Here is a 144179-nt window from a genome sequence, read left to right as displayed (position 1 = left end):
GTGTCATTAGGGAGGCAGTTGAGATTAAATTAGCGAACAACCTCGTTAACAGGGATGGAGGTTTCTGTTTAAACTCTGTTTGGAATCCGGCTCTCTCCCTTGTCAAAAAACAGAGGAACAGAGTCAATGCTGCCTCACCTGCGAATTCATAGTCTCACTATCGATAGCTCTGACTTTGGTCATCTTTGGTGGCACTAGTGTTCAGTGTGTGTGTGTGTGTGTGTGTGTTATCTTTCCTGCTTCTGTCGGAGAACCGAGGTATTAAATTTGCATGTACACCGCCCGTCAGTTGCAGTTTGCCTTGAAAATGGCGGGGTGTTCTCCCGCCGAAATACCGGCGGTCGCTGAAAGTGTTACCTGGCTGAATTCCCGGAAATTATTTGAAAGTTGTATACGCCAGGAGAAACTCAGGTCTCACAGGTCAAGCAGTAGTTTTTGTAAACCCCTTACAACTGGGTAACGTTTAAGAGCAACAGAAAATACTCTATGAAAAGAATTTAGTTCGGCCGCACGTGTCAAAGCGTCTCCCAGACTGACAGCCCTATCAACGAAGACCAAAAAGGATAGGTTAGGGGAAAGAAATCAGGTAGCCGAAAATTTTTGCGTAATGCTAGGAGGGAGTGCCTTGAACAATATACTAAAAATCCTGACGGTGAGTTGTGAGTGTGGGAGTGGGGAAGGGGCATTTAAAGGTCACTTTTTGTGTTTTTCACCAATAACTCGAAATACACGGTTCACAGTGAAAATGTTTCTCAGTAAAAAATCAAACTTGCGCTAAATTACCAACAAAGAAAGGCCTTTTCAATTTTTTCCAGGACGAACAGTCTCTGCGTTTCAGGGAATGAAAAAATAGCATATTATTAACAATATTGTGACAATGGTATACAGTTTACGTTTATATTCAAATGAAGTGAGTAAAAACGAAATATTAAATATGTGTACCACGTCTAAACGCAGTAGAGTCATATTAAGGGGGAAATAGTGTTCCGGGTATGTAACAAGTTGAAGGGGAGGATGTGTAGTGCAGAATCCCGAGGTAAGCTAGGTCTCCGGATTGTGTTCACGCAGTTTCCTCCTTCATAGGTCTGCAAACTGAAGATCGAGTAGATGATTCTCATCTATGCCTACCCGACTGAGTAACAAGAAGCAACTGCGTGGTGTTTCACAAAGTTATACCGACCCTACACAGCGTGCCTTAGTAATCACTGGCAGACATGCCCAGGGGATGTTTATTTTCCACAAAATGCGATAACACTGTACAGAATGCAGAAACGTGTTATTAATAACACTAACACAAGAAACGCACATGTACAAAATCGACGTAAATCGCTTCTCATTGTTCTACACTGCTAGCGGGTAAATTGGATATGTCATCCTGTACGACAGCTGTGGCGCTCTTCCAGGAAAGGCAAAGTCCCCCACCACGAGTGCTGCTCGCTTTTGAGTTTGAGGACGTACCTCCCCAGCATTTCCTTTGAAGTTCTCTTATGCTGGAAGACAAAATAGTTTCAGTGACTTCGTGTTTACGTAATGGATCTATTTTCAGTTGATTAAAAGAGTACCCTGCACAAGGCCGCACGTACGGAGACAGAGCTCTCGTGAAAGATAAGTAATTTAGGTTGTAATTAATTGTAGTTGAACACTTTTAACTAATTAAATAGTTCTTTAGTGTACTCTTCAAGCTCACCACTTAAAGATTTTCTTTTATTTGCGTAGTGTTCCAGTAATCGCGAAAAGTTCGTTTGTTTACTTACTGCTGCTTAGGCCTAATTTTTCGAGTGTGCATATTTAGCGTTATACCGCAATCTTAAGTGCATTTGCTATAGATTAACTGATTACATACGTTCATTAGTGTGCTCTTCAAGCTTGCCATTAAAGGTTTTCCTTTTATTTGCGTATTCTTCCAGTAATCGCAAAAAGTTCGTTTTGGTTACATTCGGCTGTTTAGGCCTAATTTTTGAACGTGCATATTTAGCGTTATACCACAAATTTAAGTGCATTTGCCGATAGTTTACTTACATATTAGTCTCCAAAACGTGTTTAGTGTCCTTTTACATCTGTATTTAATAGATTATCGTTATCATTTAGTAAATCCCTTAACTAATTTCCAAACTACCATGGGTATTAAGTGTGTGAGCTGCAGTAGGAAAGTTAGTTCAGGGGTTTTGTGCAGCTGTTGTGACAGGTGTTTTTTTTATTTTTCTTTATTAACAAAACAATACTAATTATACATATTTAACCCACCTCCTAACGTGATTAGTGGGCCATTAATTGTTACATAGAATTGAGTTATTATGCAGCTTGATATTACAATTATGTTGGTGAACTACAGTTTAAGTTACTACAGTATGGTTAGTTTTCTACAACAATGGGCAGTTTAGTTTAACCTACTTTATTTATTTAATGAATCTAACCTAGAAATGACTGCTAACTGCAGCGTCACAGGTGTGCCAGTAAAATACAAACCTACTTAGGGTGGCCAGGCTCCTCGAGCTAACCTCGAGGAGCATGCCCTGGCACTGGGCCGGCCAAGGTTAGTATTCGCTGCAGTTTCCTATGTTAGTGTTCTAAACTAAGTCCTACTAAATACTAACTTAACCTACGTCATCATCGGTGCTTTTGGTCACAATCGGTGTAATTGACCCCCCCCCCTAATCCCGTACGTGGCAGGTTCCAACTGATGGAAGTCGGCCATTCCACGCACAGGCGGTATGGGAATGGGATCAGGTCTTAATTGACACGTGGTTTCATTAGGGAAATTGTAGCGGCGTGGGCTGATGGTGCTGATGGCTCTGAGCACTATGGGACTTAACATCTGAGGTCATCAGTCCCTGCAGTGTGAGAGTTGGGGAAGCAAACGAGACTCTTCCATTCTTTTGTAGGGTATGCTCAAGAGATGGGATTATAGCTGAACAGGAGGAGAAAATTAGAGCCCTTCAGGCTGATTTGGACAGAGTGAGGGAGAAACTGAAGAGGTTAAGGGGGGAGGAGGGTAAGCAGCGATGGGAAATGGTAGCTGGGAACAGAGACCACAGAAAGAGAACAGTGTCTGACAGTTTCCCAGTTAGCACAACCGATAGATTTGCCTTCCTACCACATTTAAGTAACGAAGAGGCTCCAGCAGAAGTAGATGTAGTTAAGATGCAACAGTATCTCACTAGGAAACTAACTGTTTTAAAAAAAGTTGACAGTAAGAGGAAGTTATGTTGCTAGGTAGCAGCCGTGGAAGGGTGTGGGCCAGATTTTGAGATACCAGGTCACAAACTTTTTCAAGCCAAGTGCATGTCTTAGCCAGGTGGTAGATGATATAGGCTCCTTGTACAAGGGTTTCTCAAAGCAGGATCATGTGATGATAGTGGGTGGAGTGGGAAACAGTACTGATAGCGATCAGGGCTACAGTATTGAGTGTGACTTGGTGAAAATAGCCTCTGAAACGACCGTACCAATATTGGGCTGGTGCCTGCTTTTGTGCAGTATGATCAGCCCCAGCTGAACAGCTCTGTCTGGAGTGAAAATATGGAGTTGGATCAGTTGTGTAGGGCGGCCAGTCTGTCAGAAATTGGATTGGTTCCTTTGAAGGCTACTGATAGGAGGGATTTCACAAGGCATGGCCTACACCTCAATAGGAAAGGGAAGGGTAAACTGACAGGGTTGTTAGCGAAATCCATAAGGGGGGACACTAGTACTCGTGGATGTACCTCTTTTTTTTCACTAATATCAGTGTCCAATGAGAAGTTCAGGCAGGCAGGTGCTAAAGAGGTCCAAAACTCACAAGATTCTCACAACAGTAAAGTAAATTATAATGTTACCATATTTAACCAGAATATTAGTGGATTAAAGAAAAAAGTGGATTCTCACAAAAGTAAAGTAAAAAATAATGTTACCATTTTTCACCAAAATATTCCGGGATTGAAGAATAAAGTAGATGAGCTACTGGTTTGTTTAGATGACATTGGATCTCATAATGTAACAGATATACTATACCTGTCTGTGTATCACATTGTGTCTGATATGGAAAAGGTAAATATCAGTGGTTATAAACTAGCTGTACATATGAGTAGAGAGAATAAGGTGAGAGGAGGAGTTGCCATTTATGTAAAAAGTTATCACTGTGTAAAAAGCTTAGATAGAAAAAAGTTTTGTCTAGAGCAACATACAGAAGAATGTGCCTGTCAACTTAAACTGAAGGAGGGCTCTTTTATAATTATAACAGTATATAGTTCTCCTTCAGGAAACATTCATTTATTCCTGGAAAACTTGGATGCCTTGTTGTGCTGTCGGTCAGATAGGGGAAAGCAAATTATTTTTTGAGGGGACTTCAATGTTGATTCACTGAAAGAGTGTAATAGGAAGAATGACCTGGAAGTCTTGGTCGGTTCTTTCAATTTGACATCTGTTATTAATTTTCCTACTCGGGTAGTAAAGGACAACAGCACATTGATAGATAACACTTTTATAGACCACGACAAGTTTAAAAACATAAATTCTTGTCCTGTTGAGAATGGCCTTTCTGATCATGGTGCTCAGCTAGTTACTGTTTATGACATAGCTCCATTCAGTAATTCAAAACTACCCTCCAAAGTTGTGCATTCAGTTAATGACAACAATTAGAAATTTCAGGCAAAATCTTCAGCAGTTAGACTGGGATGAGGTGTACAAGGAACCTGATGCTAATTTAAAATATAACTTATTTCATGATACACTTGTAAGAGAATTTGAAAACTGTTTCCCCAAGAAAGTAGTTAAATCTAATTATAAGAAACCATGTAAAAAACCTTGGATTACTAAAGGAATAAAAATATCTTGAAACCACAAAAGGGAACTGTATCTAACAACAAGAAAGAGTAATGACCCAGAAACAGCCAAATATTATAAAAAACTACTGTGCTACATTAAGAAACGCTATTAAAAAGTCCAGAAGCATGTGGATCATGTCTGAGATTAAAGCCTCTGATAACAAAATCAAAACAATTTGGAATATTATTACAAGGGATGCAGGCCAAACAAGAGTACAAGATGACGGCATTACCATGAAAGCAAATCGAAACTTGACAAACAACAAGCTGAAAGTCGAAAAAAATTTGAATAATTATTTTTTTAAATGTTGTAGAGAAAATGGGATCTAAATGTTTATTAGAAGAAGTAAGGCAGTTAATGGAAGAGGCCTTACCAACACAATTTGATACAATTGAAATTCCACCCACCTCCCCTTCTGAAATTAGGAAGATAATAAACTCTCTCAAGAATAAAAGTTCACGTGGAATTGATGGCATTTCCAGCAGGATAATAAAAGCTTGTTCCCAAGAGATAAGTGGGATTCTTAGCCACATATTTAATAGCTCTCTGAAGCAGGATATTTTCCCAGATAGACTGAAGTATGCCATTGTTAAACCACTGCATAAAAAAAGGGATACGTCTGATGTCAACAACTATCACCCAAGCTCTCTTCTGACTGCCTTATCCAAAATTCTTGAAAAAAATGTATTGTACAGTAGCTTCTTTGAAAAAGTAAAGTTTTTACAAAATGTCAGTATGGTTTCCAGAAAGGTTTTTCAACGGAAAATGCTATATATACTTTCACTAATAAAATATTAAATGCTCTGAGTAACCGGAAGTCACCTGTTGGGATTTCTTGTGATCTCTGAGAGGCTTTTGATTCTGTAAATCATGGAATACTTCTAGATAAGCTCAAATACTATGGTATGAATGGGAGAGCGCCCAAATGGTTTATATCATACCTAACTGGAAGAGTACAGAAAGTTGAAATAAGCAGTTCACATAGTATGCAAAAAAACTGGTGATTTCTCAAACTGGGGAACAGTCAAGAATGGGGTGCCGCAAGGTTTGGTCTCGGGTCCTCTACTGTTCTTAAAACATATAATGTCTTGCCATACTATATTCACGAAGATGCAAAGCTGGTACTTTTTGCCTATGATACAAGTATAGCTATCACATCCAACAGACAAGAATTAATTAATGAAATTGTAAATGATGTTTTTCAGAAAATCATTAAGTGGTTCTCTGCAAATGGGCTCTCATTAAACTTTGGCAAAACACAGTATATACAGTTCCACACAGTAAATGGAATGACACCATTAATAAATATAGACTTCGATCAGATATCGGAAGCTAAGTCAGAATATTCAAAATTTCTAGGTGTATGCATTGATGAGGGTCTGAACTGGACAAAACACACTGAAGCTCTGCTGAGACGTTTGAGTTCAGCTAATTATGCTATTAGGGTCATTGAAGATTTTGGCGATATACATCTCAGTAAATTAGCTTACCACGCCTATTTTTATTCTCTTCTTTCGTATGTAATCATATCCTGGGGTAACTCATCATTGAGTAAAAGAGTGTTCATTGCACAAAAGCGTGTAATCAGAATAATTGCTGGAGCTCATCCAAGATCACCCTGCAGAAACTTTTTAAGGAGCTAGGGATCTTCACTGTAGCCTCCCAATATATATATTCACTTATGAAATTTGTTATTAACAATCCAAACGAATTCAAAAGTAATAGCAGTGTACATGGCTACAACACTAGGAGAAAGGGTAATCTTCACTACTCAAGGTTAAATCTAACTTTGGCTCAGAAGGGGGTAAATTATGCTGCCACAAATGTCTTTGGTCACTTACCTAACAGCATCAAAAGTCTGACAGATAGCCATATCGCATTTAAAAGGAAATTAAAAGAATTTCTTAATGGGAACTCCTTCTACTCATTAGATGAATTTTTGGATATAGTAAGTGTGTAATTTCCACATCCCCACCACAAAAAAAAAGAAAAAGAAAATATTAAGTGTCATGTAATATTTTGTGCAATGTAATATCTTGCATAGACATTATTAAATGGACAATTACTTAAAAAATGTTCGATAGCTGGAGCTGTCAACTGTCTACCACATTGAAAATCCTGTCCGAAGAGAATCATGCAGTTAATATGTACTCGGCAATGGCGATTTCGTTGCCTGTACCAATGGCTGGAACACTTTTCACACCACGAGGGGTATCAAATGCATTACCAAGTCATAGGTCGTCAAACATCTGAAGATGCTCAGAGGCTTAAATTGGCTCTCTCTGCAACAGAAGTAGATCATCTAGATCTTATGCAATTTCAGAAATTTCAGCACAAGTCAAGCAACGTGCTACAACAGTGTACTCTTCTAGACTTGAACATGATCAGTCCCATTCCATCAGACTTACTCACACCCATGTTGGAAGATACAATGTGACTGTGTGATAAGAGGCTCCACGAAATACAGCCCGCTGTGCAATTGCTAGAAATTCCTGAATGATGGAAAAGATTTTTGCATCCCATCAGTAAAACAATTAATGGCGAGAGAAGGGCCGTAACTTTTTGGTCGTTCATTAATCCACCATCAAGTGACTGCAAGACAGTTACAAGGCTTCAAAATAAGCTGTCAAATATAGACGTCAACAAGGTGTCACTTTTACCAGTCCAATCCCTTTCCCAGCAACACCACATAGGTCCCTGACATAAACTGAATATAACTCCACTGTATAAACACGAGCTCAGTCGAGTCATTTTGGCTACTGACACAAAAGAACTGAACAGGGAATGTTGGGGAGGGGCAGTGTGTGTCTGTAAACTGAAAACCGAGCAGCACTCGTAGTGGGGAAAGTCGCCTTTAGTGGAAGAACGATACAACTGCCGTTGAGGATGACTAAGAACAACTTTCCCTCTAGAGTGTAGAACAGTGTGCAGACATTTAGTTAGATTCTGTTCATATGCGGCACTTGTGTTAGCATTATTAGTATGTATATGTGTTCCACGCAACTTTAACGCATTTTGTGGGAAATAAACAACTCCCCCCCCCCCCCCGCTCAAACATCGCGTCTTCGCGTCTGGGGATGTCATCGTACTGCGTCGCCAATGATTCATAAGGCGCGATGTGGAGGGTCGGTATAACTATGTGAAACACACTGTAGTTGCTTTTTGTGACGTAATGGGATAGTTATAGTAGGGAATCACTTGCTAAATCTTCGGTTTGAAGATCTATGAAGGAGGAAAGTGCAAGAACACGATTCGGCGACCTACCTTCCCTCGCGTTTGTACAACACACATCCTCCACTTTACCTTGTTACATTCCCGGAACACAATTTATCCATTACTAATGATCTACTGCATTTAGACTGGTACAGGTATTTAATATTTGCTTTTATTCACTACATTTAAAGATAAACGTTAATTTTATACCATTAACGCAATATTTTAAATAATATGATAATATGCGATTTTTCCATGCCCCTCAATGCGGGAACTATTAGATCTGTAGAAAAAAGAATAGGACCCTTATTGAAGCAAATTTAGCGTAATTTAATTTTGCATTGTAAACTTTTTCGCAGGGAGCTGAAGTTTTCGATTTATTCGAGAAAAGCATAAAAAAGTGACCTTTAAACGCCACTCCCTACTCCCACGCTCACACCCCACAGATCAGGATTTTTAGAATGTTACTCGGGACGCTCCTCCTAGCTCTGAGCAAAAATTATCGGCTACACGATTTTTTTTTATCTTCTTTTCATCCGTTGATAGGACTATAACGTTGTTGTTCACGCGGCGAATTTTGGAAATAGGTTAAATTCGCTCCTCATGTCGTCGCATTGCATTACATGACGGTTCAAACAAGAGAGGTGAAACGGCCTGCTGGCACATTAAAACGTTTTCAACGTCTGGGACTCGAATGTGAAATTCTGGTTTCCACTGACCACGCCCTCTGCTACTGATTGTCCCAGCAATATTCACGACCCTTCCTCATTTCTGCCAGCACGCTTCTCAAAGCTTCACAGAAGCTTCCTGGATAGCTTAGTAGCCACGAGCGTTGTCTATGAAAGAAATACTACTGGGTTCGGGTCCCGATGCGGCACACAGTTTTAATCTGCCAGGGAGTTTCAGAATAGCACACACTCTGCCGCACTGTGAGAAGTACATGGCGAAGGTTTGTATGAGTCGTTATCTTAGTTAATAATGCCAGCGGAAGTGTAACAACAGAAAAGTTATTTCATCTAATGTCAGAAACTTGTAACTGCTAAGGTTTAACATTACGTTTTCAGAAAAGCATTATCAGTTCGCCATAGAAGGAAGAACAAATTTATTTATTTATTTTTGGATCGTCAGTAGCCGGCCGCTTCAGCCGAGCGGTTCTAGGAGCTTCAGTTTGAAACCGCGCGACCGCTACGATCGCAGGTTCGAATCCTGCCTCGGGCATGAATGTGTGCGATGTCCTTAGGTTAGTTAGGTTTAAGTAGTTCTAAATTCTAGGGGACTGATGACCTCAGATGTTAAGTCCCATAGGGCTCAGAGCCATTTGAACCATTTTGATCGTCACTATTATGACTGGTTTAATGCGGCCCGCCACGAATTTCTCTCCTGTGCTAGCCTCTTCATCTCAGAGTAGCACTTGAAACCTACGTTCTCTATTATTTGCTGGATGTAGTCCAATCTCTTTCTTCCTCTACAGGTTTTGCTTTCTACAGCTCCCTCTAGTACCGTGAAAGTCATTCCCTCATGTCGTAACAAAATGTTCAAAAGGGTATGAATTCCTGCTTAGGTCATCGGTCCCTCGACTTACAAACTCCTTAAACTAACTTATGCTAAGAACAACACACACATCCATATCCATGGAAGGACTCGAACCTCCTGCGGGAGGAGCCGCGCAGTCCGTGACAGAACGCTTCAAACTGCGCAGCTTCACGTCTTAACAGATGTCCTATCGTCCTGTCCCTTCTCGTAATCAGTGTTTTTTATTTCTTTGCTCTCCGATTCTGCACAGGACCTCCTCATTCCTTACCTTATCAGTCCACCTAATTTTCAACATTTGTCTGTAGCACCAAATCTCAAATGCTTCAATTCTCTTCTGTTCCGGTTTTCCCACAGTCCATGTTTCACCACCATTCAATGCTGTACTTCAGACGTACATTCTCAGAAATTTCTTCTTCAAATTAAGGCCGATGTTTGATATTAGTAGACTTCACTTGGTCAGGAATTGCCTTTTTGCCATTGCTAGTCTGCTTTTGGTGTCCTCCTTGCTCCGTCCGTCACTCGTTATTTTACTGCCTAGGTAGCAGAATTCCTTAACTTCTTCTGCTTCGTGACCATCGATCCTGATATTAAGTTTCTCGCTGTTCCCATTTCTACTACTTCTCATTACCTTCGTATTTCTTCGATTTACTCTCAATCCATACTCTATATTAGTAGACTGTTCTTTCCATTCACCATATCATGTAATTCTTCTTCACTCAGGATAGTAATGTCATCAGCGAATCGTATGATTGATATCCTCTCACCTTGAATTTTAATTCCACTCCTGAACAGTGCTTCCTCGATGTACAGATTGAACAGTAGGGACGATAGACTACATCCTTGTATTACACCCTTTTTAATACGAGCACTTCGTTCTTGGTCGTCCACTCTTATTATTTCCTCTTGCCTGTTGTACATATTGTACACACACCAAAAATAGTTTGGCATCTCCTCGATTCCGAGAGTTTCGGAACCTGTATAGAAAATTGGAATAGAGATCAACATAAAGATCATTTCCGCCCTTTTCATTGCTCATGAAAACCACACAACCCATGTTGTACCACCCTACAGCAAGACATTCAGAGGTGGTGGTCCAGACTGCTGTACACCGGTACCTCTAATACCCAGCAGCACGCCCTCTTGCATTGACGCATGCCTGTATTCGTCGTGGCATTTTATCCACAAGTTCATCAAGGCACTGTTGGTCCAGATTGTTCCACTCCTCATCGGCATTTCGGCGTAGATCCATCACAGTGGTTGGTGGGTCACGCCGTCCATAAACAGCCCTTTTCAATCTATCCCCGGCATGTTTTAGAGGGTTCTTGTCAGGAGAACATGGTGGCCACTCCAGTCGAGCGATGTCGTTATTCTGAAGGAAGTCATTCACAAGACGTGCACGATGGGGGCGCGAATTGTCGTCCATTAACACGATGCCTCGTTGTTTTGTTGCCACCTCCACCAACGATTTTAGAAATTCTGATGGAATGTTATCTATCCCTTCTGCCTTATTTGATCTTTAGTCCTCTAAAGCTCTTTTAAATAATGATTTTAATACCGGGTCCCCCATCACCCTCAAAGAGGCTTTCAATGTTTTCTTTCCACCTATACGCTCTCTCGTCTGCATTTGACAGTGGAATTCCCGATGCATTCTTAATGTTATCACTCTTGCTTTTAACGCCACCGTAGGTTGTTTTGAATTTCCTGTTTTCTGAGTCAGTTCTACCGATAATCTTAATCTATTTCTTCACATTTTTGATGCAGCCATTTCGTCTTAGCTTCCCCGCACTTCCTATTTATTTCATTCCCCAGAGACTTGTATTTCTGTATTCCTGAGTATCCCGGAACATTTTGTACTTCCTTCTTTCATCGATCAATTGAAGTATTTCTTCTGTTACCCATGGTTTCTTCGCAGTTACCTTCTTTGTACCTATGTTTCTCTTCCCAACTTCTGTTCTCGCCCTTTTTAGGGATGTCAATTCCTCTTCAACTGTACTGCCTACTGAGCTGTTCCTTAATGCTATGCTACATCTATACTCTGAAAACAACAGTGAGGTTCATGGCAGAGGACATATCCCGTTGTATCAGATATTAGGGCTTCTTCTTGCTCCACCCACGTATGGAGCGCGGAAAGAATGATTGTCTGAATGCCTCTGAGCTTGTAGTAATTATTCTAATCTTATCCCTACGATCCCTGTGTGAGCAATACGCAGAGGATTGTAGTATATTCGTAGAGTCATCATTTAAAGCCGGCTCTTGAAGCTTTGTTAACAGACTTTCTGGGGCAGTTTACGCCTCTCTTCAAGAGTCTTCCAATTAAGTTTCTTCATTAGCTCTGTGACACTCTCCCAATGATTAAACAAACCGTATTAAACAAACCTATCACCATTCGTGCTGCACTTCTCTGTATACGTTGAATATCGCTTGCTAGTCCTATCCGGTATGGGTCCCACACACTTGAACAATATTCTAGAAACGGATGCACGAGTGATTTGTAAGCAATCTCTTTAGTAGACTGATTGCACTTCCCTATTATTCTACCAGTAACTCGAAGTCTGCCACCTGCTTTACCTACGACTGACTCTATGTGATGATTCCATTTAATACCCGTACGAAGTGTTATACCTAGGTATTTGTATATTTGTATGTACAAGAGAGAGGAGAGATGAAGGTGTAGATTCAGTGGTAGAGGAGGGACAGGGAGGGGACTGGGAGTGGGGAGAGCAAGACACCAAAGGAAATAAAATAGAGATCAGAGTTCCCACGAAAAGATTCGAGAGTGGAACGCTAGAGAAACTGATTGATGGTGGTTCGATGAACCCTCTACTGGGCGCTTGACTGCGAATTGCAGGGAAGTTATGTAGATGTAGACGTATAAACATTTTGCCCTGTTTAGTGGAAGGAAGTCTGGATGGAAATCGGAATAATATAAGGGTACTTCTGCAGGCGGAAGATTGATTAATTAGAAACTTCATGATGATGCATCAGAACTGTATGCCGGAAGATGCCTCGATCTGGGACCTTTGCCTTGCGCGAGCAAGTGCTCTGCCGACTGAGCTGCCCAAGCTTGATCCACGGTCCGTGCTCACAGCCTCGCTTCAGCCAGTCCGTCATCTGCTACCCTCATTAATCTGAAATATTGAGAAGAATAAATACCAAAGACATATTGTAGTGTCACAATTTAATTTGTGACACCTTTTTCCTCAACAGCCGACCAAACGTGTGTACTAAGCATTTCAAGTGTAACGACAAAAAATTGTGTTTCGTTTGTCTCTAAAAGAGACTGGCGAACACCGGCAGAATACCTGACGCATCTGAAGACCGACGTGTGAGAAATGCCTGGTCACCAGCAGGACCTGCGCCGAAGGTCATCGCTCATCGGAGAAGCATGGGTATACTGTCCTTGAACGTTGCGTTCGTTCCTAAAATTTTATATAACATCAATTTATAACTTAAGCACATTTGTTTGTATTAACCATAAACATTAAGTGCTTACATTATTCCATAACAAAAAAGAACCCAGCATACTGTAGGTGCAGAACTGTTCTCACGCATTACAGCAACGGCTCGAAGTGGCGACCACCAGCTTGGTTACAGACACACTGTACCTAAGAAAGTCTACCCCATTGCATACCGGGACAAGCAACTCGGCGACTTTTCTCTTTCCCTCAGCAGAAGCGGACGGCTTACATATCTGAATTGAAAACCGTCGTAGAACGGAAACTGTATGTTTCCGGAGATGGGTTTCTATTCCAGATATTATGTACTCTCGCCCCTCTACAAGTCCTAGAAGTTTGTAACGGGTATTTCCGAACACTCTGTATGTTGATGGCACTGTGGTAATAATTATTACTGAGCGGCTAAATATTAGCTCATATCTGCGAACAGAATATTAAAATTTCTACTAATCATTTATTTTGTTTTTGCAAGCTGCGAACAGGAAGTCGCTACATAACATTTTAAATACAAAGTAAAGATTGTATTTTCAAATGAAGAAAAGAATTTAATTACTGCGAATTTTGAAAGTTATTACACACAGAATATATGCGTTCCTGTCCGAGCAGAGGCGGAATTTTTATTTAACTAATGGCAGAAAAAAATGGAAGAATGTAATCACTGCCGTCGTTCCTTCTTTTCTCATAGCAGCTTTTCTCTCTTGTGTCGACAAAAGAACCTGCAACAACACTTTTTTAAAATTTAATTTAGAAAAGAGCCCTCATAGAACCAGAGAACGTATAGAATAATGAAACTGCTGAGCTTCCGTGACGGGCAGAGATGATTTATGTGTTATAAAACACGGTCAACCAGCAATTAAATAATCGCAACACCAGAGTATGAAAACCGAAAATTTTCAGCCAAACACCAAGAAGCGGTCACAAAAAAAACAACACAGTCAGGCTAAAAAGGCCAACAAACATGACGGCTTTAAGTAAACGATTCACAGAACATATAAAACATAAATCGTCACATCTAAGAAAACTTCAAGAACAAAGAGGGAAAAATAAGAGTGGACGACGAAGAACGAAATGTTCGGATTAAAAAGAGTGTAAGACAGGGATGTAGTCTCTCGCCCCTACTGTTGAATCAGTACAGCGAAGAAGTAGTAATGGAAATAATATAAAGAGTCAGGAGTGGAATTAAAATTCAGGGTGAAAGGGAATCAATCATACGATTCGCTGATAACATTGGTATCCTGAGTGAAGCGAAGAAGGATCACATTATCTGCTGAATGGGATGGATAGTCTAATGAATACAGAGTATCCATTGAGAGTAAATCGAAGAAAGACGAAAGTACTGAGAAGTAGCAGAAATGAGAAGAGCGAAAACCTTAACATCAGGACTGATAGTCACGAAGTAGTTGAAGTTAAGGAATTCTGCTACCTAGGCAGCATAATAACCAATGACGGACGGAGCAAGGAGGAAATCAAAAGCAGACTAGCAATGGAAAAAGGGCATTCCTGGTCAAGAGAAGTCTACTAGTACCAAAATTTGAGGAAGAAATTTCTGAGAATATGCGTTTGGAGCACAGCATTGTGTGGTAGTGAAACCTGTATTGTGGCAAAACCGGAACAGAAGAGAATCGAAGTATTTGAGATGTGGTGCTACAGACGAATGTTGAAAATCAGGTGGACTGATAAGTTAAGGAATGAGGAGGTTCTGCGCAGAATCAGAGAGGAAAGGAATATTTGGAAAACACTGACAAGGAGAAGAGAGAGGATGATAAGACATCTGTTAAGCCATCGGAGACTGACTTCTACGGTAGTAGAGGGAGCTTAAAGGGCAAAAACTGTAGGTGAAGACAGAAATTGGAATACATCCAGTAAATAATTGAGGACGTAGGTTGCATGTGCTACTCTGAGACGAAGAGGTTGGCACAGGAGAGAAGATCGTGGCGGGCCGCATCAGACTGATGACTGATGACTCAAGAAAAATAAAAGCAAAGGAAACTTCCGTCAAAAGAGTAGATGTATCGATGTAAGACTGTGGAGAAGATTTCTAAAAGGGAGTGTTCAGAGCACTGATAAGCATCCTCAGAAGTACATCCGAGATTGGGTGCGGGGTGGGGTCTCGTCTCCATCTTTTGTTCAGGGAAATAGAAACAAATGAACAGATGTTAGTTTTAGTTGCAAGAGGGTCGATAGTCACTATAAAGTTCTTGACAGAAATCTGTTCCCTGCACCGGACACTCTTTATATGCTTTTTTTTCTTTTTAAGTTTCTGTACTACGAAGTTTCGGTCAAGCTACACTTTCAACTAAATGTTTCACCCGTTACACAGCTACGTTTTGTCATATAATTTCGGGGATACGAGTAATACGGACAACTACGCATTTGTCCACGAAATTGTATGACTTTAATCCAAAACATCTCTGTTTAACGGGTTGAACATTTTGCTTGAAAATGGAAACACAACCGAAACGTCGTGGCAAACTGTGAAAATGAAATGCATATAAAAACAGCTAGTGTGGGGAGCTAATTTCTTTCAAGAAGATCTTCGCTTATTTCATACAGGACAATGCCACGAGTGCATACCGATAATGTGCCAATATTACTAAGAGTTTCGATGATAGAAGCTATCTTAACACTCCAGTCCGAAGTGCTAAGTGATGCAACGATTTACTCGGACTTCCTGCTGCTTTCTCTGCTGAAACTGATACGGCGTGTGCCAGAGCACAACGAACGGGGACGGCATTACAGATATCAGAGCCAGCTACACCGTATTCTTTTCCATGAAACTGCCTTTATTTGCCTCCGCATATGAAACAACCAAATAATCTTATAAACGTCAGTTCCTTATTATGTGGATCGTGCCAGCATCTTGACAGGAGGTTTCAAAAAGAATGAGCTGTTTTCAGTGCAGGGTTATTTGTGTCTCGAGGTTTTCAGACGACTTCTTGAAAACCGCAGGACTGAAAGAAGAATGATGTGTGTCACTATATAGATTATGTCTCCTAATTTCGAACCTTAATACTCTGACAAAGGGCACACCACTTGGGGGCGGACGGACAAAGCATCCGCTCCATATTGTCTCTTCGAATTAGTTCGCTCCTGCAGATGGGCAGTCCAATGAACAGGTGACCAAAGCAGGCTGCCGTCTCGCGCCTTCCTCGGCTTCAGTGACATTGCGAACATTTGCTCTTCCTCCCGTATTAACGTCTGCTGCGTCACAAGCGGTGTCCGTACTGAGAAACTGTAACGTGAGCAAAAAATTTGGAGATGTGTTCTACCTGCTGAGATGTGTCACGTTTCTGTATGTGGTGTTGTTTTCGCGCTATCATCTTCTAAAAGCCTCGGATGTACATAGGAGTAACCAAGTGACTTACGTCTATTAATGGAAACGCCTGCAAAACAGAGACAAACTGCAAAATACAAAACTATAATGTTTTATTTGTTGCTTCAGTTAGATAGTTAGTTTCATGTTCCGTGGATCATTTGCACCACAAAATGTAATGATGTTGAACGAGTCAAACTAATGTGAAAATAAGGATAGCTGCTGAAGATTTACAAGCCCTTTTTATACACATATGTGAATTAATAATTCCTACCCAACACTTTTTTCTCATTACAATTATAGAAATTCTGTTGAATAGAAGAAGTTGCTAAGGTGAAAATTTTTCAGTTCGTTTACAAATTTTCTTTTCCGTCTGTCAGACATTTTATATCACTGGGTAAGCGACCAAACATTTTGCTTGCAACATTGCGCTCCAATTTTTGTGCTAAAGACAAACTTAATGTGGAACAAATGAGTGCCATATTTTGTTATGGTAATGTGATCATGTACATATTTGTTCCCTTTGAACTGCAGAGTATTGTTAACAACAAACTTCATGAGGGAATAAATATACTGTGCAGCAGTAGGCAGAATTCCCAACTCCCTAAACAAATGTCTACAAAATGATCGTGTGTGAGCCTATTTATTATTCTTGCAACATGAATCTGACCAATGGAGACTTTCTTTCTTAAAGATGACCTACCGCAGAACATTATCACGTCTGACATTACTGAAAGCAAATATGAAATATGTAAACTTATTTATTTACCCCTGGCCAAAATTTGCAATGATTCTAAATGCAAATGTGGCTGAACTAAATTGGTTTAGGGCTTCCAAAATGTATTTTAGCCAGTTTAAATTCTCGTCGATATCGACACCTAAAAAGTCTGAAGTTCCTACGCTATTTATTATTTTCTCACCATGTGTTACTGTTACCATTGGCGTAGTACCTCTATAAGTGCAGAAGTGAATATGTTGTGTCTTTTTAAAACTGAGAGTGAAACCATTCACAGAAAAGCGCTCACTGGCAGTCTAAGAATTTTATTTACCATTTCTTCTGATGCTGTACGTAAGCTCGGATTGGTTTCAATACTAGTGTCATCCACAGAAAGAACTATTTCCGTTTGTTGTTCATTAGATGGAAGGTCATTTATATTATGAGGAGCAATAGCGCATCTTTGATTGTGTCTTAGGCAACCCCTTACGTGATTTCTCCCCAGTCAGAAGAATCTCCCGTAATTACATTAGTTGAATTACTAACTTATCACATTCTTTTGGTCAGATAAGTTATTATCCATCGTTTAACTCTACTGGCTGTCCATAAAACGTCAATGTATCGATTAGAATATCTTGATTCAAACAGTCAAATGCCTTATATAAGTTGCAGAAACACAAAATACCAGCTCTGCTATTTTGTCATTTAGTGCTCGAAAAAGTGAAAGTCTGAGTGATACTTTCAACACAGTAACTCTTCCGAAATCCAAACGATGTTGTACTGAGAATATCATTTCTGCTCAGATGATATACTATTTTAGAATACATCACCTTTCCGAAAATTTTGGAAAATGATATCAGCAGTGAACAGGTCGGTAGTCACTGAAATCTCTCCATCACATTTCTTGAAGAGGGTTTTGAAAACGTCACATTTCACTCTCTCTGGAAAACGCCTCGAGTTAGTGATGCATTACATATTTCAGGTGAGACAGAATTATGAAATGGGGAAAAATTGTTAGTGCTCTGTTGGAAGCACCATCAAATCCAGATGAGCTTTTATTTTTTAGAGAGTATATCATTTTTTTTTAATTCAGAAGGAGAAGTTGGTAATGCATTCCTAAGTTCGAATTTTATGATAATTGCTTTTTCAGCACGCTGCTGTAACTTTTGTTCTTGAACTGTATGTCGCTATATTTTGTACTGTATTTAAGAAAAGATTTGGTACCTGTGACTCATCACTTACGGCGTTCCCAGGTAACTGAGTATTCATTTTAGCCTATTCAGTGGCCTGTTGTCCTGTCTCTTGCTGCACTACATTTCATATAGCCTTAAGTCTGTTGACCGAAATTATGGTTTCAGACTAATCTGCATGTTCGTTGATTTTTTAATAACTTTTCTTAGTAATGTTGGGTAGATTTTGCAGTATACAACTTCTGCAGCTTGGTTTTACAGGTACTCTATATTTCAGCGTAAATAACTTCGAGGCCATTATTTTTTACTTTTTTTCTTATTGACATATAAGGGTTTACCAGTTTCGTTTTTGGACTGCAGTGTACGACAAGCTACAAAATTCGTAGACAAACAAATTTTCTGTGATATCCTTTCCATTTACAACGCGTGTCTAAAAAAATTATGACGTTCATGAACGAAAAATATGCAGCTTTCTAGTCATTTGCATCGTGTCTCAAGCCTTTTGGGTCAAATTGAAGCAGGTGATAGGGGTCCGCAACCGATTGTATTGAGACTGGGAATCAATGGTTGGAAATACATTTTTACTGTGTTATGGATGTACCCAGCTTACACCGCATAACAATAACGTAGCTCGAAGTAATTGTTCAGAGTGGCGACCTCCAGTCCCAGTTCATGGATGGCAACAGGGCATGAAGTTCTAACCACTCCCTCAAAGATCCCGGGCCGGCCAGAGTGGCCGAGCGGTTAAAGGCGCTACAGTCTGGAACCGCACGACCGCTACGGTCGCAGGTTCGAATCCTGCCTCGGGCATGGATGTGTGTGATGTCCTTAGGTTAGTTAGGTTTAAGTAGTTCTAAGTTCTAGGGGACTTATGACCACAGCAGTTGAGTCCCATAGTGCTCAGAGCCATTTTTTTTTATCCCGGTGTTTGTTGTACCAGGACACAGAGAGCTTGGATCCTAGCAAGCAGATCTTCAACCGTTTCTGCGTGGTTTCATGCACCAACTTCTTGATATAACCCCCGGATTAAAAATGACCAGACTCTGGTGATCGCGCTGGCCGTGTGACAGGACCTCCTGTTCCAATACAGTGACGAGGGAAGTGTTGTTCACGAGGTTGCGGACATTTACATCGAAGTGGACTGGCGCACCGTCGTGTTGTAGCCACATCCTTCCGCAGACAACAAGGTAAACAGTCTCCAAAAAATGTGTCAGCACATCTCGCGGGAATACCATGTAAGGTGGACCAGTCAAATTGGGAGGCAGTAAGATCCTGTTAGGTTATCTTGGACGATGTCCACCCTACGCTGACAGAGAATCATTTCGGTGGCCACCGATGAGGGTGGCGTGGGAATTGACCTCACTCCATTATTAACTGTTGCTCCTGTTGAAAACAGCAAGTTAGCCACTGATGAAGCTTGTATATGGATCGTGATAACCCCTTCAGCATCAATTATGACCTGAACATAGCACACTGAAGCGCCAAAATTGGAAGCTACACAATAAATATGATCATAAGAATGGCTGTAGGAGTTTCATTACAATAGTGGACGGCCGTGGTCCCCAAGCCCTCCAGTCAAACGGATGGGCGTACAAAAAATTACTATGAGCTACTTTGTTGTTATGCAGTGTACCCTGTGTATGTCCACAATACAATAAATATGTATTTCCGACCTTTTGTTCCCTCTCTCAATACAGTCGGTCGTGGACCTACTATCACCTCTTTCAATCTCACCCAAAATGTTTGAGACATCCTGTGTATCTTATTGATTGATGTTTTGGATATGCAGCCGATCGACTATTCATTGACGTGCTGTATACATTTCCCGTGGGCGTGCCACAGTCGTAGTCACAAATACAAACTTGAGCCTGTATCGGTGGATTGCGCCGACGGTGGTGAATGCGCGAAACGCATCTGAGTTCCGGGTTGCCACTCGCCTCGCTTCAGTCGTACGCTGTCGTCTACATCGGGCTCGCGGAGTGCCGGCTAGGTGAGCACAAGTGTTCACTGTCGGTGGCCGCTTGCGTAGAGAGCGCTGAAATGTAAACGAGGCTGTCAGATGTCATTATGTAGCGGAGGGGAGGTGCAGGCTGTGGGATGTCTTCAGAGGAAAGACAATACGTTAAGCTCGCCACAGTTTTAAATGCAACGGTATATACACTGTGTGATCCAAAGTATCCGGACACCCTCAAAAACAACGTTTTTCATATTAGGTGCATTGTGCTACCACTTACTGCCAAGTACTCCATATCAGCGATCAGTAGTCATTAGACATCGTGAGAGAGCAAAACGGGGGCGCTCCGCGGAATTCACGGACATCGAACGTTGTCAGGTGATTGGGTGTTACTCATGTCATACATCTGTATCTGAGATTTCCACACTCCTAAACATCCCTAGGTTCACTGTGTCCGATGCGATAGTGAAGTGAAAACGTAAAGGGACAGATACAGCACAAAAGCGTACAGGCCGACCTCGTCTGTTAACTGACAGAGACCGCCGACAGTTGAAGAGGGTCGTAATGTGTAATAGGCAGACATCTATCAAGACCATAACACAGGAATTCCAAACTGCGTCAGGATCCACTGCAAGTGCTATGACAGTTAGGCGGGAGGTGAGAAAACTTGGATATCACGGTCGAGCGGCTGCTCATAAGCCACACATCACACCGGTAAATGCCAAACGACGCCTCTCTTGGTGTAAGGAGCGTAAAAATTGAACGATTGAACAGTGGAAAAACGTTGTGTGAAGTGACGAATCACGGAACACAGTGCGGTGATTCGACGTGTGTGGGTATGGCACATGTCCGGTGAACGGCATCTGCCTGCGTGTTTAGTGCAAAAAGTAAAATTCGGAGGCGGTGGTGTTATGGTGTGGTAGTGTTTTTAATGGAGGGGGCTTGCACCCCTTGTTGTTTTGCGTGGCACTATCACAGCACAGGCCTACATTGATGTTTTAAGAACCTTTTTGCTTCCCACTGTTGAAGAGCAATTCGGGGATGGCGTCTTTCAACACGATCGAGCACCTGTTCATAATGCAAGGCCTGTAGCGGAGTTGTTACACGGCAATAACATCCCTGTAATGGACTGACCTGCACAGACTCCTGACCTGAATCCTATAGAACACCTTTGGGATGTTTTGGAACGCCGACTTCGTGGCAGGCCTCACCGACGGATATCGATACCCCTCGTCAGAGCAGCAGCACCCCGTGAAGAATGGGCTGCCATTCCCCAAGAAACTTTCCAGCACCTGATTGAACGTATGCCTGCGAGAGTGGAAGCTGTCATCAAGGCTAAGGGGGGCCAACACCGTATTGAAATCCAGCATTACCGATGGAGGGCGCCACGAACTTGTAAGTCATATTCAGCCAGGTGTCCGGATACTTTTGATTACATAGTGTGCTTAATGGGCGTAGTGCTTGAAGTGGAGAATAGCTCTTTTAAAATCGATGAAAAGCGGCATTATGGCCGTGTTAGGAACTTCAGGGTGAAGGTCAGACACACGATTATCAATTTATAACAGGATGCCTAGCTACAGTTACCAGTATGGGAGGCAGTTGAGTGATAAAGCATAATAAGAAAATAAGTTTTGTAGTCTCGTATAAATGTTGTTCAGAATAAATATTCACAGCTTTAGAAGTTTGCTGCCACGAGTATATCGATGTTTGGACCTACATATTTATACGAACAACTTTCTTCTACAATGAAGAGAACGAAGTACACCCGCAGAATCTTAGTGACACGCTTCAGTGTAAATCCTGTGAAAGTCGTACAAGACAGTGATGCTTTATAGAAAAGCAAAAAAAGTGGTATTAATGGAAGTGTCCCTAGGTTTAACATACGAATAAAGTAGCTACGAAATGCATGTTGATATCAATTTAAACTTCGGCCGAAAACGACGTTTCTCATAGGGCTGTTTCGAACTTTTTTGTCCCATGTTCTTCACATCTTCATCTAAAATAAATGTAAGTTTTATTTCATTGTCTTTTCTTATCAGTGCAACAATCTTAAGAAATGAATTTGTGACGAAAGGCATTAATTAGGCATCGTGAAGTGATACATCTCCGTAGAACTGTTAGCGGCCGCCGAATAGACTCGTTGAGAATAGTTTTTCGTGGCGAGCTGCGTTATTCGATCTGCTTTTCCGCTTCCCTCTTGTTGCCCTTCTATCAGTCGCTGTGTGCCGCCGGTTGGTTGCTCAATGCTGAAGTGTGAGAGCGCGCCAGCTCGCACCAGTAGGTTGATCAGCAGGCTTAATTTACACTGACAAGGGGAAAGCTCCATGGGTCACTCCTGATGCAGTGGAAACCCAGCGGGATGATGGGTGAAAATAAAGGGGCATCAGTTTCGCCTTAGGTGCCAACACGCAGTAGCATTCCAGGCATTATCGAGTTAATAGCCCTTTTGACGATTAGTGAGGGTTACCGACGCTCTCACCCTTGCGGAATCTTTAGTGGAAAGTCCCAAAATAAAAGTGTCGTAGCCAAAATCATTTTCATATTTTACTGGTTGTCCAGTGTAAAATAAGACACTGTATGACACTCCTTCCCTTCGAAATAAGTTTGCCACGTCCAGAGGGTGCTGATTTGTAGAATCTACAACTTGGCTTTTGAGGACACATCGGTTGATTAAAAACAGATGGAATGTAATACAACTTGACTTGCAATTTTTATGAACACTTTTCGTCGTACATGTGCCACATGCTGCGGTTTAAGAACAAAACAACTTTTCTAGGAATATTTAGGCTATGCTACAGAGAACGATTCAAACATTAAATAGAGAGAGTGTCAGGCCAAGACATAGATCTGCGAAAAATTCCGAATAATGGTCCAGAACTCTGAACAGAACTTACACTAATACGCAGTGCCTGTCACACGTATATAGCTGCTTTCTCGACACAGCCAGTTACTTCCTACATCCTTGATATAAATAAACGTGCTGTCCTGTGATATGTACAATATTACAGAGCGTACACTACATGTCTTACAGCAGGACAAATGAACTAGCTACCCAGTACATCACACACAGCATCAAAACTCTGTTCGGCGAGGACGATGGTATATCCAGTTGAAACCAGTCGTTGAAGATCAGATCCTGTAGAGGTACCAAAATGCAGGGATGTTGACTGCTATGTGTTACCAGCTGTTCCAAATGGTCCCAGACATTTTTTATGCGATTACCATATCGTATCACTTAGTGCGTCATTCAAAGTGTGATAGGGTTCTTGAGTGTTACTTAAACCAGGAAAGTAAAGTACGTGTGCAGCCCTTTGAAGATGGTCCTGACAGCAGCATACTCCACAGCATGTCAGTCATGAAGAAGTAACGGGAACGGCAACGCTTGGCCTCATACAATGTTCAAATAAACACCCTAGCTCATGTTTACCGTAACCTGAAGGTGTAGGACGAAGTCATGGTGCGAGAAACGCCACAAAAACATCACAGAACCACTGGCCTGAATTACACCCTCCAAACAAGGCGGATTAAAATCATCATTATGTCGTCAGTGCGCTGGCCGTCTTGTATCATCTGAAGAAAGAGAAAACGCAGTTCGTCAGACCACGCTGTACACAGCTAGTTAGCTTCTGTCTACTTTGTGCGTTGTTTGACCCATTCAGGGCATGAACATTTTTCTACCACTCCGTGCAATGGTCTTGTTTGAGGTGATCAACTCCTCATGTCCACTAAACGCAGATCCGTTCGCGACGTTGGGTCAGAAACTGATTGAGATAGAGTTACATTTACTGACAGTAACAACGGTTGTCAGATTTGAAACCAGCTGTAACTGAGAAGGTTTGACATTCGTTCTCGCTGCCTGATGGGTAGCATATGTTCTCAGACAGTGTTACGTGGCTTCGAATGGTACATCATTCCCTGTTGAGACAGTAGAAATTCCGCAGCGAACTGGTAACTTCATTCACAAGTGTGGTCACGGGCTCCTTCCTACCATCCTTAACGGATCCTCGTCAACTCCATATACCCGACTGGCACGCAAAAATAGCATGCCTATAAACATTGCAAAACATTATTACGTGTTACTGTTTGGTTTCAAATATTATATACTGTACATAGTTTCATGATACCTAGTTTACTTTACTTCGCAGCATGGGTTTTACGTTTGTTGCCGCTGTTTCCAGCATTTCTTTTGCCTTTTATTCGGCATACGGCTAATCATCTGCAGCTGTATGAGTGGCTGTTAGTAAACAAATATGAAAAAGTGAACTTATGTATGTCAGCGTTTTATACTGTTGGGGCTAGGGTTGAGGTAGTGTTGTGGATACAGTTTCGGTGTGTACTAGGTTGTTACATACACAGGTGCCCAAAATTAAAGCAACAAACGGAAATTTTGGAAGGTTCTGTTTATTTTGCCTCAAAGCGGTGTAAAAAAGTGATAGTAAAGTAGAAACAATGTAAGGAATACAGAACGTAAAGAACTGCAATATGCATATCGGTAGACAAAAAATGTTCTTCGTTTTTTCCAACTCAACGGATTTTCCCACACATTTCTACAGCTGGTTAATGTGTTCAGGATGGAGTGTGAGCACCTCTGGCGCCTATACAGGCCTGACAACGACGAGGCATGCTGTAAATGATGTCATCAGTCTGAAGCTTCCTCCTGCAGAGCTACTCACAAGTGTTGGAGAGTGGTTGCTGGATGCTGACATGATGCAACCCGTCTCCCTAGTGCACGCAAGACACGCTCTGTGGGATTAAATTCGGGACAGTGAGGAAGTCCAAGAAAACATCAAACGCTCTTGCATTATGAGATCGATCATTGTCGTCCATCAGTACGAAGTCTGGGTCCGCACCACCTCGCAGCTATCGCACATGAAGTCTCAAGATCCCATCACGATAGCTGACAGCAATTAAACCTTGCCGATTTCCCCCTACAATTTCATGAGGAGGTGTTCATGTGGTCAACATAATCCTTGCCCTCAATATTAGGGATCCTCCTGGATATCGGTCTTTTTCCGTAATGTTTGGGTTCCGAATTCTTGTTCCACGTTCCCTCCAGATGCAAATGAGTGGAGAATCACTCTACAGACCAAATCGGGACTGACTTGTCAGAAAATCCTAAGAAATTTTGGTCTTATGTCAAAGCGGTAGGTGGGTCAAAACAAAATGTCCACATATTCTGTGACCAAAATGATACTGAAACAGAGGATGACAGACTAAAGGCCGAAATACTAAGTGTCCTTTTCCAAAGCTGTCTCAAAGAGGAAGACTGCACTGTAGTTCATTCTCTAGATTGTCGCACAGATGACAAAATGGTAGATATCGAAATAGATGACAGAGGAATAGAAAAACAATTAAAATCGCTCAAAAGAGGAAAGGCCGCTGGACCTGATGGGATACCAGTTCGATTTTACACACAGTACGCGAAGCAACTTGCCCCCCTTTTTGCAGCGGTGAACCGTAGGTCTCTAGAAGAGCGTAGCGTTCCAAAGGATTGGAAAACGGGACAGGTCATCCCCGTTTTCAAGATGGGACGTCGAACAGATGTGCAGAACTATATACCTATATCTCTAACGTCGATCAGCTGTAGAATTTTGGAACACGTATTATGTTCGAGTATAATGACTTTTCTGGAGACTGGAAATCTACTCTGTAGGAATCAGCATAGGTTTCGAAAAAGACGATCGTGTGAAACCCAGCTCGCGCTATTCGTTCACGAGACTCAGAGGGCCATGGACACGGTTTCCCAGGTAGACGTCGTGTTTCTTGACTTCCGCAAGGCGTTCGATACAGTTCCCCACAGTCGTTTAATGAACAAAGTAACAGCATATGGACTATCAGACCAATTGTGTGAATGGATTGAAGAGTTCCTAGATAACAGAACGCAGCATGTCATTCTCAATGGAGAGAAGTCTTCCGAAGTAAGAGTGATTTCAGGTGTGCCGAAGGGGAGTGTCTTAGGACCGTTGCTATTCACAATATACATAAATGACCTTGTCGATAACATCGGAAGCTCACTGAGGCTTTTTGCAGATGATGCTGTAGTGTATCGAGAGGTTGTAACAATGGAAAATTGTACTGAAATGCAGGAGGATCTGCAACTAATTGACGCATGGTGCAGGGAATGGCAATTGAATCTCAATTTAGACATGTGTAAAAATGGTTCAAACGGCTCTGAGCACTATGGGACTTAACATCTATGGTCATCAGTCCCATAGAACTTAGAACTACTTAAACCTAACTAACTTAAGGACAGCACACAACACCCAGTCATCACGAGGCAGAGAAAATCCCTGACCCCGCCGGGAATCTAACCCGGGAACCCGGGCGTGGGAAGCGAGAACGCTACCGCACGACTAGACAAGTGTAATGTGCTGCAAATACATAGAAAGAAAGATCTTTTATCATTTAGCTACAATACAGCAGGTCAGCAACTGGAAGCAGTTAATTTCATAAATTATCTGGGAGTAGGCATTAGGAGTGATTTAAAATGGAATGATCATATAAAGTTGATCATCGGTAAAGCAGATGCCAGACTGAGATTCATTGGAAGAATCCTAAGGAAATGCAATCCGAAAACAAAGGAAGTAGGTTACAGTACGCTTGTTCGCCCACTGCTTGAATATTGCTCACCAGTGTGGGATCCGTACCAGATAGGGTTGATGGAAGAGATAGAGAAGATCCAACGGAGAGCAGCGCGTTTCGTTACAGGATCATTTAGTAATCGCGAAAGCGTTACGGAGGTGACAGATAAACTCCGGTGGAAGACTCTGCAGGAGAGACGGTTAGTAACTCGGTACGGGCTTTTGCTGAAGCTTCGAGAATATACCTTCACCGAGGAGTCAGGCAGTATATTGCTCTACCCTACGTATATCTCGCGAAGAGACCATGAGGATGAAATCAGAGAGATTAGAGCCCACACAGAGGCATACCGACAATCTTTCTTTCGACGAACAATACGAGACTGGAATAGAAGGGAGAACCGATAGAGGTACTCGAAGTACCCTCCGCCACACACCGTCCAGTGGCTTGCGGAGTATGGATGTAGATGTAGATGTAGATCTGAGAAAAGAACATTGGTCTACTCTTCGACAGTCTAGGTCGCATGTCGACGACTCGACTTTAGTCATCCCCTTCTGTAATGACGCATCACAGGTACACATACAGCTGATCTCTGATAATAAACGCCACTCTGACGATGCCTTCTGTACACCGTTTGACACGATACAACCCTTCGGTCTCAGATACCAATTGCAGTGCACTACTAAGGCGATACAGTTGTGCCCTTGCAACCGAATAATGGTCCTCTCTCTCTGATATCACACGTGGTCGGCCCTGTCCTGGTCTTTGGGGTACTGTTTCGGTATCTATAAACTGTCGCCACATCCGATAAACACTAGAAAGATTCACATTAAGCCATCGGGCCTCATCAGTTTGCGACTCTTCTGCTGGCATTTTTCTTACGGTCCTCCACCGGGGGAGAGTCTGGTTGGCGTCTTCTTTGTGCCACTGGACCGTCGGTGACTGTATTCACAAGTCTACCCGGCAAACAATACCCCGTTCGATCAATGTCCTGACGTCATCGTTATTGTGGTTGTCCGTCAACGGGAATCACATTTTCCGTGAAGAACACGATTGTACGAAACTTTTGCACCTTTTCCGTAATCCAAAACATTACGCCATCTTGCTGTTCGCGTGTGTCGCGAGAATGCATAGCATACTGCGAGAAGATTTCGAAAACTGTTGCGGGAGTTCTGCGATTTCTGATCCTTATTTATGTCTCTATGTGTGATGAGGGAGTTGTTTGTTTGTGTGTGTGTGTGTGTGATTTCCTGTTCTGTGTTAGTTTCTTACGGCGGTTGCAATGCGTTACGTTCACTAGCATGAGGTCAGTATAAAGTCTATAAAAGTTCGCTTGGCGAGACAGCGAAATGATTGGAAAGTATTAGTACGACATAATTTGGCACCAAAGGTGAGAAAGCAAAATAGCCACTAAAATACACGATGACCCAATACACGGTTTTATTTTTTACTTTTTTTTTTTTTTTTTTGAGTCATCAGTCTTCTGATTGGTTTGATGCGGCCTGCCACGAATTTCTCATGTGCCAATCTCTTCACTTCAGAGTAGCACTTGCAACTTAAGTCCTCAATTATTTGCTGGATGTATTCCAACCTCATTCTACCTCTACCGTCTTTGCCCTCTACAGCTCCCTCTAGGACCATGGAAGCCAGTTATGTGTTAACAAATGTCCTATCATCCTGTGCCTTCTCCTTGTTCCTTCTGTTTTGTTCCGGATTTCCCACAGTCCATGTTTCCCTACCGTACAGTGATGTTTTCCGAACGTATATTCTCAGAAATTTCTTCCTCAATTTAAGGCCTATCTTTGATAGTAATAGACTTCTCTTGGACAGCAATGGCTCTTTTTGCCAGTGGTAGTCTGCTGTTGATGTCCTCCTCGCTCCGTCCGCCATTGGTTATTTTACTGCCTAGGTTGCAGAACTCATAACTTCGTCCACTTCTCGCTCTTTTCATTACTTTCGCCTTTCTTCGATTTACTCTCAATCCATATTCTGTACTCATTAGACTGTCCATTCCATTCAACATATCATGTAATTCTTCTTCACTTTCACTCAGAATAGCTATGTCATCAGAAAAATCGTATAATTAATACCCCTCCACCTTGAATTTTAATTCCACTCCTGAACCTTTATTTTATTTCCATCATTGTTTCTTCGATGTACAGATTGAACAGCAGGGCGAAAGAATACATCCCTGTCTCATAGCCTTTATAATCCCAGCATTTCGATCTTCGTCATCCACTCTTATTATTCCTTCTTGCTTCTTGTACATTGTGGATATTACCCATCAGTCTCTACAGCTTATCCCTACTTTTCTCAGAATTTCTAACATCTTGCGCCATTTACACTGTCGAACGCTTGTTCTAGGTCGACAAAACCTGCGAACTTGTCTTGATTTTTCTTTAGCGTTGCTTACATTATCATCCGCAACATCAGAATTGCCTCTCCGGTACCTTTACCTTTCCTAAAGCCAAACAAATCGTCAGTTTTCGTTTCCATTCTTCTGTATATTATTCTTGTCGCAACTTGGATGCATGAACTGTTAAGCTGATTGTGCGATAAATCACGCTTTTTTCAGCTCTTGCAATCTTCGGAATTGTATGGATGATATTTTTCTGAAGGTCAGACGGTATATCGCCAGACACATACATTCTACTCACCAACGTGAATAGTCATTTTATTGCCACTTCTCCTAGTGATTTTTGAAATTCTGATTTAATTCTATCGATCGCTTCTGCGGTATTTGATCTTAAGTCCTCCAAAGCTCTCTTAAATTCTGATTCTAGTACTGGATCCCCCATCTCCTGTAAATAGACTCCAGTTCCTTCTTCTGTCGCATCAGACAAATCTTTCTCTCACAGAGGCCTTCAGTGTACTCTTTCCACCTATCCGCTATCTCTTCTCCATTTAACAACGGAATTCCGGTTGCACTCTTAATGTTACACCCTTGCTTTTACTTTCACCGGAGGTTCTTTTGATTTTCCTATATGCTGAGTCAGTCCTTCCGACTATCATTTCTTTTTCCATTTCTTAACATTTTTCACGTCTTAGCTTCCCTGCACTTGCTATTTATTTCATTCCTCAGCGACTTGTATTTCTGTGTTCCTGAATTTTCCTAAAATTTTTGTACTTCTTCTTTTCGCCGATCAGCTAAAGTATTTCTTCTGTTACCCATGGTTTCTTTGCAGTTACCTTCTTCGTACCTACGTTTTTCTTTCCATCTTCTGTGACCGTCCTTTTTAGAGATGTCCATTCCTCTTCAAATGTACTGCCTACTGGACTATTCTTTATTGCTGTATCTACAGCGTAAGAGAACGTCAAGCGTATCGCGTCATTTCTCAGCACTTCCGTATCCCACTTTTTTGTATATTTATTCTTCCAAAATAATCTACTCTTCATCACAACTATATTGTAATCTGAGTCTATATCTGCTCCTTGGTACGCCTTACAATCCACAATCTGATTTCGGATCCTCTGTCTGACCGTGATGTAATGTAACATATCTTCCCGTATCACCCGACCTTTTCCAATTACACCTCTTCCTTTTGTGATCCTTGAACAGAGTATTCGCTATTACTAGCTGAAATTTATTACAGGACTCAATTAGTCTTCCTCCTCTATCATTCCTTGTCCAAAGCCCATATTCTCCTGAAACATTTTCTTCTACTCCTTCCCCCATGACTATTAGACTTTCATCTTCCTTTTCGTATTTTATTACCCTTTGAATATCCTCATGTAATTTATCTCTTCAGCTTGCGACATCGGCATGTATACCTGAATTATCGTTGTCGGTGTTGGTTTGCTGTCGATTCTAATAAGAATAACCCTATCACTGAACTGTTCACATTAACACACTCTTTGCCCTACCTTCCTATTCATAGCGAATTCTAGTCCTGTTATACCATTTTCTGTTGCTGTTCATATTACCCTGTAATCATCTGACCTGGTCGTTGTCTTCTTTCAGTTTCATTCCACGGACCCTACTGTATCTCGATTGAGCCTTTGCATTTCCATTTTCCGATTTACTAGCTTCCCTGCCACATTCAAGCTTCTGACATTCCACACCCCAACTCGTAGAACGTTATCCTTCTGTTGATTATTCAAACTATTTCTCATGGTAACTTGCCCCTTGGTAGTCCCTTCATGGAGATCCGAATGGGTTACTATTCTGGAATCTTTTGCCAGTGGACACTTTTTCAATTACAGGCCACATGTCCTGTGAATACACGTTATGTGTCTTTGATGCAGTGGTTGCCATTGCCTTCTGCCTCTTCATGCTATTGATCATTGCTGATTCTTCCGCCTTTGGGGGCAGTTTTCCACCCCAAGGACCGGAGAGTGCCCTGAACCTCTGTACGCTCTTCTCCCTCTTTTGACAGGGCCGTTGGCAGAATGAGTGTGACTTCTCATACCGGAAGTCTTCGGCCGCCAATGCTGATTATTATTCAAAATGTAAGTGGTGGCGGATTTCGACCCCGGGACCACGGACATTTTGATTACAAATCAAAGACGCTACCCCTAGAACCCACAGAAATACCATTAATATTCAGAAATGCACTAATTCACGGTATAATGTAACTAGAGCGGTAAAATTTGACAATCATGCTTGAAATTCGATAGGGGTTTATTGAAACAGAAAGCCAAGTGAAAACAACGGCCAACAGATGACGCTGGACAACAATACGCCAGTGATGCCGTAAGAGAATTTGGGCTACGGAAGATCCGGGAACTGTCTTAGAAATCCCATTACATGACGGGAAAATCACGGTATGGTGCGGATTTACTACATAAATCGTGATCGGACCATTTTTCTTCGAGGAAATGCTAGGACTCCTTTTCAAACAGTCAGCGTGACGGATGCGAGGTATACCGATGTGTTACAGAATCGCATCATCCCTAACCAAATTGATAAACACCTGCTGGAAGGTAGGACTTTTATGCGGGATGACGCTCCAACTCCCAGTGCTACGCGTTCGAAAACTCTCGCACACATCGTTTGGTGAGGATCGCCTGCTGAGTAGACACTTTCGGCATGTTTTGCCTCCTATATCCACAGACCTCAATGCCTGTGACTACTGATTGTAGGGTTACCTGAAAACACAAGTCTACCACGCCTGTCCGATACTAAAAGACAAATGCAGACGGCAATTCTCAAGCCTATTAATATTCTGTACAGTGCTGTTCGCAATATTGTCCCTCGGCTACAGTTATTGCTGATGAATGACGGCTGACATGTTGAGTGCTTGCTATGAAGAACATCATCTTTGTTAAAAATCAGCTGTTACGCTAATTATTGCTTTTGTGTCATGTGAAGCACCGTGAGTTGGTCCTTTTGTGCATCTATTTGGTTTCAATAAAACAGCATGACATTTCAAGAATGTGTGTCAATTTTTACGTCTCTATCTACATTACTCCATTAAATATTGAATTTTGAAATGTTCACGCGCTTTTGGTCACCCCGTATAAAGACAACGATGTAATAGTGCCTTTGTCGTCTTTATCAGTAGGCCATGACCCTTTACGAGATTTGTTAGTGCTGCTCTTTTTTGCGGAGCTAACGTTGCTTCATACTGAAGAATAGCTTTCCAGGCGCACTGCGTAACCCATGTAATCTCTATTGTGGCATCCAAAAAGGGGCACTGCAAGGCTTTCTCAACCGGACTGGCGAAACATTACACAGATGGTGCTTCTCGCGTCGACGCGAAGTTAATTGAAACACGCAAAATAGTATTAAATTTGAGACGGTTTACTGTGGTTATTGACCCATACACGAGGGAATTAATAAAGCTGTTTAGTTAGCGCCTCGTGAAAGCTTCAGACTTAAACCAATTTATATGCAAATATTTTCCTGTTATAAATTAATTTTTGTCGCTAGATGAGCCGCCTTAGAACCCTCGCAGATTTTGTCTTTGTTACACTCAACACTTACAACAACAAGTCGAGAAAAATCATTCACTTTTGAACATGGTTCCGAAGCAAACCTAACCCTTTTTATAGTTTCATACTTGATACCTGGTGAACAAACATTCGTTCTCTCTAGTTTACATCATTGCTTCGTCATGTTTCTGCTGACGAAACAATGCAGCCTATCGACAAGTAAGAGTGTCTGCGTTCACTCTGAATTACTTCAACTTTGAAGAAAAATCTTTGTCAAACAAGAATGAACGTATACACTTTTTTAATTTATATCTTCGACAACGTTCTCCTAGAAACAATTCGAATGGGGTTCATACTTACCGGTTCCCTCCAAAGATCCAGTGAGTGTCCGTTGGCTGTCAAGCAGTTCCGCGAACAGATAACCGCTCCAAAATATTCCCAGTTCGGAACACATTCAACCCTCTCAGATCGTTGGATTTTGGCTCAAAAGAACCAAAAGCCAGTTCTTTGACGCACAAAACTACGAGGGTTGCCCAGAAAGTATTTCACCGCATCTTTTTTCTCAGCCGGAAGCAATGCTACAAATGCGAGACGTCGCGTATGTGTAATTGGAAGTCTCCTGAGTGAGTGAGCCAAGTTTCCGTCACTTCCGACAGATAGCGTAGCTGAAGGACACTTTCAAAATGATGTCTTAGGTGATGTACGTTACAAGCAATGGGCCGTCATTGAATTTCTCACTGCGGAGAAAGAAACTGTTGGGAATATTCACAAAGTCAGTGCAGCATCTGCTGTCGACAGGAGTACAGTTAATAGCTGCACAAGGAGCGCTAGGTCATCAGAAGGCGGTTCGGCGGAACTCCACGATTATCAGCGGTCCGGGAGACCATCCACGGTTGTCACACCTGACAGCCCAGACCTAGCGCCCTCGGACTTCCACTTTTTTGGGACATTACAGGATGCCATTCGTGGAAGACATTTTGAGGACGATGAGGAGGGGATTCACACAGTGAAACTCTGGCTCCACCACTAGGAGAAGCAGTGGTACCGACAGGGCATACACGCCCTTATTTCGCGCTGGAGGCACACCGTAGAACGGGATTGACATTACGTGGAAAAATAGGGTGTGTAGATGAAACACCATTCTTTCGTGTGTGTAATTCTATTATGTTCAATAAATAATTGTTGAAGAAAAAATGGGATGAATTAGTTTCTGGGCAACTCTCATATAACTCTATGCCTCTGACGCCGGTCTGTTGTTGAATTCTGGAACATGTATTATGCTCGCGTTATAAAACATTTCCCAAGACCGAAAATCTCCTGTAGGAATCAACATGGGTTTCGAAAAACAACTATCGTGTGAAACCCAGCTTGCTTCGTCCATGAGACCCAGAAAGCAGCAGATACAGGGGTCCAGGAAGCTGCCGTGTTTCGGTGTAGTTCCGCACTGTTGCCTAATGAACAAAATAAGTGCGTACGGAATACAAGACGAATATGTAACTGGACTAAAGAGTTTGTAGCGAACAGAACACAGCATGTCTTCCTGAACAGAGAGAAGTCTGGTTCGGGCTTGCTCCATGAGAGTGTTAGATGGACCATTACTTTTCACAATGAATATAAATCAGAGAGCAGGCAAAGTCAGAAGTTCCAGGAGGTTTTTCCCGGATGAAGCTGTTGTTTAAAGAGAAATCGCAAACCTAGAAAATTGTAGTGAAATGCCGGAAGACCTACAGGGGTCGACGCTTGGTGTAGGGAGTGGGAATTGACCCTCAGCACAAACAAATGTAATTGATTGCGTGTACATAGGCAGGATGACCCTTTGATTTATGACTTTACCATAGCTTAAAAATTACTGGAAGCTGTTACTTCCGTCAACGATCTAGGAGTATAATAATTGAGAGCCGGTTTCTCAGGATGGGGCAGGATAAGGTTACGATTGTGGATGGGGCAGTAATCAGTTACTCTCTGTTGCACAACAAATATGTGAACTTTGTTTAAAGAAATTAAAATTTGAAAACAATCTCTTAAAAAACACAATTGACTGTATGACGGCTGGAGGTCTTATCACAAAAAAAAAATTCACAATTTTAGGGTCGAAGGCCATCAACAATAACCTGAAACAACAAACGGCTGAAGGCCTGAATTAGAAGTCAGAAGAACAATTCCAGGTAGCACATATTAAGACAAATACTTCGTTTTAAAACACACTGTAACACGGCTGAAGGCCTTATTATAAAAGAAGTAAAATTATCACTCGGCTGAAGGCCACACACAACTTCAAAACACAAACGGCTGAAGGCCTGAATTAGAAGCCAGAAGAACAATCCCAAATAGCACCTCTAAAATAGATACCTTGCTTTTAAAACAAGTCTGCTTTAAAAAAAAAAACTTATTGTAACACAGCTGAAGGCCTTATTATGAAAGAGGTGAAATTATTCCTCAGCTGAAGGCCACACACAGTAATTAGAAAATTACAAATATACTTAAAACAAACATCACAATCTAAGGAATCAGGACAAGCGGTTCTCAGCAAGTGTTCCAAAGGTCGGCCTGGGAAGGTTACTCAAATATAAGGTAAGGTGAGACAGGCAGCCAAGAGTTGTACTCACGTAACAGGATGGCAACTCAAAACCAGGGGCAGCTTCAGCGCCGAGCGACCGACTAACCAATCCGCCTGACGTCCGATTACCGGTGCAACGATGGAATGGTTTTAGGCAAGGGTGAAGAGACAGAGAGCACTACGTCTTCAGAAAACACCCAAGGCCTAAGGAAACACTAGAACCAAGGTAGACCCCCCAAAAAATATGCACAGTAGAATACAAGAGGCTGTCGAACTACACACTGTGTCGGACAGCATCAATGACGAGGAAAGTACGCCAACCTCCAGCGCAGGTAACTGGCGCGTTAGCGGCCACAAGGCAGAAAATACCGCTGGTTACACTTCATTAATAAGAATAATGCTAAATTCAATGACGAATAACAAACAGAGAAAGACGGCTGCAGTATTTCACCGCCTCGAAACACTTCACTCGTTGCCACCAGGCTCAGCAGCCCTGGGAGCAACAACCCGCAGACCAAAGGAGAGATCTCAGAATAGTCGAGGTAGCATTCAAATGGTTCAAATGGCTCTGAGCTCTATGGGACTTAACATCTATGGTCATCAGTCACTTAGAACTACTTAAACCTAACTAACCTAAGGACATCACACAACACCCAGCCATCACGAGGCAGAGAAAATCCATGACCCCGCCGGGAATCGAACCCGGGAACCCGGGCGTGGGAAGCGAGAACGCTACCGCACGACCACGAGATGCGGGCGATGTAGCATTAGCAGTTAACTCTTCACTCAACTTAGACGTCCAGAGTTCAATGTGCAACGAAGTCGTCGCTCTCGCAGCTCCCCTCCTCGATCCGGCAGTGGCAGCACGCCACCAGCAGCCCCGGCTTGCCGCTCGATCTGCACAGACCTGCTCGCTGTTGCGCCCCCAACCGACCTGTGTCCTTTCGCAACTGCCCACACAACACAACGCGACCCGGACGCTAGCGTCGCTCCAAAGATAGTACCACAGTACTCATATCGATAAGCGCTGTTGCTGCCACTCAGGGGCAGGCAAGCCAGCAACTTAGTGACGCCAGTAAGTCGAATAAGAAACGAGATGACATAACCGCAAAGACAAGATGCCAAGCAATAAACGGCATGAACAATAGCCACGCACGGCTCAAATATAGCCTAGAGTGATTAAAAAGTGTAACGACAAAATAAAAATAATAGATGGTAAGGCAAATGCCAGACTTGGGTTAATTGGAAGAAGTCTCAGCAAATGAAGTCCCTCAACAAAGAAATTAGTCTACGAAACACTCATTCGACCAGTACTACAATATTGCTGGCATCCTTACCAGACAGAAAGTAATAGAGAAAGTAGAGAAGATCCATAAAACGGGGCTGCACGTTTAGTTACAGGTTTTTTAAGTAAGCGCTGAAGCGTCAAGGAGATGTCCCTACTGAATTGGCAGACGCTCCAAGAGAGGCTATATTGTTGAAATTTCGAAAGCAAGTGTTCCAAGAAGAGTCGGCCAACACATTGCTTTCTAAGATACATCTCTCACCACGACAACAGTTTCAAAGATATTAGAGTTAATACCGAACTTTACCGACAATCATTCTTCCCGCGCGGATCCGTGAATGGTACAGAAAAGAGGGGAGAGCTACTCTTCTCCACATTCCGTGTCTTGCTTGGTGCAGAAGTGTACTCACTGATAAACCAGAAGATTATGACCACCGATCTACTATCGACATAAACCCGACGAGGTGATAGCATTGTCACCTGGCGAGGAAGTCAGACACAATCATGGTGCATGTAGTAATGTAGTATCAGTGAGCCTGCTGTCCCTGTGTAGAACGGGGAAGATGCGCGATCTATCTGAGTTTGACCGAGGGTAGATTGTAATGGCCCAAGGATCGGCACGAGCATTTCCGAAACCTCACACGAGTTGTCGGGTGTTCGAGGAGTCTGTGGTGAGCGTCTTCAACACGTGGCGAAATCGAGGTGAAACCACGTTCAGACGTCGTGGGGTTGGGCGGCCAGCCGTCCTTACAGATGTCGGACGTCGCAGACTTGACAGTCTGGTAAAACAGGACAGGCCGCGAACTATCAGAATGTAATGCTAGTCAGAGTACAAATGTGTCTGAACACTGTGCCTCCGCTGCGGACGACCCATGCATGTGATATCGGCAACTAAGACTGAAATGGACACGTGACCATCAGCACTGGGCTTTGGCGCTGTGACAGAGCGTTGCTTGGTCCAAAATATCCCTATACGTTCTACGACGGAAGGGCGCGAAAACGTCGTCTTCCGAGCAGTTCCTTGACACCTGTACAGCTAGACGGAGACTAGCTGGCGGCGGTGGCGTTACGCTCTGCGGACCATTGGCGTGGTTATCGACGGGTCCAGTGGACCACGTACAAGGCACCACGGTGGCCAAGGGATATCATATACTGATTGCAGACCACTTACATACGTTCATGACGATCATGTTTCTCAACGTCAGTGACATTTTTCAACAAGATAATGCGCCGTGTTACAAGGCCAGCAGTTTGATGGATTGGTTCGAGGAACACAGTGGCGAGTTCCAATTGATGTGCTGGCCGCCCAGCCTGCCAGATCTGAACCCAATCCAACAGTCTGGGATATGATTGTACGCGGCGCCCCTTTCTGAGGAATTTACATGAATTAGGTGACCTGTGTGTGCAGATGTGGTGTCACTTTCCTCCAGTGATCTACAAAGGCCTCATTGCTTCTATATCACGACTCGTCGCCGCTGTTATCCGTGTCAAAGGTGTCCTTACCGGCTATTAGGTAGGTGGTCATACTGTTCTGGCTGATCACTATGCACAGACAGTCGTGAGCAAAACTTGTAGACGAAATTATCCATCGCATGATGTGTGACTAACAAGCAACACAGCTCGATGAAACTTGGACCATATATAGAACGCACTGCTACAGTACAGCACAGAAAGTGACTGAAAGATGTAGACAATGAGACCAACAGAAATGACACTTTTATTCAAACACTATCATTTTACTGAAGCTATCGCGATTTGTGATGGTCCCCTGTTTATTACAAAAGGCGTGAAATGATTCTTAACAGCGTGTGTGATCACCACAGCTGGCAGTGCTTGCTCTGCAACAAGTTCACATGCTAGCTGCAAGGTTTGTAAGGATTCTTGTGGCGGGGCACTGGATTCCTCCTCCAGTGTTACTGACAGCCATTAGATTGTCGTTGGTCGCTGTGCGCGTGTTGCAACAAGTCCCTGCAACACATCACACACGCCCTCGATGGAATTTAAGTCGGGGGATCGGGAAAGCCAGTTCATTTGTCGCATATATTGTATCAAGAACTTCTGCATCTGCGCATTTCGATGTCCAGGTGGCCTGTCATCCATAAAAATGAAGTAAGCGCCGAATGCACCGCAGAAAAGAACCACAAAGGGAACGTGTACTGTGTCACAGTAACACTGACACAGATTGGGAAGTCAGCACGCCCATGCAGCATCATGCCTCCACAGACCTTAACACCTGGATCACAAAAATGACGACGTTCGACCTTGCTGGACATACCGTCACATGGTGAGAATTGTGAAGACATAATGGACCCAGGAACATTGTCGAACATGATCGGTGATGGTCCAGGAATTCTGGTGTGCGTTGGTATAGAGATTTAAAAGCGTACCGCATCTGAGCGACAGGATAGTCCAACGAACATACCGTCATTTGACCGTCGGACAGGATCCCACATGGTCGACGTAGTAACAAGAATACCTGGCGTAGGGAAGCAACTGAAAGATTTGAAAGCAAATAAATGACCAGGTCCGGCTGGAATACCAGTTCGATTTTACAAAGAGTGCTCTACAGCACTGGCCCCTTACCTAGTCTGTATTTATCAAGAATCTCTCGCCCAGCCAAAATTCCCAAGCGACTGGAAAAAAGCGCAGATGACTCAAGTATATAAGAAGGGCAAAAGAACGGACCCGCAAAAGTACTGACCAATATCCTTAACTTCTGTTTGCTGTAAAATCCGTGAACATATTCTCAGTTCGAATATAACAAACTTTCTTGAGAGTGAGAAGAGCGTATGCCGACGAATCAGCATTGTTTTAGAAAGTGTCGCTAGTGCGAAGCTCAGCTTGCCCTTTGCTCACATACTGTGAACTATGGATGAAGCGCAACAGGCAGATTTCCGGCCGTTGTGGCCGAGCGGTTCTAGGCGCTTCAGTCTGGAACCGCGCAACCGCTACGGTCGCAGTTTCGAATGCTGCCTCGAGCATGGAAGTGTGTGATGTCCTTAGGTTAGTTAGGTTTAAGTAAAGTTCTAGGGGACTAATGACCTCAGATGTTAAGTCCCATAGTGCTCAGAGCCATTCGAACCATTTTGAACAGCAGATTATTTCTAGATTTCCGGAAAGTATGTGACATGGCACCGAATTGCAGGCTGTTAACGAAGGTACGAGCATGCGGAATAAGTTCACAGTTATGTTCGTGGCGCGAAGACTTGTATGTTCATCAGAGACAAGGGTATCTTCAGGAGCGCCCCCGTGATAAGTGATAGGACCGCTGTTGCTCACTATATACTTAAATCATTTGGCGAACAGGGTGGGCACTAATCTGCGGTTGTTTGCTGATGATGTTGTGGTGTATGGTAAGGCGTCGAAGTTGAGTGACTGTAGGAAAATACAAGATGACTGAGATAAAAGTTCCTGTTGGTGTGGCAAAATGTAAGTTAATGCCAATCACTAGGAAGATCAAACCTGTAATATTCCGTTACAGTATTAATAGTGTCCTGCTTGACACAGGTACGTCGTCTAAACATCTCGGCGCAACTTTGCAAATCTGTATGAGCTGGAATGAGCATGTGAGAACTGTGGTAGGGAAGGCGAATGGTCAACTTCGATCTTTGTGAGAATTTTAGGAAATGGTGGTCCACCTGTTAAGTAGACCGCATATAGGACGCTGGTGCAACTCTTTCTTGAACACTGCTTGAGTGATTTGGATCCGTACCGGGTCGGACTGAAGGAAGACATCGAAGCAATTCAGAGACGGGCTGCTAGATTTGTTACCAGTAGCTTCGAACAACATGTAAGTGTTACGGAGATGCTTCGGTAACTCAAATGGGAATCCCTGGAGGGAAGGCGACGTTGTCTTCGAGAAACACTACTGAGAAAATTTAGAGAAACGACATCTGAAGCTGATTGCCGAACGATTCTTTTGCCGCCACCATCTCACTCTGTTTTGCGAATGGAACAGGAAAGGAAATGACTAGTAGTGGTACAGGGTATCTCCCGGCACGCGCCGTACGGTGGCTTGCGGAGTATCTGTGTAGATGTAGATGTAGATTACTGACCTCCATTATCTTTGAACTCCGTACACTCACCGGCAAGCGTTATTGTAACACCTTATTCTTTCCTGTTCATATGAGGAATACGTTAAAACAGTAAGCAACAGCTTAGCTTAAACCAATGTCAGATCGACCAGTGAGACAGCATGTGGCTCTCGTCCGCCATACCGCTAACACCATAATCTCAATTATACGACATAGAATTGCCCGAATCTGTGGCAGCCAAATACTTTCTTCACTCGTCAAAGGCATTTAGTCTTGACTTCTGCCTCCAGTTACCCTCTACAAGACGGTGGTGTTGTGGTGTCTCTCGTCGTTCGCTGCACGTTGGTCTAATTTTAGAGTCTACTTTTGAGCTGTAAGTACAACAGAAATAACTTGGAAGTGACTGAATTTCATTGTTTCGACACTGATTGCATATGGGATAGTAATGATCAAGGGGATCTACAGTTACTGGTGACTAGCTCCACTATTCTGCACAGTAACAGTACCGCAAAAGCGATTCCTAATTTAACTCTAAATCCGACTGCATTTCATGAAACGGACGTAAATTCCATTATAACGCCTTTGCCTCACAATTGTGGTCTGATAGCAGTAGTACGAAATAAACATCAATAATCATAAGTATAGAGTCAGCCACACTAGTAAGAGAGAATTTACGTGATGAATGAAGAACTATACCAAGCGCACACTGGGGATGCGAATTTTAATTCTTTCCTAAGCGTAAATTTACAACACTATGAAAACAGTTCAACGCCCATTTTCTAATTTTTCTGAATCATAAGCTGAAGGTTCTGTAATGCAGATATTGCATGGAGAGTAATAACTGGGCCACTCTAACACCTGGTTTTCTTCTAATATACACTACAGTTGTGATTACCCTCATCAGTGTAAGGTATGTGCTGTGACAGTTCTGGTGGAATCTCCCAGATTTTTCCATCCCTAATGCAGTATTTCCAGATATCTGGAGAGAAATATGCAAGTTCGAGGAAGCAGAAAAATTGTTCTATGTAAGAACACACTTTTGGCAGAGAAATGCATAATGCCGGAAAAAGTACATTTGTACTTTGTTTAAGTTCACTGCTGATATGTAAAAGTTTTCTGGAACTAAAATTTTAAGAAAAAAATAAGCAAGTAGATTTTGCGGAAATTGGTCACGTATTTCAAGTAGAAATGGCAGGGAGAGTCTGAATATGGCACAACTTGTCCGCTTTCTTCTTGCAGAAATCACGAAGTGACCTCTCAAACAAACGTGCGCATTTTTGGTAGATTTTGCTATTTTACGACTTTTTCGGTATTTTCCGATAATTTTGCGCTATTATACGAGGCATCCCCTTAGAGTATGACATAGTCACGTAAAACGGCTACAATTCGCCCCCCCCCCTCCGCCCGCACTCCAACAATAATTACAATTTCTACAACGTGGAATCCTGAAACAGGTCAAACACAGGAATTAAAGACTGAACTGCAGATGAGTCAACTGTTTCTTCAGTTGTGACTTGGCATAGGGGGTATAAATGCCTTTATTTACTAAATGTGAAGATTGCTACTAGTTTCAATTAAGTTTTTCTCCTCGTGAGAATAAAATGTTATTTAAGAATAAAATTTAATAAACCATTGTGACAGTTAAAAATATGTAGCTCGAATTATGTACACTGTTCTGTTGATGGAGTAGATTTTAGTGTGTGTACTACGGATCTTCATATACCGAGAGGTAGGTGTTGTGAATTGGCAGGAGCCAATTCACGGGGTTTGGAGGAAGCCGAAAGGCACGAATTTAAGCTCACGCAGGCTGGCGTGAGGTCTGGAACAGGTAAAGTAATTATACTAACAAGAAAAGTACGTAGCTGCTGGAATACTTAACTTTAATCCATAATTGGTGAACATCGGTCTGACTGTACATGCATCCCAAGATAAATAACAAATGATAATGGCGCCTTGCTAGGTCGTAGCAAATGACGTAGCTGAAGGCTATGCTAACTATCGTCTCGGCAAATGAGAGCGTAATTTGTCAGTGAACCATCGCTAGCAAAGTCGGCTGTACAACTGCGGCGAGTGCTAGGAAGTCTCTCTAGACCTGCCGTGTGGCGGCGCTCGGTCTGCAATCATTGATAGTGGCGACACGCGGGTCCGACGTATACTACAGGACCGCAGACGATTTAAAGGCTACCACCTAGCAAGTGTGGTGTCTGGCGGTGACACCACAGTAGGAGCACGTAATGCACCCAGGAGCAATGTCGAACATGATACTTTTGGTGGTCTATGTACTGTAGTGTGGGTAGGTATGATGTTGGATGAGCGTAGTGATCTCCAAATTTTTGAACACATTAGACTCACTGGCCAGCGTTAGTGTGACATTGCGCTCTTCAGAGGTGAATTCCATCCTGACTTCACTTTTACGGATGACGATGTGCGGTCGCATCGAGCAGCACACGTGGAGGAGCTCATGGAATAAGAGCATATTCCGCGAATGGATTGCCTTGCTCATTCCACGAACTTAAATCCCATCGAGCACGCGTGGCATGCATTAGGGAGACGTACTGTAGCATGTCGATATGCATCAACGATCATCCCGCAGTTGTTGAGAGCGCTGGTGGGGGACTGGAACGCCCTACCACAATGATTCCTTCCCAACATTGCGGCTAGCAGGGGAACGCATCGTATAACACGCGCTGCCGTCCGTGGTGATCACACACACTATTAAGAACCATGTCCTGCCTTTTGTAATATCCAAGGGATTATCAAAAATCGCGGAGACCAGCAGCGTAATAACTCTCTTTGAATAAAAGCGTCATTTCTGTTCGTGTCAGTGGGTATTTCTCTCAACTGCCTTTTGCATTTTAATGTAGCACTTCTTTCTCTGTATTATAATGAACAGCTACATTGTAAAGAAAAAAATAATTTACTTGACCTTTGACTTTGACACAGATAAGACAGGTACTGCGTTTAAACTCTTTTGATGTTTTGCCTGGAAGCATAGATTTTAAAATTTTGACCTGTCTAATATAAAAATCCCTAAGTTTTGTCCCCCATTGTATCTAGGATCAGACAACATGTCTGGCGTAGCATTAGCATGTTTTTCGTTCCACTGTGCATTGTTCCGAATAAAAATGAGAGAGTAACATTAGGCAGAAGTTCAATGATTTAACCAGCCCATGCCAGGAACGTTGTCAGCAGACGTTAATGGTACCTGTTCCACGTTTAATTGGCGTTTGGAGTGGCATGTGATAGTAATGACGGGCGCCCATAGTATTTTACTTCATATGTTTGCAACCTATGTATATATTCGTTGCAAATTACGGGTGTATGTGCGTGTGGTCGAACACGTCTTTCAATTTGTAACATATCTTGTATCAGAGGCTGGCTGAGTATATCATGCCCAAAGCCCACAAAGGAAATAAAATTAAAGACAACCACACCTAGTGAAGTTGTGTATCCCGTGACAGCACACTGCTTGTATAGCTTAGTATGCACTGGTTCATTGTACAGACTCGTTGCCACAATCATTTGATCCAGACAATTTGTTGTAAAGTTTCCCACTGTGGCACACAAAGAATCCGCATTTCGGTTTGATTCAAGAAATTCAGAAAAAGTTGAGTCACCCGCTGAACTGCTGTAAAACCTTTCATCTTGCAAACGAAGAAAAGCTGCATTCCTTGCTGAAGTGGTTTTTAGAAAAACGAGTCTTACTTTTTTCATACAAAATTAAAAATCACAGATTTGGAATTCAAATGGCCTTTTTCTTTCTTTCTTTTTCTTTCTTTTTTTTCAGTGCAGTTGTTCTCAAACGACTTCAGGGAAACTGTTCTGTAAAAGTATTTCATTTTGTAGTCTCACGTCTCAACTTGATTATGACGCGGTTGTCCTTCGTTGTTGGTCATATTTATTACGACACATCAAAGTAAATTAACTCACTGCTCACTGTTCAGCAATTTATTGTGAATTATGAGCGTGAATTGCGATTGCTAATCCGAGGGTAGAACAAATTCAAAGACTGACAATCTGAAGTTGTCGTCCTTTCCCGAAAAGCATTCCCCAAGTCTTCAAGTCTTTCAAAATCTTCTGCAGTCATGCACAGCGGATTTCTGAATGGCATTCCGTCCATTATGTTTTAAGGTATCAAGAAGATTGTGACAACATCTGTTTCCTTCTTTACAAATCTCACAAATCCACTAACGTATATGAGAGCAATGTTGCTACTTTTAGGTTGGTCCACCTTAGGTTATAAATTGCTGTACACAAAATGTAGGTGACACACAGATTCTTTTTTTTGGTTATCGTAAAGGCCTTTTTCTCACCAGCAGAGTTTTGTTTAGACGAAAGCGTCTAAACAAATAATACCTGAAGACGTGAAGGCACGTTCACGCCCAATGTGCCACGGCGAACACATTCTGTATGTTGTCAACACGTTAAAGGAATCGAAGCTTTCACTCATATTGAATGGGTCTGTGTCGCACCGTGCAGACATGTGCTTCCAAGGAGTTCTACGATTCACCACTAGATTCTTTTCACAGTTGTGGTGCTCTTTAATTCATAATATTTCAGCCAATTTTCACGAAATATTTAAAACTCGTATGCCAAACCTTCTTCGCGAATCAGTCTATTAGTGAAAACTGTTTCATTATCGCTACTGTAGTTGCTGAGCATATTGAAGGAACAGCGGCTGGGAACTTCAATACATATATGTGTAGATATGGATAGTCAGAATATGGATGCTTAGATGATGACCGGTTTCGGTCATTGACACCCATCTTCAGATCATATCACACAGTTACAGAGTAACCAGTCTTAACGGAGCTCTGTTCGTGGCAGTGAAATCAAACGTTTCTATTAAGACTAAAGACTCTGTAACTACGAGAAATATCTGAGGATGGGCTGCAGTGGCAAACACCGGGTAGTTTGAGGTAATAAATACAGTGCTCAACAGAACGAAGTGTATTTTCTACAAATAAAGATCGCGGATAACTACCTGTGACAAGTGTATCCAGCTCTGAAAAAATATATTTTGAGTTTGACCGTTCTGCCAGCCTTTATTGAATCAAATAAGAAGTAGTTGCTAGACTCACTTGAAGAAAAAGAGCATCTCCTACGTGACGGAAAGCAAATTTGTCTTTAGTGGTAATGAGGAACACTTAACGACCGTGTTTAGGGAAGGCGTCCTTTCAAATAACCGCAAACCGTTTTCTAAGCCCGAGTCTCATTTAGTATTCCCCCGCTGGTGTTCTTTCGGAACGTGACCACCATTAACGAGGCGCCTCGGGAGCTGCAGCCCAGACATTTAGAAGCGCCACTTAACGTCACGAACTCCCTCCCTATTCTTCTGCCTCTGCCTCTCTCTTTATCTCTGCGCTCCCCTCCACCCAAACACACACACACACTCACAACCACACAAAGAGAAACTTGGTTATGGCTCTGAGACACGGGAAATGGCTCCCACCTCCTGAGACGATAAAGCACTGTTTCACTGTGTTAAGGTAGCGAACCTTGGGTAGAAAGAGTCTTTTTCAATTACGGTAAGTGGAAAACATGAAACAGTGTTTTAATTATTTTTGAATGAAATCATTGCCGCCATGAGACTACTTATTTCACTGTAACGAATTCTACTATAGAATTATTTTCAATCCACCATTGCACTTCAAAGTAGTTCTACAACAGAAATAGCGAAAATAAAATAAATAAATAATAAAAAAATAGTCAAACGGCTGCAATGATTTCATTAAAAGAAAAGTTATACCATTACTGTGGTCCCCTCACTAAGACAAATCATGTGTTTTAAATGTAGTTTAATTTATAAAGAATAACGCAGTCCACAATATAATTTCCTGGCAGTTTCCCCGTTCTGACAAAGATTTGATGCACTTAAAGGTTTGACAGACAGTTTTTTTTGGTCACGAATTCCTTTCCTGTGTTAACCTCTTCATCTCAGAGTAGCACTTGCAACCTACGTCCTCAATTATTTGCTTGACGTATTCCAATCTCTGTCTTCCTCTACAGTTTTTGCCCTCTACAGCTCCCTCTAGTACCATGGAAGTCATTCCCTCATGTCTTAGCAGATATTCTATCATCCTGTCCCTTCTCCTTATCAGTGTTTTCCACATATTCTTTTCCTCTCCGATTCAGCATAGAACCTCCTCATTCCTCACCTTATCAGTCCACCTAATTTTCAACATTCGTCTATAGCACCACATCTCAAATGCTTCGATTCTCTTCTGTTCCGGTTTTCCCACAGTCCATGTTTCACTACCATACAATGCTGTACTCCAGACGTACATCCTCAGAAATTTCTTCCTCAAATTAAGGCCGGTATTTGATATTAGTAGACTTCTCTTGGCCAGAAATGCCTTTTTTGCCATAGCGAGTCTGCTTTTGATGTCCTCCTTGCTCCGCCCGTCATTGGTTATTTTACTGCCTAGGTAGCAGAATTCCTTAACCTCACTGACTTCGTGACCATCAATCCTGATGTTAAGTATCTCGCTGTTCTCATTTCTACTACTTCTCATTACGTTCGTCTTTCTCCGATTTACTCTCAAACCATACTGTGTACTCATTATACTGTTCATTCCGTTCAGCAGATCATTTAATTCTTCTTCACTTTCACTCAGGATAGCAATGTCATCAGCGAATCGTATCATTGATATCCTTTCACCTTGTATTTTAATTCCACTCCTGAACCTTTCTTTTATTTCCATCATTGCTTCCTCGATGTACAGATTGAAGAGTAGGGGCGAAAGACTACAGCCTTGTCTTACACCCTTCTTAATACGAGCACTTCGTTCTTGATCGTCCACTCTTATTATTCCCTCTTGGTTGTTGTACATATTGTATATGACCCGTCTCTCCCTATAACTTACCCCTACTATTTTCAAAATCTCGAACAGCTTGCACCATTTTATATTGTCGAACGCTTTTTCCAGGTCGACAAATCGTATGAAAGTGTCTTGATTTTTCTTTAGCCTTGCTTCCATTATTAGCCGTAACGTCAGAAATGCCTCTCTCGTCCCTTTACTTTTCCTAAAGCCAAACTGATCGTCACCTAGCGCATTCTCAAGTTTATTTTCCATTCTTCTGTATATTATTCTTGTAAGCAGCTTCGATGCATGAGCTGTTAAGCTGATTGTGCGATAATTCTCGCTCTTGTCAGCTCTTGCCGTCTTCGGAATTTTGTGGATGATGCTTTTCCGAAAGTCAGATGGTTTATTCGCCAGACTCGTATATTCTACACACCAACGTGAATAGTCGTTTTGTTGCCACTTCCCCCAATGATTTTAGAAATTCTGATGGAATGTTTTCTATACCTTCTGCCTTATTTGACCGTAAGTCCTCCAAAGCTCTTTTAAATTCCGATTCTAATACTGGATCCCCTATCTCTTCTAAATCGACTCCTGTTTGTTCTTCTATCACATCAGACAAATCTTCACCCTCATAGAGGCTTTCAATGTATTCTTTCCACTTATCTGCTCTCTCCACTGCATTTAACAGTGGAATTCCCGTTGCACTCTTAATGTTACCACCGTTGGTTTTAATGTCACCAAAGGTTGTTTTGACTTTCCTGTATGCTGAGTCTGTCCTTCCGACAATCATATCTTTTTCGATGTCTTCACATTTTTCCTGCAGCCATTTCGTCTTAGCTTCCATGCACTTCCTATTTATTTCATTCCTCAGCGACTTGTATTTCTGTATTCCTGATTTTCCCGGAACATGTTTATAGTTCCTCCTTTCATCAATCAACTGAAGTATTTCTTCTGTTACCCATGGTTTCTTCGCAGCTACCTTCTTTGTACCTATGTTTTCCCTCCCAACTTCTGTGATGGCCCTTTTTAGAGATGTCCATTCCTCTTCAACTGTACTGCCTACTGCGCTATTCCTTATTGCTGTATCTATAGCGTTAGAGAACTTCAAACGTATCTCGTCGTTCCTTAGTACTTCCGTATCCCACTTCTTTGCGTATTGATTCTTCCTGACTAATGTCTTGAACTTCAGCCTACTCTTCATCACTACTATATTGTGATCTGAGTCTATATCTGCTCCTGGGTACGCCTTACAGTCCAGTATCAGATTTCGGAATCTCTGACCATGATATAATCTAATTGAAATCTTCCCGTATCTCCCGGCCTTTTCCAAGTATACTTCCTCCTCTTGTGATTCTTGAACAGGGTATTTGGTATTACTAGCTGAAACTTGTTACAGAACTCAATTAGACTTTCTCCTCTTTCATTCCTCGTCCCAAGCCCATATTCTCCTGTAACCTTTTCTTCTATTCCTTCCCCTACAACTGCATTCCAGTCGCCCATGACTATTAGATTTTCGTCCCCCTTTACATACTGCATTACCCTTTCAATATCCTCATACACTTTCTCTATCTGTTCATCTTCAGCTTGCGACGTCGGCATGTATACCTGAACTATCGTTGTCGGTGTTGGTCTGCTGTCGATTCTGATTAGAACAACCCGGTCACTGAACTGTTCACAGTAACACACCCTCTGCCCTACCTTCCTATTGATAACGAATCCTACACCTGTTATACCATTTTCTGCTGCTGTTGATATTAGCCGATACTCATCTGACCAGAAATCCTTGTCTTCCTTCCACTTCACTTCACTGACCCCTATTATATCTAGATTGAGCCTTTGCATCTCCCTTTTCAGATTTTCTAGCTTCCCTACCACGTTCAAGCTTCTGACATTCCACGCCCCAACTCGTAGAACGTTATCCTTTCGTTGATTATTCAATCTTTTTCTCATGGTAACCTCCCCCTTGGCAGTCCCCTCCCAGAGATCCGAATGGGGGACTATTCCGGAATCTTTTGCCAATGGAGAGATCATCATGACACTTCTTCAATTACAGGCCACATGTCCTGTGGATATACGTTACGTGTCTTTAATGCAGTGGTTTCCATTGCCTTCTGCATCCTCATGTCGTTGATCATTGCTGATTCTTCCGCCTTTAGGGGCAATTTCCCACCCCTAGGACAAGAGAGTGCCCTGAACCTCTATCCGCTCCTCCGCCCTCTTTGACAAGGCCGTTGGCAGAATGAGGCTGACTTCTTATGCCGGAAGTCTTCGGCCGCCAATGATGATTATTTATCAAAATTTAGGCAGTGGCGGGGATCGAACCCGGGACCGCAGACGTTTTGATTATGAATCAAATACGCTACCGCTAGACCACGGGTTATCCCTGACAGAGAGTACTCGCACACAGAAATATGTCAGAAACCAGAGGTGAGACACAGGATTGATTTATCGTGATCACACTTACATTAAGAGCAATATTTTTATTTTGGGACTGAAGAATATTTATACATATTGTTGCATCTCACTTCACATTTCATCTGGATTGTCATAGCATTTCTCAGTGTTACTGTAGGAACAAATTTAAGAATGTGCAACGACTGCTGAAGAAAAAAGTCAAATGACATAAAATATAATTCGTTACTAATAATGTATGTTCTCTTTCGATTTTTCTGACTACTCTTTGCCCAATAGCCGCTAAACGATGGGTATTACAAACTTTCAGAATTCGTAGTGAGGGATGGAAGGGAATAATTCCAATTACCTATCGATTTTAATGAAAAGAGACATAAAACGAATGTCAAAGTTTGGCAAATCACTGACTCATGAAAAACTTAAATTATGTTTGTATGTAGCATGTAGTATTTACGACACCTTTATTCGTCTGACACTAATCTAAATACTCTCGGTGAATGAGCTGAGTAGAAGTTGTACAGATAAACGTGAACACACAAAGTATGAAATGTTCTTGGGCGGAGATCGCTTCATTAGACTGACCCTTCACATCTGAAACGTGTTGATTGCCTATCCGTAATACTGAATAATTTTGATTAGATTGCATATAAAAATGTTTGTGCTATTGCAAATTAGCCAGATGTAAGACAGCCAGTCGACTGCAAGTGAAACACTACATTTAAATCAATCCTGAGAAAGTTTATACGATCACAGTTCTGAATGTCACACATTACAGTAACACTTTGTGCCAGAAACCGTGTTTACAAGGAAAATGCAGGAAAATGAAATGAGGTACAAACGTATTTTTCTAGTTTTAAATTTCAGATGAAAGGTAGTTACTTTTAACTTTCAAATCACATCCACATCTCGTTTTGCTTAAAACTCTAGGTCAGTCAGATAATTCCGCTGAAGCGTCAAAGAAACTGGTGTAGGCATGCGTATTCAAGTACAGAGATATGTAAACAGGCTGAATACGGCGCTTCGGTCGGCAACGCCTATACAAGACAAGTGTCTGGCGCAGTTGTTAGATCGGTTACTGCTGCTACAAGCGGCAGGTTATCAAGTTTAAGTGATTTTATACGTGGTGTTATAGTCGGAGTACGAGCGATGGGACACAGAATATCTGAGATACGATGGAGATTTTCCGTACGACGATTTCACGAGTGTGGATTTCCGACATCGCTGCAGCCGGATAAAGATGCTGCTAGAACGGGACCAACGACGACTGAAGAGAGTCGTTCAACGTGACGGAAGTGCATCCCTTCCGCAAACTGCTGCAGATTTCAATGCTGGGCCATAAAACAAGTGTTGCCGGTCGTACGACTCTTGTTTCAAATTGTATCGAGCGGATGGACGTGTACGTGTATGGAGACATCCTCATGAATCCATGGACCCTGCATGTCAACAGAGGACTCTTGAAGCTGGTGGAGGCTCTGTAATGGTGTGGGGCGTGTGCAGTTGGAGTGATTTGGGACTCCTGTAGGGTCTAGATAAGACTCTGACAGTGTAAGTGGGCTGCTTCTGTGTTGACAGCGCTGTGTAGCGCTTTGGATTGGATCTCTGACTGCAATTTGTAAGAGAGTCTGTGGCTGGTCGGACTCGTTGTTGAAAGTTAATCGCCAGTACTGTTGGGCAGTTGGAAGTTAGTCGCCAGCAGTGATGGAAGAAGTACTGTTGGGCAGTTGGGGCTGAACAGCCAGCATATTATTCATGATTATATACCTTTTGAACTAGATGTCAATGACGATTTATATTCGTGTTTGAACTGTATGTCACATTATTAAGGTCAAAAAAAGATCCATTATTTGGTTTGCAACAAAGTCTTTCCTTTGCTAACCACATGCCTATTAGTAGTTAGTGGATTTAGTAGTTAGAGTCTTTTATTTAGCTGGCAGTATTGACTCTCGCTGTATTGCAGTAGTTCGCGTAATGAAGATTTTTGTGAGGTATGTGCTTAATGAAATGTATAGGTTATTGTTAAGATTTCTTTTCAGTCGGGGCCATTCTTTTGAATTAATTATTTTAAGTTAGGTTGTAATCTTTTTGAGCAGTCAGATTGCGTTGCGCTAGAATATTGTGGGTCAGTGTTGACATGATAAGAAAAAGTAAAGAGAAAGCAGGCTCAGTACGTTCAGTTTTACTCAGCTGTTTTCAGAATCAAATAACGTAGAAGTTTCATCTTCTCAGTCTTTCCGCAATTTAAGTACAGACACACTCATTTAAATACGAAGTTTCAACAGGTGACATGTACGTAAGCATCCTGCCTGATCGCTTGCATCCATTCATGTGCATTGTGCATTGATACGGACTTGGGCAATTCCAACAGGACAATGCGACACCCCACACGTCCAGAATTGCTGCAGAGTGGCTCCAGGAACACTCTTCCGAGTTTGAATACTTCCACTGGCCACCAAACTCCCCAGACATGAACATTATTGAGCATATCGGGTTTGTGTTGCAACGTACTGTTTGGGAGAGATCTGTACCCCGGCGTACTCTTTCGGATTTATTGACAGCCCTGCAGGATTCATGGTGTCAAATCCCTTGAGCACTACTTCAGACATTAGTCGAGTCCATGCCACTTCGTGTTGCTCCACTTCTGCGTTATCGCCGGGCCATACACGATATTAGGGAGGTGTGACAGTTCTTTTGGCTCTTCAGTGTATAAATAGTGATTCAGTACAAAAGTCCAACGAATTATTCTAGGGACATCGTAATGAAATTTCGGTCTAGTAATTTATATCTTGATGTAGTCATTAGATAGCAGTAATGCTGTTAAAATTTCTTTTCACTCATAAATGATTCGACGCGCAAGTCGCCGAAGTGGCGTCAAATCGAAAGACTTACACCCGGCGAACGGTCTACCCGACGGGAGGCCCTAGTCACACGACATTTATTTTACTCATAAATGATGACGAAATTAGGACTGTGTAGCACAGGCTGAGAGAGAAATGCAGATGGTCTCTTATGAAGCTGAAGTGTGTCTTTCTTCACTGTTTGCAACAAAACATAATTAGGAAGTTTAGTTTGGGAATATATCACCCAAGTTAGTACATTAGTTATTTTTAGAAAGAAAATATTGAGCGCGTTAATTGTGTCACTTGTAAAAACAGCGAAACAGAACAACAGTTTTCAAGTAGCAAACCTGTTCACAAACGACCGGGGATACACATTAAATACTAATTTCCTCCAATTAATTGTTGGTAATTAATTGCATCTGGGACTGTTTGCCGCCGTCATTATCGCTGATAGTTACGCATCACATCAATAAACTGTTATCACATACAAAACATCATCTCGAGGAAAAAAAAATCAACATTTAAATATTGAAAATGACTGTACTTCTTTTATAGAGAAAACGAGCCATAATATTTATTACTAAGCACATTATTGCCGGTTCAGGTTGTCATATTTCATGGGACGCCTCAACAAAAACACGCTGAAATTATGCTACACAGTCGCTCATACCGAAAGGAAAATTGAAATAATTAGAAGAGAAACGCCAAATACTATTGTGAAGTGTCGTGGCCCTAAGTAGTTCGTAATTTCGTGCTGTAAACTGCTGTGTACAATATAGTTTGATTCTAGTTAATATACCCCCCAATTCAGAGCCAATAAACATGTGTCAAATGTTTACTGATTTCAATAATGGCTCTTGTAGATTATTATTATTTAAGACTGAGGGACTGTTTGCAGGAAGGGAGTAATCTACATTGGACTGCAGTTCAAATTTGAACAAAATCACTTATAATTTGATACCACGTGTGAAACTACTGTGTCGTGTCGGCACATCCTGCATGGATCATAACTAAGACTGCAGTATATCGCCACCATGATATGGTATCAGCTGAGATGATTAAGCTGCTGCCGACGCGATCAGTTCCACATGTAGACGAACGCATGCTCGATCATTATCTCGGACGCGTCTAAATCACAGTGCTCAATGTCATCCTCCCACTAACAAGACCCTTGATTACGCCCATTATTTATTTTAATAAGCGTTTCAGTGGCACGTCCATACAGCTTAAATTTCGATGTCGAAGTATCCCTGGACGGTATCTTACAATTTATTCCCCCGCTCGGGAAGTTTCCAAGTTCGAACAACGGCAATATCTAATTGATCCTCCTTCAAAATATGTATTGTCCACAGATTTTTCATACAGAGATTACATATTCGATTCGCCATTTACACGATGCGGAATTTGGGTATATTTAGTTAGTAAATACAAAGATAAATATTACGCTAAGTTGCGGAAACGGTGTCGCAAACTCGTAGACAGTTCGGTTTTCATGTCCTTTCATATTTCGTAGTCAGTAATTTTTTTGCTCATTTCAAAGGACGAACTAATCCTTAAGCCAAACAGAAGGTAAGGAAACTTGTAAACGTACAAGTGTGGGTCATATGGCTCCTAAATGTAGAAGCTCTGTTTGGAAGGAGGCATTCCCCAGAGAAAAAATTGTATTATAATTTTCCACGTGAGTATCAGTCAAGAGCTCCTTATACAACATCACTGCAGCCAACATTCTTGTGTATCTAGTAATTACAGCTCCAATTTATTGAGCCACCTGTATGACATTTCACTGCAAAACAAGGGAGACGAACCAAGTATGAAATAATTCTGTTCAACGCACCGTGTATTTCATAATGCAGTCATCTATTCCAAATCGATTTCGTCAGATGAAAACTGCTTAGTTCGTCATTGGGTGAATTCTAGTGATATTTTAAACATTTTTTTGTCTGTGCACTCAGCAACCGTGTATGCAAATATGTAAAATGTAATATTATGCATTATTCAATATTAAGTGCAATAATTTTGATCAAATTTATTTTTGCTTCAAGATTTTCATTGGATAAGGGAATAGAAATAGCTGTATTGACAGCTGAACGAAAAAAGACTTTTTAATGAGATTGAGGGTGTGTTGAACTGAAAGGTACTATTTGCTCAGTGTAAGTTTCTTTGCGGAAGATATTAAAGGAAATTTTGTCATCTACTATTGTCAGAGTAATGTCTAAGTAGTGTAATTGCCGGAATTTGTTTTGAAGTAATTTTTTCGTAAAGTTCGTTGAAGATTTTGAATAGGTGATCAGTCCCGTTGTTCGGTCCTCTACAAATAATTAAAATATCGTCAACATCTCTAGAATAAGAAGTAATTCGTAAGACAGCAACTGAAAAATTTATAAAAGTTTTTCTTCTAGGCAATTAATAAAAATGTTCAAAATGGTTCAAATGGCTTTGAGCACTATGGGACTTAACATCTAAGGTCATCAGTCCCCTAGAACTTAGAACTACTTAAACCTAACTAACCTAAGGACATTACACACATCCATGCCCGAGGCAGGCTTCGAACCTGCGACCGTAGCGGTCGCGCGGTTCCAGACTGAAGCGCCTAGAACCGCTCGGTCACAACGGTCGGCAATAAAAATGTCTGCTAGGATTCCTGCTAACGGGTTTTCCATCGCAACACCATCGGCTGTTGACATAACTGTCCATTGAACTCGAAATAATTATAATTAACTACGACTTGAAGCAAATTCATTAAATCAGTAATTTGTTCTTCAGAAATATCTTTCTTGAAGAGCCTTACATTTTTTTCTATGCCCAACGCTCTTTTGACTGGCACATTCGTATAGAGATTTTTGATGTGGAAAGAAATTAACCTAGTGTCTTGATCACGATGTATGTCTCTAACTTTACTGACTACGTTTTAACTGTTGGGGTAGGATAGTTATTCTGGAAAACAAAAGACTTTTTTCAATTTGTCGTGCAGTAGTGTTCTAAATTGGACGTACAGGGTGTCCCAATTTATGAACTTTACATTGTACACTTCACTTTGCAGCTTGAAGGTTCATGTTAATTAACTGCCTTATTTTGGTAAGGTTTAAGTAAAAATTGGCATCGCTTACCACGACTCTGATTTCTTTTTGCAAAACGGGAGTGGGGTCCTCATGTAACTCGGAAATATCGCTTTCCTCGAAAAACTCCGAAACTTTAGTAACATATTCTTGCTTTTTAGCTATGAAGATGGCATTCCCTTCATTAGACTTCATTATTAAACAATTATTTACTTTAAGTATATTATTAACGGCTTTAATTGCTTTATGACTTTGCAGGATTATGGGAAACATTTGAGTTTTTTGCACACATCATGCGCTATTCTGGTCTGACGAGAGCTGTCTCTTTTTGCACTGCCAAGGCCAGTTTTTAAATCTACAGTCATATTTCTATTACATTTTTGTTAGAGAATTGTGGCATAACACTGTGTTTTAAACCTTTTTTCAAGCAAAGACACTTCGTATTTTGTAAAATTTATGCTAGTCTTAATTCAATTTCTATCACAAAATTTGTGATCACTTTTTCTCAATGCAGAAGTACTACAAGCCTTTCTTATCGGTAACACACGAGGCAGTTTACTTAATTTCTTTTCATGCCTATTAACAATAGTCTGCTCACATTTATGTAGATTGTCATTAATAAGAACCCAAAAATCATCAATTTGAACATTAAATTGAACATGAAAAATTTTAGTTAGTTCTAAATACAGGTAGTGAGCCTCTTCACTTCGGTCATCTTTCTTAGTTTAAAGCGTACTGTACTTATTTTGCCTGACATTACTATTTACACTAAGCGTTGGAAATTGCATGGTTCTTTTCGGGATTGCTTAAAAGTTATATAAGCTTTAACATAATTAGGCACAAGTCCCATTTCTTAGCAACGTTTACTATAGTTAATATCCATACCTGTTTTGAGAATTTTCATTTTAAGATTTTTATATTTAGTGACAGCCTTGGCTACATGGGCCGGTAAAAATCTTAATATTTTAAACATTTTTGGCTGTGCGCTCAGCAGCCGTGTATGCAAATTTCTTATGAGATGAAAAATCTCTATACGAATGTGACAGTCGAAACAGGGTTGGGCATAATAGAAAAAATTTACGGCTCTCCCAAAAAGGTATTCTTGATGAACAAATTACTGATTTCATGAATTTGCTTCAAATCATAGTTAATTATAATTATTTCGATTTTAATAGACAGTTATGTCAACAGCCTGATGGTCTTGCGATGGGAAACTCGTTAGCAGGAATCCAGCAGACATTTTTATTAATTCCCTACAAGAAACATATTTTATAAATTTTTCATATGGTGTCTTAGGAATTATTTCTTATTGTTAACATGTTGACGACAGTCTGATTATTTATAGAGGACCGAACAACGGGACAATATCTTCAACGAACTTTACGAAAAGTTGTCTTTCACCTGCAAGCATGAAAACAAATTCCGGCTATTACACTACTTGGACATTACTCTGAAAATAGTAGCGTCTCTACAGAATACAGCGTCTTCTGTAAAACAAATATGATTGGAAAGTAGCTTTTTCACCAATAATTCTCTAAAAAATAATCTTATTCACAATCTGGATTCAACACGGTCTCATTTTCAAAAGTCAGGAGATTACAAAATTGTCTGTGACTCTTGTCCGGCCTATTACATAGGACAAACAAGGCGAGCTATATCTGTAAGATTTAGAGAACACATCTTCTAGGAAAAAAGGGTAATAATATTTATAATTCATCCTTTGCCGACCACTTATTAATCTCAGGCCATAAACCCAAGGAAGTGCAAGATGTCAATATCCTCCACTCCGAAATAAAAGGTCTCCGACTCAATATCCTTGAAAAGCTGGATATTTTCAAACACCTGTTGCTAAGAGACGGTTTTATTCTTAACGAACAATTGCGTAATAAAAACTTCTTTCAAGTCGTTAGTTAGAACTGCTTGATATTTGCAATTTTCCTCACAGTAGCGTCGGGAATGGTTTCCATTATTCATCTATCATTGTCAGTCTTCTACTTTATTCAAAACTATCTCTAAAAACGCTGATTTACTGTTTTTGAACTTTCATACTGCCTACTGTCTGGGTACTATACGTTACTAATGTATACCTACAGCTACGCTATTTTCGTCTTATCGTAGATGTCGTCTTGCCGATTTGCCGTTTCGTTACTAAATGGCACTCCTTGTCCTCGCGCCCATCTCATGGCAGGGTCGGCTTACATGCCTTTTAGTGTGGTGCCTCTAGCGCTGTGTATGTGCCAGCCTTAGCTGGCTACTGCTGTTAACTTGTGCCGCCGCTTGCAGCTATGATTGTATTACTCTATACTGTTTGTCTTTTTTATTATGATCTATAATATTGGCTCACGGAATAAAACAATGTCATTTTACGATAGCATTTTTGCTGAAAATTTAAAAGTTGTCATGTGAGTTCATGTAACTACAGTTTCCTGGTTTTCATTTCAGAATTTTCCCATATGTAACTATTTCGTGTATATGACCTGTACCTTATATATTTTTCTAGGTAACTTTTACCATTCAGATCAAGATAGTCTTACAGCTATCGAAACCTAATTAATGTGTTTTTTTAAAAAATGTTTTGGTGCAACCGATTGGTAGTGTTACATATTACATAAAATCTACGTGATAAAAGTTGCTTCTGATGTAACATTATAGACACTTTCTGCCACTATAGAAAATTGTATAAAAATATAGATACTTTCAGCCATTACAACTCCTTAACACTTTTAAATAACTAACACACAGTGTTATGCAATAATTATGGGAAACGTTTTAACAGCAGGGACAAAAATACCTCAAAATAAAATGTAACAAAATAAAAATCGGAAATAAAATGTAACAATAGAATTATCGAGAAATACAAAGAGTGTAGAAGGCATACATGATAAATGGCAAGCTTGAATAATTGCAAAACGATATTAAAAAATTTTCCTGGTGGGGGTTGGGGAAGGACAGAAGGGGTAATACAACTGATAAATGTGAACCATATAAAGTAGTATCAGAGTACAATGTAACAGTACTATTATCAAAAAATACATAAATGGTAATCCACATATGTTGCAATGGACGACAGTGGGTTGGTCTGTCTTGGAACCTTGCAAATCATTGTTCCCTTATATGTGTTCTCCATAATCAAGAAAAAATAAAAAGGCACCTCTGTCTAAATCCGCATTCCATGCAGAATTACCAATGTGTGAAGGCCATTGCAGACCGAGTTCCACTGGGGGCCGACTGTGCAGGTTATCCACAGCCATCAAGTAAAATAAGAATCCAGACGTGCAAAGTATCCTAATCAAAAGGAAACAGAAAAGAGTGCCATAAAAAGGCAACCAGAGCAACGGGTGTGAAACAGCCATATGTAATGAACCGTGTTTCAGAATGTGTCATAAAGAAAACAATTATAGTATATGAAAATAATATTTAATAATCTATAAGTAGGATTTCAGAACGCTAGTTTTCACTGACTAAGAGTAGAATACTACACTGGCTGGTCTGGAATGGCTATAAAAATTGTTTTGAATTTCGTAAACTCCTATATTTTGCAAAACCTGACAGTACTTGAAATATAAGAGGCAGAACCAGACATTCAAAGAAGCTGGAAATTTGTAGCCCAGGAGATGAAGTTTCAGGCTTTCAGAAGAGTTTAGTATGACAGTTAATTGTTGGTTGGTTTTTTTAATAAAAATTTTTTGAATGCATAAAAATGGCTCGCATGCTAAGAAACAGGAAGGTACATGGCTGGTAGCCAAACTGCTGAAGCACTGCATCAGATGGAAAAATGTATCTACATGTTAATCCATATATGACCCTATTTTATCATCTATTTTTTCCACTCTTGCGGGAAAACAGATGCGACTGTATAGTAACTTATGCAAGGCGTGTTACAGGTTAAGTGGTGAAGCTAATGGTACACCTGCAGCTCCCACTAAATGAGACGCCAGACTGCATTCATATGTATGGCATCACAGGGTCTGTAATGTGCAGGGTCATTACTGCTGGCCCTCGCAACACACTGTAATGCAGAAGGTCATTACTGTTCGCCATAATGGCGTTCAGTTTGTATGTGCAGTGCACATAAACACATGTGTTAAACATCGTAAAAGTGTATGAAAAATGTTCTATTACTTCAAATAGCACGGCGCATTTCAGCAGCATGTTCTCAACATGAGGTGTTTTACAGTTACATGTGCATTAAATGAAGTGAATCCCCACGAGGTTCACTTGCTGGGTGTGCCAGTGAGGTTATGTATCGAAATATAACCCTGAACAGAAAAATACATTTTAGTGTGTACTATAAGTGAGTTGTACTTTTTAAATCATATCACACCTGCATTTACTTAAATTTTTTCTGGAGCTGTAGTTGTCTGGCACACAGAGAACAGTAGGAAACACGTCACAACACTTCCACATTCAGTTGTATCATTCCAGGGCATTTTAACTGCTAAGATAATTTCAGTAGCTAAGACAGAATATACACGAACATAGTTTTCTATAAAGATGTATTTATGTAACGGCACATAGTAAACGATATGATTATTTGGTTAACACGCTTTTTTAATAATAGAAGTAGTTAATGCTGGAGAAATTTTTGAACAAGTTTATACTACTCTTTCTAGCTTATCAATTAGCAACCTATCACCGTGAACGAAAGTTTTTAATCCTTCATTCAAGTCCATTTGGTGTCCCTTGTCCTTGATATGTGTTAAATGAAGATCATTCGTGATATCATGCAAGGGGCGGCCAGTGTACTTAATATGAGTGGCTGATGCTGACTTAGCATATTTTTTATGTGGGAGGCATTTATGTGTACACCAACTAAGGAATCTGGCTTTACCTGGATATGTTTTTAAAGCTGTGCCTGAAACTCCATATATATATATGGAATTTAATTTTGACTTACAAATCTTCTTTACATACAATGTAAGGACGGCGGTTATCGCTGAAACAACCGGTTTTTGGTTATATCGTTTTTTTTTTTCAATGTGAGTTTAGCCTGACTATTAAAACCGCGTAAAATAATCCGCATGTGATAGCACAGGTTTTCGGTTTTTTTTTATTCCTATTATTTCCTGTGATAAATTAGAAATCAAACAAAGATTCGAAAATTTGGACTCTCACAGTTTCAAGATACAGAGCATCAAAATATTAAATTAAATAGGCAAATAAAAGAAAACCTAGTCCATCAATCGTTCGCTGCTTCTCTCGAAAAGTGATAAGTGGTTGAAAACTGCCAAAAATCACTAGTATTCGCCCATGGAGTCTAATTTTTTTAAACTCTGCTCAATAAACACATTTTAATTGGGGTTCATAATACTATTTAGGTATTACGAATAGTCAGTGCTAAAGGGTGAAAACTAAGGTTGAAGAACTCTTGTTTCTCAGGTAATTTGCCGGTTTCAAGGGCAACAAGCAGATAAAGATATCTTATGCAGACGGAGGTTGCAGATCAACGACTTTTTATTTTTACTTTATACTATGAATGAATTGTTAAGCTTTTAATTTACTACTTTTACCATAATTTCTCTCCTCTTTTCATGTGCACCGCCCATGTGGATCTACCAAGGCTCGAGCACCCACATACAGTACACAATCTTGTTGCCTTGCCACACCCACAAAAGTTTTAGTTTGATAAAAACGAAATTAAATATTACCCACTTGCCTTTACCAAAAAGTAATGAACTACTAAAACACAGAGAAGGAAGTTAAAATTTATGACCTCTAACACATATCTGTTTGTTTCAGATGTCTTTGTGCAAAGGCAATCAAGCAACACACTCCCCCAGTCATTGCCTTTGTCTGGCCAAGTGACAGGCGCTCCCTGGAAAGCTGCGGTACACTTTGGTTGGAATCCCTTCTTTTCGGCTTCCTTTCGTGTTTCCTTACAAGTGACACGCTACAATACGGCCACACCAACGTCAACAATTATTTTAAAATGTCTGCTTGCCTATATTGAGCAATAATAAACAATATTCCTAGATACAAGGAAGCCGATTGTTCCAGACTACTTCAATAGTTATTTTTTTTTAAACATAACAGTGTGTGGTTTAAGGTTTCAGTGAAATTCTTTCCACGTAATCTGGATTGTTATCGTTTAATTTGCTGAGACAATGTCTCCGTAGAACCCAAAGCTTATATTGCAGACTAGGGGATGTTACTGAATTAATAGCTGTACAAAGAAGAGGGTGTACTGACAGTATGAGTGGAGCAAAAATTCTTCGCCAGGCAAAGTTTTCGCAGTTTTCAAACATTGCGCAATTACTGGACGCGTGTGAAAAGTTGAAAAACAATATTGAGTATCACATCTATACAGACTTTGGAATTTGAACAATTTCCTAGTCGCTATAGATAAATTCGTTACACGTTTGTCGTCATTATCACAGGTGGATATTACTAACACCGACAATAGTCAATAACATGTTCAACCAAAAAGTAAGGAACCCGAGATTGTGTCTTCTGCCAGTTCCTGTAGTGCATCAACAAGAAGTGTCACGAAAACGACAGGCAGGTCATGACATGAAGGATGGAAAAACATATTTCCTTTGATTTATTACGACAAAAATACGACAAAATGTTCTGTAGTGTGTGTAAAAACGCTTTTGATTCCAGTATAGAAAGAGGAAATGGCCAACTTGTCAGACATTGCAAATATTTTAAGTTGAGAAAACAGTGATTCCATGCGTGAAATACTCACAGAATTTGTAAAATTTGCTTGGACGATTTTAACTACATCTGTTACGTCTTGTACTATGAGCGGTCGTTTCGGGCACTTAGACAAATGAAAACGTTTTTCTGTCAACAGTGACACAAAACAGATTGAATGATTTGACAATTTCACATGCTTACAAATAATGACTAAAATACTGATATCACCAAAATTGCAAAAATTCGTATGTGAAAATGACCTAAGAAGGAAAGTGTTTTACACTGAAAGTTAGTATATCATGATTACTATTTGGTACATAAGGCGAGTTATTTTGTAGTTCTGTTCACAAATAAATCTTTGCATAGTTCTTTCTCCAATAAACGAAAACTATCTAATTTATGAAGATTTTTCATTTTAATTTGTATGAATCTGTTATTTTCTTTTAGTAATGTATTCATAATATGTTGTCTATTGCAATCAATGTGCATTTGAGTTGTTTAAAGTTTACAATACCTGATACAGATGTAACTGGCATTTTGTTAGTGATTTAAAAGTAGAAAAAGACAAATAATTTAACTCTGAAGGAATCGCTTAATGTTATGATTACATATTTTGAGAATATTCGTCACATTAGCTTATTCTTATAATTCAAACCCACTAGCGCGACAGCCCTTGCGGCGACGGCCTGTCACAGACGCCCTTGTGCAGGCGGACATGTGGTCAGTGAGTGGCTTTGGTCCCAGGGGGTTGCCTCGGTATTCATTTCAGACTGAGTAGACCACCGAAATGTACGGCCTGTGCAAGGGTGCAGGGGTGTATCGTTAGGACCTGCAGTGAAGGCCGGTCTGGTACTTTAGTGGCCGACAAAAAGTATAACATTATTATTGGGAATTAAAATTAAAAAAATAGAGACAAATATAAACACAAAAATATGTATACGGAAACAGTATAGTCAAACGCATAGAAATGGTAAGATCAACACGGGTTCGTAGAATCATTCAACACAAAATTGAGTTTAGCGCAGAGTATGTAACCAGTGGTTATCCTTGCCTTCTCTCGTACCACTTTGATTGCATATTCCTCGGACCTCACAAAAGTAAGGTGCAGTATAGTTCTTACAAAACAATGACAACTATGAACATGTATACCAAAAATATCTCATTTAGGTTCAGAATTATCTGTTCTAGATATTTAGTGTACCTGAGACTGTATTATGCACAATTTTCCGAACATTTAACTTTTGTCCCATTTTTCTTCAGCAACCCTGTAAGCTATCCAATAAGAAGTAATGGTGTAATAATAGGCAGTCTAATCAGTTTAGCACAAGGGTTACAGAAGTTTGCATCGTCAAAAGTGAGTGTTATTCTGAAGTGAAATGTATAACAGAAATTATCAAGGAAAAAAGAAGATGGTAGCAAAGTCGCCATAAATGTAATTGAGCCTGTTAATATCGCAGACTATTCAAATGATCGTGCAGATTATCAGTTGTATGTAAATGATGAAACTAAAAAGTTCTTTGTTCGACAAAATTCTTTAGCTTTGAGGGAACTGGTTCGAGATTGGAGGTGGCTAACCAGAACTATAGTGTGACACGAAACTGTATGTACATCTAAAGGAACCCTTTGTATTTAATTCGCGGTATGCGAAAAACACAGTTTACGTCGGTATATACTCACAACCAAAGAAAAGTGAGAACGTGTGAAAATAGGTGCTTGAGCTTATTGTGAATATGACGATAGCATTGGGATCCAACAATATAGCTTAATGGGGACATAGGAAGAACATAGGTAAACAGTGGAAACGTTTTAGCAGCCATCAAATTTCTCGCGAAGTACAATCGGGTGTTACGCAATGAAGTAAATAAACCAAAATAGGCCTATACACAAAAATAGCTTGGTCTTCAGTTCAAAATGTCGTATCCCGTGCAGCTGAAAAAAATAAATTTTTAATGATATTAACGCTGGATCATTATTTTCTATTATTACACGTGCAACATAGGACACAACAAAAAGAAATCAATTGACTCAGATATTTGAATATGTTACAGTTAAAGCCTTGTGACGCAAAGATAAATGAAAGCTTCTTAATTTTTTTATAAAAGATCAAAGTGCATTAGGAACAGAAAAGAAAATACTAAGTGCAATAGATGAAAAGGTAGATTTTAACTAAACCCTCTGGTAAGGGTTATGATACCAGTCTTTAAAATCCCTTCGTCATGCTTGTGTTTAAAGGTCCCATAAAAAATAATGTTGATCTCTAAGTAAAGGGAAGAGGGGAGAACAGGCTGTTGTTTTGAAAAACCAATTAGAGAAATGTGAATTCATTTACCAGATAGCGCTGTAATCAAAGCTGTGCAATTTAGCGTCTCAAATTATACAATCGGGAAATGTAGAGCGTGCAAAGAGTGTTCTCTTGCTCAGATGCAGCTGGTAATTTATCTTGCTATCGACATAAATTTTAAGAAGCAGTGTCATCAACTATATCTTTGCCAAGAAAAAGGGTCATTTAAAAGGCTGTTTGGACATCGTTGTAGCCAAGCAACTGTGAGGGAATGCACAATGTTAACTACTTCTTCAACTTCACAAGCTGCGACATTGTCGTGAATAAAACAGTGACGCGTATATACAATAAGTTTCCTTTAATTTATGTCTATGGTCACAAACGTTTTCTTAACAAATTACCGGTTTCGATCAATAATAACCATCATTAGATCTGCATCAAAAAATGGGAAAAAAACATAAATACACTCACAGACTGTCTACATCTTGTCAACATCTTGTAGCTACTATAAGGCAGCTTGTTTTGAACAGTAGTGCTACTGACAACATGAATCCTGCATATGATGTTATTTATATATATTTAACAAGGCTGGTGCTGATTCTGCATTTAAAATTTGACGATGCCACTATGGCTGCAGTACATTAGGACTTTGTTTTTATAAAACAGGTATGCCTCTTCATACTTAAAGAGCACAAACGCATATATATGTCAGTAGCATTTTTCATTAGGGTCTCCTTTTTTTTTTTTTTTTGGTCGTCAGTCTACTGACTGGTTTGATGCGGCCCGCCACGAATTCCTTTCCTGTGTTAACCTCTTCATCTCAGAGTAGCACTTGCAACCTACATCCTCAATTATTTGCTTGACTTATTCCAATCTCTGTCTTCCTCTACAGTTTTTTCCCTCTACAGCTCCGTCTAGTACCATGGAAGTCATTCCCTCATGTCTTAGTAGATATCCTATCATCCTGTCCCTTCGCCTTATCAGTGTTTTCCACATATTATTTTCCTCTCCGATTCAGCATAGAACCTCCTCATTCCTTACCTTATCAGTCCACCTAATTTTCAACATTCGTCTATAGCACCACATCTCAAATGCTTCGATTCTCTTCTGTTCCGGTTTTCCCACAGTCCATGTTTCACTACCATACAATGCTGTACTCCAGACGTACATCCTCAGAAATTTCTTCCTCAAATTAAGGCCGGTATTTGATATTAGTAGACTTCTCTTGGCCAGAAATGCCTTTTTTGCCATAGCGAGTCTGCTTTTGATGTCCTCCTTGCTCCGTCCGTCATTGGTTATTTTACTGCCTAGGTAGCAGAATTCCTTAACCTCATTGACTTCGTGACCATCAATCCTGATGTTAAGTATCTCGCTGTTCTCATTTCTACTACTTCTCATTACCTTTGTCTTTCTCCGATTTACTCTCAAACCATACTGTGTACTCATTATACTGTTCATTCCGTTCAGCAGATCATTTAATTCTTCTTAACTTTCACTCAGGATAGCAATGTCGTCAGCGAATCGTATCATTGATATCTTTTCACCTTGTATTTTAATTCCACTCCTGAACCTTTCTTTTATTTCCATCATTGCTTCCTCGATGTACAGATTGAAGAGTAGGGGCGAAAGGTTACAGCCTTGTCTTACACCCTTCTTAATATGAGCACTTCGTTCTTGATCGTCCACTCTTATTATTCCCTTTTGGTTGTTGTACATATTGCATATGACCCGTCTCTCCCTATAGCTTACCCCTACTATTTTCAAAATCTCGAACAGCTTGCACCATTTTATATTGTCGAACGCTTTTTCCAGGTCGACAAATCCTATGAAAGTGTCTTGATTTTTCTTTAGCTTTGCTTCCATTATTAGCCGTAACGTCAGAATTGCCTCTCTCGTCCCTTTACTTTTCCTAAAGCCAAACTGATCGTCACCTAGCGCATTCTCAAGTTTCTTTTCCATTCTTCTGTCTGTATATTATTCTTGTAAGCAGCTTCGATGAATGAGCTGTTAAGCTGATTGTGCGATAATTCTCGCTCTTGTCAGCTCTTGCCGTCTTCGGAATTGTGTGGATGATGCTTTTCTGAAAGTCAGGTGGTATATCGCCAGACTCATATATTCTACACACCAACGTGAATAGTCGTTTTGTTGCCACTTCCCCCAATGATTTTAGAAATTCTGATGGAATGTTATCTATCCCTTCTGCCTTATTTGACCGTAAGTCCTCCAAAGCTTTTTTAAATTCCGATTCTAATACTGGATCCCCTATCTCTTCTAAATCGACTCCTGTTTCTTCTTCTATCACACCAGACAAATCTTCACCCTCACAGAGGCTTTCAATGTATTCTTTCCACCTATCTGCTCTCTCCTCTGCATTTAACAGTGGAATTCCCGTTGCACTCTTAATGTTACCACCGTTGCTTTTAATGTCACCAAAGATTGTTTTGATTTTCCTGTATGCTGAGTCTGTCCTTCCGACAATCATATCTTTTTCGATGTCTTCACATTTTTCCTGCAGCCATTTCGTCTTAGCTTCCCTGCACTTCCTATTTATTTCATTCCTCAGCGACTAGTATTTCTGTATTCCTGATTTTCCCGGAAAATGTTTGTACTTCCTCCTTTCATCAATCAACTGAAGTATTTCTTCTGTTACCCATGGTTTCTTCGCAGCTACCTTCTTTGTACCTATGTTTTCCTTCCCAACTTCTGTGATGGCCCTTTTTAGAGATGTCCATTCCTCTTCAACTGTACTGCCTACTGCGCTATTCCTTATTGCTTTATCTATAGCGTTAGAGAACTTCAAACGTATCTCGTCATTCCTTAGTACTTCCGTATCCCACTTCTTTGCGTATTGATTCTTCCTGACTAATGTATTGAACTTCAGCCTACTCTTCATCACTACTATATTGTGATCTGAGTCTATATCTGCTCCTGGGTACGCCTTACAATCCAGTATCTGATTTCGGAATCTCTGTCTGACCATGATGTAATCTAATTGAAATCATCCCGTATCTCACAGCCTTTTCCAAGTATACCTCCTCCTCTTGTGATTCTTGAACAGGGTAATCGGTATTACTAGCTGAAACTTGTTACAGAACTCAATTAGTTTTTCTCCTCTTTCATTCCTTGTCCCAAGCCCATATTCTCCTGTAACCTTTTCTTCTACTCCTTCCTCTACAACTGCATTCCAGTCGCCCATGACTATTAGATTTTCGTCCCCCTTTACATACTGCATTACCCTTTCAATATCCTCATACACTTTCTCTATCTGTTCATCTTCAGCTTGCGACGTCGGCATGTATACCTGAACTATCATTGTCGGTGTTGGTCTGCTGTCGATTCTGATTAGAACAACCCGGTCACTGAACTGTTCACAGTAACACACTCTCTGCCCTACCTTCCTATTCATAACGAATCCTACACCTGTTATACCATTTTCTGCTGCTGTTGATATTACCCGATACTCATCTGACCAGAAATCCTTGTCTTCCTTCCACTTCACTGACCTCTACTATATCTAGATTGAGCCTTTGCATTTCCCTTCTCAGATTTTCTAGTTTCCCTACCACGTTCAAGCTTCTGACATTCCACGCCCCGACTCGTAGAACGTTATCCTTTCGTTGATTATTCAATCTTTTTCTCATGGTAACCTCCCCCTTGGCAGTCCCCTCCCGGAGATCTGAATGGGGGACTATTCCGGAATCTTTTGCCAATGGAGAGATCATCATGACACTTCTTCAATTACAGGCCACATGTCCTGTGGATACACGTTACGTGTCTTTAATGCAGTGGTTTCCATTGCCTTCTGCATCCTCATGTCGTTGATCATTGCTGATTCTTCCGCCTTTAGGGGCAATTTCCCACCCCTAGGACAAGTGAGTGCCCTGAACCTCTGTCCGCTCCTCCGCCCTCTTTGACAAGGCCGTTGGCAGAATGAGGCTGACTTCTTATGCCGGAAGTCTTCGGCCGCCAATGATGATTATTTATCAAAATTTAGGCAGTGGCGGGGATCGAACCCAGGGCCGAAGACGTTTTGATTATGAATCAAATACGCTACCCGTAGGCCACGGGTTATCCCTGACAGACAGTACTCGCACACAGAAAGATGTCAGAAACCAGAGGTGAGACACAGGATTGATGTATCGTGATCACACTTACATTAAGAGCAATACTTTTATTTTGTGACTGAAGAATATTTATACATATTGTTGCATCTCACTTCACATTTCATCTGGATTGTCGTAGCATTTATGTGCAACGACTGCTGAAGACCACGGGTACATTATGGTCTATTTATTGTTTTTAAGCTGTAGGCAATCTGTGAGTGTATTTATGTTTTTTCCATATTTCGCTGCAGAACAGATGATGGTCATTATAGACCGAAAGCGGTAATCTGTTAACAATAAGTTTGTGACCATAGACGTAAATTAAAAGAAACTTAACTCTGCAACATTATTTTTCCTAAATTTATAAATTCTGATTCCTACGAAGATATTCACAATGCAGTAGCAATTCTTCAGAATGAATACGAGGAAGATTTATCCAGTACATTCCTAGACCAAGAAGCCCTGAAAAACTAGCCGCATTAACCTCGTTAGTTGATTACAAAACTATTAATAACAGAGAATTCATTCATAGCTGTAGCGTTCCAGATTAATGCAGAACATTTTACCTGTTTTTAACTACTCCTGTTACAGTTTCGTCGGCTGAAGGCTTCTATTGAAGGTCATACTTATAAAGGACTATCTACTGAATTCTATGACCCAACACAGAGCTAATATACTTAGCTTTCACAGTATCCAAAGTGATCTATTGATGCTACTGAAATAATCAATATCTAATCAATATCTTCCGTCGCAGAAAGTACACCACATGGCAAAGTTTCACTAGAGGTCAAGGTGAGTACAGTCAAGTTTTATAAGTACAAATCAGTCAAAAAACAGATAGAACCATAGGCCTATACTTATTGATATTGACTGTTAGTCACTATAATTTAATTTTTAAGAACATCTATCATCTATCACTATAAATAATATTTGTTTAATGATTTGAATATACACTGAAGAGCCAAAGAAACTGATATAGCTACAGTTATATGTAAACAGGCAGAATACGGCGCTGCGATCGGCAACGGCTACATAAGACAAATGCACGGCGGAGCTGTTAGATCGGTTACTGCGGCTACGACAGCAAGTTATCAAGATTGAAATGAGTTTGAACGGGGCATTATAATCGGCGAAACTGATATAGCTACAGTTATATGTAAACAGGCAGAATACGGCGCTGCGATCGGCAACGGCTACATAAGACAAATGCACGGCGGAGCTGTTAGATCGGTTACTGCGGCTACGACAGCAAGTTATCAAGATTGAAATGAGTTTGAACGGGGCATTATAATCGGCGAACGACCGATGGGACACAGTATCTCCGAGGTAGCGATGAAGTGGGGATTTCCCCATACGACCATTTAACGAGTGAACCGTGAATATCAGGAATCCGGTAAAACATCAAGTCCCCGACAAGACCCTGCACGTCAGCAAGAGACTGTTCAAGCTGGCTCTGCGTCGTGGGCAGTTGGTTTGATATGGGACCCCTGATACGTCTAGATACGACTCTGCCTCTTTACCTGTATCCATTCATGTCGACTGTGCATTCCGACGGTCTTGGACAATCCCAGCAGGACAATACGAGGCCCCACACGTCCAGAATTGCTATAGAGTGGCTCGAGGAACACTCTTCTGAGTTTAAACACTTCCGCTGGCGACTAAACTACTCAGACATGAATATTATTGAGCATACCTGGGATGCGTTGCAAAGTGCTATTCAGAAGAGATTTTCACTCCCTCGTACTCTTACGATTTTATGAACAGCGCTGCAGGATTCATGGTGTCAGTTCCCTACAGCACTACTTCAGACATTAGTCGAGTCCATGCCACATCGTGTTGCGGCACTTCTGCGTGCTCGCGTGGGCCCCACACCATATCAGGCGTGTATACCGGTGTCTTTGGCTCTTCAGTGTAGTAAACGAATTATCTCTTTCTTTATATTACATTAGATTTCACAAAACACTCCATTAAGTTTGTATTTCTATCTGCGGTAATGAAAGTTACCTTACTTAATGATTGGTTATGCATTTTATGTTGGGTGATGAGGATTTTTATCGATCGTTACACCTCTGGGTCCGTGGGTATATTTGGACCCGAGATTGATCTCATTTCTAATGCTTTTGAGTCAGCCGTGTTGCCGAGTGAGGTAGGGCAGTCTCAACTTAGCACAGCACAGATCTTTATGACACAGACAGTATTCATACAAGATTGTAAACGAAAGGTAATCATTTAAAAAATATCGAGACTCCCAAGGCTACATATACTACGATGAAGTGGGGATTTCCCCATACGACCATTTAACGAGTGAACCGTGAATATCAGGAATCCGGTAAAACATCAAGTCCCCGATATCACTGCGGCCGGAAAAAGATTCTGCAAGAACGGGATCAACGAGGACTGGAGAGAATCGTTCAAAGTGACAGAAGTGCAAACCTTCCGCAAATTGCTACATATTTCAGTGCTGGGCCATCAACAAGTGTCAGCGTGCGAAGCATTCAATGAAATATCATCGATATGGGCTTTCGGAGCCGATCGGCCCACTCTTGTATTCACGAGGTTGTCTCCATAAGCATACACATCCATAGGCTCGATACAATTTTAAATGAGACTCGTCCAACCAGGCAACATGTTTCCAGTCATCAACAGTCCAATGTCGGTGTTGACGGGACCAGGCTAGGCGTAAAGCTTTGTGTTAAGAAACACTAATAGTGCCATTTATTGGTTCTTTGATACACTAAGAAACTAACACCGCCATCTTTTGCTTCTTTTGTGTACGACGCCGTGATAATTAAATATCCAAATGACTAAGCATAAGCAGACGATATTAGATAAAACTTTAAACCTCGATGTCTTTTTCTTTCAGTTTCCAATATTGCTGAAAAATACATACATTGCCCCAAGCTACACTCAAATTACCTGTGAAAAAACTGTGAAAATTTGCCTAGCTGTTTTGAAGATTAGCGTGTTCAGACAGACAAACAGACAGACACGACAGCTTTTGATACAAATTTTAAATCGCGATATGTTTTTCTCGAGTGAGCCGATTTTAATGAAATAAAGCTTTCACGTTGCCCCAAGCTACATTCAAGTCACCTATGAAAAACCCCACGTGAATTCATGTAGCATGTTTGTACATTAGCGTATTGAAGTAGACAAATGAACAGACGCGATGGTTATACAGTTTTATTTTTAGTATACAGTGTACCTTTTTTGGAAGTATCTCCCTAATTTGACCAAAATAGAGGCTTCTTTTGTATTAGATACCATAATGTAGGTGCCTCACTAACTGTGTGCTTATATCTCAGTTTATATTGCAGTTTGTTATATGTTGTAAAGCAATGTTAATGTTGTGGAGTCTGAAAATGTATGCTATTCTGTGGGAGAGTTTGACTGTGGATTGTGTGCAAAAAGTGGATTTATTGTTTTAATTTTTTGAGGCTCTTTGCTAATAACTGCATTGTCTTTTCTGGGTGAGCTTGCAAAAAGTGTATTATCGTAGCTATTTGGTGTAGCTATTTGGTTGATTGTGCTGATTTTGTTGTGCTTTGCATGTTTATCCGTTGGTATATTACTGGCTCTATTATCTAGAAATGTACGGAGCACATTTGGGTGTCATTTGTTGTTGTTTTTATGTGAAATCTGAATGTGTGTAAATTATTTTCTTCGCTGATGTTCAGACGTAGGTGTTTGATGCTACAATTGTTGTTATATTCAACAGTGAATTTTATATTTTTATCCTCTTTATTGAGTGTATAGAATACGTTATTAATATTATTTGCGTCACCATTTACTGGCACTCACGCATCATCAACATATCGTTTATAGTAAATAATTTTATTCATGGCGGATGGTATTATAGTGAGGGTTCTTTACTTGAAGTGGCTGATCTATATATTGGCAATTATATATGCTATAACTGAACTCCCTCTAAGAACTTCAAGCTGCATGCAAATTGTATTATTAAATGTGAAATAGTTGCAGTTTATTATTAGTTCATGAAAATCCATGAATTTAAAATTTGAGGCAACAATAGTTCTTATGAGGTCTGACCTAATGACTGATTCTGGGATGGGTATGTTCATGAGTAGGTTTGTTATGTCACATAATACTAACTGGGCTGAAATGGAGATGAACAAAATTCCCTTACAACATGGATAAATTTAAAATCGTTAAGTTTGTTATTACCATTAAAATTATCTCTGAGTATAATTGCATCCAATCTTTTAAGTGGGAAAGTGTGATTTTGTCATTGATCATTCTGTATAGTCTGAGGTATGGAATGTTTCAACTGATTTGAATATCAAGTTTTTCAATGAAAATATGAATTTAAAAATGCAAACCATTATAAAGATGAACAATATCGTTAAAGAAATTCACCCTGAAGTTTTTTATTCATCTTGAATCATAGATCCTCTCGTGAATTTTTCTTTTAACATCCGTCATTGGTTCTTCGATGCCGAAGTTGAGCAGCTGAGAGACATGGCTTGATCCCTATATTTTATTTCTATTTTTCTGAGTGTTTCAAATTTTTTGCTCCATTTTGTCACATGATTTTCCGAGGTCGACAAATCCTATGACAGTACCTTCATTTTTCATCAGTCTTGCCTCCACTATGAATCGCAACATCAGAACTGCCTTTCTGGTGCTTTACCTTTTCTAAACACAAACTGAGCGTCATCTGAGCTCTCAATTATCTTTTCCCTTCTGCTGTGTATTGTTCTTGGCAGTAACTTGTATACATAAGGTAAGCTGATTGTACAGTAGTTCACACATGTATCTGCCTAAGTGACTTACACTACAGCATTCCTTTCTTTCCCTGAAATTTCTGTATCTCCATATTTCGTCGACAAAACGAAGGCTTTGTCCTCCTCCCCAAATTTTCTTTGCAAAAACCTCACTTGGATTTGTTCATCCACTCTTTTTTTAGGAATGACCATTCCTTTTCATCTCAACTGCCAGCAATGGTATTAATTATCGCTGTATCTACAGCCTCAAACCAGTACAAACGCATATCTTTGTGTCTAAATAGTTCTTGACACTTTGCTTATTCCTGACGATTCCCTTACTCTTCAGTTTAATCTTCATCATTAGTAAATTGTAATCTGGAGATATATTTGCTCCTGGGTACCCCTTACAATCAAATATCTGATTTCGTAATCTCTGTTTCATCATGATGTAATCCAGCTGGTATCTCCCTGTGTCTCAAGACATAAATACACCTTCTGCTCTTGTGAGTCTTAAACAGTGAATTCGCAGTTGCTATCTGAAATGCGGTTCAAAACTGAAGGACTCTTTGTCCTTTTTCTCTGTCGAAACCATAATCCAATATAACTTTACCTTCTTTTCCCTGACCTACTACAGAGTTAAAAGTCGTACAACTTTTAGATTTTCACCTGCCTTTTCAATATCCTTGTACATCCTTTCTATCTATTCATCTTCTGCTTGGGACCTCGGTACGTATTATGTTGGTGCATAAGTTCGTAGCGTTTTTGGTTTTCATGTTGATATTCCGGTTAATGTAGGTTTACTTACAGATTGTTATTTTTTGTTTGAGTTTACGTATTATCATTTCGTCGAATAGAGCTGTGGACGCAAGAAGATGGAATACCAAGTGGAGAACCCGGAACGTTTCCGTCATATTCTTCTGTTTGAGTTCAATAGAGAGGTGACAACAGTGGAGGCAGCCAGGAACAGTTGGGGATAATACCACTGGTTTTCTTGTTGTAGGGAGGATAGATTTGGCATTAGTACTCTCTACGTCCAGGAAGACCTTCGTGGTTTGATGAAGACTGTTTAAACGCATTAATCCACAACGATACCCGTCAGTGCACTCGACAACTAACAAATATTATGAACTGTGATTATTCGACCATCGTGCGGCATTTGCATGCAAAGGGGAAGGTTGAGAATTTGGATGTATGGGGAGCGCATGCTCTGCATACTCGTCTCAATTGGCTCGTGAACAACGTCGATTATTCCTATACTGCATCGTTAATGGTGACGGAGAATGGTGTCTTTATGCTAACGTGAGGAAAAGAAAGGAATGGTTGAGTGTAAACGAAGCAGCAGCTCCTCGTGCAAAGACGTGCGCGCATCCACAAAAGATAATGTTATGCATTTGGTCGAAGAGCTACGATGTAGTTTACTACGATTGCTTCCCCGAGGTGTAACCATCACTGCTGACATTTATTGTCAATAGGTGAGACGTCTTGCGGACGCAAGCCAAGAACAACGACCAAGAAGACCCTTGAAGTGCTGCTACTCCACGATAATGTCCGCCCGCATTCTGCTACACAGAAATTGGGTTGGGCAGTCATCCCGCAGCCACCTCATTCACCTGATCTTGCGCCTTCAGATTTTCACCATTTCTGCTTCCTACGGAACAACCTTGGAGGAGCTTCCTTTGCGGATGGGATTGGCTCCGAACATGGTCTCAAAACCACGTGATTTCTACAGTCGCGGAATCGAAAATTTGGCAGACTGTTGTAAATAGTGAAAGGGAATATAGTATCGATGACTCAAGTCTCTGTTATGTGTATCTGTTGTGTTTATTAAACTTATGGAGAAACGCTACAAACGTAAGCACCAGACCATTACATTTGAACTATTCCAATTGACGTTGGTTTGTCGTCGATTCTGGTGAGAATAATTCTATTTTAGACTAGCTCGCGCTCTGCCCATTTTTCTGTTCATAACGAACATCCTTCCCATACTCTGTTTTTTACAGCTATATCCGTCTGACTGAGGAAATTAGTCGAACATACATATTTCGGCTAATTGTCATGCATGCAATTCAGTGTAGTGGATGGGTGACTTGTTGCAGGTTGATAGTTAGTGCCGGACCACCAGCTATTATTTGTTATTTAATCATTTTTCGAAGGTTATTGAAACATCTTATTTTTGTAAAGTTTGTGAGCGTGGGATTGATCTGAGATGTACCCTTTACCCTGTGGCTCCTGCAAGATGCAATTTCCACCCCCACACTACCACAGAAGTCAGACAGTGCTCCTAACGTTCTAAAGAGAAATACCTGAAAAACTTTTTGCAATAAATATCTTCTGGAGTCGTCCGCTGTAAGGAACTGACACAAAAATTCACAAAATTTCTTACGTAACTAGTGGGATACTTGGGTACTGGAGTAGTGCTAGTTAGTGTAAGAAAAACATGAAACTAACGAAAATTATTATTTATTTTGCAAAAATTCTGAGAAATCACAATGGCACTTTTAGTTATGAACTGATAACCTTATTTCCTGGTTCTTTTCGGAATGTGAAGTTACCTCTCAAGGATAGCATTCGCTAATGAAATTTCTATACAAAGTTTAAGATTGTTATTGACTTGGCAGAATGACTGAGAGCGGCACCTAGTCAACTTCAATAATTGTTGTTGTTGTTGTGGTCTTCAGTCCTGAGACTGGTTTGATGCAGCTCTCCATGCAACCCTATCATGTGCCAGTTTCTTCAACTCCCAGTACCTACTGCAACCTACATCCTTCTGAATCTGCTTGGTGTATTCATCTCTTGGTCTCCCTCTACGATTTTTACCCTCCACGCTGCCCTCCAATACTAAATTGGTGATCCCTTGATGCCTCAGAACATGTCCTACCAACTGATCCCTTCTTCTGGTCAAGTTGTGCCACAAACTTCTCTTCTCCCTAATCCTATTCAATACTTCCTCGTTAGTTATGTGATCTACCCATCTAATCTTCAGCATTCTTCTGTAGCACCATATTTCGAAAGCTTCTATTCTCTTCTTGTCCAAACTATTTATCGTCCATGTTTCACTTCCATACATGGCTACACTCCATACAAATACTTTCAGAAACGACTTCCTGACACTTAAATCTATACTCGATGTTAACAAATTTCTCTTCTTCAGAAACGCTTTCCTTGCCATTGCCAGTCTACATATTATATCCTCTCTACTTCGACCATCATCAGTTATTTTGCTCCCCAAATAGCAAAACTCCTTTACTACTTTAAGTGTCTCGTTTCCTAATCAGCATCACCCGACTTAATTCGACTACATTCCATTATCCTCGTTTCAATAATTATCTGTTAGAATGTTGCTAGGTACGGTCGACGCTGTCGCGTGTGAAATGCAGTGAAGTGTACTGTTGTGGAGGAAATATGGGGCTCGCAATAGCTGTAGCGCGCAATACCGTAAGCTGCGATGACTGCTGTCTGCGCCGCTCGCTGCTGACAAGATAACTCTCGTTCTATCTGGATTGACCTTCACCAATCAAACTCTCCCTACGCCTTTATGAAGTCAAGGACTCCTATTTGCCCCTAGTGTAACTATTGGCATGGTACACTGGTCAGATAACCAGTCCACTGCGATACCACCCAAAAATTCGCTCGCAGGCGTTTAACTATAACTCTGTCCATTCACACCGTATGATAAGTGTGGCAGCGAACACAGTGAACAACGCTTAATCGCAGGGACTCAATATAGAGCCGCACTTCGATTCGCTCTCGACAGAGGTGCTCTCCCAGTGAAGTACTGAGGAGAGACTTGTTCCTCGGTCCAAGAGCGACAATGGAACGGCGCCTCTCCACGCCAGACGTGAAGGGGTATATATTTTGGCCTCTTCCATTCCTCTTTCAGCTTAAGGCGTCAGAAATATCGTCTGCCAATCAGCATTGCTCTTCTAAAATGGGAGAATGACGTTTCGTTTAAGGCGACCAATCCGGAAATCTGTAGTATCGGCGTTTGGCGTTTGCTGTCTCCCTGTGAAATCTCTGAAACTGCGTGCTATGTGTAAAGAATGCGTAGGCTGGGTGCTGCCACACAGTGTAGCGGAATTTGCTTTTAAGCCGAACACGGGGTCGTCCTTTCACTTGGGCAAACGCTGTCTGCTCTACGGGTGGTCACAGGCCGACGTAGATGGGTTGGGACTGGCCTCCTGGCGTGCGGTTGCCTCCCTCGAACTAAAAGGTCCTGTGACCATCTTGTCTGGAATGTATGTGTGTACGCGAGCCTCGAGTATTTCAACCACGGTGCGCACTTGCGATTTATTAGTTATTTGCATATCGTTTACATGAATTCATACAACATTGACTTTATCTTATCGAGTTTGGGTTCGAATGAAGCGTCTTGATGTGCGGAATATGATTGTGAGGGCGGAATATGTAAGCAATGAAGGTCAGGAGACCACGATGTCTTACAAGTTTGTATATTCTGGAAATTATACAGACATCTGCGTTCTTCAGTATTCCATATTTGTATAAATAGCTGCACTCTTCGTCCAGTAGTTTAGCTCTGTTCCAGGTGTGCATCAGCATTCGTAATAAATGTGTTTTTGGTGCTAAATGTTATATTCATTGGCAATCCTGCTTTCGGACTTTAGCTTGAATTTGGATAGGATGAGACGAATTCGCTACGATGGAGTACCACAATGGGCGTTCGCCTGTCTGCATCGACTGTTTACCATGATACACTACTACCCTGCCTACTTCTCTTTTGCATTGCTGCCGCCTCGGCTCTTGTACTACTGTCTGGTTTCTGATCAAACTGTTTTTCGATCGCTGTGTTTTATCCACAATGACTTCAAAACGCGTATGCCGTCAATATTGACCACAGATTTCTCTGATGCCATAAGTAAAGGATCAGGAAGGTCTTGCGCATTTCTACTTCCTTCAGGAAGCCAAACTTATCTTCCTCCATGTCGGCTTTAAATAATCTCTTATTTTCTAACGATGAGTTGTTAAGCTCATGATTCGGTAAAATTTAATCCTGTCCCCAATTCCCATCTTTGGATTAATTTTTTTTTCTGCGTATCGCACATACGAATAGGTGGTAGAAGATTTTGTCATGCCTGGCCCTGACAAGTATCCCAGTAATTCGGAGAACATCGACTTCATTGGGTACCTTGTTCCGATCCAAGTACGTGTGGTAAGAGGAAGCCATTGATACTTATTTTCGCCTATGCAGCAGGTCAGGTATTGCTGTGCGGCTGCATGGACACTAAACGTTTAGTCTGTACTGACAGGTGTAGTTACGACCACGTAGAAAACGTCAGGTGGTAAATAATGTGATGTGTTTGTGGGAAGACTGTTTGATGCAGAGGAAGGACAACTAAGGCACTGATGTATGTAATAAGGTACCACACATTCTGCGCTTATAGCCGTTGAACCCTGTGTGTTCCTAGAACCTTCCAGCCACCCCTTCGTTGGTTAATACTGGCTTGTCTTCTGAGTTCTTGATATTATTATAGCTGCTTCTTTTTTCTACAGCAATTTCTTTAATTTTCCTTTAGGTGCCTTCTGCCTTCTAGATACTCATGTCCACGTGCCCAGGTTTCTTTAAACTTATTGGAGGTTCATGTTGCTTTATTTTGTTATCTGACAGTGTACCATGAGCTTCACTCACAGTGTGTACATAGTACCATCTAGAAACACACCTACTCCTTAATGATATTATCTCAGATTTTTGGTACCCAATGCAAAACCTCGTACACTGGTAACACGAGTTTCACACATGCCTCTTGCACTGATGGTAAGGTTAGTTTATGTCTAAGCCTGAACCAGTTTTCAGCTCAGCAGTACAAAAGCAAAGTCTGTTGACTCTGAATACGGTAGCGAGATTTGGTCTAGCGTACTACCACTATTTAGGACAGAGTAATTACTAACAGGTACGAACAAAATAATTTACTGAACTACAGACTAAATCTTACCAGAAATCACTTGCACAGGGTTCGTATCTCCGGGATTTGAGAAGTCGACTTCATGGAAACTAAAAGATATACAGAAAAATAAGCACATGTCAGTGGATATTCCATCTTCCAAGTTTTTACTGACATTATGGTCCTCCAACGTGGGCACCGCTTGTGATGTGGCAAACGTAATACTTTTGTGCAATGCACTGAAGTCGCTGCTGTGGGAAGGTACGACGCAGCCTCCTTTGAAAATCTATTAACTGCGCTACCTCTCTGAAGAAGCGAACTAGTTACACGCAACAATACCGAACAGATGATTTGTCTACATATCCTGACACGCCACCACCTAGCGGCGCGCTCCGCAACTACGCCACGGCGGGTATTATTATTCGATAGTGCTCTAACCCCTGACGTATGCCATTGTTCTGTATGTCGTATACTTCATGCAGTAGTCTTCTGAAACCCTGGAAGTACTTATGAATAAATCTGTATTAAAAAATCAAATGCATTTGAAGAGGCCGAGTGGTCGAGGTACCACCTGGCTCGACCCTATGCGAGACTGTACAACTGCGCCATCATGTTTCTGTAGAAGCTCTGACACTGAAAATGTTTCCAGAACCATATTTAAGCCAACTCACGCTCGCTCTGTTAACTCTGGTGCGTCGCATTGCTTCTACTGTAATCTTCCTTCGTTTAAGAACACATTAGGTTGAGTCCACAGTTCATTACGATCAGCATCCGATGGTATGTCCCCTAGGTTCTAAGCTCGATCAAGAATTATCTCTCTGTCACGGCTTGCAAGTCTTTGCCTCATTTGGAAACAATAAGTAATTTTAAACTGCCACAATGTTTACTTGACTACTCGGTAAATACGTTTTTTGCAAAGTGTTAATAAAGAAATTCTCATGATACATAACTTACATGCATTGTGCTAGTGGTATAAGTGCTAATATTTTTATTGATGTCTCAGGAGAGTATACTGAATAACAAACTTCCTGTTGGCTTCTATCTTGGGTCCTTCCTTCCGATGTCGGTCTGCTGATTTTTTGACGTTCCGCCAGCACGAGTGGTTGGCATTGTCTAAGTTTCACCCTCCATTGCTGGTGGTGAACTGGAGCCGAACCCGCGGCCGCAATGTCCAAAGGCTTCTACGCGGTCATTTCCGGTGGGATTCTCTTGCGCTGCAGCAGCTATTCTCGTGTCTGTGTATCTCTATAGCTTCTCTGAACGAGCGGGTGAGATAGCTCTTCTCTACAGCCATGACTTCCATGTCGGCGAATTTTACTACGTGGTCGGTCTCACACAGCGCGTCCTCTGCCACGGCCGATTTCTCCACCTGCCCCAATCTGCAATGTCGCTTATGTTCTGTGATCCTGGTGTTGATCGATCGTTCAGTCATTCCAGCATAAACTTCTAAGCATGTGTAAGGTATGCGAGGTACTCCCGACATTGCAAGTGGGTCCCTTTTCTCCTTTGCCGATCTGAGACACTCTTTGATCTTCTTTGTCGATTTGTCAATTGTTTTTACGCCGTGTTTTCGCAGTATACGGCCGATTCTATCGGTGACTAGGAATGTATGGCAGAAAGGCCGTACCTGACATTCCTTTTTGATTTGTAACTTCACCGAGTGTTTGGCTCTCTTATACCTCTAACATAACATGTGGAGCACCCATTGCTCCTCAGAACACTATCCAGGTGTTGCATTTCGCTTTTGAGGTGTTGCGGCTCACATCTTCGTGTTGCTCGCGATATGAGCTTATTAATCATGCCTCTTTTCTGGCTCTGGTGGTGATTTGAAAGTTTGTGCAGGTATCGGCCTGTGTGTGTCTGTTTTCGATACACACTGTGTCCCAGGTTTCCACCATCCCTTGTGACCAATACATCTAGAAATGGTAGTTTTTTGTCCTCTTTTAATTTCATGGTAAATCTTATGTTGGCATGGAGGCTGTTTAAGTGTCTTAGGAAGTAACCGAGATGTTCTTTACCATGGCTCCACACAACGAAAATGTATATAGTCTGCGACCGGTAGTTCGGCTCCAGTCCACCACAAGCAATTGAGAGTGAAACTATGACAATGCCAGCCACTCGTGCAGGCGAAACGTCAGGAAAATATCAGATGAGCGTCGGCCGAACAATCCGAGACATAAGCCAACAGGCTGTTTGTCAACAAGTGGTCACGAAAGCCTTAACGATTTTGTGTACTGAATAACATTACATCCGTATGTACTTCATTTTACATACTCACCATTATGCCTTTGGGAGTAGTATATTTTTAGGTTGGTTAGCATCTCCAATTATATGTGGCAAGAGGCAGTTCTTATTTGTCCCTGGCCAGTAGTTCAGGTGTTGAAGTATGGACGTATCGACGCAAAATGATTAATCTTTACTGACAATAGTCCACTTAATCATGCAGGTACGACTATGACAAAACATCAGGTAGTAACTTACGTAGAGTGTTTGCGAGAAAACTATTAGATGCCGGGAGTCTAACACACTGAAGTGGATACATATTAAGGTACCAATGATCACAACATCTGCACTTCTACCCCCACAACGCGTATTTTCAGTTACTAAATTAAATGATGAACATTACTGTTTAAGTACTAGCAATTTACATATTTCGCACTGTCATAAGAACGGCCAGCAGATGACTCTATAAACTGGTCAAGGATTGATTAATCTTAGTGGTATCGATATTAGACTACGTTAAGTAGAAAAACATCTTTTATACGTGTGTAGCAATACTTTTATAGCACTCAGTTTTCGCAAACTTCAGTGTATGCAATGTGAACATATTATTTCGCACCATTAACTGTTTGTGTTCAATATAACCATTTCTGTATGTGAGACCACAGCACACTGAATTTGCAGGACCTGGCCAGCTTTGCGTCGACGAGTGAAATTGCCAGTGGCAAAAACATCAAGTTCCACAGTTTGTCTTTGTGCGAATTTCAGTAAATATTGGCACATGAAGTAAAAATGTAGAAATGTTTACTAGTAGCAGAATTAGGATTCTGAAACGACAAAAAGGAAATTTACCACAGCGAATTTCAAATTACATTGCTCAGTGACGCTCAGAACACCAGGTGCGAAAAGGTTGCGACGGTGTTAAACTATCCACAGAGAGACGTTCCCTTCCTTTTTCTCTTGATGGCTATTGTCTGTGCAACGGGCAGTCGGAGTTCGCCAAGGATGCAATAAAACGCGACGGCTGTCTCGTGGGCCCGGCGGTAGCGCGAGGGAGGGAGGGAGGGAGGTGGGTGTATCTGAGAGCCGCAAGAGAGCAGTAAACCGTGCCACCGTCCGGACACGTGTCTGCTCTGGCGTGCTTTGAAAGGGCCGCACAAACCGGGCATGTAATGACTGCCCGCTGTAGGTCGCGTCGTGAGAAGGTTTTATTCCGTAGTGTCTGACCAGGGATGGACAAACTCGTTCATCTTTGGCAGCTAGTTCACTGTTGATCGTTCCTTTTTGGGCACCGCCCGCATCTCGTGGTCGTGCGGTAGCGTTCTCGCTTCCCACGCCCGGGTTCCCGGGTTCGATTCCCGGCGGGGTCAGGGATTTTCTCTGCCTCGTGATGGCTGGGTGTTGTGTGCTGTCCTTAGGTTAGTTAGGTTTAAGTAGTTCTAAGTTCTAGGGGACTTATGACCACAGCAGTTGAGTCCCATAGTGCTCAGAGCCATTTGAACCATTTTGGGCACCGTTCATTTATCTGATTCTGCATGTTACTGAATTTTACACAAGTTTCGAGAAAAAAGATTGTAAAGGACGCACAAGTCTTATTCTGCATGATTAAGCCACTGATTGCCTTATAGAGACAGTTTACTTCGATTTCCTTAGCCGACTGTGTCCTTAGAAAGCATCACTTAGGTCAGCTGAACGAAAATTAGGATTACCGAACCTGCTTACGACCCAGAGCGTACTCACTCACGCACGAGGGAGGCGGTAAGCTCGTAATTGTGGCAAGTACAATGTCTTGCGCGGGGATTGCTAGCACAAAATATCTGGAAGTAAGCGGCCACGCGATAAACCAATGTGAAGCTGTACAAAATTAACTTCGTATCAAAGTACCATACTATCTGCGTGGAAGGTCAAGTTTTGTGTGGAAAACTCACGACTTCCGGTAGACGAACTGCGAAATTGCGTACTAAAATTAGCTTTGTGTCAACACCGACGGAAACTACATAAATATGCTGGGAGATCATCGGAATTTCATAAGTGAAAAGAAACAAAACATTTTTTCCTTGTATTTCTAAGTCCGAGAATTCCTCTTCTTTGTTGTTTAAGGTGTAGACTAATTTCTATTGCAGTGTCTTGTTTGCGGAGGGAACTAATTTTTCTTTATGTTTCCCTCTACAGAACCAGGAATTTCTATCTTTCTTTGTTATTTGTTTCTGCAATTTATCTATCACTGAGCGGGGAAAGACATTAGTCACTGCAATTTGCTTATTGGTGTCTAATTCTTTCTCTCTGCGCTCTTTGTTCAATAGGATTTTCTCCTGAATATGACAATAGATTCTCGAAACGCGTTGTGCTAAACACGAAAACAAAGTACCTATTGAAGTATTGCATTACCACGAATGACATAGTTGCAGACTTTCGACAAACATGGATTACGATGAACGAAATGAAGACTTCAACAACCTTCAAATGTCTTGACAATACCTTAAATTTCAACACGTCCTTTGATACCATTTTCGTACTGTATTTTATAGCCACTGAAAATTACAGAATGTCGAAACGCGTAAGGCAATTTTGGAAATAACAAAAATTATGGTCACCACAACTGAAAGTTGTTAAGTGCATCCAAATGGCCGCTTCGTCTCATAGTATTCCAAGCAGGTTGCAGAAACTATATCTTAGACGGTCGCACTAACGTCTTCTATGCTGTCACCTTTGGACATGCACCACATTTTACCAGCACCCTCCCAAGACGTCTATATTATCCCTCCGCTTTCCCCACTAATGATTTTGTCTCGCGTCATTTCGTAGTATTCTTCAGAAGTCATTAGAGATGTGCTGTAGAGATTTCCTCTTCACCTATATGCATTAATGCTGCTCTTGAATGCCTCCAAAAATCTACTCTCCTTCCACTTCGTCCTCGAATGCAGCTAAAAACTTGGTTGGTCTATGCAACTACTGTTCATCTCGCAAAATATGCACCCACATCTATCTCATTTTCATTATACTAGCTGGAGCTATCATCTATTTGTTTATGTTCTTTGCTCTGCTTATGATTCCCTACAAGCGTCTCTTCATTGCTCTCTGAAAAAATGTTTTTGTTACGGATGGTAAACTTTCTGGCTCAGCCACACTTTACTTATTTAAATTTGAAACTTATTTTAGCTCACCAGAAACACACTTTCAGGTTCTACTCTTCCGTAAATTTCCTTTCCTGTAGTTCTAGTAATTTTCTTCAACTGTTCTCAATACTGAAAACTTTCATCCGATTCGATGAGTTCGTTGTCAATTCGAACAATTTGTTTTTTTCCGTTATCTTGGCTACACATTTCTTTCGCCTTATAAACTGGTAATAACTTAATGTATAAAAGTTCTGGCTTTCTTTGTTGACTTTTATCGGTACAAGAGGGGCAAACATTATATCACCAATAAAACTAAAGTGGTTAAATCAACAAGAATTTCCTTTTTTCAATACTTGTGGAACCCCAGATTAACTACTACATTTGTAATCCGAAAAGAATCACGTTCTCTATATGTGTTATGCAAAGTTAAATAAAACCTGCCATTCATTCCTCCAAGTGCAGTTTCCTTCTGCATATCGTGAAGGTCACCCGGAGTCAACACTTTAACACAACTAGCAGCATCAATGCGAACAATGTGGACGTGCTGATAAATCCGCTCTCTTACAGTTCCCTTCGAGACACACAGTGCTACTTCTGCTTACTTCGAACTTTCATCATAAGTTATAACGTAACCGTTTCCAGCGATAAAAAATTGTTCTACCTAATGACACATATTCTCAGGTACCCCATATGATATTCCGCAATCCCTTACGCTCTAACGGGTATATTTTTTTATCAGATGTCACATGTGTGATAAAACTGTATTTATTCATGCCATCTAAATACCTTTTATTTATTTGATATCTTAATTTGAATTAGATGTAATGCACACATCAACAAAAGTTTTGCGTCGCTCTGATATTTCACGCAGTGAGTTGCTAATATAACTGTTCCTGTAACGATTAGAGGGTCACACCTGGTGTTGTTTGTAAACATAAAAACAGTTACCACGAGCGCTACTTATGGGTAGAACGCCGTACGAGAATGGATTACAGCATTTCCATTGAAAGTAGAATACCATCAGAGACACGTTAGAGACGTCTGTGGAACGGTAGAGTGAACATCCATCAAGCGACGATGGACAGTAGTGATTAGTGATCAGATCCTCATTATCACATTACGCACAGAGGACGTCTTGATCAGGGAAGTCGCTCGGCCGGCCGCGGTGACCGAGCAGTTCTAGGCGCTTCAGTCTGGAACCACTCTGCTGCTACGGTCGCAGGTTCGAATCCTGCCACGGGCATGGATGTGTGTGATGTCCTTAGGTTAGTTAGGTTTAAGTAGTTCTAAGTCTAGGGGACTGATGACCTCTGATGTTCAGTCCCATAGTGCTCAGAGCCATTTGAACCATTTTTGAAGTCGCTCGACGTGTGCACCGGAGTCAAAGAGATGAGATGCGGACATGGAATCGGTTCCAAGCTAGAGGAACCGTTGGATGAGCGCTCCAGAACTTAATTTGGAGTTAGAAGAGTCTAAAGTATGTCATATATTGCAATAAAAACGATAGGAGACGACTGCATGATGCGAACCTCCATTTCCTATTACCATGACGAGCACCTCTTTGTACACCACAACACAATGGACTCCGTTACAGATGAGCAATAAATCATGCAGAATTGACGCCCCAGGATTTGCGTCGGATGTTACTTATGTACAAAAGTCGGATCTGTTTGTACTCGAACCATGATAATCGCAGACAACATATTTGGAGACAACTCAGTATTATCAAACGCCTCTGACACTGTCTCCCACATGTGCAACAAGATGGTGGTGGAGTGATGTCCTGGAGTGGTATTACGTGTGGACGCCATAGATACGCCTGTCCTGGTTGTTGAAGGCAATATCAATGCTCTACAGTACAAATAAGATATTCTGCGAGCAATTAGTGAAACCTCATCACCAACATTCTGGTGATACTAACTTGACGGCTGACAACAAGTGTGGTCATTGTGATTTTTTCGTGAAGTCGTTCCTTCACTATTCCAGGATCACCAGAACGGGGTTCCTTGCCTGTCGTCTGAACATGAACCAAATCGAAAACGTGTGGGTTCGAATGAAACGGCTGGTTTTGGACGTCGACTTCGACCACATACTTCGCACGACTTATGCAGAAACGTCATTGAAGCGTAGGAAAACGTGGACTAATTCTGTCGTTGTAGTATGTCTGTGTTGACAACTCGCTTCATACATGTGTGTCTGAAGGAACATTGTATGACATGAATTGTCAGCACAAACATTGTACAAAAACATAATAATTATTACATGCCTCAATGTTTTACAACAACGATTACATCGAATGGTTTTTTTCATTTTTGTAATTTTTTAATTTTTTTTTTAAAGGTGGTGCCCCTCCACGTCCACACCGGCATGATGGCCAACTCAAAAGGTCTACTGCCTTCATCTCAGCATAAGGGTTAGTTTTCGCTAAAGTGAGGTGTTGCAGGATGTGGGTAATGCGATGTTTGCTTATGTCTGTTTAAGGTTAACCATTTATACACGCCAATCTGGAGATAGATTGGGTCGAAAGTCGAAAGAAGGGTAGCGGTTTGAAGGGCAGAGGGAAAAAAGTGCATAGGGAAAACCTCTGCGATAGTTAGGTCGGGTAGTAGGAGCAGTAGCGGATGTCTTGCTGACCGCGATAGGTCATGCAAGGATGGATTAAGTTAGAAGCGGGTATCATGCAAGCGGATATCATGTCAAGCCATTTGCTCGTGATAAGAGGTCAGTCCGTGACGGTGCTGCAGCACGGTGTGCTGCTGTTTAGGCTGTGAGAGCCGCGCTGCGCCATGGGTGGCTTGGCACGGGAGAAGGCCCAGGTCGCCCACCGGTGTCTGGTGGGCAAGCGTAGCGGCACCACTTAAGGCCGGATCCCACTAGGGCTGCCGCGCGTCAAAACCGCACGTCAGCGGCGTGGTTGCCATGAAAACGGCCTCAGCGGCACGGCGCGGCGGGCTCTGCGTCGTGGTTTGCCCATGTCGAACCGCTTCCGCTGCCGCATGCTGCGCTCCAGGTGCGCGCCGCCAATCACAGAACGCGCTGAGCGTGACGTCAGGTACGGAACCCCGAGCCCCACGAACTTTCACCGAACCGCTGGCGCGGACGCGGCGGCAGCTATGAAATATCATCCGATTCCAAGGAAACTATTCGGTAGAAAATTTTGATTCTTGGGCATGTTACGGCCTGATATCTTCTCTCGATAAAGGACCGACTTTATTTTCGTTATTCGTCGTGGTTACTTGCTGTATCGCATTTACGTAAACCTTTACACGAAATTTTAATGAGTGTGCAGAGGTAAAAACGCATTGCGTGGACTTTGCGTACAGTTCATTTTAGGTAATACATTATTGCATATGAAATTTAGTCAACATATCGAAATTGTTTTTAAAGCTGAGAGCAGAATGATAGCTATCACCGTTCTCGAGATATTGAATGCTATGTCGGCGGACGGGCTGTGCGGCGAGCGCGCGCGGGTTGCTCGCGACGCGACCGGTACTTCGTCCTGCTCGTCGTAAACCATGTGGTTGTATCAACTGCAAATTTCGTAAACGGTTCAAGAAATCGAAAAGTATTTTTTTGCAAACGATAACTTCTCAAAAGTCATGTATTTCGTCACATGATAAATATCCTAAATCTGTTTATCTACCAAGATGTGAAAGAAACTACAGTTTTTCGGAAGGGATAGATAAATTTTTTTAAACGGCACTTAATAGCATGTGAAATGAGAAGTTAAACCGAGACTAATTTACTGGTATGTCATAAGATGTAATTTGCTAAGTATCTACAGCTATTGATTATTTCCTTTGGAAGTAACGAACGTTTTTTTCTTTATCCAGTGTACTTTATTGGTTCAAGACGCATTTCACCTTTTACTTTAAGGCATCTTCGGTGGAATCTAGAATGATTCAGTTTTGTTTTGATATGTGATACTTGCAGATTATAAAACAGTTCACATCTTTTTTTACGTGAATAATTGATTACTTACCGTGAATCGAGTTTTTGGCGGACATGTGCGTTTCCCCTCACCTGGTCGCATGCTGGAGGTTGAACTAAAACTTAGATTATGGAACATAAGCACATTTTCATGTTCTTTTTTTTTCTTCTGTCACTAGCTATAGACATTTTACCGGAAACACTGATTTGAAGTCGTAACTATAGTGTGTTTACATCATGTCCCTTCCTGTTTGGTTTGTTTATGTACATGTTGCCAACCTAAAGAATTATATGCTGAAAACTAATGTTTGTTTATTTCTGTTCTCCTTATATCTGTATGTGTGTGTGGCTAGCCAGTGGTAGTTATAGAAAGTTGAAAGTGAATGCAGTAGTTGTCAGACAGTGGTTGAAAGATTTGGTGTTCAGCTGATTTCAGTTTCAGTTTAAATGTTTTGTGGAGGAGTGCATGGAAGAGTAAATTCACTGCTTACATTAATAGATAAAATAGTAGAATAGCATTTCAACACATGATTATTATCATAATACTATCACCCAACCCCTTTGTCCTCACTCTTTGACGCCTTATAATATGTCCTGTCAACTTACCCCTCTTGTAGTCAAAGTTGTGCCATAATTTCCTCTTCCTCCTCTATTTAATTCCGTACCTCTTCTTTAGTTACATGATCCTCATATCTAATCTTCAGCATTCTTATTGATCACCACGTTTTGAAAGCGTCCATTGTCTTCTTGACAGAACTGTTCATCGCCCACGTTTCACTTACATACAATGCTGCACTCCACCCAAATACCTTTGTAAAATAGTATCCAACCATTAGAATTTATATTCGATGTGAACAAATTTTCTTTTTCAGAACGCTTTTGTTGCTATTCACAGTCTTCATTTTATATCCTCTCTACTTCTGCCTTCTCAATTACTGCTTCCCTTTCAAGTCATTGAAGTCTTAGAAATGCAGTTTGGTTTCTGTACAAGTTATAAATAATCTTGTGGCCCTGTGTTTTATCGATGACATCTCCAGAGTTTCAAAGAATGTTTTAATTAACATTGTCAAAACCTTTCTCTAAACATGCATATGCTATAAACACAGTTTCGCAGTTCTTCAGTGTGTCTACTTAGCTAAGTGGTAGAATCAGTATTGCCTTGCGTGTTCAGACATCTCACAGGAATCTAACATTGTGCTTATGTTAGTTTGTACAACCCCTTCCCCTCTCCTCTCTACATATTCCTTCCACTTTCTAGCATTCTCTCATTTGCTTAGTTCTGGCTTTGCCAAATGAGTTCTTCACAGTTGCTTCTCCTTTGAGCAAAGTTTTCTTTGTTCTTTCTCGTTTTCATTCCCCAATGTTTTCCAAGAGCAAAATCGCATTGCAATTTTGGACTTTCTGTTAACGTCATGTTTAGACATTTCTATTTCCGATGGCCTACTCTATTTGCTACATTTTTATATTTTCCCCTCGTGTCAAATTTAATATATCACGTTTTATCTAACGATTTCTACTGTACTGTTCACATACTCTGCTGCATTCACCATTTCTCCTCTCAAAGATATCCATTCGTATTCTAGCGGATTCCTTCCTCTTTTTCTGTCAGTCGTTGCATTACGGTAACTTTACGGTTATCGAAAAACTGTGAGTCTTGACTTATTCAAGTTCCATTTCCTTAATTTGCTACCGTTTACTGTCTCTTTAGTTGTAAACCGCAGCTCGTAACCAATAAATTATTGTAGGTTTACGTCTGCACCAGGAAATGTCTTATAATTTAAAATCTGGTTTCGAAAACTTTGTTCCAAAAATATATTATTCTTTCATGATTCTTAAGCAAGGTGCTGGCGATGATTACATTATGCTCTGTGCGAAATTCTATCAGGTGGCTTCCACTTTCATCCCTTCCCCCAAGCCTTTGTGTTCTTAATGTTTTCGTGTACCTGCTACCGTATCACATTTTAAATTTTTGTCTCGCTTAGCTATCTGAATAATCTCTTATATCGTACATTGTTTCAATGTGTTAGGAGATAGTGAACAATCATGAACGGTAGTCATGAAATCTGTTTATGTTGAAATGAGAAAACATGAATAATGAAATGTGTGAAAGAGTACATTGTACAGAAAATGAAAAAATTGGTATGTCTTCACCCAACTTTGTCTTTCCTTCATGTAGGTGTAAAATATAGTTATTCAAACACACCGGTCGTTTCGGTGGGTCCCACCCCGTACCTCAGTGGCTGTCCGTCATTGGCTACCGCTAGCGTCTGCCGCTTCCAGGTGGGAACGCCAATTCCGCAAGCCGCCGCGTCAAACCGGAAAACGCTTGCCGCTGCCGTTGCCGCACGCCGCGCTGCCGCGCTCTAGTGGGAACCGGCCTTTACTCCTCGCTCGTTGGCTGCCCTGACAGGCTCAGTAAGGGCCCTGTGTTGTTGACGACGTAGCTCAAGCCCTTTCCTGAACGCTCTCGTAGCCCACTCGTCGGAGCAGAGCTGCTCGGAACCGATGGATTCAAATGGCTCAAATGGCTCTGAGCACTATGCGACTTAACTTCTGAGGCCATGAGTCGCCTAGAACTCAGAACTAAGTAAACCTAACTAACCTAAGGACATCATGCACATTCATGCCCGAGGCAGCATTCGAACCTGCGACCGTAGTGGTCGCTCGGCTTCAGACTGTAGCGCCTAGAACCGCACGGCCACTCCGGCCGGCTGAACCGATGGGCTTCGGCGTTCCCGCGGCGGCACCCGTGTTTTTCTTTGGCGTGTCCATCGCGCTGTGGTTTTCCGCCGGCTGCTCCACAAGCGGAGCGGCGGCAGGTGTCTTCTGTTCACTTGTGACGTCCGCACGGATGTCGTGCTCGAGCTGCGAGCGCAATTGCCGCAGTTGGCTGTAACCCGCCTCCGTCTCTGCAGACAGTGTGGCCTTCAAAGCTGCCCTATCTGCGTCCATCGCGGCTTTGAAGGCCGCAGTCGCCTCCTCAGCCGCATCTCCTGCACTTGCGGCGCCTGCTGTGCAACCGCCGGCGGCCGGTCCCCCGCGCTGATGTGTTGGCAGAAGAGCCAAAACCGTGTTGCTAGAGGAGGCCGAAATGCATGTGTTTAAGCTCACACAGACTGGCGTGAGGTCTGGAACAAGGTAAAGTAATTATAGTAGCCAAAAATAGTACATATCTTCTGGAATACTTCACTTTAATCCATAATTGGAGAACATCGCTCTTGATGATACATAATTACAATCTCAACATAAACTGGTAATGGCGCCTTGCTAGGTCGTAGCAAATGACGTAGCTGAAGGCTATGCTAACTATCGTCTCGGCAAATGAGAGCGTATTTGTCAGTATATCATCGCTAGCAAAGTCTGCTGTACAACTGGGGCGAGTGCTAGGACGTCTCTCTAGACCTGCCGTGTGGTGGCGCTCGGTCTGCAATCACTGACAGTGGCGACACGCGGGTCCGACGTATACTACCGCACCGCGGCCGATTTAAAGGCTAGCACCTAGCAAGTGTGGTGTCTGGCGGTGACACCAAATTCCTCCCCCGCAAATCGGTATACGGTTGTGTTATAAGGCTTCCGCCCGCCGTGGGGAGGACCCCATGTTGACGTATGCGACGAGGTGGGGAGCCTAACAACAGGCGAGGCTGTGCCACCCGCACCCTGCCATTCGGTCAGTGGAGCTAGAAAACGCCTGAAAACCTAGTCCAGGGTGCACGCCAACACGCGGTGTATGCGCCCGCAGAGAGACAGGAGGGGCCGAAGGGTCGACCTCCATCAGAACGGGGCACCCGACGGGCGAAGACGACATCTGGTCCGGAGCGGGCAAGAGTTCCATGTCGGAGGATAGCTGGTCACAGGAAGCGATCGGCGGCGTGTGACCCAGGGAGGCGCTTGGCGGCTGCAGCGAAGCGTCCACTGCGGGCGTCGCCAGCGGGGGAACAGGCGGCGGCGGCGGCGGCGGAGCGTCGCCATGGGGCAAAATGGAAGGCAGCGTCGGTAACACCTGGGGCTGAGGCGAGCCAGTAGATGGGTCCCCAGGGCGCTGACCGGACGGCACCGTCGCTGAAAGCAGACGGGGAGCGACAGATCCCGTGCGACGACAGAGGCGCAGCTGATTGAGATGCCGACGCACCTTACCAGAAGCCCCCAAAACCAAATAAATAGCGCGGCCGAGGCAGCGAAGAATGCGCCCTGCGAGCCAACGCCGTGAACCTCGATAGTTGGGATAGTATACAACGTCGCCTGGAGCAAAAGCAAGCGTCTGCCGCTGCACAGGAACCTGCTGCGGCGGATGTAGCAAAGACATCAAGGTTCGATGAGGACGACCGTGGAGCAACTCAGCCGGCGAGCGACCATCTCGGGGCTGAGAGCGATACGAGGACAAGAAGAGCAATAACGCGTCCTCCCGAGAATGCGACTTTTTCAACTTCAACATCTGTGACTTGAAAGTTCGGACCAATCGTTCAGCGGCACCGTTTGACTGAGGCGAAAACGGCGCGGATGTCACATGTTGAATACCATTGGCCTTGCAGAATGACTGAAATTCTGCGGACATGAATTGTGGGCCATTGCCGGAAACAATAGTCTGAGGCAGACCTTCAATGCAAAAGATAGCAGATAACGCTTGGATGATGGCAGATGACGTCGTGGAAGACATCTTGACAACAAAAGGAAAATTACTGAATGAATCTACCACAACCAACCATCGAGCATTCCAGAATGGACCAGCAAAATCGATGTGTAAGCGTTGCCAAGGGGAAGTGGCTTTCGGCCATGCAATGAATTTCCGCGGCGGTGCGGATTGTTGTTCGGCACACGCCATGCAAGAAGAGCACATATTCGTGATCACAGCATCGATTCCGAACCAAGTACAGTGCTGACGAGCAAGTTGTTTCGTTCGCACTATACCCCAATGTCCTTGGTGGAGAAGCCGTAAGACAGAGGACTGTAACGAACGTGGGACCACGACCCTGGACTGATCATTATCAGAACGCAACAGCAAAACACCACGTCGAACAAAAAGTCTCTCCTTGTGAGCAAAAAATCGGCGAACCCACGGATCCTCGATCCGTGACTTTGACAAGGGCCATTGCGTAGCAACAAAACGCAGAACGTTAGCAAGGACAGGGTCAGCAGCTGTGGCTGTAGCTACACGACGAAAATCAATCGGAAACGATTCGACCACGTCATCGGTTTCCGCATCAATGAACATGCAAGCAAGTTCGGAAAAATCGAATGCTCTATCCTCAGCAACAGGCAAACGGGACAACGCATCGGCGTTTCCGTGCTTAGCAGTGGACCGATACAAGACGCGCCACTCTCACTGGCGCGGTATTCTGGCCGCCTGTTGGCAGTTGGGGCTTTCTTTTCTTCTTCCGGTTGCGCCTTCGTTCGGCGGCGCTTGCGGGGCCGTCGTCGCGTCTTCTCGGTTTGTGCCTTTTCTCCAGCGCAGCCGTCGCTGGCGAAAGCCGGGCAGCCACGCCATTTTGCCACACGTGGCCCGCTGCAGCGAGCACAAGTTGGCGTCTCTTCTCGTCGCCTGTCACAGCCGCGGGTGTCGTGCGCGCCGGCGCACTGTACGCATCGCGTCGAGTTGCGGCAGTGTTTAGCCACATGCCCTTCAGCTTGGCACCCGAAGCTTAGGGTCCATGCGTAGAGGGAGAGCTTTGACAGTTACTGGGAAGCCTAAGAGCATCCTCATCCCGAAGATGTCGATGCCATCCGTCTCAGTTTCCACTATGACGATGCACAGCGGCGGACTCTAATATTTGTACGGTTGTGCAGCTTAGTAGTTGCACCCCGGAATGGAGCACGTGACAGCATCTCTTGGACCGTCTTCTCATCACAGATCCAAGGCTGCCCCCCTGATTAGGGCCTTGGAGTGCTTCTCGCTCTGTTTCGGCGGGGTCGTCTTCTCCACAGTGGGTGGATCAACAATGTGGGCGGCCACAGCGCTCTTCAGTGCGCAGTGGTCGGCCTCGCTCGCTACCTGCAGGTGGACGATGGCGTCTGAGTCCAGGGACTCTAAGCCTACTTCTTCCCTGCAGCAGTTGGCTATGATATCATACATCTCTGCCCATGACCCTCTACTGTACTGAATGCACAGAGGGTGGCAGGTGTATGACGTTCTTCCCGCTTCCGTTCCGCATTCCTGGTGGGTTGCGGTGTCGAAGGATGCTTCTCTGTGTCTGCATTCTTCTTCTACCCGTTTCTACCCATTCTGTGACGCGAGGACACGACAATTTTGCTGTGTCGTAATAACGACACACGACAATTTGCTTAGCGTCATGCCACAGTCCAACCACAGCTTCACAGTTCTTCATCTGGCGAAGCATAGGTAGCGCGCTTCATCAGTGATGCGCGCGCCTCCACTGCTCGAGGGCAACTGGTCATCGAATGTTCGTCTCTGGATGGAATAACATACGTGTGTGGCTGGGCATTAAGAGATGCGCACAAGTGAGACATATGGAGGTTTGGGTCAGCCCTGGAGGGCTGGATAGCCAAAACGGGTGAGAGGACCGACTGCGTTAAAGCGGGAAGTTCTGGTTGGATTTCCTGTTCGGCACAAATTCTCATATGTCACCGATAAATAGTTACAGCTGAAGTCAGTCAAGATTAGCAATTTGACCATCTGTGTAAAATTTGGAGCAGGGTTGACTTGATCTCATTGATAGTATGCGTCGACGGATACAAGCTTGTAGTCGATCTAGGGGATGTTTCTTCACATATTGACGTCACCCAGAAGTGCTGTGAAAAGCTCCCATGGGAAAAAAACGATTTTGTTATGACAAATATGTTTTTTTATTTCGTGATCCTGACACATTGAGAATGAGTATGTACATATACTTCAAAGCCTAGTTTTTTTTTCTCAGCCATGAATTTCTAAACAAAGGGTTGATCCAAAACTTTTGTTGACTGTGGATATCGTCTGAATCAATTGTGCGTAATGTGCGTGCAAACTTTTGTAAAACCGTTTTACTCAAATAGGAACAATTAATTGTCAAATTTTGCGTGAGGAGGAGGAGGAGGAGGAGGAGGAAGGGAATACCATCTCAGTTGGGATCTGGAAGACAGACGGGAGAGGGATGTATTATTATTAGTGGAAACAATTGTTATACACACATCAAAAATGGTTCAAATGGCTCTGAGCACTATGGGACTTAACTTCTGAGGTCATCAGTCCCTAAAACTTAGAATTGCTTAAACCTAACTAACCTAAGGACATCACACACATCCATGCCCGAGGCAGGATTCGAACCTGCGACCGTAGCGGTCGCGCGGTTCCAGAGTGTAGCGCCTAGAACCGCTCGGCCACTCCGGCCGGCTATACACACATCAAAGAATGTTTTGCATTATCCAAGTTCCCAGTACCCCTGAAGATAGACGTTGACTGTGGATATTGTATCACAGACACTGTCCCTTTGACTGCTCAGAGATGTCACTAAACCCACCCAGAGATGTAGGGCGAAGTAAGTACGGCCATAATCTCCACTGATGCCAAATTTATTCAAGATGGAGAATCCAAGATGGCGACGATGGATATGGTAACATCGCATTGACGTCATGGCTGGAAGTTCAAATTTTGGCGGGAAGATTGGGCTACCTCTACTAACCTAACCTCCTCAAAAAAAGGTTCAAATGGCTCTCAGCACTATGGGACTTAACATCTGAGGTCATCAGTCCCCTAGAACTTAGAACTACTTAAACCTAACTAACCTAAGAACATCACATACATCCATGCCCGAGGCAGGATTCGAACCTGCGACCGTAGCGGTCGCGCGGTTCCAGACAGAAGCGCCGAGAACCGCTCGGCCACACTGACTGGCCCAACCCCCCTCATCTCCCCCCTTCCCACACCTAGAAAATAGCGGGAAGTTCAAATTCTAGCAGGACAATGCAACACATTGCAGCTACCTCCACTAAGCTAAGAAAATAGTGGGAAGAAAGGTCACTTGGGCTATCTCCACTAACCTAAGTCATCCGACTGCCACCTCTTCCTAGGGAAAGGACTCAGCCTGTGCTGGATAGGATGGATGTAAGTCATTATTTTCAGTCTGTATTTAAACAATTTGAGGCAGTACAGCCTTCCAATGAGTTCACCATGAGGTCTGGAGTCCAACTGACCTAGTACACAGGACTGCCTCCAGAGGGTGCAGTCATACCTCCTGTGATGTAATCCAAGATGGCGGTCTGGAGTGGGGGAAAATGGTGGGAACCAATAGGAACTCTTAATCTAGTCACATGTTAGACTTCAGACAGTAGGATGGTGGTATCTGGTAACATCATTTGAGGGGATACAGAGCAAGCTCAGCAGCTCTGGGACCTCAGTCTTACTCAGTCAGTCAGCAGCAGCAGCAGAAGAAGAAGAAGAAGTAGAACCGTGAAAGGTCAACAGCAGTCGCAGTCCAGCACAGCCCTGCAGAACACGAAGAGGCTGAAAAGTAAGTATCCCATATCACATCTTTCTCTGTGGTTAGCATTATTATTATTATTATTGTTATTGATTGTTTTCTCGTCTTGGTCGATGTGTAATGCTTGCTCGTCTTTGTTCAGAAGTAGCCCTCAACGTGTCCAAGCCTGCAGGGTCGAGCGCCAACATGCCGATCTCTGCTGCGTCCGAACCTGTAGCAACCTAGGGTGCCATGTTGTCGAGACTTGGAGTGACCTCTAGACCTGCAGCAGCAACAACCTCCAGAACGTCCGAACCTGTAGCGCACATAGCCCACTTTCTGGGACAGGAGAAGGAGCTGTTGTTGTCTGTTCCACTCATCGATTTGTGTGACCAGGACACGCGATATGCTCCCAACACATCTAACGCTGCTGGTGGTCCTAAACAACAGCAAGATGGAGGGCAGTACTGGTCACCAACATACGACCCATCCCAGCAGAACGTCCCTGTGCTAGTGCAGCCACAGGGTGCAGATGCTGTGGATACGAAGGCACAGAGTGTACCAATGCTTTTCAGTTCCATATGCAATTTAACTCCCAGTGGAACGAAACGTGTAAAAGTTGGTATAGAAGCACATCACGTCTGGGGCTTCCATGTGAGAATAGAAACTGAAAATGGATCGAAAGATGTTAAAGTGCCAATTTCCGAGTTCGACTGGGACGAAATATGTGGTGCAGAGAGCTACATCAATCAGCAGATGCCTACAGAGTATTATCCAACTCGTTCTCCCGCAGACATTCGCCTTACTGGTGTGACACTATCCATTACAACAGTGTATGATGACTGTGCACTACGTGTGAAACCGGGTGAACCTGTGTTTAATTAAGGCACGAGAAAGCCTCAGTTATGAAGTTATACGATCTGGATACTGCGCTATGTCTTGCATTGGAGAGACTGAAACGTTGGTTACCGAACATAGGCTCTGCAAACACTGATGTTGTAAACGATCCACGTGTGCATAGTGTACATGTTGATGATTTGAAGCAGCACCTTTGTTTGCACATAAGCGGTGAACCGAAAGAGAAACTGATTAAATGTGCATGTGAAAAACCTGAGTACTGTGAGGCATCCATTGGCTGGAGGGAGATACGCGAGGAATTTATTGAACGTCAAAAAGCTTTGTTTGGGAAATACTGCACAGGTGCGAAGAAGAAGATACAGAAAAAGTCTGATGACTTTTTATATATAGCTGATTTCTCTGTGTAGTAGCTCAGTCGTGATGGAGCAATAGTGGCTACGCATAATATGTATGAACTACCTGTCAGTATCTGGTGTAGTTAGTATCATGGTAAGGTGGGTGAAACATCCTCATCACAAGGACTTTGTTGTCGGTGACTGGTCCTGTGGAGATGCAAAAGGAGACCTGAAGAAGAAGAAGAACGGAATTCTCCTTTCTGATAATATACAAGCAATTATTGTAGGTCCATCCGATTGTGGCAAGACTAATGTCCTCATGACTCTGCTAACACATGTAGATGGAGTCCGGTTTGAACATGTTCGTGTATTCTGAAAAACACTGTATTCTGGAAAACGCAAGTATCAACTGTTACAGGAGATACTGCGCGGTGTAGATGGTGTTACATACACGACGTTCAGTGAAAGCGGTGATATCCCTCCAACTGAAAAAGCAAAGCCAAACACTGTTTTCATATTTGAAGATGTTGCTGTGGAAAACCAAGACCAAATTCGAAAAATTTCTGTTTCGGTCGTCATATGAGTGCTGACGTATATCCAAGCCCAACATATTTCAGAATCCCGAAATAGTTGGTTAGGGATAATGCAAACATCGTCATAGCCTCCAAACAAGGCAATCTGAATTTAAAACACATTTACCAGGCACATGTCGGAACTGACATGTCGTTCAATTATTTTGTAAAGTTATGTGCTGACTGCTGGAATCATTCACAGTATGGTTTCTTATTACTGATAAAACAAGAAAACTTATTGATGGTAGGTACAAGCGAATCTTCCAAGACTTTCTGCATATATAGCACGGTAAGAGAGGTTAGTACATCAGTATACGCTGCACCATGGACAAATTCACGTGCATGTCTAGCTCTCAACTCCAGCGAATGGGCGTACACAGATAAAACATTCGCCTGTACATGGATGCAAAAATTCAGGCTATTGTGCATAAAGCTGGAGGTAGGTGCAGGGAACTGGAGACATATTACCAGACTCTTCTGAGAATGGAGAATGCGTTAAATGAGTTAGTTAATGAAGTCGGTAAGAAAGTAACCGACTTGACTGAAAAGGTCGAGGCTATTGAAGGGAAAATAGATGTAGACTTCATTGTCGTTGAAAAGGGGGAGAAGGCACATAATAAGAGGAAGAAGAAGAGCGAATATATAAAGCCTCACGCGTGCTCCTTGGGCAACTGTCAGCCACTGTGAGTTGCTGACAGTTATCCAAGGCACAGTTGCTGACAGTAGTCCAAGGAGCACGCATGCCCGTAATAATCGTTACGAAACCAGTTGAAAGTGCTGCTGCATTTTGTAACACAAAGATTACTCGATTGAAGTAGGCCTGAAGATGACGTAGTGTATCGTCGAAACTGGTAGCCTAAAAATAAAAGCTAAATAACGGCGAGTGGTATTGTTTCATTGAAAACAACACTCAGTCCCCGAGAGGAGAAAATCTCCGACTCGGCCGGGAATCGTAGCCGGGCACCATCAGTTAGAAATCAGCTGTGCTGACCCCGCAGCTACAGAAGCGACTAGCAAAGAGTTCACCGAACCATTTTCAAGCTATTACTCTACCGTTCCACTCACGAACGGCTCGCGGGAAAAACGAACACTTAATTCTTTCCGTGCGAGATCTGATTTCTCTTATTTTATTATTATGATCATTTCTCCCTATGTATCTGGACACCAATAAAGTATCTTCACACTTTCTGAGGAGAAAGTTGGTGATTCGAATTTCATGAGAAGATCCTGCCGCAACGAGAAACAGATTTCTTTTGATGATTGCCATCCAAATTCGCGTATCATATCTGTGGCGCTCTCTCTCTCTCTAATTTGCGATAGTAAAAAACGAGCTGCTCTCTTTTGAACTTCTTGTGCTCCGTCAATCATAGCTGATGACCATCTCCAATATTGCACAGTAATACTCCAGAATAGGACGGACAAGCCCAATGTAAGCAACCGCTTTAGCAGATCTGTTACATTTTCTCGATGTTCTGCCAATAAATTACAGTTTTTGCTTTACTTTCCCCACAACATTATCCATGTGATCGTTCCAGTTTACGCTGTTCGTCCTTGTAATCCATAAGTATTTAGCTGAATTTACAGCCTTTAGATTTGTGTGATTTATTGTGTAGCGGAGTCCTTTTCTTATTCACTGTATGATTTCATACTTTTTATTATGTGCAGTCAAATGTCACTTTTCGCAGCATGCCGATGTCTTGCGTAAATCATTTTGCAGTTGGTTCTGAGTGTCTAATGACTTTCCAGGACGGTAAATGACAGCTTCATCTGCAAATAATCTGAGAGGGCCGCTCAGATTATCTCCTAGATCACTTATGTACTTCAATAACAGTAGAGGACACATGAAACTTCTTCGGGGAACGCCAGGTACCACTTTTGTTTTTCTCGATGAGTTCCCATCAGTTACTGCGATCTGTGACCTTTCTGACAGAGAATCACGAATCAAGTCGCACAAGTGTGACGATACTCTTTATTAGAAGTCGCTTGCAAGGATCGGTTTCAAAAGCCTTCTGGTTATATAAAAAATATGGAATCAATTCGATATCCCCTTTCGATAGTACTCATTATTTCTTGGAAATTGAGCACCGGTTAGAGCTGCTGCATTCTATCAGCCGTAGTAACTGTTTAGTGTTTCAGTCCCCAGTATGCTGACGTCCGCCTGATTCCTCAGCGGGTTTAGTGTTCGTGTGTCTGTTTCTAGTCAGTCATGTGTCAAGAATTCGGAAATTTGTTTTGGCTTATTTGAGAGTGTATCACTAACGTTGTATAGTTGTGGAATAGGACAGAGCTGTTTGTTTCGTAAGCGAACTGTATGCTGGGTTGTAAGGTCAGTTAGTATTTGTTTGGTCGGACGTTGTCCGCCAGTCGACGTGTGTGTTCCCGGTTGGTTTAGATATCAAGTCTAGGAAAACTGTTGTTGGTTCGCTTTACGACTATTCCCACTCCGACGTGTGGTTGCTAATGGCAAAGTGACGTTCGTTGTGAATGTGGAACGTCTGGAAGTTTGGTCCTCAACAGTTATTTACCGATGCTTTGTACAGTAGCTGTAACTACAGAGTTGTTTAGTTGTGCAGTTTTAGAGAACTGGAGTACTGCTTTCTGTATCGGTGAGTGCACGCAGAGGTGTACAAATTCCCATTGCAGCCTGCTTGCCCCTAGCTCCTCTGCAACCATTCATGCAGGTCAGCCTGCCGCGACGTAAACACAAGAGTACGCATGTACTGAGGCATAGTGGGTAATGCGACCGACTTGGGCTCCCGCAAGCCCGGGCTACCTGGGTTCCCGCAGGCCTGTCAAGCTTCACGGGACCCGCTCAGCTTGCTGCGCCTGACAACAGGTTGCGCTTCAAGCTACCGTGACTAGAGTAGCCAGGTAGTTAGCCGGCAGTACATTTATCGCAACGGTGGGGGCAGCACAATGAATAGGTCGGACTTTAGTGAGATTGAAAAAAAATTGACAACTGGCGAATACATGCTGGTAACGAAACAGATAACAAGTGCCCCATAGGAAACGTTTTCGTGTGTTTATGAGGCTGCTTCAAATAAATCGGTAGGTGTGTCTCAATGCCAACTATGTAAAAAGCTCTTAAGTACTTATTTAGGAACCTCGAGTATGTTACGACATGTGTGCAAATTTGACAAGCAGTTCCCCCACTCCGTAAATATCTTGAAAGAGGGCAAAGATTTAGTGGCCGAAAAGGGCGTCGAAATGTGTGCTAAGGACCTGAGACCATTTAGCAGTATAGAGGGAGAAGGATTTCATGGTAACCCGCAAACGATGTCAAAATCTTTTGTAAGGTACTCTATTCCATGCACTGTCCGAAATATTATGTATACAGTAATGTTCCTCTTGATGGTCAAGTGTGCAAAATTTCTTCAAGATCGGAATAAAACTGTAGGTTGGTGTAGAAGGGTGTAAGTAAAGTACCCTCCGCCATGTACCATTCAGAATTTTAAGCAGACAGCGCCCTTCATCCTGCTTTGAATATCAAGTATGCCAAATTTCATCAAGATCGGAATAAAAACGTACAATTTGTCGAATTCCGTTAGGTAAAGTAACCTCTGCCATGCACCCTACGAAATTTTAAGTAGACTGTAACGTGACCTTCCTCTTAGTTTCAAGGTATAGTGTGCAAAATTTCATCAAGATTGTATACAATACAAACACACGGACACAATGAAAACACACTTTCAATTTTTCTCAAATTTTCCAATTTTTCGGTCGATTTTCGAAAAATTTTATTTCATAAAAACCTTGTCCTGAGAATTACGAACACAGCAAAAAAAAATTGCCGAATTGGTCCAGCCGTTCTCGATTTTACGCTTATTAACGCATTTGGCAATTCATTTTTATTTATATAGATAATATGCCCGAAATATACGCGTAAAAGAAGAATGTACAAATAAATCCCAATATTTTTTGACCTGAAATTAATATACATATATAATGTTAGGGTTTGTCTTTTGGTGCTCAGGTAAAATAAAAACTTTTAATTAACATTCATAGTGCGACAATGAAGCGCGCAGTCTAAACGGCTGCGTAGCGCAGCTCAGCAGTAATATGGGCAGGCAAGCAAGTTTCCCGCAGCCTGCCCGGGTTGGGTTCTGCTTGGCTTGGCTGGGAGTGAAGCAGCCTGCCCGTTCTGTTGACAACGCGCGGCGGCCTGCCCGCCTGGCCACCGGGCAAGCATGGGCGGCTTAAAAGCGGAACATGTACACCTCTAAGTGCACGTTGCCACAGTCAGCTTAGTGACGTGCAATGAACTCTGCAACGAGTTACTTGTCATGCTGTATGCTCCTCAAAACTAAAGTGCGTTTATTTTGAGCTGTTCTCTGGGCTGTTGCACGGCTTCCTAACTTACGTACGGGGCCGTAACCGAGAGACAGCTGAATTCCACTGTATATGCAGCACTGAAGTGTCTATCTTGTTGATCGTCCGATTATTCGACGAATGGGTGATACTTGTGGTTATTTTCTCGTTTTATGCTGCTCTGCCCGGTCTCCAAATATTCAGTCGCGTGTGATATTCCTCGTGTACTGGACACAAGGCTGTGTATTTTAGTCACCGCCGTGTATTTATAAGTTTGGCTTTAGTTATACCTGTTGGTTGGTTTTAAACAACGACCTTCAAGTGCCGTTAGTATACGTCGGACCCGTGTGTCGCCACTATCAGTGATTGCAGACCGAGCGCCGCCACACGGCAGGTCTAGTCTAGAGAGACTCCCTAGCACCCGCTCAGTTGTACAGCCGCTCTCATTTGCAGAGACGACAGTTTAGCATAGCCTTCAGCTACGTCATTTGCTATGACCTAGCAAGGCGCCATATTCAGTTACTATGAATGTATTCTGAACAGATAATATTGTGAATCATGTACCGTCAAGTTCGACGTTCATCATTAATGGATTAAAGTTAAATATCAAACTAATTTCGTCCGCTTTCTGAATTCTAATTCCTTGTCATGTTCCAGACCTCACGTCAGTATAGTCCTTCCCTCCTCACGCCAGCCTGCGTGAGCTAAAACGCGTGCATTTCGGCCTCCACTAGTAACACGGTGTTGGCTCTTCTGCCAACACAACATTGGCGACGAGTTTAAAAACGATGTTCTTATCTATACTGCCCTGATTTCATTGTCATGGCTTCGCCACAATCTCCAGATGTACAAATGGCTCTGAGCACTATGGGACTCAACTGCTGAGGTTATTAGTCCCCTAGAACTTAGAACTAGTTAAACCTAACTAACCTAAGGACATCACAAACATCCATGCCCGAGGCAGGATTCGAACCTGCGACCGTAGCGGTCTTGCGGTTCCAGACTGCAGCGCCTTTAACCGCACGGCCACTTCGGCCGGCTCCAGATGTACAGTTCGAATTTTATCGCTTACAGAATCAGCAGTCGCAGGCATTACTGGATGTCCTTGGACAGCTCGTCCAGGGTCAACGTGCAATGCAAAACGATGCGGCAGCCGCCGCTCCACCGCTAACGCAGCCACAACATGCAGTATCACCGACCTTCAGACATTTTGATGCTGCACTGAAAAGCTGGACGGAGTGGTCACGCCAATTTAGATTCGATCTCGCCGCCTACATAATTCAAGGTAACGAGCGGCAGCCTTTTCTTTTGTCGTCCGTCGGTGTGCAAACCTACCGTGTGATAGTCAAATTATTTCGCCGACGCGACGTAGCAACTCTGTCCTACGAAGAAATTTTGTCTGCATTAGATGCATATTTCAAGCAGTCAGTCAATGTAGTTGCGAAACGATATACCTTCTTCCGAACAAAACGTACGGCAGGTCAGACTAATCGGGAGTGGGTTGCAACCTTGCAAGGCCTTACTAGGGATTGTGCTTTTGAGTGTCAATGTGGACTCACATATTCAGATACTATGGTACGTGATGCAATTGCACAGAACGTTTCTGATGTTCGTATACGGCAACAGATTTTGAAACTAGTCAATCCCTCCCTTCAACAAGTGATGGACATATTGGAACGGCAGGACACACTTGACTTTGCTCAGGAATCATTTGAAACTCAGTGATGGGATGGCGAGGCGAGGCGACTCGAGCGCACCGAGAATTTCTCGAGCCTCTCGTTCTCAAGCAATTCTCGAGAAGCTCACGAGAAATGGCTCGGCGACGTGTGCCGCCGCGCGCCAATTGGCTGCGACAACATACGCCGCGCCACTGTTGTTTTATGAATTGAATGCCGCCGCTAGACAACACGCTCGCTGCTCGCTGTGCTCGTCACTAGTATGTCTCAGATTTAATTCGAGTAAATTTGTTATTCAAATCAATATGGACACTCGAAAACGAACGTCATGGCGCTGGCAATACTTTACGGAGGATACAGATAACGTTACTTGCAACATTTGTCGTAAAAATCTCCGTAATGTATTAAAAAATACAACGGGCATGATTAGATATCTTAAACTGGACAATTTATCGATCAATAAAACAGCGACGTCCGTGGATACAGAGGCTCATTCTTCCAATAGTGCGAGGCAGACAAAATATCCAGGTACGTATGGTACAAAAGGTGAATTCCGTGCAAAAGTTGGATAGTGTCCGAAGCGGTCCGCCACGCTTAAAAAACGTTGATTTTTTAATCGTACTCCGATAATCTACAACATACCCCAAAATCAAACCTATACTATCCTAGCTTTTGCACGATACGATAAGTAATTTTATTGGACTAGTTGTCGAGCATAACGCATCCCGTCGCAGGAGCACTGATCTAAATCTTACGTTTCTCTTCATAGAGGGAAGTAAACGGCAAGAACAGCTACATGAAGCACTAGTGGCCATGATAACAGACGATTTTCAACCTCTCTCAGTCGTCGAGGACACTGGTTTTCGACGTTTTGTTTCACTGTTGGACCCACAATACTCGATACCAAATCGAAAAAAGTTGCGCCTCATGATTGAGGACGATTACCATAAACAGAAAGAGGCTGTAAATTGCCCGTGGAAGACTCTACTTGTGTTTCTTTAACGACCGATATTTGGACCTCACTCAATAGTGAGGCATATATTGCTGTAACTGGTCATTTCATTAACACTAATTGGCGCCTGAAAGCTTTAGCTCTCGGGACATTCTGTTTCCCGGAAAAGCATGCAGCGCTAAATATTAGTGAGGTGTTAGATAACGTGATTTCAAAATGGAACATTGAAAACAAAGTTATAAGCATCACAACTGACAACGCCAGTAACATGACGGCAGCTGTACAACTTATTCACAGTGGCAACATAGATATGCAAAATGTACCTTGTTTAGCACACACACCATCCATTTAGTGAAAAGTTCTTTGAACAGCAACAGTGAGCTCTGCATAATGCGGGAAAAGGCCAGAAAAATTGTTAGCTATTTTAAAACAAGTTGCAATGCTAATGAAAAACTCCATGAGATCCAGGATCTAATGAAAAAACCTGTTCATAAATTGATTCACGAAACCGAAACCCGATGGAACAGTACGTTTTATGTGCTACAACCTCTATTGGAGCAAAAGGAATGCATTGCAGCCTGTTTATCAACTTTGTATTCAGGTGTAGAGAACCTCACAGCTGACGAGTGGCGAATTTTGAGCGAATGTTTATGGGTACTAGAACCATTTGAAGTGGTAACAAGTGAAATCTCAACTGAAAACTATACCTCTTTTTCGAAAGCTATTCCAATACGCAGACAGCTAATCTTAACCGTATGGAATGGGAAGTGGGCTACCACGACAGCGCAAGAGCTACAGCAACATCTACACAACGCACTTATAGCCCGGCTAGGATTAATAGAAACAAACAAAGTAGATGCCGTTGCCACAGTTCTCGACCCAAGATTCGAAACGTTACCATTTACGAATCTCATTCATACAAAACATGCCGTTGCAAGCCTAATTGCAGTGTGCACAAACGTTGTAGAGACCGTACGATCTGCTAACGACACTAGCCACGATTACCATTTCGCACAAAACGCCAGTAGTTCCTTATGGGCTTCTTTCGATGAAGAGGTTTCCAATAAAAATCTAATGAAAAGCGGTTGTGATAGCATAGACCTGGAGGTACAACGATATCTGGAAGAACCGTACCTACAACGCACGGATAATCCTTTACACTATTGGGAAAAAAAAAATGAAAGCAGTTACCTAGGTCTGCCGCAGCAAAAAAATATCTTGCAATACCTGCAACTTCTGTTCCCAGTGAAAGAATATTTTCGAAAACAGGACTACTTATAAACAAACAAAGAAGCAGACTAAAAGGCCAATTGGTTAATAAAACCATATCTCTAAACAAAAATCGACAGCAGTTTAGCAATGGGATGTAAAAATGCCTTCTGCTGAACAACTTTTGTTTCCTTTCTTTCTTCAGTAAGTAAACGCATATACGCAGTTTCTGTGTATAAAAGGCTATAGCACTTCTCTTTTACGTTTAAGCATGCATGCCTACATGCAGAATGTACAAGGTAATTTATTTTGTAAGAATAAAGCTTCTGTTGCATGCGAATTCTGTGCTTTGTTTTAAACAACAGTTCTATGGTTTTTGTTTTATGAGACATATACTAATACTTCAGTACACATTAATAACGGTAGTACAGTTGATATCAATCATAGAATATCAAAGTTTTCCAAGCACGTACGTACGATGAGTACGACCGCTGCGGCTCAGTGCTTCGTATACTGAAGGTTTGCGCAATTTCTCAGAGAGCGCAGCACTGTCAACTTCTCGAGTGTACCCGAGAAATTCTCGAGAAATTGCCTTCGCGTCGCCCGTTTCTCGAGCGTGATCATAGCCCATCCCTATTGAAACCTCGCCAGCCGTGTGTCAGGTTAACCGGCCCGCCGGGCGAGCTTCACGGAGCAGTAAACAGCCCTCATGTCCAGCCGCGCCGCTGCCGCCGGGCTCTCAGCCACGTGTGCCGCGCCGGCAAGCAAATGCAGTGCTCAAATCATGCCCACGGTGCACTACTAAACATTCGCGTGAGAATTGCCCGTCACGCCAAGCTACTTGCTTTTACTGTAATAAAAACGGACATGTTCAGAGTGTTTGCCAGAAAAAGTTCAGATCGGAAACTCAAAACCATTCCAGGCCCTTTGTTTCACGCCGGAATCGGAATCGATCCAAGGATACTCAGGCTCGCGAAACATCGCCCATGGAAATTCACGTCGTTCATTCCGCTCCGCCCAGTGCCACTCTCTCTAACAGTGACTGTGTTCGTCTCACAAATAGTGTGCGTCGACATCGCCGGAACCCCCGTCAAGTCGCAAGTGATTTTGTACCAGTGTCAGTTCACGTTGCACGAGTCAGTCGCTCTTGTCGTCAGTAGGACAATAAACTTTTTTTAGACTTGGACATTAAAGGCAAAGTGATACCATTCCAGCTCGATACCGGAGCTGCAGTTTCACTGAACAATCAAGGCACTTACAAACAGCTGGGCACACCTCCGTTGCATGCCGCAAATGTTACGTTAACTAGCTATTCAGGTCAAGGGATCCCTGTATTAGGGCAGTGCAGCCTTCTTGCAACGTACAAAGGACAAACAAAACTTGTGTCATTTTACGTCCTTCGTTCTTCTTCTGCAGTGAACTTGTTTGGTTTCGATTTATTTCAGTTGTTTAACTTGTCTATAGTAAATCAGGTCCTATTAGTGAACCAGACTGTGCCTTCAGACAGTGTTTCTCGTCTATGTGAAAAATTTGAAGACATTTTTGCACCGAGCCTCAGTTGCGCTAAGAACTATAAAGCACATTTGGAACTGAAGGTAAACGTGCACCCAAAATTTTTCAGAGCGCGCAATGTTCCCCACGCATTGCTGATGAGGGTGCAAAAACATTACACGATTTGGAATCACAAGGTGTAATTGAACGTGTGCAGGCTTCTCTCTGGGCATCACCCTTAGTAATTTTGCCAAAACCTTCGGGAAAATTGAGACTTTGTGTGGACTTCAAGGCGACAATGAATCCACAACTAGTGATTGCGACTTTTCCTTTACCCGCCTGGAATATCTTTTTGACAAACTGTGCCCGGGCAAATATTTTTCGAAGTTGGACCTAGCCGATGCGTACTTGCAAATCCCGGTGGACAAAGAATCCCAGCGCGTTTTGGTGATCAACACGCATCTTGGTTTGTATCAATTCAAACGACTGCCATTCGAGTGTGCATCCGCTTCTGCTTTGTTTCAGCAATATCTACAAACTGTTTGTGCGTCGGTCCCTACTGCAGCCAACTATCTAGACGATATTGTGATCTCCGGAAAGACGGAAGAAGAACATTTAGCCAATCTCAGAACATTATTTTAGGTCTTGCGACAAAATGGTCTTTGCTTGCGGAAGGACAAATGTGTGTTTTTTGCTCGTGACTTTCCGTACCTGGGACATGTACTCAATGCCCAAGGTATACATCCCAGTCCCACGTACCTCCGTGCCATACAAGACTTGCCTTCGCCGCAGAATTTGAAGCAGCTACAGAGTGTGCTGGGCAAAATCAACTATTATTACAGATATGTGCCGCATGCCTCTTCCATTTCAGCTCCGCTTCATCGCTTACGCCGTAAAGGTGTTCCGTTCGTCTGGACGACGGAATGCTTTCGCCGGTTGAAATCGGCGTTGCTTTCCAATACTTGCCTTACGCCATTCGATCCCCAGAAGCCCCTTTTGTTGTTGATCGATGCATCGGATTTCGGGATCGGTGCTGTACTTGTGCACAAAGATGGCTCGCACGATTGCCCTATTGCCTTTGCGTCCACATTGCTCTCGTCAGCGCAAAGAAATTATTCACAGATCGAGAAAGAAGCATTGGCTCTCGTATTTGGTGTTACAAAGTTTCATGACTTCTTGTATGGTCGTCACTTTACCATGTTCACAGACCAAAAACCTTTGACATCGCTTTTTCATCCGAACAAGCCTGTGCCTCCACGTACAGCACCGAAATTCATTCGCTCGTCTATTTTCCTCTCGCAGTACCGCTACAGTATATTTTACCGGTCCACTGCTAAGCACGGAAACGCCAATGCGTTGTCCCGTTTGCCTGTTGCTGAGGATAGGGCATTCGATTCCTCCGAACTTGCTTGCATGTTCATTGATTCAGAAACCGATGACGTGGTCGAATCGTTTCCGATTGATTTTCGTCGTGTAGCTACAGCCACAACTGCCGACCCTGTCCCTTGCTACCGTTCAGTGTTTTGTTGCTACGCAGTGGCCCTTGTCAAAGTCACGGATCGGGGACCCGTTGGTTCGCCGATTATTTGCTCACAAGGAGAGACTTTTTGTTCGACGTGGTGTTTTGCTGTTGCGTTCTGATAATGATCAGTCCAGGGTCGTGGTCCCACGTTCGTTACAGTCCTCTGTCTTAAAGCCTCTCCACCAAGGACATTGGGTTATAGTGCGCGCGAAACAACTTGCTCGTCAGCGATTACGACTATGTGCTCTTCTTGCGTGGTGTGTGCTGGACAACAATCAGCACCACCACGGAAATTCTTTGCATGACCAAAAGCCACTTTCCCTTGGCAACGCTTACACATCGATTTTGCTGGTCCATTCTGGAATGCTCAATGGTTGGTGGTGATAGATTCATTCAGTAATTTTCCTTTTGTTGTCCGGATGTCTTCCACGACATCATCTGCCACCATCCAAGCGTTATCTGACATCTTTTGCATTGAAGGTCTTCCACAGACAATTGTTTCCGACAATGGCCCACAATTCATGTCCACAGAATTTCAGTCACTCTGCAAGGCCAATGGTATTCAACATCTGACGTCCACGCCGTTTTCGCCACAGTCAAACGGTGCCGCTGAACGATTGGTCAGGACTTGCAAGTCACAGATGTTGAAGCTGAAAGAGTCACATTCTCGGGAGTAGGCCTACGTGTTATTGCTCTGTTTGTCCTCGTATCACTCTCAGCCCCGAGATGGTCGCTCGCCGGCTGAGTTGCTTCACGGTCGCCAACATCGAACCTTGATGTCTTTGCTACATCCGCCGCATCAGGTTCCTGTGGAGCGGCAGACACCTGCTTTTGCCACAGGCGATGTTGTCTAATACTGCCACTATCGAGGTTCACGGCTTTGGCTGGAAGGGCGCATTCCTCGCTGCCTCGGACGCGCTATGTATCTGGTTTTCGGGGCCTCTGGTGAGGTGCGCTGGCATCTCAATCAGCTGCGTCGTCGCACGGGAACTGCGGCTCGCCGTCTGCTTTCAGCGACGGTGCCGTCCAGTCAGCGCCCGGGGATCCATCTACTGGCTGGCCTCAGCCCCAGGTGTTACCGACGCTGCCTTTCATTTTGCCCCATGGCGACGCGTCGCCGCCTGTTTTCCCGCCGGCGACGCCCGCAGTGGACGCATCGCTGCAGCCGTTGGGCGCCTCCCTGGGTCACGCGCCGCTGATCGCTCCCCGTGAACAGTTTTCCGCCGACATGGAACTCTTGCTCGCTCCGGACCATATGTCGTCTTCGCCCGTCGGGTGCCCCGGCCCGTTGGAGGTCGATCCTTCGGCCCCTCCTGTCTCTCTACGGCCGCATATACTGCGTGTTGGCGTGCACCCTGGAGTAGGTTTTCAGGCGTTCCCTAGCACCCCGCGGTCCGAATGGCAGGGTGCGAGTGGCACAGCCTCGCCTGTTGTTAGGCTCCCCACCTCGTCGCATACGTCAACAAGGGGTCCTCCCCACGGCGGGCGGAGGCCTTATACCACAACCGTCCGCCGATTTGCGGAGGAGGAATGTGGTGTCACCGCCAGACACCACACTTGTTAGGTGGTAGCCTTTAAATCGGCCGCAGTCCGTTAGTATACGTCGGACCCGCGTGTCACCACTATCACTGATTGCAGACCGAGTGCCACCACACGGCAGGTCTAGTCTAGAGAGACTCCCTAGCACTCGCGCAGTTGTACAGCCGACTTTGCTAGCGATGGTTCACTGTGCAGAGACGACAGTTTAGCATAGCCTTCAGCTACGTCATTTGCTACGATCTAGCAAGGCGCCATATTCAGTTACTATGAATGTATTCTGAAGAGATAATATTGTGAATCATGTACCGTCAAGAGCGACATTCATCATTAATGGATTAAAGTTAAGTATCAAACTAATTTCGTCCGCTTTCTGAATTCTAATTCCTTGTCATGTTCCAGACCTCACGTCAGTATAGTCCTTCCCTCTTCACTCCAGCCTGCGTGAGCTAAAACGCGTGCATTTCGGCCTCCATTAGTAGCATGGTGTTGGCTCTTCTGCCAACACAACAGGTTGACTCCATTATTCAGCGTTCGCGCGTGTATTTCATTATGTTATTCCATTGTGATGTGTATGGAACAGTGCTTTCATTGTCTAGGATGTATGTTGTCGTTAGCTCTTACACCAAAATCATATAGTGTGACAGATTTTAATCCTCTCAGTGATGAATTGGCTTAGGGATATGAATATTAAGGGTGCTGCCCTATGATTTTGGTATAATGCATGTAGTCAGGCTAGTGCCTGTTTATTGATAAGGTTTACTCCCTCCTGTAATCTGGAAAGTCAGATTAAGTTATGGCTAGCGCTTATTTGTATATCAAAGAGTTGACATCCAACAGTTCGATTACTTTATAACTGTTGACTACTGTCATAGTGTGAGGTTCTCTAAGTTACCAGTGAGCGCTCTAGTTAACTGGTTTGCGTTTGGCTTACTGTTTATTGTCTGGTCAATATTGGTACTATCTCTGTACAAGTGTCTGTGAGTGTCACTGCGTTGTGGTCAATGTGGCTTCGTAATAGTAGTCCGTTTAATTTTTTATGAGGCCGGGAACTTTTATTTCACGATTAAATGACGAGTCACTCTTTTCGTTCAATATTAATTTGTTAGGGCAAATGGTTCTGTTTCAGGATTTTAAATGCACTCAGCCAGAGGTATCAGTTGGTGTGGGATCACTTCAACTGTATAGATGCCAGTTCCATGGCGTCCGCTCTTGAAGGGCACACATCATCGTTGCTACCGACGTCACACTGATGGACATAGGCGTGATACCTCATCTGCCACCTGGTTCACAACTACGTCGGGTGGTCCAGACCGGCATCAGATCGCAAAACATATAATGAAGTTTGAGCCGAATCGAAAAAAAAAGTGCGAAAGGAAACTGGATACAATAAATAAATGTTTCAGTAAATCCACCGTCAGTCGGTAAAGTAAAATTTTGCTTTCTGTCCTTCATGAAATTTTAATGGCCAGAGATGTTAAAGTAGGCATAACTAGAACAGCTCTAGAAATTCAACCAAACTCCGTACATATTGATTTACTAACAAACTACTTTTGCAGTGATACATTCTCGCTCACAGCCTTCAAGACCCAGGGATATTATTCTAAGTACTGCAAAGAGCATTTGAGGACATATTTCTCCCACACATAGCCTTTCCGATGCTACGACAAACGATGCTGTATTGGAAAATTCATTTATTTTTGCTGCTGGAGAAGTATCCAAAAATTTTGTTTAAAATAACACTTTGACTAAAATTAATTTTAGACTGAATTGTTTATAGATTTTGCATGATAATCTGTCTACTGAAATTAGATTTCAAAAATAATTAAATGCAAGTAATTTCATTTTGCGCTTGAGATGTATCTGTGTATCTTCGTCTTTAGGTAAAAGATTTGAGTAATTTGAGATTAGGAATAAATTTGATTCTGACTACAAAAATTATCTTAAATACCTTTTTGTTGTGTTGTGATCGACTTTAGGATTACCTGAGGAACCAGTTAAAAATTTTTTTTGAAAAATTGCATTACGATAGTGCATACGCAACATACATACATTACTGTGTAATACCTGTTGACTATGAGCTACAAATTCTTCGCGCTTTTCCAGTTATGAGATAAGTTAATGTTTTTACGCTCAAGTCAATTTGCATTTGAAGGTACAATTCTGCATAGTTACAGACAAGGACATTAGTACAACATGATATAACTAAAGCATGTTATGTGTCTTCTAATGTTGTTGGTAACCAGTTTACACCTTGAATGAAGAAACATTTACAAAAAGGATGTTTGTCACCATGCACTGTCCAACGACAGAATTTTTTGGCTCTGTGCATGATGTACTCGTAGGACGTCCTTCTAGCGAGTCCTCCCACTGTAGCTTATTGAATATTTCCGGTACGCTTGATGCTCACTAAATAAATTCAAGACTAACCGTGAGGCGTTGCCCGGAAACTGATATTGCCAGAATTGCTTATCATGACCTCACTCAGATGCACTTAAATCTTATTTGTGTACATGCTGTTTTCAGTCACAAGGAAATAATATTTAGCAAGTCAGTACAAAAGTGAAACCGCCCATTGAACGGGACATCTGCATTTGCTCCCCAGTTGTTTCCGTCTATATTATGGAGTAAATTTACTGTTGAGGCAAGCTTCTAGATTAGATTAGATGAGATTAGTTTTTCGTTCCATAGACCCGTGCTGAGGAGATCCTCATGGATGTGGAATATGACATTTTTTTTAAAGCTGAAATAACAATACTAATAGTCTGAATATATACAACACATCATTTGTTTCTATTAAAAATTCATCGATGGAGTAGGAGTTGGCCACTAGTAAGTCTTTCAGTCTCCTTTTAAACTGATCTTTATTTGTAACTAAATTTTTTATATTTGCTGGCAAATTATTGAAGATGAGTGTTCCTGAGTAGTGGACCCCTTTTTGAACTAAAGTAAGTGCTTTTAAGTTCTTGTGCAGACCATTTTTCTTCCTGGTATTGTATGTATGAACTGAGCTGTTTGTTGGAAAAAGAGATATATTATTCAGGACAAATTTCATTCAGGAGTAAATATACTGAGAGGCAGTAGTTAGTATACCCAGTTCTTTGAAGAGGTTTCTACAGGACGTCCGTGAATTTACTCCACAAATAATACGTATTACACGCTTTTGGACTCTGAAAACTTTTGTTTGGCATGAAGAGTTACCCCATAATATTATACATTATGACATTATGGAATGAAAGTAGGCAAAGTATGCAAGCTTCTTCATTTTTATGTCGCCTATGTCAGCTAACACTCGAATTGCAAATACAGATTTGTGAAGGTGTTTCTGCTGTTCTGTGATGTGCTCCTCGCAACTAAATTCATTATCAAGTTGTAATCCCAGGAATTTAAGTCTGTCAACCTCTTCTATCTGCCCTTCTTCAAACTTTATGCATATTCTGGGTGGAAACCTCTTACAGGTTCTGAACGGCATATAGTGAGTCTTTTCGAAGTTTAATGTCAGTGAGTTGGCTTTAAACCATTTATTAATATCCATGAAAATATCATTAGCAGATCTTTCTAGAACTACACTCGACATACTATTTATCGCAATACTTTTGTCATCTGCAAACAAAACGAACTCTGCTTCGGGCGTGTCACTGATGAGAGATCATTAATGTACACAAGAAAAAGCAATGACCCTAAGATGGATCCTTGTGGGACACCACATGTAATTTCTTCCCATTCTGATGATGACTGATGACTTAATTCACTATTCCCTTGCACTGACACTCTTCGTTTCCTGTTAGCGAGGCATGACTTGAACCATTTTGCAGCACTGCCTGTAACACCATAGAATTCTAATTTATTTAGAAGGATGTTGTGGTTCACACAATCAAATGCCTTTGCCAAATCACAGAAAATACCTGCTGCTTGTAATTTGTTATTTAATGAATTAAGTACATTTTCACTGTAGGTGTAAATAGCCTTCTCGATATCAGAACCCTTCAGAAATCCAAACTGTGTTCTTGACAATATGTTATTTGTGGTCAGATGGTTGAGAAGCTGCCTGTACATTACTTTTTCTAAAATTTTTGAGAATGCTGGCAAAAGTGAAATCAGTCTGTAGTTTGATGGTATCTCTTTATCCCCTTTCTTGAATAGAGGCTTAACATCTGCATATTTTAGCCAGTCAGGAAATGTCCTAGTTATAACTGACTGGTTACAGAAGTAACTTAGAATTGTACAAAACTCACAAGAACATGCCTTAATTAACTTTGTTGATATTTCATCATAACCACCAGAATGCTTTGTTTTTAAAGACTTTATTATGGAAGTTATTTCTTTTGGTGAAGTGAGTGACATATTCATGTACCTGAAGCTATTTGTATAGGCTAGTTTCAGATATTCAAGGGCATTATTTACTGATCCTGACAATACCATTCTATCAGTAACGGATATAAAGTACTTGTTAAATAGATTTGCCACACTATGCCCATCAGTTACTAATGTGTCGTCCATCCTTAATGCTATTTGCTCCTGTTCCTTTTTGGTTCTACAAGTCTCCTCTTTCACTATATCCCATATTGTTTTTATTTTGTTCCCTGAAATTGCTATCTTCTTCTCATACTGCATTTGTTTAGATGTCTGAATTACTTTTAATATTTTACAGTTTTCCTTATATTTAGCTAAATCATCAGCATTTGAGCTATTCTTGGTTGACAGATACATTTTCCTTTTTGTCTTACAAAAATCTTTATTCCTTGTGTAATCCATTGTTTTATTGTAGATTTATGTTTAATTTGAGTAACTTTTAGAGGAAAACAGTTTTCAAACATGGTACTGACATTGTTCATGAATGTGTTGTATTTTTCATTGATGTCATGAGCACTATAAACATCTTTCCAGTTCATATCTTTGAGCAGTTTTCTAAAACACTCAATTTTTGGTTGATTGACTACTCTCCTGTACTCAGATTTAGCGGTCTTGATAATCTGCTTAGAATTTACATCTAAAACAAGGAGCTGCTGTCATGATCTGATAGTCCATTTATTACAGGTTTTATGATATGATTTTGTTCCTTTGATTTGTCTATAAAAATGTTATCAATGGCTGTCTTTGAGGATTTTGTGATCCTAGTTGGAAAGTTTACAGTGTGTGTTAGATTGAAAGACAACATTACTAACTGCAGTAAATGTTTACTGGAAGATTGAATTAGAAGATCTGTATTAAAGTCACCAAAATTTCTTTGTTTCTTCCTGTTAAATAACCCAAAAGAGCTTCTAGATGATTCATGAATAGATTATAATTTCCTGCAGGTGCTCGGTAAATAGTTACTATTATATAGGGTCTGTTATGGAACTCTACTTCTGTTGCACAAGCTTCTAGATGCTGCTCTAAACAGAATTTATTAATGTCAATGTTCTTGAATTTATGGCAGTTTTTAATAAATGTGGCAACTCCTCCTCCATCCATATCTACTCTGTAGTGGTAGGAAACTAGCTTAAATCCTGAAATGTCTAACGTGTCTATACCAGTGGTCACTTGATGTTCAGAGAGGCAGATTATGTCAATTTGGTTAGATGAATTCATTTCATCAATACAAACGAGTAGTTCATCAACTTTATTTCTGAGTCGCGGAATGTTCCGGTGTAATAAAGATATCTGATACTGCATACTAATGGGATTATAACTGCTTTGGCGAAGATGAACTAGGAGTTTCTAATTACTTTCTGTTAAACATTGTTTAAATGGAGGCTGTATGCTAAAATCTGACTGCTGTTCATCTGTTTTCTTAAACTGAGTGTGTCTGCCAATCTCTCTTAAAACTCGTTTTCTTTCCCCCTTCCCTATCCTAAAAAAGGCATCTCGCTGACGCCTTTGACCACTGGTATTTTACCACTTGTGACAGTGTTCCCCCTTAAGTTTTCTGCAACCAACCCAGACAGTTTTCCCTTCCCTTTCCTATTGAGGTGAAGGCCATGCCTAGTGTAGTCCCACCTATCGATAGCATCCACAGGAATCAAACCAATATGGGATCCCATATCCGTCCTAAGCAGCCATTCCAACTCCAAGTTCACCCTCCCGACGGAAGAGTTCAAATGAGGCCGGTCATGGCGTCTCAACACAGACTCAAATTCCACACTCGTATGCTTCGTTGCTAATGCTGTCTTCACCAGGTCACTCTCTATGGAATATTCAGAGTCTCTGTCAATGCTATTTCCCGGACCACTCACTATAACCACGGCATCCTCCTTTGTGAAATTCTTTCATAAAGAACCTACATCCTCTGTTACCTGACCCAGATCTGCACTAGGCTTGAAAAATTTTGTGACCTGGTATTCTGGACCTAGATTTTCCTGCAGTAGTTGGCCAACACCTCTACCCTGGGAGCTACCTAACAACAGAACTTTGTTTCTCTTTACAAATTTACCTACCTTTTTCAAGTCCTTGAAAGCTTGTGCCCTTTCTATAGCATCAGCTACATGAGGCTCATCCTATTCTGACTGAGGCAACAGGGCCGGCCGGTGTGGCCGAGTGTTATAGGCGCTTCAGTCCGGAACCGCGCGACTGCTACGGTCGCAGGTTCCAATCCTACCTCGGGCATGGATGTGTGTGTTGTCCTTAGGTTAGGTTTAAGTAGTTCTAAGCTCTAGGGGACTGATGACCTCAGATGTTAAGTCCCATAATGCTCAGAGACATTTTTTTTAGGCAACAGGTCAAATCTATTTTCAGGATTTATGACAAAGCTGTCTGATGCTCTCCTTTGCCTGTTCCCCCTATTACCTGTTGCCACTTCCCATCTCTGTTCACCCTTCTCCCTCTTTAACCTGTTCACATCCTCCCTTGCCTTGTCTAAGTCAGCTTGAAGAGCTGCAATTTTCTCTTCATGTTCCAATATTTTCCTATCTCTACTGCAGATCCTAGCCGGCCGGTGTGGCCGAGAGGTTCTAGGCGCTTCAGTCTGGAACAGCGCGACCGCTACGGTCGCAGGTTCGAATCCTGCCTCGGGCATGGATGTGTGTGATGTCCTTAGGTTAGTTAGATTTAAGTAGTTCTAAGTTCTAGTGGACTGATGACCTCAGATGTTAAGTCCCAAAGTGCTCAGAGCCATTTGAACCATGTTTGCAGATCCTACAATACCATTTCCTACGCCACTGTATTCGCCCCAATGAAAGAAACTACAGCACCCATCACACCACACCGCGGAACTAACGATCCTACGGCATGTCACACACTTCTCGCTCATGGTAAAAACATAAATCGTATAAACTGATTTAAGTACTGACTAAAACGTAAACAAAGGACCCTAGAAACTGTTCAGGCAGATATAAATAAATTGAAATAGTATTGAATAAAAAAACTGGTGATTACATATAAGTTTAAGTCACTGTTTACTTACGATACGCGCGCGTGAAATTAAGCATAAAATCCGTGCTAAGGCAGTTTCGCGCAGTCTTACTTAAGTAACATTATTTGACTCAGGGCAAAACCTGGATGTTTAGGGAAATAGTTAGGTGGAAATATTTGATCCTGTCAAATAGCTAACTTCCCATGTGCCTCTTCATTATATAAATGGAACGCTCTGAAAGCTGTTTTACCAGGGTTTGACTCGAGCCTCAATTTGTAAAAGCAGTCATTCGTTGTCATAAAGAGCATCTGAGAGTGTACTCCCAGAAGGGTTGATCATTTTGCTCTGGCGTGTCCATGGGAGATCATTTCCACACTGGATATTCTTGGAGACAAGACTTGACATGTCATTGACACATAGGAGAGGGGTCAAACCTGATCACCGAGGCTGTCAGGAGGGTTTCTGATGGCGCATTGGGCAGTGTAGCGATGCGGGGCGCAGGGTTGCCAACCACCGGTTGTGTGTGTGGGGGCGTGAGGTGAGGAGAGGTGAGGTGAGGCGGCACGTAGCTCGCAGATTGGCGCAGTGGGACCATTTGTCAGCGGGGGCGGCGGAAACCTGTACCCCTTCCACGGCCGGAGCTCCTCGATTTATTTTCGGCGTCCCTCTGCTCAAGTCTGCTCTGGGCTACGCTCGCGCAAGGGTTTAGCTGGCAGGACTGTGGCACCTGGCGAACTGTCGTAATACCATATGAGTGCTTCAGAAACATTTTCATTTTATGATGTGTCTGAGATGTCATATAAAAAGATAAGTAGAGACCTGTATTGACGAATTCTGCACTCTAGTTAACTCCCAAAGTTTAGCTAGAATAATGTCATCCCCTCTCCTGTCCTTAAGTTGGACTTCTGTATGGGCAACATCAGCCTGTTACAACCTTAGCACAACGTCTGTAATTTAAAATGTTTGTTTGACACCTCAAACAGTCGTCAAGCCACAGTCACTTTACAATAAAATTTTTAAAAGGTTACGCTACTATTTCGACGCACTGAGTTGTCGTTTTCAAATGTAATCATAAACCTGGAAAACTGCATTAATAATTGCAACCACATTTTAGTTTACTGGTTTACTTCACCCGCAAATATAACATTTTAACCCATTTTTTGGAACTTAGAGCCTATAAAACAGCAGTTATTATATGTGCAGGTGTCAACGTAAGAAATTTTCTAACGTACGCTGTCGAACTCCCACTGTTGTGAAGCGTCTTTTGCACACAAAAGGAAATAATCAGACAGGTCTCTTGAAATGAGAAAGGGGTTATAATGAACACTGACTTTTCTATGCTCTAACTTCACAGAAAACATCTCTGGAGTGCCCAAAGTTCATTGAAACCACAGCAGCTCTCATACGTTTCCAGAGTTACATTTGAATTAGAATTTGCTTTAAAACTTGATACCGTCGCCGTCAAAATATTTGATATTCTCTCCAAAAGTACGAAGCTAATGTTAATCTGCAAATATTACGTTTCGATTCCGCACTGCGCACATCGCGTTCGTTCGCGAATCGATCGCTAAGCTCACTCAGGTTCCACGGAGTCGTTTCCGCACTCCAATTTGGCAAGCAGCAAAACCACACAGATAACTCGCATGATGCGGCATTCCCGCTTTATCTGTGCTGCTCTACTCTTACAAAGATATGTAAGGATAATTCGATACGAAAAATACATTATCGATGTCCGTACCCATACCACTGGTTTGCTTGGCAAATGCAAGTTAATAAAAAGAATAAAAGCGGATATTGAACGCGTACACAGAAAGGGAGCATCATTGGTGACAGGTTTGTTCGACCCGTGGGAGAGTGTCACAGAGATGCTGGAGAAACTACCTCGAGAAAGGCTAGTTACAGAGTTTCAGGAACCAGCTGTAAATGATGAATCTAGGTACAACCTCATATGTATCACTCCTGTAGGTATCCCAAACACAAGTTTAAATTAATTACAGCGTGCACAGAGACGATTAAACAAACATTCCTCTCTCACCACATACGTGCATGGAACACGAAGAGGCTCAAGTAACTGGTGCAATGGGACATACCCTCTGCTATGCACTTCAAGTGGTTTACAGAGTACTGACGCCGACGTAGAATAACACACTCAAGGAAACTTTTCTTTAATCAAACTATAATACTTTCCCAGTCAATCAGCTTTGAAATGTACGTTTTAAATATTGTTACGGGTAAGTTGTTTGCATATACACTTCAAATAATGAAGCTGCTTGCTATATTTCACAATGTAGTTCTCTGAAAATGCGTGTTTCTATTCCGTGCAAAGCCAGAATTCCCCGATAAAATGTTCACGATTCATTAAGCTTTCCATACACTATGGATCTTCTTCGTGTTTTCCCGTGTTATCTCCTTAATTAATAAAGTTATCTGAAAACGGGTTTTTACCAACTCGAACAGCTCACGAATCCGCGTTTTGCGACGGGAAGAAAACAATGTTATCAGTTCATGTTTGCATGAAATGATGAATGGAAGGAATTCGCTTTCAGAGTAATCGAGCGCACTTCAAATAGCCATGTCCGTTAACCAGTCTTTTAAAAGTCATGGCAATTTTGCCAACTTAACTGCTACGCGTTTGACCTGGCACCACTGTCAATATGACACGAGATGGGGAGTGGGGGATTTAGAGGTGATTGCTGGCTTAATTCACATCAGCTGTCCACCGAAAACTGCAACTGAATGAGCCCATAGAATGTAATTATGTCTACGTCTGTAACCTCGTTTGTGGCGGAGTGACTGAAGCGAACAACAGCTAAAGAGCATTTGCAGACGATTCGCTAGTGTCCACTACCACTCACCTGCACCTGTGAAGAAGTGTTTGCGCGGCAGGCAACGGTAGAGAACTCCATAGACAGAGAATAGCGTGACAATCCTACAAACTCAGCGTTATTGTTTTTTCGTCGCACGTCAGCCCGTAGTTACAGTAACGATGCAAAACTTTAATATTCAGACAGGCAAGCTGTTTTGGGCGGAACAGGCAGGATATGAAACTTCTAAATATGTTTTTACTTATATTTTAATAACTGAGAATGTGAAACTTCTACGTTTTTGCTTAAGTTGCTTAATGCAACTGAACTTTCTAAAACTGCTGAGTGAAACTGAACGCAGAGTCACTTGGCTTGTCTTTATCATTTCAACACTGACCTACAGAACTCTCCCTGACAAACACAAAATGGTTCAAATGGCTCTGAGCAGTATGGGACTTAACACCTGTGGTCATCAGTCCCCTAGAACTTAGAACTACTTAAACCTAACTAACCTAAAGACATCACACACATCCATGCCCGAGGCAGGATTCGAACCTGCGACCGTAGCGGTCCCACGGTTCCGGACTGAGCGCCTAGAACCGCTAGACCACCGCGGCCGGCTGACAAACACAGCTCAAACTTATTCATTTATGACCCACAGTATAAAACACAACGCAATCTGACTATTAATTAACACAAAAGAATCGCCCCGAATTGGAAGAAATCCTAACAATAACCCATCCATTTCATGAGTCACTTACCTCACAGAAAATCTTCATGATACGAACTACAGCAAATACAGCAAGTATACAGCCAGCTAAATAAAAAGATTCTAACTACTGTAGGCTCTAATTACTAATAGGCACGTGATTAGCAAAGGAAAGATTTTGTTGCAGAGCAAACAACGTATTTAGCAAATTTTACCTTAATCATCTGACATCCAGTTCCAAAAATTATATAATCGTTCATAATTCCATTACCCACATTTTACAATCCATCTCCAACCAATATTAAATCTCCATGACAGACAACGTCCAGACCGTCCGCTCGCGCTACTAATACTTCCACCCTCCATCACTGCTATCTATTAACTTCTAACTGCGAGTCCGACCAACCACAGAGTCTCTTACAGAGGGCGCACAGCGCTGGCAGAGATATTAATGCAGTCTATAGCCGTGCATAGTGCTGCCAACATATAAACACATAAACAGGCTACTTACAAATGACGTAGGAAAATAAGAATGTAGGCGTCCTGATTTTGTACGTTTGTGTGAAGCCCGATGAGGTGTGCACTTGACACTGAACTGTGTCTTCGCTATCATTATTCCAAAACTTCGCACATTTGTCGGTTGACGTCTTTCACTGGCTTCTCGTAACAATTTAGCAGTTAATTTTTTAAAAACGGAACACATTTAACAACGGGAAACATAACCTGAGGGAAGGCTGGCATTTTCATTCTTTTTATTTGTAGCTTGATACTTTAGTTCATTAATTGTTTAGCATTTTAATAGTTGCTATATCGCTGATACTACCTAATATCTGCAGTGACATAGACGGAGCACATCAAAGATTAGTACGTGTAAGAAAGATATTTTGTGGAAAATATTAAAAAATTGTTCAAATGGCTCTGAGCACTATGGTACTTAACATCTCAGGTCATCAGTCCCCTAGAACTTAGAACTGCTTAAACCTAACTAACCTAAGGACATCACACACATCCATGCCCGAGGCAGGATTCGAACCTGCGACCGTAGCGGTCGCGCGGTTCCAGACTGAAGCGCCTAGAACCGCTCGGACACACCGGCCGGCTGGAAAATATTAATTGAGAACGAAGACAGCAGCTGATAGATATACAATAGAACAAGTACAATACTTTATTTTTGGATGTAAAATATAGTATGAATACGAAGAAGATATGCAGTATAAGTAGAAAGGATTTCGGAATATCTCTGAAACATTTAACACAACTTTAAAGAATAAATAGAAAGAAGCACGGCTTAGATTTTATAAAACAGCTGTTATAAGTGAATCGTGGGTACTGAACAAAAGGCAAGAAAAACAGTTACAAGGAGTAAAAGGGGGACTTCTGAGGCATGGGACTAGGAAAGCAGGAAAGGTGTGGACGGAGCCTAATCAGTTACCATTGGTTGCACAGAAAATACAAACATTTTATTTAAAAAAAACCCTCAACAATCATTTTTAAAGATTCTACTACACTGGCGGCTGAAAGCCTTATTAGAAGAATTGCAAGTTATTGTCTGCTGAAGGCCACAAGCAATGTTACACATAATCAACGGATGAAGGCATGATTAAGAAGGTTCAAAATTATTCTTCGACTGAAGGCCAGAAGCAATTTAAAAAAAAATACACAACGGCTGAAGGACTGAATTACCAATAAGGTGGACATTTACACGTTAAAAATACCAAAACGCTTTTAACAATCTTAATAACTGTAACAATTTATAGTGACGGCTGAGGGCCTTATCAAGACAGAAATGAAGCTATTTGTCGGCTGAAAGCCATAAGCATTGTTACAAACAATTAATGGCTGAAGGGCAGGAGCAATTTCAGAATACACAACGATGGAAAGCCTGAATTACAAGTGAGGAAGGCAGTTACACATTAACAAATACTAAGATTTTTTCTTCTTAACAATCAAAGCGGTAACACGCTATAGTAATGGCTGAAGGCCTTATTAAGAAAAAATTGCAAATTATTGGGGGGCTGAAGGCCACAAGCAGTGTTACAAACAGCTGAAGGCCGGAATTACAAGTTGAGAAGGCAACAACATGTTAAAACATTAGAGTAAATTTTAAACAATTATGACAACTTGTCCAAATAAGACGGAGTAATCCTGGATCGACCTGAGGAAGGTGACTACAGCTGTGTTAGCGGTGAGACAGACAGCCAAGAGTTGTACTCCCGTAACAGGATGGCAACTGACACTAGGGGCCGGCCGCGGTGGTCTCGCGGTTCTAGGCGCTCAGTCCGGAGCTGCGCGACTGCTACGGTCGCAGGTTCGAATCCTGCCTCGGGCATGGATGTGTGTGATGTCCTTAGGTTGGTTAGGTTTAAGTAGTTCTAAGTTCTAGGGGACTGATGACCACTGATGTTAAGTCCCATAGTGCTCAGAGCCATTTTGACACTAGGGATTGCTTAAGCGCCGACCGACCGACTAACCAATCCGCGTGACGTCCGATCACCGGTACAAAGATGGAATATTCTTAGGCAAGGGCGAAGAGACGGACAGCACCACGTCTTCAGAAACACACCCAAGTCCGAAGGAAACACTAGAACCAAGGTAGACCTCCCAAAAACATATGCACATTACAATTCAAGAGGCTGCCTAACTACACGCCATGTCGGACAGCATAAACACGACGAGGAAAAGTACACTGCCGGAAAAGTATGCTAACCTCCAGGGCAGGTAACTGGGGCGTTAGTGGCCACAAGGCAGAAAATACTGCTCGTTGCACTTCACTAATAAGAATAATACTAAATCCAAACTAACATCAAGGAGTAGAAGGCAGCTAACAGCTTCTCCCAACCAGAGACTCCACTTGTTGCGGTTGGTCTCACCGTCCCTGGGAGCAGCAACATGCAAACAACATTGAGATCTCAAACTGTGGCGGTTTCAGTACTGGACACGGTTCACTCAACTTCAAACGTCCTGGGTTTAGTCGTCGGCTGCAGCCCCTCGGTCCGACAGTGCCTGCACGCCGTCAGCAGTCCTGTCCTGCCCTTGCACTGCGAACTTCCTCTCTGCTCCGTCTGAAGCCGAACTACTGACACCAGAACACAGGCAGCATTTAAATAACTGGACATTAAAAACCACACAAGATACACACGGATCCGCGAAGACAATTCCACAATGTCTCAAACAATACAAAAACCACTGTGACACAAAACGGACGAATCATAAGTCGGCACAAACACAAAGAAGCCAGAAGCGGTCGGAAGACCAAATGCACATCGTCCGCTGCGACCGACCGAACGACCAACCAACGGTCGTCTCCACTCAAGTCAGGCACAGGAAAGATTCCAGTATAAATCGTCGACTGCCAACTTTTTGCCATGAGGTAACTTACACAGGTGGACACATGCACACAAGTGAAAGTTGTACTACTCAAATATCATTCAACTAAAACTCGCTGAACCCGGTCCTTGACGTGGTCGTGCATTCTCGCGACCATCCTTCCGTCGGACAGTGCATGTGTGTCGCCAGCGGTCGCGCGAGTACCGGTTGTCCGGAGCCGCGCGGGATTAGCCGAGCGGTCATAGGCGCTGCAGTCACGCACTGTGCGGCTGGTCCCGGCGGAGGTTCGAGTCCTCCCTCGGGCATGGGTTTGTGTGTTTGTCTTTAGGATAATTTAGGTTAAGTAGTGTGTAAACTTAGGGACTGATGACCTTAGCAGTTAAGTCCCATAAGATTTCACACACATTTGAACATTTTTGAACTGGATGTCCAGACCCAACTGCTGCTCCGTACCAACTCAACTCGCTCGACACACGATGTCCCGGAAATACTAGAGGCCGGTCCAAAGATGCTATCGATAAGCGCTGCTGCTGCCACTCACGGGGAGACAAGGCGAGCAAACGAAGTGGCGCCAGTGAACACACTAAGAAAACAAGACGCCACTATCGCTGTTACAAGATGTCAAGCTATGAACGCCATCAACGCGAGCTGCGCACGGCTCAACTTCTTAGAGCACTGAACTGATGTAAAAGAACAGATAAAATACGAAATGAAGAAATTCGAAAGGATTTGAAAATTTGGATCGTGAGAGGAAAACTGGATGAAAACAAAAAGAAGTGAAATCAATGTATATAGACAATGAATACGGAGAGACGGCAAATCGAGGAAGAAAAAAATGGTTCAAATGGCTCTGAGCACTATGGGACTTAACATCTGTGGTCATCAGTCCCCTAGAACTTAGAACTACTTAAACCTAACTAACCTAAGGACATCACACACATCCATGCCCGAGGCAGGATTCGAACCTGCGACCGTAGCAGTCGCGCGGTTCCGGACTGAGCGCCTAGAACCGCTAGACCACCGCGGCCGGCAAATCGAGGAAGAGATACGAACTGTAACAGGCTACAACTTACATAATATGGAAAGTCCAGAAGAAGAAGATAAGGAAGAGAACGTCAAAAAATACGAATAATGGAACATGAAATATATATACGACACGTCACGTGGACTGTTTGGTAAAACTGATGTATAGTATGATGACGTAATTGCAGAGGAACAATTTTTATTTCTTCTGTTATTATATACAAACCTATAAAATGAATGACAGTTAACCAGAGTAACATTAGTACTGATTTATTTTCATGGAAATGTACTGCGCTTCTTTAATAAAAAAATAAATAGAAAACTTGTGCTCATTCATTTCGTTTCTGTCTTTTGGAAGGACCTAATGAATTTATCTCCTTTGTTACGTTCACAGTTTGATATTTGAGCGTTGGGGCAGTCATCTACCTACCATATTTCTTTTTGTTCGGCTTTTGTGGTGTGAATCTCTTGGATATGATACTCGCCTATGATATTTATATTCTTCTATCAGCGAGATTACTTTATTTTACGACCATTCATCGCATACGCAATCCATGTCAACAACAAACACGCGCGTGAATTATCAGACGAATGCTATCTGTGCAGCTAGCGCCCAAGTGGAGATGACGCGAACTTCCTTTGATGGTTCATAGTAGGACCGGTAACCGGTAGAACACGAGCGAGCACCAGCGATTTTGAACGGAACGTGACTGAATCGTGTTCGATCGTGCTTACCTACCTTTTAGACCAGACAGAATTCTCGTTCGCTGATGTCTTCTTACTTGTGTTAGCTTCGGTGTAAGCTAGGCTTATTATGATTCTTTTTATTCTCCACTTCTTGAACCTGTCCTGCCTTTACGAACTGTCCGTCTGTTCTTAGTTCTTCCAACGTCTCTTCTCCCCCCAGTCCGTTAGCTGAGCCTAATTCGGGAAGTCGTTTGATGCCCAGTCTTTGCATGTGATCGTACCAGGCTGTGCGGAATTTGATTATTCTGCTTTCAATTGATACCGCTTTTAGTTCTTGTCACACTGTTTCGTTTTTATATGTGTCCTGTTCTGGATAACGTTTTGTTCTTCCTAAAAACTTCATTTCGCCGCTTTTTACCTAACGCTATTTTTGTAGGTTTCGACTCATAACGACGTATCTAGAAATTATGTGTTTTGCGGTAAAGGCGAAAAAACTTTTGCAACAGTGGAAACACTATCATCGTTACCACTAAAGTCCACGACACGGATAGTCATTATATTTCATGGTTGTCTGAGTGGATTTACACTCATTTAACAATTTTTCATCATCAGCATTAAGTGATACATCACAGAAAGGAGGGAACTGTTGTAGATACGTTGTTCCAACTTTGAACATCTTGGAGCTATGAGTAGTTACACATGATGTACTAGAAATAACAATAACAGTGAATGCACTTGTGGAATAATTTATTTGGCCTGAGTCCATTGAATATTCTTGTTTTAGAGATTTATGTTTTACAGTGCTTCACAAAGTGCATAGCTTATAATTGTATTGCCTTTTGACTTCGAATAAAACAAAGAATAATCACCATGAGGATATGACAAAGTATGTGAGGATCACAACATAATAGTTGTGTCTATTTGTGGCCGGCCGAAGTGGCCGTGCGGTTAAAGGCGCTGCAGTCTGGAACCGCAAGACCGCTACGGTCGCAGGTTCGAATCCTGCCTCGGGCATGGATGTTTGTGATGTCCTTAGGTTAGTTAGGTTTAACTAGTTCTAAGTTCTAGGGGACTAATAACCTCAGCAGTTGAGTCCCATAGTGCTCAGAGCCATTTGAACCATTTTTTTTGTCTATTTGTGAAAGCATCAACGAACATGTAAAAAAGACTTACTGAAAGCTGAGTATACTTCAGTCGTCATTATCACCAACATTAATTTCTGTTTCCTCACTTACTGCTACATCTGCCATTAATGACTTTGGAATTGATGATACTGCTTTGGTATGATTCCCAATATTGCGAAGTGAGCCATGCGTGGCTGGTGTTCCCGCCATCACGTATTTTACACTCTGTTTTTAACATACTTCCACATCACTACGTTAATTTAAATTACTACTGTCACTGAGTTGCTGCTTTGCCAAACATTGTCGGGGTGGCCGAGAGGTTCTAGGCGCTACAGTCTGGAACCGCGCGACCGCTGCGGTCGCAGGTTCGAATCCTGCCTCGGGCATGGATGTGTGTGATGTCCTTAGGAAAGTTAGGTTTAAGTAGTTCTGAGTTATTGGGGACTGATGACCTCAGAAGTTAAGACCAATAGTGCTCAGAGCCATTTTAAATATGTTTTCCCATCTCGTAGTATCTTTGCTCGACTGCTATTACTTCCCGGTCGTTGTCTGTCGTAAGCAGTTCGGGTCGCGAGTTTGGGCTGTCAGTTAGTTGGACCTGCCAGTCGGAGAGTTGCAGTGCGGCACTAGTGCAGTAGGGTTGGAGCAGTGAGGTCTGCGTCGACATGGCTCACCCGACCATTGCTGCCACGCATCACTTGAGCAGGGCCACGGTCTTGGTGGATCGTCGGTCGGTCGTCAGACCGCACGACGCGTTTTGGCTCGCTGGTCGTTCATGAGTCGGCTGTGTGTGTGTGTGTGTGTGTGTGTGTGTATGTGTGTGTGTGTGTGTGTGTGTGTGTGCGCGCGCGCGCTCGCGCGCGCGCGCGCATCGACTGCCGATTTGTCTTCGTGTGTGCTTAGTTACTGTAAGGTATCGTTCAGGTCTTCGTGCAAGTGTTTGTCAGGTTGTGTGTGTAGTTAGCGTTATGTTCACTGACGACTATTTCAGATGTTGTCGGCATTCTGAGGGGAGTCAGTCGGTTGCTGCGGACCAGGTAGGTTATCTCCGCGTGGTGCAGTCGGCTGGGTCCGCTGGCGGTCCTTGCGCAGTGTTGGAACGTGTGTGGAGCTGTCCGATCGCTACGAGCTTCGTGGTTCACCGATGCAGTACGTCAAAGTTGAGTAGTGGTTTCAACTACCCAAGCCACGTCCATTCATGTTGTGGTGGTTCGTTTCGGTGGTTCGCTGTTGGGGAGGTTTTCCTGTGAGCAACACCGAGTGTTTCTATTGCTGAAATTTAGCCGCCATGCGGTGCAATTAACTATGTTGGTTGACTACAATTCGAGTGCACCAGCGGAATTTTCTGCCTTGTGGCCGTTAGTGTTTTGGTTACCTGCCCTGACCACTGACGTAAATTCAGCCACTAACGTAGTTTCTGGCAGCGTCCTTTCCTCACCTGTTGTCGCTGTCCGACATGGTGTGTAATTTTGACAACTAATACTTACTTCATTGTGATTATCACGTTCGTAACCTTTGGTGTTTGAGTTCTAATGTACTGATTGATGGCAAGCAAGTCGTTGGTCGGTGCGTGGCTGTCCCCTGGTTGGGTTATCGACAGATCAAGTGTAGTTGGGCTCACCACCTGTCTCACCTAAGTGAACCAGGGCAGACTGACCTTCTGTGTGCCGTTGTCTTTATTGTCTTTCCCACCGGTGTTTAATTATCTGTTTTCAGCTACTTAAAATTTAAGGCTGATGCTTATATTTTTTTTAAAAATTCTGCAAAATTAATTGTGGGCCTTCAACCTTGTAAATTTATTCTTAAAATTATATTTCAAGCTTAAACATTGCGGCCTTCTGCCTTTAAAAGGTTATGGTAATATATTTTAAAATTTTGGAACTTAATTGTGGCCTTCGGCCAATTGTATTGCACCTTGCAGATGTTTGTTTTATCTACTTTGCCTTGAGGCTTTCCAGCTAGCTGTTATATTTATTTTTTAATTACTTTATTTGCTATTTTAACTGCATTTTGATGTCAATTTTTAAGATTTCTTGTTTAGAGGCCTTCAGCTGTGAAAGAGTTGCATGTGGTAAAGGTTCGGCTATGTGCCGCTTTGGTTGTAAATGTGTTATTAAATTACAATAAATTACAATTAGGAGGTAAAACTGACCCCAACCTTATTTGGCCCTTTTCACAGTCCTATTTACCTGTTCTGCCCAGCAGGTTTAGCGGGCGTTTCACAGGGATCTAGAAGTTCCTTAAGCTTTTCTTTCTGTATCGGAATTGGCGAAGAATACAAAGGCTAAAGTATAAAAGATTCTTGCAACTTCGTTTTAGCTCGGCAGAAGATTTACAGTGTGTAAAATCTTCGTAAGTATGGTACCCAAATGTGCTCTGCATGTGTTCTGAGTTTCCGCATGTTTTCTGAGTTTTCCTTTTGGTACTGAAATCAGAATATCCACTAGTAGTCTTAGTTCCATCAGTATCAACTTTTCTGTTCTATATTTTCGGGCGTCTCAGTTCTGGCAAATCCAGTACATCCTTCTGCCGAACTTAAATAACACGGTACTGTTTATTTGTCATTCTGGCTACAGTGAACTATCCTGATGGATCATATACATATCAGTTAGTTTCGTCTTTTTCTCTATTGAGACATGGACTGAGACACACTCAATTTGCGAGCAACGTGGCTCAAATACCGTGTGGTTTATTACAGGGATATCAAGATGCTCAACAGGATTCAGGAACATAGAAGACATGTTTGCATTTTCATTTTTCCCTCCACGTGTATCGGAAAAGAAATTCCAGTCTTTAACACCGACATTTGTTTCCAGAAAATTAAACAAGCATGAAAAAGTTTCTGCGGATCCACGTTTGGCTGTTCTTTCGCTCCTCAGAGTAGGATGTAGATTTTCTTGAGGCTGTGTTATATACTGTTAGCTTCTACACAGGAAGCCTTCGTCTATAAAACAGTGCTTTAGCATTTGTCCTTGGAGAGAAACACACAGCCACCAAATCAGTTGCAGCTAAATACGGTTTTCCTGACTTGGCTTTCAATTTCGTGCTGTTTTTCCTAGCCTTAGCTAAACACTTCCGATGTACATCAGCATCTTGCTCTGTATGATGAATTTCTTTCTCTTAGATATTCATATGAAAGAATATGTAACACGTATCACAAAAGCTATTTTTAGGTACGGGGAGAACAAGTTGAATTCAGTATTAAATATGTGTCGATAAAAATATTGCTTTTCATTGGGGATGTGACCATTTACGAAAGTTTTAACATAAATTTGGTTAATTTTTCGAAAATTTAACTCGTAAGACAAATACTCTTTCTCCGAATCCTCACTAGCATAATCTGAAGGTAGTTTTGGAAAGTTATTGGTGTGATAACTGACTCTCCCGGATTTAGCTACAGCTGGTGTTTGCCGTCCTTTCAGCTGTAGGAATTATGTTGTGCTCATTCCTTTTTAACAGTACCCAGCGTATGAATGATTCAGTCAAGTCCAAAGTCGCAAGAAAGAAATGTTAACAAACCTCTAATTTTTGACTGGTTTTCCTTAAAAACTATTTATTGTGACGTTTCTGCTGGACGAGGATGTAGAAGTCCTACTGCTACGCTTATCTGCATTTTATAAAAGTAAACTGACGTTTAATCTTGTCTGTATCACCTACATTCCTAATTCCTTTGTAATACTGTTATCAGTATTGCCTACAGTGGTCTTATTTAACTTCTTTGTCTGTCATTACTTAATTTGAATTCTGTATAACCATGTCCTTCGACGTAACATCGATGTAAATGTTTGATTCATTATTTATGATAATTTATCTACATGTAATTAATCTATTAATGCAGTTTCAAAAGTAATGTGCTGTAAAAGAATGAAAATGTTATATTTTACTGGTTCATGCGTAGGGGAAGTAGGTTTTTGATAATGTAAAACTTGGAACTGGCTAGGCGGGAATAGAAAAGGTGCATCTGAAGGTCGAAGTACAAATCTCCTTTGTGGATTGAGTCAGTCGGCGGCTAGCTGGCAAAGGGTGCGCATCTCGTGAACTTAAAGAAGCGAGAAGAACTAAAAGAGTATATAATATAGCCTCGGATGCGGAAGTAACGCGACTTATTGTTCATGGTATGCTTTGGTCAGCTAAGTGCTATGAAAACCCGACTCTAAGAAGAGAATTTTCAGAGGTTACTGGACGGGAAGGATACTTTTGCTGCCGCTTTGAATAGCACAGAAGATCGACATTGTCTCTATCTTCACCTCAAATTATCAGTTGAGTATTGAATCATTGTATGGACCAGTTACGTGGTTCCGTTTTCAATAATAATTTTGTGTTCTGTAAGCTTTGTGTTGAGCCACCGTACTTACTTATTCACCTAGACAGGGTCCTATCCCAAGTACTACAATGAAACCGAGTATCCTGTTTTACTGAACTGAAAAACAATTATTTTCCTTAACAAATATCAACAAATTTTGTGGAGATGTAAAGTACTTAATTATTTAGTGAGCATAAATTTTGAAATATTCCACGTAGTTTTCATGAATGAACAATTAAAGTATTCAGTTGAAAGATTCTTTTTATTGAAATAGTAGTATTTACAATTTCATGTGTTATGTAGTTAATAGTATTTCCGTATTATGTTGTGACTAAAGTGTTCAGCTGCGATCTGAATCTAGTGATAGATTAGTTTTGGGTTCCCATGCTGATTGTTGAGCCAGATTTAAGTGTCATATTACAACAGCAGCAATCAAGAATAAGCAACTGGCTACAATTATTCACGCTGTAATACATCCAAGTGTCACATTATTCCATTTGATCTAAATAATAAAAGGTAGCGAATATTCCTTGAAAATGCAAATAACAATCACTGCAAAAGATACAGTCAGTCCATAACTATTTCAGCAGTAATTATTTTCTGCAACTAAACTGACAAAAGAACCTCTTGTCCATGTCAGTAGTGCTCCACCATTGGTAATCATTTACCTATAATTATCATTATCTTCCTGTTGTATTGTACAGATAATAAGTGTTATTGAGAGCCAGTTGTTGCCTAAACACCTTAATACTCCTCCATTGTATTTCAGGTCAATTCACTAGTACATTACTTCCTAAATTGTGCTACTGTCCTGTATCTTATCAGCAAAACAGAAGTTTAGTATCAAGTAAAGTCAACCCACATACTTGACTTTCTTTATGAACGATAGTAATACTCGATACAATTTTGCCTAATTCAGCTGTCGACTATTTCCTTTTAAGTAATTACAGTTTACTTGATTGATAATATGACCTTGGTTATAATCTCGTTTGTTTTTCTATTGATTTCTCTCAATAACAATCTTTCCAGAATCGTAAAACAGTCCGACACCTTTCCATTGTTCACAGTCACAGTTACAAAAATCCTTTCACAGGGATAACATTACCGACATGCTACTATTTTAGTAGTAGCCAGTAGTGTTGTACTTTCACGAATCATTAGTGTATCAGATTCAGTGAAATTAGAGCTGCATTTTATTAAGCTCTGTTAGTAATCCTTTGGTTTAACTGACCATCCAGAGTTACGTCTGTCTTTGGAAGGAATATGTGGTTTCCCTGATTGCCTTTTGGTCTTACTTCCATTTTTATGATATTTCTCATGTTGGGAGATTTGTCTGCGTTTTACCTCTGTCTCATTTCCTTCAACGTATGTTTCGTTTACTAACTGCTTTGTACTATTACTGAATGCTTTTGAAACATCCTGATCTAAAATTTCTTTCAGATTGTTCCCTTCTTCCACACTGAATAGTTTTTCGGCTTCTTCGGCTATCACAGAACTGCTTTCTTTAATTGGTCATCATTTTCTGAAATATAATTACGAAATGACGCACAAGCCAAACGACTTTAAGTTGCAATTGTGTACATCCCACTTAAATTTCTAGGTTTAATTAATACGACAATGGGTTATTTACTGTGAGTAATGGAAAATAACTTGCCACAGACTGCAAAAGTACTGCTGCCTGAAGATAAAATCACAGAATAGAAGATAATTTAAAATCCTTTTTCTTTTATGGTACACATTTGATTCTTCAAAATATTATGAATGTTTCTTTATTTGGAAAAAACGTTGACTGCATAACATCAAAGGCTTAATGATGCAACTAACAATGGTGTGATGTGTTCAATGCAACACAACAATGGATAAGCACTATTTTTAAGAATATTGCAAGTGTTTAGTTGACATTGTGTGTATAGGGCTATAACTTGTTCCACATTTTAAAAATACACAGTCTTTGTTTAACGACAAAAGGACGTGTCGCTAGCTACGCTGTTATGTCTTTTAACGCCATAGTACTACGAAGCAAGCGAAATTGACGTAAACCGCAGTACGCTATTATTACTTTAAATGTTACAATGTATTTATGGATATGCTACATACTATCTCCAGAATTGTTAAAGGTAGGAGATTCGCTGCTTTTGCATTTAATAGATTGGTTTGCCAAAGTGTTGCTGAAGAAAATATGTCACAGTGGCGAATTTTGTACATACATCGTTATGACCCAAAACTCCCGAGCTTTCAGTCCCATGAATGGCTGGAATGGCAATAGTTTCATAAAATTTTATTCTCATTTCTTGTCTCATCTTGTTTTTAAATACACTGTGGGTGATTCCACATATATTTCCAAATCTAGTCAGTTTTACGCGATAAATAAGTGCTCCAGAAAGCCATCGCTTAAGTAATAGTTATCTTCATGTTGGATGGATCATTTAAACGATTCTTTTATCAAAATGAAGAGGAACACGTCAGTTTACAGGATACTTATACATGATTAATGTTAACATTAATGAACACATTATGCTTTTTAGTCCTATTCAAGCAACTGCACTTAAAATAAGTTTTTTATTTTTGTTTCTTTGTTTTTATCTCAGCATGGTATTGTTAACAAAACTAATTCACCTGGTGCCGTGCACATTGTAAGTAATCTTTTTTCTTGCAAAATCGAAAAGTCATCTGTATAAAATAAAGCATTTATCGTTTCTTTTGGTATTGTAATTCCTTTTGTGTGTGTTACCTCCAATGTATGGTAAAGACATTAAGATAAATAATGAAAACAATGGGCGATATTTCACCCCCTTACCGTCAGTGGCTGATTCGAAAATTTTACACCCTAGCATACCATATTACATGCGCTACCCTCCAAAGAAGACGTGCTTTAAATAACTATTACCTACCTGATCACTTCACAGTTGCCGTTTTGGGTGGGAGAGTAGTAAGCTGTTTCTGTACTCTGCTATTCGTTGTTCTGAAGGATGCGTCTGTGGTCTAGAGCCTATAATCCGTTCATCATAAAAATAAACCTGATGTAAACAAACATAAAAGCGATGATCGGTCAGAAGCCGTAGCACATGTACACTGGTGTTGTTACGCTTTTGGAAGTAGATCCTACTTATGTATTAGATATCTTATTACTAAGTTACGTTAAATGAAATTATAAGATATACAAAAGTATTAAAAGCCATCAACGTTTTACTTAATCACGCTTTAGCTACGTAGTTTTTATTTCAAAAATCGTGTACAGTCACAGCCTCTGCAGCGTTGTACTCTGATTGTCACGCTGTATGAAAATGGCTGAGGCTGCTTTCTGTTACGTAGTGAAATGCGCGCGTGGAACACCGTTAAAAAGTGCCGAGAAACAGGTTGTTCTTATCATTTTTAATAAATTTACGGAGATAATCGGCTTTGAAGTTTTCCATAGTTGTACATAATGCAGCTGATAAAAGGATCCACATTAAACGCGTAGTGCAGTTGGTAGCGTAATGGCATGTGTATTCGTGCGTTATTTTCAAATCTCACCAGCAACAATTTTTTTTCTCGTTCAATTTGAAATACCTACGTCTCGTAATTATAAAACTCACCATCATTTTTATGAGTAATGCACGTCTTCTTGTTTCCAGTTACATATTGGACGCGAAATTCCTGTTTCCATTTCAAATACAAATCCTTAAATATCGATGTTTTATGAAAGACAGTTCCGGTTCATAAAAGTTATTTAAATTAGGACAACATAACAATTCAATTTTTAAGGCAGAAATGAAAACACAAATCCTCTTTATCTCGACTATGTCCATCGTCTTATACCACAGAGGTAGATAAGTATCGGAGACACATGAAAACGATCATTTACACAACATCGAGCACATCATACAAATGCTGCATTTTTACGTTTCATACTGTACCATTACAATATGAACTCAAGAGAACTGCTCTGGAGCCAAGCTACGGGATTTGGACCGAGAAGTAAACAGACTGTTAAGTTTCCAGACGTACTGGAACTGGGGGACCGATAACCGTCGCAGTCTGGTCCCTTTAATCCCCCAAACCAGCCAACCAACCGTACTGGAACTAACGCACGCAGCTTTTTCACACGTCACTGCCGAACGCTCGCGGCATATAGAACGGATCTTTATAAAAGAAGAGAAAATGTTGCGCCTGGTTGGCTTTGTGGAGTCTGTTGTTGATAGGCTTGTTATCTACGTAGCAGGTCACGCTTCCAGAACTTGTATTTCTCGGATTCGGATAAGGAAGGAGCTAAGAGATTACGAGACGGCTGACTGTAAGTAATACCTTCAGTGGTTTCAATATTTAACTGTACGGTGAAATCCTTCACTATTCTCTTACGTTACACACAACTTATGCAGAAAAATTAGGCTATGGTTAAGTCGGGAATTTTCATCTTACTTGTTTTTAATTACAATAGTAAGTTAGCTAAAAACGATAACGTGTTGCTGTTTTCGTCTAGTCGTCTAAGGAGCGTATTGTGAAAGATTTGCAGTGTATTATTTCATTCTGATTAAAAAGTAAATGACATTCATAGCTGCATTGATCCTCTGCTCGTCTCATTTCAAGTGTGAACTGCAGCTGACTACGTCACTGCAGGCTAGCTGTACCAGCTGACCGGCCAGTGTCGTCCAAGTTAAATGCGCAGGTAAACCTGTTGTCCCGTACTATCGCTAAGTCGATGTGCGCGTAACGCACAGCACAATACGTACCCTTATTATCGTAATTCACAGTACTCGAGACAACTTGGCTGCAGCCCTACGTGAAGCGGAAATCCAATGGGATGCCAGCAAACGCGGAAGAATACATAGTGCAACGTTTACATCAGGTTGATTCTTACGGTGAACGGATTATAGGCGCGCTCAGTCAAAATGTAATATGGTCCCTGACCTGTACTTGGTGCACGGCAGCGGATAAAACAAACTTAAAACTGCATTGTGTTAATACATTCTTTAATTTCTTTGTTGCCTGTTTCTCTGTTGTCAGTTAACAGCAGGAGCACACCTGCCGGCTGGAATTCGTCTCGTAAAGAAAACGGGACGGTCCCGTTTTTGGTTTCTGTTCCCCGCGTCACTGGAATTTTAGCTGGGAGGCAAATATGTTCTGAATATTCTTGACATTGCCTTTCTAATTTAAAAAGCAAATAATTTTGTGCAATTTCTTTCAATGAGGTGTGCTGGATCCACTCTTATCCCACTTATTCTTATAACATTTTAGTGGTCTTTGGGCAGATAAGACAGACTACGAAGTTTAAGTAGTCTTGTTGGCAGTTGATGTGGTGTGTTGGCATTTGTGTGAACGCTACTGTCATGTTTACAGCAAAATGCACATTTTGTTCCAATATAGAATAAAAATAACCTTTCCCCGAAGAAAAAAAGCTTAATTAAGAAGTTTGATATAAAATTTGCAATGCCACTTACTATTCGATTGCACAAAGTGGGAACTTTGATATCGTGCAGGCTGCAGCACAATAAATGAAACAAAGATGGTTTCTTCTTTTTTTCCGCCAAAAAAAGTAACTAAATAAATAAATAAATAAAATTTTTAAAATGTTGTGAAGTGTATTTCACACATTATTAGATATTCTGCTTATATTCTTTTCGTATAAACGGTGCTTAAAAATTGGGAAATAATCCCAGTATCAACAGGTTTTGTTAAACGGGTGTCATTAAATCAAAGCTCAGATATTGAAGACGACAGAGCTTTCACATTAATTACAGTAATGGAAGTTTGACTTGATACTTCCCAATAATTTCTACAAGAAATTTAAGCAGTGTCGGGTTTTACATACTGAGGCCCACACATGTTACAGTATTTAAGAAACTGCTGATTAGATTATCACAGCTTTTCAGGGGTCCCGGTATTTTCACGGGGAAAATATGGTAGGGTTAAGTACAAGCCGACAACATTCTCGGAATAATAACGTTTCAAACATTGTATTGTAAATTGCCGTCCTGACAGCTTACTTCGAAATATTTTGAACAATCGTGAAGATGCTACCAGACAGAAAACCAATCTTAAAATTCCATTCAGACACTAAGTAAACTATGTATAAGTCCAAGCTTGTATTGTCGAATTTCGTTCTTAAGGCTTATTTAAACTAGCAAGTTGTCTAACAATATAAAAAGTTTTTGTCGTTTGTAAGCGCAGTCATTTTAAAACGTAAAAAGGTTAAATTGAGTACAAAGCAAAGAATGCCGCCCCTTTAAGGTGCCGCCCCTAGGCCCGTGCCTAGTGGGCCTATATGTAAATCCGCCACCGCTAATCGCACTCCTTTATCTATTAAAATGTCTTCTGTTCTCGTTTTACCCGTATTATAATTTTCGATTCCTTGTTTAGGCTTCTTATGACCTTTATTAACTTCCTGAGGAATTGATTATAGTCGCAATTTTGTTTCTATTCACAGTGTCAACTTCTTGAACCAAATCTATGAGTGCAATGTGATTTTGTAGCCTAAGTTCTCGTCATTTCTCTGCTACTTTCTACTGAATAAATACTTTATTTGTTTTTCATCTTCCTTTTCTATATCCAGTCTGTTCTTTACTAAAGAGGATTTGTGAAATTTAGTTTGATATTTAGTATTGTTGCATGTAAGTTATATACTGAGTTGAGAAGACTTATACTACTATGATTTTTACAGTCACCTTTGTTGTACAGAGCTGTTCTCCATAAATGAGGCTTTTTACTTGTATGCCAGTACTGGTTGAGTTTATGTAACAGTGTCGTAGGTACCATCAAGCCTCCATATTTTGACAACGCTGTGTTTATTGTATCCGTTACAGTAGCTTTCCTGTTTTCAATTTCTTTTAGGGAACTGTGAAACTCATCGAGTATAAGCTCCAGTAATAAAACAAATTTACCTTTTGTGCTGCTGTTCCCATTGTCGTGTGGGGCTCCTAGGTCGCAGGCTACACAGCCTATCACTCTGGGGGCACTGGGACGGGCGCCTGCAGCAGACAGCGGTGATTAGTGGGTCATATCACGGGTGGGGGGGGGGGGGCGAGGAGGTGCGATCGCCACCCCCAGGACACCTGCTGCTCCTCCTCAATGGAGGACCAGCGCGCATCCACAAGGAGGCAGGGATGCGTTACCGGCGACCGCCCACAATGCTGGCTTAGCACAAGCATAGTTCGTTCACGACGTCCTGGACGATTTTCCAGGTTGATGTGGGGAGTGGAAAAAACAAGTTGCGCCTAGCGAAGTCCGACACATTGTCAACCAGAGCGAGTGGCGGTTCGGGCTGAACGAGCTGCGTATTCTTCACGCAATTCTGGCACTACATGCGTGCTTCCTGGTCAGGGACGGCATGACATCACATCGTAGCGGCTACGATGCACACAGGTTCTGTGTTGTTAAACTGCCGACGTCGGCAGCGGCCCGACACAAGACACTTGCGGGCCAAAGTCTATCGACTTCTGTTGACTTTTGCCGATCCAGAACTACGGAGACCGCATCCAGGACGTTGCGAGCAGACCATGACGACTGCAGGCAGGGCGTGTCAGGAGGCGAGGAACATTTGGCGTTACCTTGCGAGGTGCCGGGGCTAGCAATGTATTTGACACTAAATTCTTCTTGAATCTACATATGTAAATGATGCTCTAAGCCCACCCTATTCTAACTCCGACTTTTGCTGTTGCACAAGGATAAAAAAAAACACGCGAACTGACTCTAATCAACCCTGCCAGTGGAGTAGAAGAGAGTTTGGCACCTGCAATAATTTAATTTGATAAATAAGTTAAATAAACGAAGGTTTCATTAACATAGTGGGAAATGATGGGTTGCTCTACCGATTAACAGAATGAAAGTTCTGTCCAAAATAACAATATGATTTATTAAGACTAAACACAGAATAATAAAAAAAAAACACATGAAATATTTATAATACATCAAATTGGCTCAAATTGGAGACTCTTACAAACACTGTAAAGGTGAAGTTGTCCCTAAACTAGATCGTGAGGTTTAAGACGAAGTGGTATGTGGAGCCAATTCCTTGCCACTCAAATCTCAAGAGAGACACACAGCTAACCCAACAGTAATTGCTGCAACTCAAGACAGAACAGTTAGAAAAAGACGAACAGGCGCGCTCTGCTGAGCTCTGATTGACTAGGAAAATCCCTATCTGCCGGTGCTGCGGACATACATTACCAAACTGTCTTCTTGACTGCCAGAACACGATCTGGCGTATCGGCGGCGATGGCTGGTTGCTTCGACGTCCTCGACCGAAAGGCGAGAGCCGACTACCCTGAGCACCCATACAGGCCGAACACAGAACATTCCCGCCCCCACGACAGTGGCCGTGGTTAAACGTTCCAATGAGCAACTCGAAAACCGGCGGAAAATTCCACTCCATTGCCGGAGCACTACCATTCCACCAATGGAGATTCTTGGCGCCAATTACTGCGCTGATTTTGCTACGTCACGGAGCTATGCCCTGAGCAAGCCAATCACAGTTACTATTTTGCAGAAAGCGCGGGAATTTTCCCGCCACAACTGCCTGGGTACACAAGTCATTCCCACGCCTCACTGGTAGCCCGCCAGAAAGTGTTTTCGCTAAGTTTCTGCGAAGTAACGGAACCTCTAGCCCAGCCGCTACTTCCGGCCGCGGCGGGCGTGTCTCTTGACAATGTCGGCGTCTGGAAAGCATTCACTCGACTGCCTCCCACCCGTCGGCTTAACCCTCTCAAGATCAGTGGAGCCCGCCTGTCACCGGACCACCAGGGTGACGAGAGACGCTGCTTGGGAAGTCCGCGTGTGAAGGAATGGCAACTTTCCACCGCATGCAATTAGAGAGGAGAATCGTAAGATAGAAATATGAGAGGGGGCTCATGCCACCTCTCATTGCCCCTACGCCATTTTAGATTGTAATTGGTGAGCGGTTGGCTCACTTAGGAGCAAGGTAGTGAGTCAATCGTCCAAGAACAATCTTACAAACTGACTCCACATGCCACACTCTATAAAAGAATCACTGCAACCGAAAAATGTAGCTCATAGAGGGAGGATTATTTATGATGTAGCCAACTTAACCGTCTTAATATGGAACACTAACACTCACATCACACATCCATACCCAGGGAGCCCCTTCCAAACACCGATTCACACAGACATTCACGCTCTAAATATGGCCCAGGCATGTGAGCCAAATATGGAGCAGTTTATTCTTTACAATCAGAGTTGGAGTGCTCCGCAATTAAATGCCCAAGATTTTACAACAATTTGAATCATGAAACTAACCTGAACTCACTCACACATGCTACTATTTAAGTTAACAATCTCTTTGTGAGCTTTCAGAATCTAGTTACAACCTCCGATTCATTCTGTCTCCCTGCAGCAAGATTAACCTTTACAAAATGTTCCCTGAACTGATGGTCCATTCACAATGACAGTGGTGGTATCTGCTTCAGTTTATGGGGAATTCAGGCACACTGTTTGCATACGCACAACAATAAATACAAAATACAAAAAAACATGGTGTGGAGAACAATACAGTAATTTGTAATAAGAATTACAGTGTAAAAACACAAACACATACAAGGTATAACATACATTACAAAAACAACACTAGAGAAAGAAATTTAAGAAAAAAACAAGGTTCATGGGGCATCAAATTGTGCGTGCACATTGCACAAAGTTCACGACTGTGCTGAGAATGAGGCACTAAATCACATTGTTAGAAATATTCGAAGCACTTCACAAATTCCACAGTACTGACATCACATAGGGCTAAACGTCGGGTGTTGTTGCTACGTTGTTGCAACGGCAATAGGGTGTGCTGGAGCATCTGCAGTACTCTGTTGAGATTGCACCAAGACCTACGCATAAGATCACGGCAGTACGGTAGGAAGACACAGTGATAGGCTCTCCTCACGTCGATTAATTGTCTCTGAGGTCTATTTGTTGGGATACATCACTAGTCTAGGTCTCTTCTCTCGCTGGACAGTACTTTACGTTTCCCAATATTGCAGTTTGACGAGGGATGATGGCACGTGGAGTGACTCCACAAGTGTGTGAGGTCATCCATACAGGATCGAACTAGGAGCGACGATTGCTAAAACTGCTCTCTAATAGAGAGGAGAAGTTAGAAATGAGACCATACATTTGTTAGTGTGGCACGATACTGCTTTGTGTATGCAGATCGGCCAATGCTAGTGAGTTGTAAAAACCCAAACAGGTGAGTATAGAGCGTCCCTTTCTGTTCTGAGGCACATGAGGCGCAGGTTCTGACACGATATGTGATATTCTTCGTGTACTCACGACAACGTGGTCTGCCGCAGGGAATCCCTCCAAACGGCTGCCGCGTCCGGAGAGCTAGCAGGCTGTCGCGTGTGGGTCGTGTGTCAGGGTCAACGGCCAGCCTCACTTTCGCTTGTGGCCCGGCGATGATCCCGCCTAATCCCTCAGGTATACGGCCCGGTGACTGTCAGCTTGCGGGACCGGACGCTCGCCCTCCTGCAGGTAGCCGAAGACCTCTTGTTTTTGCGCTGGCTGGCCTCTGCATTGCCACGATACCCGTCATCTGCACAGTTCTGACAAAAATCTTGTGCCTAACTTTTTCCCATGACCTTCTATGTTATAATAAATTTACATAATGACACATTGATGGTCTGTCATTTCAGACACTCTTATTTTACTTTTATAGTTATTTATCTGTAGCTATCATTATAACATCTAATCTAGACATGGAAATAATTTATTTTGATATATGTGTAGAGACCGATCTCAGTATTGTACATGGTGTAGATAACTGATGCTATGTAATGGATGAACAACTAAATGTGCGGGCCCGCACCAATATTACTATTACTTATATAGATCGACAGTAGACATGCTCAAGAATTAACTACCATATGCCAACGATCTACATTCTATGTCTTTTAATTAAATTATGTTGTTATGCAGGTCTAAGTTTTACTGTGCTATAAAGAACATGCAACTATGCTACTTTCGCTCGCCCGTCGTCCCTCCATCTCGGGTCTGCGGTTTGGTGACCTGAAAAATAGCATTTCAACAGGCGCGCGCCAAACACTTGTGGTAGGAAACCCCCACAATATTAATCTAGTTATTGTTAAATCCTACAGTTTAACTTATCCTAGTATATCGTACATTTTTTTTTTTACCTTATACAATACTCTCACATAATTCCTGTTACGTTGAGATGTCTCGCTGCTCGCCGCTATTGACGACAGTAATGTGCGCGCCGTCCGACATGACCTCCGAGTTTTCATTACGCTTCACTGAAACTCCAGAGACTGGGTTAGCCATGGCTATACATGACAATAAATTTATAGTTGCAACTTCTTTTTCTATGTTATGCAGTATTCGCGATCAAAGCACACCTTTCCAGAGGCAATGTAATATGACCAAGCCAGGACTGGTTCCTGTTGCGGATTGAGTCGCCCAACACACGCCAGCTACAGAGTATGTCACGAATCTCCAAGTATAATTCCTTGGTTATTCATCTGTGACAGTCACGAGCAGCACGCTAAATCCCCAACCTGCACATTGCCAT

The sequence above is a fragment of the Schistocerca nitens genome, chromosome 2 (assembly GCF_023898315.1).
Source record: "Schistocerca nitens isolate TAMUIC-IGC-003100 chromosome 2, iqSchNite1.1, whole genome shotgun sequence".
Lineage (NCBI taxonomy): Eukaryota > Metazoa > Arthropoda > Insecta > Orthoptera > Acrididae > Schistocerca > Schistocerca nitens.
This window is presented reverse-complemented; position numbering follows the sequence as displayed.